This window comes from Lissotriton helveticus, chromosome 4_1 (genome assembly GCF_964261635.1).
Source record: "Lissotriton helveticus chromosome 4_1, aLisHel1.1, whole genome shotgun sequence".
In the NCBI taxonomy this organism is placed as follows: domain Eukaryota; kingdom Metazoa; phylum Chordata; class Amphibia; order Caudata; family Salamandridae; genus Lissotriton; species Lissotriton helveticus.
In genome coordinates, this window is record NC_136063.1 from 1,452,923,396 (window position 1) to 1,453,067,574 (window position 144,179).

The 144,179-nt window shown below is 45.6% G+C and overlaps 1 protein-coding gene across 1 annotated transcript; it reads right to left on the bottom strand.

The window, feature by feature from the left end:
* Window positions 1-28,085: 28,085 nt before the first annotated feature.
* Window positions 28,086-113,311, bottom strand: IRF4 (interferon regulatory factor 4). The gene is made up of 9 exons (XM_078688029.1): window positions 113,254-113,311; window positions 95,612-95,846; window positions 78,122-78,308; window positions 72,914-73,005; window positions 69,212-69,353; window positions 68,554-68,661; window positions 62,554-62,907; window positions 47,977-48,089; window positions 28,086-30,303 (listed from the first exon to the last, which is right to left on the bottom strand). The coding sequence occupies exons 2-9, from the start codon at window positions 95,822-95,824 to the stop codon at window positions 30,160-30,162; spliced, it is 1,353 nt and encodes a 450-aa protein (XP_078544155.1). The 5' UTR covers window positions 95,825-95,846; window positions 113,254-113,311; the 3' UTR covers window positions 28,086-30,159.
* Between the last annotated feature and the right edge of the window lie 30,868 nt (window positions 113,312-144,179).

The following is a 144,179-nucleotide window of genomic DNA, read 5'->3' on the forward strand; positions in this document are numbered from 1 at the left end:
ATACTGATTTGTTTATCAGTAAGGGTAAAGATATTGAACAGTGACGTTGTGTTGATTAAACGCCAAGGCACATAGCCTGAACGCAGATTTTGTAACGTCCAGCCAAGTTGTACAATAGAACGCAATTGAGACTGACCGTGTTGTAACAACAGTAAGTCTTGCGATATTATGTCGATTGCTGAAGACACAATGCTGTCCAAAGAGTATATTCTGGAGGACAGAGTCATTAACCCATTGTCCACTACAGAAAGTGATTTTTCCAAATTAATACGGTCAATTTCCCGTATTCTCTCTGATGTTTCAATTTGAGTTATTTTACAGGCTTCGTTATAAGCTGCATATACAGAGGCTGCTATGAAGCGTTTTTGACGCTGTTTGCGCGGTCCCATAATGAAATCACGCAAGTCAGCACCATCAGTAAGTAAAGTCAGGTGTTGCTTAATTTCTGCCAGTGTGGATGTTTGTAGCCATTGAAGGCAGAGCTTGCCCACACTGTACGTGGTAATTATCCCTGGGTGTTGTCTTTGGGAATATCTAGGGTCTGGCCTGGTCAATGTGAACCCTTGGATTTTGTTCAGGAATCTGTTTTGACAGTTATTTGTATCTGTGGGCCAGATCAACCACTTTTTCCAATCAGGATGTGTTCTGTTTTGGCTTAATATATGGTTTACGTCTATCTCAACATCTATAGAGCTATTACTGTTCATTGATGGCTTTGGAATAGACGGTTTGTTTAAGTCTTTGATTTTGGCTAGGCCAAGACAGGTAGTTTGTTGAACAGTGTCATTCAAAAATATAATTTGTTCTGGGATCATGCAGGCTCTAAACAATGATTCTATACCTTTTACTTGCCATTCCTTTGTACCCCAAACACTTTTTACTTCAACATTTTTATCCCAGTAATCAAAACCAAATGTACTCATTTGCTCAAAAAACGAGTCTGAATATATCAATTTAGTGTTTGTAAGCATGGTCTTTGTACCTGTCTTATTTGATAATTTGAAATAAAATGTTTCTGCATTGCTTGTGTTGAACCCTGAAAAATATGAATATTTGTCATAAAAAGTTCTTGGGCTACCTTTTGGAGGGGTTGCACAGTGTTCCCATTGATTATAATTTAAAACATTCCTAGGTTGTGCAGATTTATGCAGATAATGATTACTATAGTGATTATAGCAGAACATTTTATCATAATTAGACGAACCCTGCAAATAATCATGTTTTGTAAATTTAGCAGACATCACTAGGTCAGACATCATATTATTAATGCTTTCAACGTCCCAATCATCAGCAACTGAGCTTGGTTTTACAAAGTCACTCAATGAGATCTTGATTTGATGTGGATACTTCAGGATTTCAACCGGACCATAGATTTCATAATCAGTATTGTCCCATGCTACCCCACCAGGTATAGGATTGGCTGTGAAGTTGACTGAAGATAGTTCTCTTTTCTCGACGTGTGAAGACGTGTGTGGTTTGAGGACCAGGTTGATTTTCTGGCTTGCTGTGTCCATTTTAGCATATTTTCCCTCAATGAAGTGTCCCAAACATAGTACCATGATGAGCCAAAGTATGAGGATTATTGCACCTAAGGCCACCCAGAATTCAATCCATGGAGAAATCAGATAGGTTTCTTGCAGATGTTGAAAAAGTTCCTTAGCTTTGTCTTTAAAGGTTTTTGTTGATGTTTGTTCCTTTGATTCACTCAGGTTTTCAGATGAATCACTGAAGTTGATGAAGTAACCGGATGCCGTTCTGTCTATTGTTCCTATTGTTTCAGGATTGCTGTTTGCTTTATTAGTGTGTTTTGTTGCAGCAGCATAGTCATTTGTTACTTCATTGTAGATTGGTGTGTCTCTGCTAAATGTTTTTATTTGGGTTTTTAGAGGTTTAAGTTCCATAGCATTGTTGCATAGTCCTTGTTGTTGTTCTTTTGGCATTTCAAATGTGAGTAGCCTCTTAGATTGAACCTCTGTGTTTGTAGCAAACCTTGGTGTTCTACTACTTATCGGGAGTCCACTTGGCCTACTGTTTGTTATCGGCCACATGATTGTGGTTTTATCAGGTCGATTGATACAACCCTGTTCTCCTTTTTACCAGCAAGGGGCGGTAGTACTACTGATCTTGTCCCGTTGATAGACAAGACAGGAACTGCTTTTCTGTAAGAAGGCCCAAATTCCTTCTTTACCGCGATCTTTTCTCTGACTAGATCCCCGACTTTTGGAATCCAGACAGGTCTTGCTGGGACAGGTGGTTTTTCTTCAGTGGTCGTTGGCTGTTGTTTCAACTTTATGTTGCTCAGGTCTTTCCTTGTTTCGTTTAAGTCCTGTAAAATAGCCAAACGATCTTTGATATCAAAGCTTTTTTCTTTAACCACTGAAGTCTGACTGTCAAGATCTAAGATCATCATTCTAGTTCCAAACAATAATTCGTACGGACTGAATCCCCTCAGAGAATTTCTTGGCAGGTTATTTAGACTACGTTGGACACTTATTAGATGTTTGACCCACCCAGCTCCCGAACCTAATACCTTCGCTGTTATAGATTGCTTTATGCCTTTGGTTTTTTCTTTACACCATCCCGTTCCCTCAGGTAGGAAGTGAGAAGAGTCCCGCTATGCTATGCTCATTTGGCCATGTTTTTCATACGCTTTAGGGCAAGAAGAAAAAACATTCAGCCAAACGTAGCATGCTTCTAGCGTATATGCCATTATAGACTCGCACATCTTTTTATAACAGTCCAGACGTCAGCCGAGTGCTGGGGTCTACATCACAAGTGGAAACTAGTCTTTATATGTTAATTGGACGCATTAATTTTTATTGTTGATCAATTCTGGAGTGAAACGCCATGCTAATATACCGTTTCTCTCGCCACTGCGATCTCTATTGCAGTCTGGGCAGTTCTTTACAAAGATGTGATGATGCAGGCTCATACCTGGCCACCAGTACACTGATTGTAATTCTTCCAGAGAATCTTTTAGTTTAAGGTGTCTGAGACCTTCACCCATATGTGCGTCTGCTATTAACAAGCTTCTCCTGTCCGTGTTTGGAATCACTCTGTCCCCCACTCCAGGGATTCGAGCAAAAGGGACTGAGTTTGCATCGATTATGTATGTATAATTGAGTGGATAGTTGATCGGTAGTGCTGAGCAGTCGCCTTTTGATGACGTTTTCACCGCCAGCACTGTTTCACCGTCAAAGTGTTTTACTGTATGCTTTTTCTTGACTACGGAAGCCGATTCAGTTGCTGCCGTTGTGGCTTTCTCAGCCAATGAATTCCCTGCAACGTGAACGCCATCACGCTGATGACTCAGTGAGTGTATCACGTGAGTTTTTGGTAGTTCTTTCTGTAATAGAACTACTTGTTCCCAAAGCACTTTTTGCTTTATTGTTGCACCTGTGTCATCTTTGTAACCGTTTTGAATCCATTTCTGTAAATCGTTATTGTATGATTTGACGCAGTAATACGAATCGCACACAATAAGTGTCGGGAATTCGCGATCGGCATTATCTAGCGCCATTTTTAACGCTATTATTTCCGTTTGTTGTTCCGAATTATTTTCCACTGAGTGTGTTTTTGTAAGTAGAGGTCTTAATTTACCTCCGCGCCACACTTCTTTTACAATTTCGCATGTGGCCTTGTAAGCCAGCTCTCCCCAAACTGAGGGTTGAGCATGCCCGTCTGTATGTATTACACAGGCGTACTGTCGTAAAGGCAGAATGTCGATTGGCAGAGGGTATGTCATTTCATATTCTAGATATTTTAATTCCTTTAATTCTGGATCAAAGTAGTATTTTACTCTGTCCGTTGTAATTGAATTCACCCATTGTATCCATTCTGGATTCAACGTTGTTGTTGGTAAATTACATGGGGTTGTTAATGCCTCAAAGGCTGACTCCGCTGTTCTGACTGTGATACGTCTACCATCAGCGTTGTCTTTTTCTCTTGCTATAGCCGTTTGAACTGCATGAACAATGTTTTCTTTAATACTGAATTTCTTTTCAGCTTCTGTGTACAAGTGTGATTTGTATGCAATTGGTACCTTTTCTCCCTCATTAGAGGTCAGGTATGTGAATCCGCATCTTCCTGGGATGACTCGAATCACAAGATTGCGTGTGTTGTCACATGTTTCTAATTTTGTTTTAATTAACATGTCTGTTTGTAAAGATCTCAAAATTTCTGTGTGTTTTTGAGTCCAATTGATTCTTTTAAAATCTGGTTTTATTAGATCATAAAGGGGTTTCACCCTTTCTGCGTAATTTGCAATGTATGTTCTTCCGAAGTTTAGGAAGCCTAGAATTGATTGTAGGTTTTTTAGTGTTCTAGGTGCTTGGAGTACAGCACATTTCTCTAGGAAATTGTCAGCCAGGCTTTTGCCTTCACTTGATAATTCATATCCTAAAAACAGGACTGTTAGATGGGCAATTCTAGACTTTTTAAAGTTGAATTTGTAACCCTCTGCTGCGAACCCAAGTATTATGGTGTTCACTCTCTTCAAGTGAGTATCCAAGTCATCGTCTGTTAGGTAAATGTCGTCGACATATGATAATGCCTCGTCATCGTATGTTTGTAGTAATTCTGTTACTCTCTTTGAGAATAATCCTGGGCTGTTCTTGTGCCCCTGGGGTAAACGGCAGAAGCTTTTTTGCGAGCCATTTACCGAGAACGCAGTCAAATATCTGCTCTCTGGTGCTATATTCTGACAAAAGAATCCATTAGAGATGTCTAATGTTGTTTTGTATTTTTTGCGCACTATGTTATTCATTAGTGCAGCACTATGCGAGTTTTGTACTGCAAAAGTTTTGCAACATGAGTTAAGGTGTCTGTAATCCAATACAAGACGATATGAATTGTCTGGTTTGGAGACAGGAAACAAAGGATTGTTCATTTGTGAGGTGCAAGTTTCAATCACCCCCTGGTATTCAAGTTGATCTAGGATCTCTTTTACCTGTTTTTTTAGCTTCTTGCTTAATTGGGTACTGCCTCTGTGCAGTAGGTTGTGATTTTAACTGGATTTTGTGGGGAGGAGAGTCCTCATCCCATCCTACATGATTTTTATATAAGGCAGGAGCTTGAGCTACTGCCCACTTTCTAGCAAGTGTATATTTTTTATGAATTGGAATATGATTTGAGAAGGCAGGCATAATTATTTCTTCGCCATGAGGACACTCCCTGACAAACTCTGGTGGCCAGTCTTTCTCAGCTAGAAGGATGTCATAGCCCTGGGAGAGATTATCCCAAAATAGTCCCCTTATTTTTCTAGTCTTATCCCCCTCTATACGTAATGTTATTTCATATATTTTGTGAGGTTTGCTAACTCTGGTGTCTGCAGGTTCCACCTGAATGTATTCATTCGTGTCCACTGTCTCCAGATGATTCATAAGGACTTTGCGAGCTATGCTCACTTCTGCTGCGCTGTCTAGCATTGTCTGAGCCCATTCTCCGTTTTTCAGCTGTGTTCTCAGTATTCTCGGCATCTTTGATTACTTTAATACTGGCTACCTTCTTTTTTGGAAATTGTAACTTTTTATTTGGATGAGCAGGTTCCTTGTTTTTGGACTTGACGTGCTCTTCCCTGTGTTCTGATCGTCCTCTTCTTTCCGATTTCTGCGAGGAAGTCTGAAAAGATTGAGAGGGACGTGTATCAATATCTTGATATCTATCAGGTTTCTTTATATTATCCCTATTTCTAAGGTTGTATTTTTTCCCAGAGGGCTCACTTTGGGGAGACCTGCGTCCTTGGTTCGGAGATCTTTCTCTCCGCCGAGGAGACCTTCCTCTGGACTGGAATCTTTTTTCTTTAGGATTGGATTGTTTGTTTCCATCCCAGCTCTTTTTTTGAGTATTTAAATTATTTTTAATAAATATCTTTTCAGAACTTTCAATCAGTTGAGGTTTTACCGGTATTCCACCCAGACTATCTCTTCCTAGTTCTTCATAGGATTTCTCTATGATTCTGGCAATTTCAGTTCGTTGGTCTGCTATATCTGTCTCTTTTAACCTTTGGCGGATCGCCACGTTTGCTGCTTCTCCCTTTATGTTGGCTAATAATATAGCCGAGACCTGCTTGAAGTCCTTCAGTAGTTTCATACCGAGAGTTAAAGCGGGTTCTGGACCGTATTCATCTTGAATTTGTTTTAGCACATCTGGTATTACTGACATGGATGGTACACCATGTGTTTTTGTGTATATGGAAGCAAAGACTGTACCCCAAGTGTCACAGTCTTCCACGTGTGGTGCGATTCCCATTGGAAGACAGATAGTCAGAATCCTGTGTTTTTCTACCGGGGTGGTGTCTGGAAACACCGCCTCTATTTGAGTGATTTTTTGTGCTAGCCAGAAGGGTATTTGTTCCCGTTTTGCGGGTACTTTACCCAGACAGGACTGTGTGTTCTGTGGTGTAATTTTATTTGTGTTACCCTGATGAGAGTTCAGCTGTGGAATTTTAACTGCTGGTTGGACTGTTGAAGTCCGCATTACATATTGGACTAATTGTCTATGTATTTTGATTAGTTGTTTTAGCTGTATTAAAAGCTCTGCTGCAGGCATTTCTTCAATGTCTGGATGTGGTGTATATCCGGCTAGGACCGGCCACGTTGCTCCTGGTCTACCTAGTGGACCGAGCCTGGTGATGTGATCATTATGTTTTAGGGCGCCATGAAACAAGAGCAGGTGCTCTTGGAATTTGAGTGGTATTTCCACCTCCTCGAAAGGAGTGTAGATATCCGGTGGTTCCTCTATTTTATAATAGTGGAACTCTTTTGTTACAGCGTTTGCTGCTGGAAAGTTTATCCATGAATATAATACCTCTGTCTGCCGATATTCGTGTGCCTCAATTACGAATATGACTGTACCACCTCTTGGTGTCAGTCCATTTTCTATAAGTTTTAAGGTTATAGATTTCCTTATGTTGACCGGGATGAGTACTGCATTTGGGTCATTTTCCAGCAGAGTATTGTCTGCTGCTAGGAGTTCAGCTGCTATTCTAGCTGTCTCCCTTTCTTCTTCAGTTTCTGACATACTATTGTCAAGAAGATTATTTTATTTATTTGCAGATCAGGTTTCTATGGAAACAAAGATTAGATGCACAATATTTTGGAACAGTGTATCCTTCAACGTTGACTAAACCAAGAACCATACATAGGAGTCTCCTCCTGCGAGGTTTGGCGGATATGACCTTTCACCCACTCCAGACGTCTTTGGAGTATTATGGGAAAAAAGGGGTTCTGTGTGAAAAAGCACGACTGAGTTACTCTAATGTCTTGCGTTAGTTTTATCGCCTATCCAAACGTTTGGGCGCCATGTAGTGTAGTTCCTATTATCCCAATAGGCTCTGCGCATTGGAATAATATCTTCAATAGTATAGACCTAGGGCAGAGGTTAACTAGGTCTTCCACTGACGATATTAGACTTAAAGTTTTTGGTTTTGCCAGCTAGCTCAGAGTTCACTAGAAAATTTCTCGAATAAGCAAGGAGGAGTTTAACCTCCCTGGATAGACAAGAAGGGATTTAGTTTCTGACAACCATAGAACATGACAACTTTGCTCTCCCCTAATCAAGAGTGTATCTCTAGAGTCGTGTGAAAACAAAAGACAACTTATTTTACTCAGTCAGTACGTGCATTCTTAATTTCACCAGATTGTAGAGAAAAGGAAGAGACGGGCGTGTTCAATAAAAGATGGTATTTATTGATCAGTCTCTTTTCTCGTACAAGAGAAATGAATCGATATTATTGCGATACTTATGGTTAAGTAAAGTGCATACAATAAAAGCAGAAGTATAAAATAATACTGCAGAAGCATTGATATGGTTTCTAAGCCATATGATATTTAAAACTGATAAAATAGATACATACATATATACATTTGACTAATTGTACTCAACTGGTGCTTCTAACCACGCCTACCCCAGTGTACCTGACCTAAGCCTAATACGTGGGCGGGAGTAGATAAGTAGCAGTTTAAGTTAAGTTTGTTTTGCCAAGGGACTGACTCAAGAATTCTCTGCAAGGGGTTGTTCAGTTCTGTACCTGAGGTCTAGAATGATTGAGGGCTGGTATCTCTCGTCTCTGGTCTTGATATTCCAGCTGCCTGCGAGGGCTGCTTGGAAGCGCCGGAGCTGGATTTCTCGGCAGGAGAAAAGCAGCGTCTCGTTCTCAGCGCGTCAGGAAGGCGGGGCAGCGCATGTGGGCTTCGCTCTCTGCTGGGCTCCTCAGCACGTCTCGCTGCTCCGATCTCGTCACCACCGCGTGTGTTTGCTTAAGGCAATGTCGGTAATATTTATACCTGTAAGGTGCCGAGATTGACGTAAGGATGGACATGGATACGTCAATAAGGATGTCATACGAACGGGCTTGTTCGCACATTCTTTTGCTGAAGTTCTCGTGAAATCAAAACAATGGCAGCAGGGATTTTCCCAGGTTGTCATAGGTTTGATTTGTTTTGAGAACTCCGTATGCCTTATCAGGGGCTGGAGGAATAGTGCTTGCCTAATTAGATGGCAAGCGTTATGACCTAATCAGATAACGCGTTCCTGTGCCGTGGTGTGGCTTAATCAGATAACGTTTTTTTGTACCGTGGGATGGCTGCTAGTTAATTATTAACCAGAACAGGGTCAGGAATAGGGGGATCGATACAGAACCTATAGGAATACATCACAGAGCCTGGAAGCAAAGAGGTGCAGGAAAAGAACACCAAACCTCTGGCACAACTGAAGATAGAGCTCCCTTGTTAGATCCATATCCTGGGAGGGGGAAAAGAACCGACTCACAGAATCTGCCATCCCATTGTCCATTCCTCTGATGTGGACCACTAGCAGATACTGCAGACAACCCTCACCTCATCGAAAAAGCGGGATAGCCACAGCATCCAGGGCACTGAAGCCGATTCCGCCGTGATGATTCAGATAAGTCACCATCACCTGATTATTCGACCGTACCAGCACATTATGACCTACCAGGAGACCCTGCAGACTGCCATTAGTCCTCGACAATTGGAAGAGTTCTGGCCTTCCTGCAGAGACCACCGTGCCTGCAGACACTTGTTTCCTAGGGTCTCCGCCCACCCAAAAGCACTGGTATCCGTTGTGAGAACCTACCGAGGCCCTGGATGCAAAGGGACACCTATGGAAAGATTGTACTGCACAGTCCACCAACTCAGGTCCATGATGACCCCTGCAGTTACTGGCACCACACAGTCGAAGTCTCCTGAGGCACCCACAAAGGACGAAGATGAAGCGAGGCCCAAGAAACCATAAACACAGCGGCCGCCATGTGACCCAACAGTTGCAACCATTGACGGACCAGAAGAGAGGTGCGGCTCATTGCCCTCAAAGCAAGAGACCTCAGTAACGCAACTCTGGTAAAAGTATGACCCCTATAAATGTCAGATCCCTGGTTGGAACCAACTGGCATTGCCCTTGAATGAGCAGTAATCCATGAGCCTTGATCACAGATCACACCAAGGTCAGATCGTGCAGGAGCTATTTCTCTGATGGGGCATGGTGAAGCCAATCGCCCAGGTAAGAATGTAGGTGGATGCCCAGCAGATGAAATGATACCACCATGGGGGCCACCACCCTCGTGAAGACCCTCAGTGCTGACCTGAGGCTGAACGGCAGCACCCTGAACTGATAAAGGGTCTCCTGAACGCAAAACCTCAGCTACTGCTGGAACTGAGGGTGAATCGAAACATAGTAGTATGCATACTGAAGATCCAGAGTGCACATCAGATGTTCCTTGATCACAAGTGGAATCACTCTCTGCAGGCTTTCCATCTTGAAGGGCAGGGTCTGAACAATCTGGTTGAGCACCGTAGAATTCAGCAAAATTCGGAAACCTCCCATGGATGTTGCCACAAGAAAGATGATAGAATAGAAACCCCTACCCCTCTTCCTCCGAGGGACTACCAGAATCACTGTGTTCTGCAGAAGAACGCAGATACCTTGAGCCACATGCAACCTCTTCTCCATCCGGAAAGGCCACGGAGTCTGACAGACCCCTGAAGATTGGGGAATCACCACTAACTCTATCTTGTAACCGTCCCTCAGGATGTCTAACACTCAGGTGTCTGAGGTAGATGCCTCCCAGGCCTGGAGAAACCACTGGATCCGACCTCCAACCACACACTACTGAAGCTCTACCATATAGTCAGAAAAAAGGTTTTAGAAGAGACTTGGCTTTCTTGTCTCAACTTCTACCAGCCTGAAACCTTCCTTGAGAATGTGGATATTGCTTCTGAGAAGGCTGACAGAAGGGGGACTTATTGTTCATCGACTGCTTCTCAGATGAAGCAGGTTTCAAGGAGGATGAAGGCTTCTTCTCCTTAAACAACTTGTGAAGTTTATCACCTAATTCTGCTCCAAACAACTGATAACACTGGAAAGACAGCAGCCTGAAAGCAGATGTCTTCTGGGCCGAGTCAGTATACCAGTCTTTGAGGACCAGATTATAGCGTGCCCCCATACAGGCTCCTCCAGACAAGGCAAAAGAGACATCTGACAAGTATTCCACCTGATGTTCAATGTGCTCCAACAGACCTTAACAATCTGATGCATCATCCATAGATTGGTACAATGTCTTAATGTCAGAGATCAGAGTATGGGCCATATAAGTACCATATATCCCAGCCTGTAGAGCCAGATGTGAGCCTGAATATACTTTATGGAGGGAAGCATCAACTTTCTTATTCACAGAATCCTTAAGTACTGCATCCTCAGCCAAGGATTTTCTCCTTACCAAAAAGGTCACAAAAGAATCAATAGGGACAGTGTCTGGAAAATCTTCCTGCAAATCTTGTAAATGATACCATTTGGCAATGAATCTAGTAATAATAATCTTATACAGGTCCTTCCATGCTCTTTTAAGTACCTCATTAATGTACAGATTCACAGGTACATCAAGAGGAGCAGCACTTTAAAATTCGTGTAGCAGAAACCCTACTGAAGTCTCAGGAAATTCCTTATCTGGAAATCCCATGTTAGATATAACATGTCTAATCAAATCAGGCAACATGTCCTTAGAAATGTACTTGTCCTTATGGTCCCCTGAACCTGGCATCTCATCCTTTAACCATGAGGACTGAGATGACTCAAAAAGCAGAGCTTCTTTAATCTTAGGATTGTCAGACCCCATCTCCCAAAAAGTCTCCTTAATAAGCCTTTTAATCTGTGCAAGATCACTTTACCTGGGTTTCTTTGTCCAAGGAGGAGAGGAGGAAGACTCTGAGTATGAGGATATCCCCACTTGCCTCTGTTTCTTTGCATGCTTTCCCATTCTGCTAACAAACATGCAAGATTAAGGAAACAGGGGGGCGCTAGAGGGCGCACTGCGGGATGGTTGGCTAGTCAGTCAGCTCCACCGGACGGGTGCAAACAAAAGCGGATTTGCAGCTCTAAAAACACCGCCAGAGCGACAAAAAGGATACCATTGGCAATCGGAACATGCCGCTCATACTTTAGCAGTGGCGACACTCCTGCCTGATGGTTGTTGTCGGACGAACAGGCAAAAAACGGGACGGATGCGAGTTGTGACCTAAGATGGCCGCTCCCGGCGCTCGGCTCTGATGGGCATAAACTCGAAACCACAAGCGGGAATGAGGTATGCGCTGGCTAAATTGCGTCCTCCCATTAACGCGACCGAGTGGTGCCACAAACGGCAATGCTCGAAATTGACGGCGATGTCAGCAGAGTAAATTAGGGAGTTGCATTCCGAGGAGTTCAAAATGGCGGCGGCAATGGAACGCAGGGCGTACACGGCGTTGGTGAGCTACTACGGGGCCGCATGAAGGCAAGGCGACTCCCGGCGGACCGGCTAGTAGAGCGACTGAAGTGACCTGAAGGGGCAGGACATCACGGAAACGAACAGAACTCCCGCTCGCTCTGGGGACGCGCTGCCCTACTACACAGACAGGAAGGCTTTGAACGAAATATGGCGCCTAACACTCGGTGACGGAGCCGAATGAACGACCCAGCTGGCTACCTGACAAAAGGAACTGTGAGTAACCCTCTAAAGCCTGCACAACAGACACGTGGGAAAACGGGAATAATAGGCGGGCTGAACGACAAACCCTCACCGACTGCTAGCGCTGTAGGAGCTACAGGGGGATGCATGCACAAAACCAAACGGACTGTGGGAGAGCGGTGCGCATGGTGGTGCGGACGGGATATTAGCATGGTCAGATAGTCCTAACGCCCTCAGGCAGCAAATTTTCCTCACGGCGCTGCGGGCATAGCAAGAGACATCGTAGTGAAGCGCTGAGAAGCTAAGGAGGGGCTCCCATGCTGCCATCTCGATCCCTGAGCTAGTGTAACATGGATAATAGGCGACCATGCGGATGAGCGGAGTGGCAGATGCATAACGGACGGCGAAAACACCCCAACGACGCATTCTCTCTACTACAAGAGCCACGACGACGATAAGCCCGGGGAAGTCACGGCATAGCCCTCTAAAGAGCACCAGTAACATGGGGAAACTGGACAAGCAGCAAACTAAACTGCCTTTTGAGACGAGGAAGCAAAATAAAAACAACGTGACCGCTTCAGACGCGGAAGGGGAACAGGACACCACTGAAGGGACCGGCATGGAGGCAGTCCTAAGGGCGATTCAACATAGTCTACAGGAAATGAACAACAAACTGGATAATGTGGTGCAACGGGTAGACAATATGGCGGCGAAAATAGAAAAACACGATGAGCGGATTGTGGAGGCGGAACAAAGGATCTCCAGAGTAGAAGACGAATCCAGAACCACAACGAAGACGTGTGACGGCATGGAAAAAACGTTAGAGGTCCTCAGAGCTAAGGTGGAGGACCAAGAAGCGAGATCGAGACGGAATAATGTCCGCATATCAGGCCTGCCGGAATCCACAAACACGGGCAAAATGGAAAGCTACATCGAGACTTTGCTGACAGAATTATTTGGAGCTGAAAACCTGTCTTCTGTGTTCCTAGTCGAGCGTGCGCACCGCTCCCTGGCGCCTACTCCAAAACCAGGCGCTACTCCGTGCATGATAATTGCCCGCTTACTCAACTACAGGGACAGGGATACAGTCCTCAGGCTAGCCAGAGAAAAGGGTGCACTCACATATCAAGGCAATACTCTGGAAATCTACCCTGACCACACAATGGTGGTGCAGCTAGCACACAAGGAATTTGCACCGGTGAAAAAGAAGCTGCGAGAGCTAGGTGTTGAATATGCAATGTTATATCCTGCGAAGCTCAAAATCACAAATGCGGGCAAACCCGTGGTTCTCCCAACGGTGCAAGCAGCGCAGGAATATGTCAAGAAGTTGGGCAAACGGCGCAAGGCACAGGATCGAGATGACCAGACTAGCGATAATGACTGAGACGCTGAAAGGACGTATGTCACTGATATATAAAACACTCCAAGATGAAGGTGACGCCTCCGAACTATGACCACACCGAACTTTTGCAGGTCAACGATGAGGCACTTAGAGACTTACAGACGGCATCCACAGATTGGGGCAGCTGCAACTGTAGAACAGAGGGAGCTACGCGGACAGGCAATATCGGCATTCTGAGTACGAGCCAGGGTTTTGCACAGTGAGTAATCTGGCAGTCCATGCAGGCTATGAGACAAGAGAGGGAACAAGGTGCTGGGACATGTGAGCGCGGCGCCTTTGCGGCAATAAAATGTTGAGGCACCATACTTGCGAACTGGCGAACACTGGGCCCAGCCTGCGCAACCGAAAAGGTGAGGACTACTATGAAGTCAGAGGGGCGGGAACCGATAGAGGTAAACTCATGTAACATATCTGATTTCAGAAACACCACTGTAAAATGGGACCCTATACACTCATAGTTGTGATGTATTAGATTGCTAGCTGACTGTGGCGGGGAAAGAGAGGTGAAACAAATATAGCGTATTATGCAATTAGCGTACGCACCCGTCCACATCCACTATGTGGATGGAGACGTGTGCACCTGGCGACACCCCCAAGCGGGTGCGCCCCAATTCAAGTTTTGCTACTAGTTTTGTTACCACATGGGGATGGCTTTGGCAAAGTTGGGGTGCTAAAGTGGGAGGGGGGAGGAGGGGGGAATTGGGAGTTGCTCGAATTAACTCACTGTGTCTGAGAAGCATTGCGACCTCTTTATTTACTAAATGCACTGTACTTGACGTTATGCTCGTTGCTAGAACATGTATACTCACATGCGGGACGGAGAACACGGTAACCCTACTGTGTGGGGTGGAGGGCTCTCACAGGAACCAGCAAAATCCACAATTGCTGTTGTGACACAATCCACCACATTTAAATTTATCACGTGGAATGTCAGAGGCCTGGACAATCCGAAGAAAATTCGGCAGATGTTTGCATATTTTGACAGATTACGTGTAGACGTAGCTTTCCTACAGGAAACGCACATAGCGGCCACCAACGCATCCACATTGGGAGCTAGATGGGCAGAATCGGTCACCAACTCCAATTACTCCTCCTACTCTCGAGGGGTGCGCATTCTAATAAGAAAGTGGGTGCATTTTGAGATCTCGGACACACACAGAGACTCCGAAGGCAGAAGTGTAATCGTGGTGGGCACTGTGAGACAACACAAGGTGGCATTGGTGAACACGTATGGCCTGAACATAGACGACCCGGGTTTCTTTAAGAAAATGTGGAGCACATTAGCAGATATCCAAGTAGACAACATTTTATGGGGAGGTGACTTCAACATAGCACTGAAGGAGGGGCTTAACAGATCACCACACACACTGGAACCACACGTACAAGCGAGGGCGACACTCCAAGAAACTCTAGAAGACCTACAGATGGTGGACATATGGAGAGTCCAACACCCTGGAGAGCTAGCGGCAACGCACATAAATGCAGCACATAAAAGTTGGTCCAGGCTGGACTACTGGCTAGGTACACAGGAGGTGATGTCATGGACTGTCCACATAAAACATCTCCCACGAACACTTTCGGATCACAGCCCTGTACTTCTGGAGATTGAAATGCCGCGCTATATGCCCCCACCCTTTACATGGAGATTTAATGCAGTAGCCTTGCGAGACCCATTATACGTAGACACCATACATAAAGCAATACTAGACTACTTTGAATTAAACTGCCCCACGACAGAAGACCCTTGCCTACTGTGGGAAGCCTTCAAGGCTACAAAGCGGGGGTGTGCATTAGCACGACCACGGGCATATTAAGAGACATCAGGCAACAACTAAAAACATGTGAAAGCGCCATACACACACTAGAACAGAGATATACACAAACTAGAGATACGGCGGTATTGGGGGAAATACAGGTACTCCTATCAGAACATCGACAATTTGCTGAAGATGAGCTTAAATATATCTCCAAACGTAAAACAGCTAGGAGGTATGGTGAGGGGGGTAGACCAGGTAGAGCTCTAGCTGAGAAAATATGCACCGGGCGAACGCCGCAACACATCACAGCTATCAAAACCAAAGCGGGAACCATAACTCATGACATAAAAGGGATAATGGGTGAATTTATGGACTCCTATGGCATGCTTTATGAGGCACGCCCCTCGCTACCACAAGAGCGATTATTGTCTTACATGGCGGATGTAGAAATAGCGTGGTTATCTGAGGGTCATAGAGAATACCTGGCTCGCCCTATCACGGTAGAAGATGTAGTAGACACCATCAAAAGTCTCCCAAATGGCAAAGCACCAGGGCCCGACGGCTTCACGATAGAATTTTATAAGACATTCGCGGACCTACTTGTCCCACACTTGGTGAGACTATATGGAGAGGCACACGAGGCGCAAACGCTTCCGACATCCATGAGGGAGGCCTTGCTAATTGCTTTACTAAAACCAGGCAAAGACGAGGTACATTGCGACTCATACCGCCCACTATCTCTCATAAACGTGGACACAAAAATTATAGCTAGCTTATTAGCAGACAGACTCAAACCGCTCATGCCACTACTGATAAGACCCGACCAATCTGGTTTCATACCGGACAGGTCAACGACACATAACACACGCACCTTTTTTGCGCTGGCTCATTATCTGGCCCCAGAAGTAAAAGCTGTGGCGGTTCTGTTAGATGCGGCCAAAGCGTTTGACACGATAGATTGGCCATTTCTAAACGCAGTACTATTACGTATGGGGTTTCCTCCAATCTTCATAGGATGGATCACGATGCTTTACACAAATTTGACAGCACGCATTAGGGTGAACAAACATATCTCGGAACCAATTGCAATATGTCGTGGCACTAGGCAGGGGTGTCCACTCTCCCCAATGCTTTTTGCTTTGGTACTGGAGCCCTTAGCCTGCAAAATTCGACAACACCACCACTACTCGGCCATACAGCTACCGACACGCCCAATACACATCTCCCTGTACGCGGACGATATGGTGATCTACGTAAAAAACCCGGAACAGCACCTTAACCCACTACTGCGCGAATATATCAAATTCGGCCAGCACTCAGGTCTCCAGATCAACTGGGCTAAGTCCCTCGTCATAGCGTTAACAGACAGCACACACCCAACGGCCATGGATTATCCACTAGAATGGCAAGATGAGCCGACCAGATACTTGGGAGTGTGGTTTCACAGGGACCTAGAACTTGTTATCCGGACCAACTATGGGAGGGTAATCTCATCATTAGACGAGAAGATTAAACGATGGAATAAGCTGCCGTTGTCGCTGGCGGACAGGGTGGCAATTGTGAAAATGGTGCTCCTGCCCAAGTTCTTGTACTTGTTTAATAACATTCCAATTAAACCTCCTGTGGAGGTGTTCCGAAATATCAAAAAATTGGTGCTAAATCTGATTTGGGCGGGAAAACAAGCCAGATTGGAATTTCAAACCATGACACTACCGTATGCTAAGGGGGATTTCAAAGTACCAGATCTCTATCTGTATTATTTATGCGCACAAGCGCAATTCGCGCATTACTAGTACCACGATATTCCTTTCCTGACCCATGTGGCGGTGGAAGCTGGTGATGCAGACCCGGTTCCGTTGACCAGCATACTGCCGCATAAACATGTTAGATTGCATGAGGGTGACATAAATCCGGTAAACACCACCACGGAAGCGTGGAGACTGATGGGCAAGGTGACTAATCGCCTCCCGCTCTATGCACCTGCGCTCCCACTGGCACATCATCCGGCACTTTCAATTACACAACAACAGATTGGGATGGAATTACTGAGACACGCTGGTATTGATAAGATGGGAGATTTGTATAAAGATGGGATCTTTCAATCCCTAGACAAATTGGACTACATTAGCAATCCAACACTACTATTTCGCTTTAACTACTACAGGTTACAGAGAGCGGTAAAAGAGCACTTTCCCACATTCCCGGAGGAACCCCAGACCCTGACTCCCTTGCAACTAGTTCTCACCACGCCCACTGCCTCCCACCTAGTGTCGAGATTATACACGAACATGCAGAATGACATTGGCGGGAACACAGAGGGGATGAGAGGTAAATGGAGCGATGTCTTAGATGATACGTTGTCAGAGGAGGACTGGGCAACCACATGCCTACTCACTGGCATGTTGCCTGCAAATGGAAACCTGAGGATCATCCATTATAAATACATACACCAAATGTACTACACGCCTCAGAGGCTTCATAGATACGGGTTGAGGGACGATTCCAAATGTGTAAGATGCAGGCAGGAAGATGCAGACTTCATGCATTTAGCATGGCATTGTCGCTCTGTGGCGAGATACTGGGAGCATGTGACACAGGCCATAAGTGACATGCTAGGGATTTCAGTAGAATGTAAGGCCAAGGTCTGTTTGTTGGGCATTGTCCCGCAGCTACGAGCGATGCGACGTAGGTTCTGTGTGGTAGCGCTTTTAATGGCGAAAAGGAGGGTCTCCTTACATTGGAACAGTAAGATAGGGCCGAAGATGAAAAACTGTCTGGAAGATCTGACGTACTGCCGTGACACACTGGCCACTTATGAGGAGGAGCTGCCAATAGGATCACGCCCCAGGGACTATTGGATGTATTTGCGTGACTACTTATTGAAGCACACACCAGAACAAACCGTATAGAGTGACCAAACATGAACTGCGGCATAGTGCATAGTGGTGAGTCATACACAGTTCCTAATGGAGAGGAAGAATGCTGTGACACAGTGACCGAAGTTACAAAATCTCAAGTTGTTTTACTGTAGTTACAGGTTTATGAAATATAAAAACTATAAAATGTAAGAACATGGACATGATTTGAAGCGTATACAGCACTGTTTTATAGTACGAATGCTTTTACATGTAACGCCGCCGGTCCTAACGATGTCAGCTGATGGGCTGTGTACAAAAATCAAAGTCTTACATGAATTGCACCAATATGTGGCCGGCCTAATAAGGTTGTAGGCGCAAATGTGTATTTTACCTCTGTGAAATGTGCAATAAACATCTTACACCCAAAAAAAAAAAAAAAAAAAGATTAAGGAAACAGAATATCACCAAATTCAATAATCCACCATCAATTCACCAACACGCTTTGCTGTACTCAGCAACCAGCATTTAAAGCTTCTTTGGCCAGAAAACAAAATGCCCTCTAATAGCTGATGCCAGCTAGTGCATGTCCGCACTCCTCGTGCGGCAGGCATGTGTAGAAAACCATTAGGGAAAATCAGGAAGTCAGGTCCACGTTGGAGTATGGCAGGCTGCCGCTGTACATATTCAAGATTCCTGGCCTCCAAATTAATATCGCCCAAACTCCAGCGCCTCTCCCTGCGTGCCCAGCAAAAAGGGGGACACCCACATGGGCCGGCCGCCCCCGTCTCCCCTCCAAGCTAACGTGTCAGTTGGTGAAGTCCTTCCAATGAGTGCTTTTCGCACCGCAGGAGCCACCCAGGTCGTCATCCATCTTTCCTGTCGACAGACAGAAAAAAGAACAGAAGAAATGCTAGGTAAGTACTGCTTAAGTACCCTCAGTGGGAGGGGGTGGAGCAGGGTATTCCAGTATTTCTCTGTTGTTTTTAGGTCTCGCCTATGCAGCACGCATGCGCTGCTTAGGAGGAGACCTTTAGTAATCGATTCAGTTTTTCGGCCAAAAACGTGCACGCTTTGCATTGCATTCAATGGCAACGCATGCACGTTTGGCTTTTCTCTTGCAGGAGCGAGCTTTGAAACCATCTGTTTGTAATTACCATGCAAACAGTTGGTGCAAAAGCTCTCTCCCGCATGGGTAACAGGCGCAGGCCCCCTCCTCTCTCCCTTCCCCTTGCTGCCTCCTCCTCTCCTCGTCAAACTTGTTTTTTTTTAAAGTGGTTGCACTTCTGTCCTGCCCTGATATTCTTTGCATTTTTAATTTTATAACTAGTTGCCAATTTTGTCGGATGCCGACCAAATTCTAACACTACCAGGTGCTGCTTCTAGTGGGATATCTGTGGTTGTTCAGAGAGCCCTTCCAGTTACGCTCCGTCCAGGGTCCCTTACACGGATCCCGCTCAGTCTGTCATGGGCCTCCTATACATAGAGCGAGTAGAGTGACTTACATCCTGCAGACAATCACCGTGGGGACGGCTTGTGACATGTGCGAAATGCGAAATAACTGCCGGAGCCTACCACCTCCAACAACTGGCACAAATTAAGCACTTTGTCTAAGTGCAGATATTAATCCATCCTGACCACAAAATTATGGCGGTCCACAACTCCTGCCTGTGCTACTGATGTGTCTTCTCAAATATGTCAATGCAACAAAGAAACTTGTGCAGCAGGTACTTTTGTTCGATATTTCAGCTTTCACTTATGCCTTTCACTTATGCCCAGCAGCCACAACGTAAGGCAAGGGGTGTGCAGTAACAGCATGTATTTTTTGTTGTTCCTTTGCAAGAAAATTATTATGTTTAAAGTGCATGGCTGATTTGTTTATTTTTATTTACAGCTTTTGTTTCTTCAAGCTCTCAGTTCCTCAGAGGCATCACCTTACAAGGTCCCAAAGGCGAGACCTATTGGCTATGCCAATGCTTGTTTCTGTTTGTGAGAAAGATAATCTCACTTTGTAAAGAATCGGATAAAGACACACGGCACCATGATGTAATTAATGTGATGTGATAGTCAATGGGTGTGGGTAAAGGGCAGTGGTCTGCCTGTCCTGTCTCCCGACATGCTTGTGTGTGATTTGTATGATAAATATGGTAAAGCCTTATTTGGATTGGGTGGTGAGAAATTCATAGAAAACGCGTTCCTCTTGCTAGTTAGATTCATTTGCAAGAATGCCTCACCTCTGTATGAATAAATCATTCAATATTCACCTTCAGAGTTCAACCTGATTCAGAAAGATTATCAATGGGAGAAATTCGGAAGGGCTCATGAGCATCTCAGATTTATACCAGCCATTTTGACTAAGATTCGATTGAGAGCAGATCTGGAAATGTGTGGAGCACCCAGAAGCTGCATTAGAGACAACCTCCGTAATTTGTTTGCACGTGAGCATTTCCAAGATGCTCCAGTGAGAAGCTCCACGTGCGCCTCCATGCAGCACAAAGATGTCCAATGTCAAGATGGCCGCTGTCAAGCCGACAGGTTCACTCGTCCCCAAAGCAGCTGCTTAACAAGAAATATTTATTTGGGCTCCATCTGTACAATGGGCCCACAGAGCAGCTCCTAATTATAATTGAGCAATGAGGCTCAGCTAGATGAAAGAGGTGAACATTGTGAGGGCAAAATTTACCCAGTACAAATATGATTTGTGCCTGGTGCTTTGAGCATGGAGTTGTGTGTCTGATTTATTATGCATCAGTGCAAAAAAATGTAAACCAATGTGCCCAAATGGAATTTTCACCTGTTCTATGAACGCTACTTATGCATCCTTTGTTTCATGCTTGCATTTGCCATCATCTAAAAGTGCCAACGGAAAACAATTAGCTTTCAGCTCTGCATCTATGCAAGTACTGATGTGTACAAATCACATTTGTGCCCATTTTGACACTCTATATTAAGGCCCATATTTCTCATAGTGTTGCATCACCATTGTACCACGCAAGGGGGCGTGAGGGCGATGCAACACTAAAGTCAGATTTATCAAGCCATGCCTTGCCTGGCCCTGCATGGCTTGATAAATCTGGACTGATGCAAGGCAGCGCAAATCGCCGCTTTGCGCTACTGCGCCCCAGGGAGGTGTTCCATGGGTGGAGCGTGGGTTTTCCACGCATTCATCCATGGATTTTGGCACTTTCCCAGATTTACCATTAGTGGTAGACCTGGGAATGTGTCAAAATGCTACGAGGAGAAATATCTTCATTTCTCCTTGTTTTTTCCCCTTTCTATGTGTGCTGCATTCTACGTTCTACGCATAGAAAGAGGAAAATGACTCTCAGAATTGTTTTTGTGCAGGAAGGTGTCCCTTCCTGTCGAAAAAGAATCTTGCTTACAACACATGCACCCTTGCACTATGGTGCAAGGATGCCTACATTGGAGCTAGGCAGCCAAAACTCCACCAATATAAGGAAAGGACAGGAATGTGCTGAATGATGTTAAATACAGTGGGGCAGATTTACAATAAGTGGCGCATCCCTGCATATCAGCAGGGATGCGCCACTTATTGTGCGTCATGCCTACTCCACGATGGATGCGCCGCATTTACAATGCGGCGCACCATGGGGCAAAAACGGCACAGATGTGTGCCGCATCTGTGCTGTAAAAGCGGCGCATTGCTGGAGTTGCGTCGCAAGCGCGACGCAGCTCCAGCAAGGCTTGGGGGGGCCCTATTCTAACACAGCTGAGTCAATCCATATGCCTGCTTTAAGCAGGCGCAGGGTTTTGACGCAGCATGGGCCCAAAAGTGACTGAGTGAAATCTTGTAGATTTCACTCAGCCACTTTTAGGACAACGCCCCCCCCGCGCAGGAACGCCTCCTTCTGGCGCAGGGCTTTACAACGTGATGCATCTCCCAGATCGGTCACGTTGTAAGTACCCCGCACCATGGCGCATATTTTGCGCCGCTGCTGCATCACAAAAGTGACACAACGGCAGCGTAAAAGGGCCGCAAGGGGCTTGTAAATCTGCCCCAGAGTATTCCTGCCCTTTCCCTTTCATGCAGTGCAGAAAGGTGGCTTACTGTGTTGCGCTGCATGAAAGTATGATAAATATGGGCCTAAGGGTTTAAGAGAGTCCCTAATTCTTTAAGCAGATCCGTGGGGTCTCGTTTGGAATCTGGTGCAAAAACATCCTTGTGTATTTGTGTCAGGTGTTTTCTGGGTTTTGCACCCGTTTCACATCAGTGCAAAAATGGAGAACAACATGAACAAACAGTATTTGTGCCCATCTTGCATGCATGATTTCTGCATTTTTCTGATTTGTACTCACAATTGACACCAGGTAGAGAAGTGTGGTAAATATGAGCACAGACTACAAGCACAATTTTAACCCTGCTGTAAATGGGCAAGTAATGTATTTTACTGCAACATTTATATAGTGCTTACTACCCCATGTGGGTCACTAAATTGTTAGCACGCTACACCGTGTGGTTGGAAGGATTTTGTCTTTGTTTTGATCCTATGTCGGAAGTGTTTCCAAACTGTGCTTGAGGACCACTGAGATGCGGGTTATTGTGTTATGGGACGCACCGCTGAGAAGTGATGGATGAAGAACTGTGAGAGATAGGCACACAGTTTATAGTTTTTAGTAAGGTGGCAGCTATGAGCAGCTGTGCAGGTTCCTTTTTTGTATGTCCTATGTCTACAGTCCAAATAGCTGGTTATTGCTCTGGGTTGTACATTCTGAGATATTATATTTCAAGTTTATGGTCCTGTGCAGGCATAGGCTAGAGGGAGAAGTGGTGGAGAGATCTGCTGGGATGGACTTTGCGAATATCTTCCCAAATCTGATTGTCATTGTGCGATGCCAAGAAGGGGCTGTAGTATGTAGTTAGTTGGGACCTGCAGTGTTGGACTAAATTAGAGTCCTCTGTTGGCTAGCGGTGTGTGGCAGATCTCTTCAGTTATTCTACACATGTTCAGATGGTAATGGATGGTTTATTGCTGTGGACTAGTACACTACTGGGTGATGGATATGACCATTAACAATTTTGTCATATCAGTATAAGAAAATAAAGCAGTAAAGTGAATTATTAGGCAGCCTGTATGAACTACAAGTGTGCTAAAACTAAAACAAGCACCATTCGTGCCCTTTTTTAGAAGTATAACCAGTGTCTAAACATACCTCTAGCTGTATTAATTTTCGAGGTCTAACCTCAATATGAAAAGCTGAACCACAAAATCCTCTTTTGTATCCAGGAGCGATGTTTGTAGACCCCAAGTTTGTCAATGGAGTGGAGGAGAATCAAGAAGATACTATATTGAAAGGTGCCAACAGTCAGTGGGCTAGAATGAAATTAGTGTCATAATATGCTAGAGTCCTTGTTGCCTCTAAATATTCATCTGTGGGCAACTATGTTCTAGCACTAGATACTAAAAGGCAATTTAAAATGTTGACTTGGTTTTTGTAGTTTACTGTAAATAATTTAAAATAATGCAGGTGTGCAACTCTCATTCTTCAAGCGCTGACACAGGGTACTCTTTAATACGTGAATTTGGGCTGCCCCTGACTTCTAATGAGGACTCTACGCACAAACAACTATATAGATGGGGAGCAACACCCTACTACTACTGAATTCAGGGAAGGCCCTGCCTACTCAGAAACTGATGGCAGACGAGGGTCCTCTAGTCATGTCTGCTGTATTAGCATAGCTCTTAGTCAATTACCAGCTCTTCCATTTATCTTGTTAGCATTTTTTCCACGGCTGTGAAGGGTTGCTTTTAATTTTGTTTCACTTCACCTCTGATATGGTTCAGTACATTTTTCACCCAGTCAGGAAGATCACATTCGTTTCACCCCTTTCCCATCTCATAAGCCCCTCTTCCATTACCTCATGTCCACTGAAACATGATCAACTCTTTTTCTATATTTATACTCCTTTGCTATTTACCTACCTCTTATATGCGTCCTTTGCCTTCTAGGTTATATATACATTTACATATCTGCATTTAGGATTCAATGAACTGCCTGTGTCTAGCAAAAAATCTGGAAATTCTGCTGTCTATAAAAAGTCTACTCACTAGGTCTCAGCCCACTGCAAAGCTCTGGAATCTGATGGAAGTGTGAACAAGGCAAAGGGCTGTTTAAACTTGTTCTCTACTACTATTATTTTGGAATGAGTTGGGAATAACATTTTTGGAGTCAATGACAAAGGCAGGACTAAGCTTACTTTTAATCCTATCTACTGTACCTAAAAATATGAGAAAGGAGTGACTCCCCGAAGGGGAGAGCGATTTATAGATTCTGTATCATGCTCACATTCCCATGCCTTCTAAACAATTTATGTCAAGGTTCAAGGTATATCAAAGGATCCGAATGGTTTTGTTATTGGAGATTCTCTTAATGCTTTTAATAACTCTGGACATCAGAAGACACTAAATTATCAGGGAAAGGATGTTGTAGTCCTGCCCAACTCCATGAGCCTGAGAGTCAAGGTCCTAAATCTTCACAGTTGCACGAAAGCCATAGAGAACAATGGGTTCTAGCCAGGAAAACCAAGAATGATATCTTGTTATCCCTGATGACGGAGGTATCTGGTAATCATAGCATTAGTTCGCACATCAGACCCACCACAAAACAGATTTAATAATAAATTATTTCAATCTCCTTTGAGTCATTGCGATAATTGATTTTGGAATCGCATTTATTTGTCTACTTTTCGCTTTGCCTAAGAAAACTATTGTGTCTACTTTCAGCATTACTTCAAATATAAGGTTCCTAAACCTCAAAGAGGTTCTGTTTCACACTTTGCCCACATTAGCTTACGAAGTACCTTTAATGTCAAGAGGTTCAAAATAAAAGACAGGTTTTAGACACATTATTAAAAAAAAAAATAATCTTAAGTTTTAGAATGAATCAGTGATATAGCATTTCAAGTATAACAAGAAAATGTACATTGATGCTCAACGGTGATATCAATTTACCAGCACCCTAGAATAACATAAAGTGGTTAGGAAGTGACAGGTCAACTGGATGTGTGCATAGATATAAATGAATCAACCGTTGATAGTAATTCCAAGAATCAACTCTACGACCTGACACCATGCATCTGATTCATACAGCCAGGGAATGGTGGGAGAGTGTCTCCCTCCTCTTTTGACTAATCAAAAGTGTTCATGATTCTCAGAAACTTTACGCATAGAGATGTGCATCACTGAGAAATTACCTTTCTGCACTAGGGCAAAAAAAAAATTCTAGTCATAAGAAAATTATTTTATTTCATAAAACATTTTTGTAAACAAGAAACAATATTTCAGATTAAAAGCAAACTCATTTACAAAATCCATTGTGAAGTTATGTGAAGGCATCAGGAGCAAGCGGCAAAGGGATATTATATCCCACATTATTTTTGCATCCTTGAGATGCAGATACAATTTCACTGCTACTATAAATAGAGGCCTCATTCAGAAAGGCTGTTGTATGAGTAAGTGTAACTTACTGTGTTAGTCCTCCTGACTTCCTCATGAATCTCAGGAGAAAGCAATGAGTAAGTCCCATCAAAATCTTTGTGACTCAGGCCCATATTATTTACTTCAGAAAGTTATTTTAATAAGTTGACATTCAATGCAAAATAGATGGAGGGGATTCTGAAACATAAAAATGAATTTTAAAATAAAAAAATAATACAATCTTTTGGACCTACATACCAACTATTTGAAAACTTCAACATTATGGTATTTATATTTATTTAAAAATGTAATAAAAGTGTTACTGTTGTTTCATCTGCTCTCCTATTAATTGCCGATAAGCAGAGTTATAGTGCGTTTCCCATATATACAATTTTCACGCAACCCTACCATACTTTTTTCTAGCAATAATTCGGCTGGGGCCACATCAGTAACACGATTCACATTTAAACGATACTTTTAAATAGTGACTGGTGCAAAGAAAGCCTTATGAAACCACAGGTCAGGACCCCAGCAGGGTAATAATTCTATCATGGTCCCTCTCGTAGTCTCTAACAACATAGGATCAAAAAGGATGGTCTAAGATGAGGCCTCAGCTGAGATTAATTCATGCATCACCTTGTTGTAGTTGCCGTAGACACTTTTTCCCAGACATGGGTCCCAAATTCACTGTGCCATAGGACTCAAGCTGTACCTCACTGAAAAGACCTCAGTAGGTCAAACCCAGTTGCTTGTGTTCTCCGCTGGAAGGGACCAGCCTAGCAGTGTGGGCTCGCCTAGTCATAGTGGAGCAGGGCCAAGACTGATTTACATAAGGCGGGTCTCTGTCTAGAATGGCACACTGAACAAAAGAAATGGCCTGGAATGTTCCGCCGTGTGATTGCCAGTGCCTGGAATTAATTCAAGCAATCCTTACATCACCTTGTTATTAGTGCCCTAACAATTATAAATCCTATTCAATTGATAATGTACAAGTGAGTGTACTTGGGTCAATACAATGTTGTTCCTAGGAATCCAACATTGAAATGTTTGAAAAACCCTGGTGCAGAAGAAAGGTTATACTGAATGTCTCGTCTGGAATGTACCTGGCTTTTGAAATTAATGTAACTAAACTTAAAAAATCCTGATTGATGATATGATATGATAGCCCACAGAAACACGACTGTTTAGAAAAAGAACACTGGTTCCCTCAAAAGAAGCTTTCAGCCTAAACTTCTTTGGTGAAAGAATTTTGTAGGCGACCACATATAGATAGACATCTTTTAATTACTGCATAGCATCGTCGTATAGATAGAATCCTTACAGTAAGTGCTCCAAAGGACTGCACAGCGAAGATGATGCGTGACACGTGTGAATAGATGTGCACTGGTGTAATTTACCAAAACAATACATAAACAATCTCGACTGAGTAGAGTTAAATTAAGTAAAAATTACTCTGAATTAAAGTTTAAAAAATTCACTACAATAACAGACAACACGTTAGTACGTCAATGTGTGTACCCACATGATTATTTGTAAAAGGGCCTTCAATAGGACAACAGAGGAAGCAACCTCTTTTCCACTGATGATTTAGAGATAGTGGAAGACCTCTGGTGATTGCTAGCAAAGGGTCTGTGCAAATCTGCTTCACAGATCACAAATGATCTTATCCTATTTATGGTTCTTCTATTCGTGCTGGAATTTGCATAGGATGAATGATTAGGAAGCAGTTGAACCAAACTCAACATTTAGAGAAAGCAGAGTGTACAGACCTCATACATTGTAGAGGGTGTACACCATTCACATCATAGATTTCTAAGATTGGTCCACAAAGGCCATTCCATGCCATATTTCCAGCACACACTAAGAATATGTAAATGGTTCTTTTGAGAATCATAATACGTAAATGTTTCCCATGCGGCTATTCTAAAATTCTGGCATGGCACCAGACCTAATGGATCAATCTTGGATAGCCCTGATTTACATAATAAAGTAGTAAGCCTTATGGTTCTAAGTCAAACCTTTTCATATCACTGCCACTACATTTCTCTTAATAACTTTGAATATTTTCTCCATACATTCTCTATAAGTAGGCATATGGGCAGATACATTTGTAAAAGATTTCTCTGCTGCACATGGTTAGGAACCTCACATTTTCATGGCCTATTCCTGCAGGGAGAATTCAACTCTTTTCAACTTGTGTAGGAGTTTCATTTGTTTTTTGGTGTATATTCCTTTGCCCAGACGAAGGTTACAACTATTACTGGGTTGCTGAAAAGGACTTGACCAGATGGGCAAAGGGTGTCTGTCAAAGCTCAGATATGTGGGTCCTTTTGCTCCTCTCTGATCACATAGCCTATCGTCAAGATATCATGGACCTGGGACTTTGAGCATCTCCACAAGAGATTTGTCCAGTATTGGTAATTGAATAAAAGTCCTGGGACACTTTGAATGGCTATTATAGTCTTCACAGAAGAATCAAGCCAGATATCTCCACTGCAGTTTCAAAAGGTCCTTTTTACAGTTCAATGCAATAAAAAGATTTGGTACCCCAACTTCAAATAAGTGAAACAACATTTTTTAAGGTATGTTTAGGTTTAGCATATATTTTGTCTCTTCTTCAAGTGCCATGAGGAAATCATGCAAAAGTCCATTACTCTGAGTCTGTCCACACAGTTGTCAGAAATACAAAGTTTAATAGAAAATGTGCATTATATGGGCATTAAGCAATCTCACATTCTGTTTACACATGACACACAGTGCCTATATGATATTCAGCATTAACTTTGCATACTGAAAGTACCTAACACCTTCATTGGTACATCAGATTTGACTGCATTTGATACACATGGCTTTCTCTGTGCCTGACATTTCTGGTTCTTTGACCTTGACTCCATTATAGCACTGCATCTTTTTTAAATGGCATAAGTAATGAACACTTATACAATGGAGTTAAAAGTTTGTTTCCATAAGTGCAAACTGCTGGTCTGGGAGATCCATAGTCAAATAGCTACCAGGGAGTGGTGTCGACCATCAAACCTTGTCCGAAACACTATTGGTATCTTATGTGGTATCTGTATTTGAGCAATGACCTTTATTCAGAGCCAATTTGTCTGTCTCTTTATTTTATTTCACAGACCCCCTAAAGACTTAATATACCAGAGAGTGCTTTAGTCTTAGTAGAGATTTTTACATTTTGTTCAGTTTGCACAATAGAAAGTTCACATCGGAATACTGCTGAACAAGCCAAAAAAAGTTGAATTCCTATAAAGTGATGCTTTTCCAAAAACAGTCAACATCTATGGTCTCGCAACCATATTCAGCCTTAAGAAATAATAGTTCTTCATTTTAACCAAATCCCCAGAAAAAAATATATAAAGGTTTGCTTGCTGTTTTAGTGAAGCAATCAATATAGTGGCTTTGTGGATTCACCCCTCCCTACAGCTGAATAAAATCATATTGGTCACAAATTTGAGTAGGTTGGGAAAGGTTGAGGTATTTACCACTCTCAGAAAGTACCATTACCCCGGGTAGGTATTTACCGGGTTGAGTAGCTATCTCCTAATCCAAGTTTGGACTTGGAAATGAGGAAGAACATGCAGCATCTAACATATGACATTGCACACATGTTGCCTTTTCTTTAGGCCCTTTTCCCAGCTAAAATTGAGTAGGTATGACCAGCCAAACTTTTTCAGGGGAATCCTGATCCTTGTCCAAATTTTGGTTTGCACAGATATTGCAATTTAACCCCAGTTCTCAATCAGGGCCTGCGTTTACTTCTATTTTCAAATGAGAGCTTTAAAACAAGCCTGGTTAATGCAGACTCCATTCTGTTATGTAAACAAGCGGCATATCTGTTGTTCCTAAATTGCACCAGCTTGTTTCCATCACGGTCCTCAGTCCTTGCTTTCAAGTACTGTAGCCCTCTTTGTGAAACGAAGCTGGTGCAATTATTGGGCCAATAGAGGAGCAAGTTGGTGAATTTCACATTAAGCCCTAACAGTGGCGACGTAAGGGAAGGTTTCTATGGCCATTTAGTGACACTAATCTAGGGAAGAACTAATTGTGGACACAAGTCTGCAAAATATGTGTTAAAAAATAGTGGTACTTCAATGGCACCACCAATAGTTCCTAGAAGAGTAAACTAATTAAAAAGCAAGGCAATGTCTATAAATGCACAAAAAGCGCTCCTGAGTACTTTTATGCCTATAAAAATACAGTAAAACTCATATAAAAATAAATCTAATACACACTGTTGAACTTTTACTACAATTGGAAGAGGTTCAACTGGAACGTGTAAACCCTTCCCTGTGATCTTGTTGTCAGTATGGCAAGGCACAGACTCAGAGACCAATGTATGTCCATAGCGTCCCAGCAAACATGAAACTAGACCTGCCTTGAGAGTGCAAATAAATAGCTTTGGATAGGTCACCACACTGCACTTGAGTGCACACCCTGAGTAAGAGAACGTTCTGAAAAGATCATCATTTCTGCGGTTAATGTCAGTCAGCAGCATCCGCAATCCCTTTGTCCCGTGTGATGGTTAGTCTTGTGGATTCTCGCAAGGCACATGAGGTCCACAAAGTTCGGAGGCCCAGCAGTTTTGTAACAGGGCAAGCAGTACCAGTCCACTGTCAGTTTTCTCTTGAATACCTTCACTTGTCAGTGCAGATGGAATCTGAATAAAAAATCTCTGTCATCCCTCTGCACATCATTATTAAGGAGCACTGATATACCTCACTTCCGGTTCAGTTTATTCAGTGATGGAGGAGTGCCGTATTGCCCTGTGATAGTCTTCTGGACCACCGACATGCTCTGAGAAACCATAACCCCTTAGAAAATGTCCGCTGTTCTGCTGAGCAAAATAAATGAGCTGTCTTGCAAACATGGGCTCAATCTGAAAAATAAAGAAATGAACAATTCTAAATGCATCAAGCCAGTTTAAAACAAACAAATGTACGCATATTTTGAATAACAATCTACCTATAACAATCTACCTGTCTTCTTGAGACTGTTTTTTTACTTTGCACATTAGTATTCTGTGTACTGTAGCGGTTGGTGTCAGGGTAGAGTGGCGGGGTGGGTGGGGGAGGATGATGAGAATATACAAAAAAACGATCAAAAATAACTTACCTGCCGCCCGCTGCATCACCGTCCTTCTGCTCCTCTCTGGCTCCACTGCAGTACAGGCTCCCAGACTCCCCTGGGGCCAATCCAGACATTGCTCTCATGCTGCTGACAGCATAAGAGAAGCATCAGGATTGACCTGAGCACCCTGGAATTGCACTCCCAGAGAGACTGGGAGCCAGTGCCTGCTGTCTCCAACCCGGCAAAGCAGCTCAGGTTGGAGACATCTCAGTGCAAATGTCGGTTTGGCCGTGCTAAGATGGCCAGCCAAACCCACATGCGCACTGACAGCAGTGCCCACCACTCCCCCTCCGAGACTGCCTTCGTGATGCCTCTGCCCCAAGACTCAGCACTTAGAACGTGATAAATGTACCTGTTTTATTATTGTTTTATTTTTCAAGTTTTAAGGCTGCTGGCAAGGGTGGGGCAACACTCATCCGACATAGAAGAGTAGCCACCGCTGTCTGTGTGCAGCATTTGCAGTATGCAAATAGGTGAACTTCATACTCACTGAACAACAAGATTGCTAAAGTACAGGATTTGTCAACTGGCGAAAATGTTATTTCTGCAAGTAAATGTACTTGCTTATACTGCTAGTTTTTTCCCTTTTAACAATCAACCTAGACCTACTGGCATCTATTCCAGTTCCAGGCAGCTGTAAATGTTTATGGACGTCCTCTTCATCTTTGTAAGGATTCACTGGAGGCATAACAAATGGCTTATTCGAACATAGGAAGAGCCATTGAGCGCGTGGTCACCCTGTCAGTGGATGCCCTTGTTCTATCAATAATATATTTATTTATTTTTACTTTCTTATTGAGCACACTCAATGGAAGGACGACAAAGAACATTTATCGGTCAGCAGGGCGGCACTGATGTACCAAACGCAGCCCTGGCAAAAATGCTCAAACCAGACCCTCTCCCTTCATCTCCTAATGCAGTCTCTCTCTTTCCATCCACCCATTCTCTCTTTACTCTGTCTTTTGGCCTCCAAGGACTCTAGCGTACCAGGGAAATGCCCGGTGGAATAAAAGGCCTGACCGGCCCTGCTACTCAACAGCTTCAGGTAGAGAATGAGATGAAAAAGAAACGGTGACTGGAGAGGAAGTGAAGGCAGGTGACGAAAGTATAATAAAAACAGGGATGACGCAAGGCAGCAGCAGCTCCTCCTCTGTAGCGGAGGAGCGTCGCCCCCCCCCCCCCACCCCCCCAGGAGCTGCAAAACTTGAAAAATAAAGCATGCTTATTACTGTTGTATTTTTCTCCATGATATGGAGTCTAGGGGGCAGGGCCATGATGCTGCTTTCTTGCTGTGAGAGCAGCATCAGGATTGGCTGCAGGGCAGTCTGAGAGCCTGTGCCTTCAGTGGAGCCAGAAGATCAGTTATGCGGTGGGATTCAGGTAAAGAAACATTTTTGGATTGGTCCCACCTCTCACCCTGCCACTTTGCCCCAACACCAGCCACAATTGGCGTAAGGAAAAAGATAGTTTTAGAGAGTTGCTGGAGGGGAAAGTAGAGATTTGGGGAAAAAGAGCAAGAGATATGTTTAGCGGAGAGACGAACAGTCAAGGGAAGACAGGGGCCAGGGAGCAGTGAGTTGTATGTTCAATCAAGGTATGGCCTAAACAGATAGATCATGTATTTTTTTTAAACAACATAAGGATTTTCATGCCTCTCAAATAAACTGGGAGTGAGTGAGAGTGATGCTCCAGAGACTGCTTGGTATGTGGCTTTTTGGGTTCTAACTTTTGTTGTTTCCAGGGTTAAGTTGCGATGGCTTTTAAGATTTCTATTTGCACCATATGACTTAGAACAGACGCACAGGTAAGGAGTCTGTGTTGTTTTCTCAGAATGGAGAAATGTAGGCAAACTTTAAGTGGCAGATGCAAGTCTTGCTGACGAATGAAGACCAGTTATAACGAATTCCTTAATACAAATTATTTTGGATGATCTATTGCAATTTTTAATATCTCACGTTGGGTTCCCACTAGACTCAAACAAAGGTGCATTCACCTTAAAAGAAAACACTCCTTGCTAAACCAATGAGCCCATCCAACCCTCTAAGATTGTCAGACATGTGGAAGTTACTCTATATTTGAATTATATCTGGGTAGTCACATGCAGCTACTTCAATTAAAACATAATCATTATGATGTGTTTTATTATGTTTTCTGTCTTAGACTGAACTAGGCCTCATTTAGGGCTTGACTCCATCTTTATAAATATGGCTGCTCTATCATGATGTTCACTGTGTGTTTATATTTCTCTCTTGACAGTACACCCAGCAAGATGTGCACTGTTTATTTTGAATTAAATATTGTTCTCAAAGGTACCATGGGGGAAGCCTTTTTCCTACTTTTCATGGCTCTTCATGCAGGCACACTGTACTGTATTCAATCATGGGTATTTCTATTGTTTATTGTAACATTTTTGTTCTGCCACCTCCGATGACATTGGGTCAGAAGGGGCAAATCAATATCCATGTAGTGGGTTAGTATTAAGATAGCATGTTTAGATGACATTTTCAAATATATTAAATTGTGATTTGCTGATTTTGCTCGCACCATGCTGACTTTGCTGTGTCTATCATTTCCTGTGGTGAAATTAGGTAAATAAACCCTGAATTTTGGAGTGAGCAGAGAGACATTTTGAGACTTTTGGGTTTCTACCAGGAATGCAGATTTCCTATTCATTTGCTGCATATTTGAGACTAAGGGGCTGATTACGAGTACAGGTGGAATTTATTGCACATGATAAATAACGATACCTCAGGTATGTTGTTTATCGAGTGTGAAAAATATCACCTATTATTGTTGGGAATAACATGCAGATTTTGATGTTTAACGCACCAATTCTGCATGATATGGTAAATACCGTATGCTTTTCCCTTGTTAAATTTCAACAGGTTTAACCTGCCGAAATTTTGCAAACGTGAGTTATTTAATGCATCTGATAACTATCGGATACGTTAAATGAAACCAAACTCGTAATTCAGACCCGTGCATAAAAACGGGTTCACCCATGGGTCGAAATACACCGACCAACTTGTAATCAGGCCCCTAGTCTATTTTCTCCTGATCTTGCTTATTATTGCCTCATTTCTGTAACTTACAGCCGTCATGATAATTGATATCTATGTTCTTTGACTGATTCAATGCGATTGCTGATGCATTTTTCTATTTTCAGTAATACACTTAATATTTTAATAAACCTTCATTTTTTTCTAAATTTCTGATCTCAAACTCCTGTTTTTGAGTCAGTCTATTCTTGTTGACTGTATTTTGAAATGCTGTTTTGAATCTTGTCTCCAGGGGCACATCAACTCATAATCCTTCAGGCCAATACCCTTTCTGACCCTGCAAATTGGGCGCTATTGTCATGTAGATTATATAAGAGATAGCTCACCCACAGACGGATAAGGCAAACCCACTGGTTAAACATACCACTTAGGCTGGTGTGTGAGGGTTTGCCTTAAATTCCTATAGCATGAATCTGTGAAATCCACACAAGACATTAGGGGCCTCACTTTCTAAGACACATCCTCTGGCAGTACACGTACATCCTCTGGCAGTATGTGCATGTACGTCCTCTGTTTGCCTGTTTATGATTACTGGAAGTAGAATGGTGGACATCAGTCTTACATGTTATCTAATGACCAAACAAGCTTGTGTAGCATGGTGTCAAGGGATTCCTCGCCGAAATACTAATCAAAGTAACCTCAATCAACGAAGTGTTCCTCAGTTGAAGACTTACGAAGACATTGAAGTTGTCTCTGTAAAAATCATTGGAGATTGTGTGTAACAAGGGGAGCGTTTGCGTGAAGAGGCGTTCACGAGTCATCGCCTTGTGACAGCATTTCCCCAATAATGTGAACTGCAGAGACATATTTATGAAGAAGTTCTGCTGGACAGAACGAAACGCGTTGGCTGGTGTCTTGTTCACAAGTGGATCATTAAAAGAACACTTATCATTGCATTCTACGACTCAGCGTCTTTATACAAGGATATTTCGGAAATTTGTTCTCCCAAGATTGGTGGAGATTTATTTATGTAGCGGTGCTTCTTCCACTTTTGACAAAAAATTGACTTTTTCCCAAGGTTTGGGCAATGCTCCTGGGACAGGGGGCATGTGGAATGTGCACGCTGATTTATTGAGAACTAATTAAGTCGGGATCATTTGGATTGGTGCTTTGAGTGTGCATTTGGGTGGTCCACTGTCCATTTCTTGTTGTAATATAAAACATATTTATATAGGTTCTAGCTGCTAGCTTTCACATTTCCATGACTTAGTATCAGAAACAGATAAAAGATTTTTTGTGCCTTTTGGTACTCAATATTTATAATTCAAGTGCTCATCGGAGGCATGAACAGAAGTGAGATTTCTCCAGCATTTTAGAAGTAAGCAGAGGTCCTAAATGAGTAGAATGATACCAATGGAGTCACATATGCAAATATTACTAGTGTGTCCAGTAAGGCACCCCAAGATATCGGATTCTGAGGAATGGAGGCAGTTTAGTGGTGTCAGTATTCAAATTCTTTTCTTGCTAACTTTGGTTTCTCTGCCAACCTCTTTTGCATGTATTGTTCAAGTAGATGTGTTTGAACACACTGAATGGAGATGGCGAATTCTAGGTCAATTACTCCAAAACATCTAGTTAAAGTGTTTTTATATTGAAAGTTGAATGTAAAAATACAGTCTTGAAAATATATTTTTAATATATTATGTTATCTAATTTTAAAAAAAACTTGAAAGGTTAAACGAAAGCAACTCTAAATTTAGCCCTTAATTGTTTCTGGCATTACATGTCTTTGAAGAGGCTTCGTCCTATTCAACAGGAAGAGCCTTCACCCTCTTACACCCACCTCACCCCTTTCCTGCTCCCCTAATTTCATCTGCCAGCCTCAGGTACACCCAAAAAAGAAACCATTGCCATCACAGTGCTATTTTTCTTCAGTCTCCCCAATGTTCATACAATTGCCATTTATCAGACTACCATCCTCTGATGACTTTGCGAGAGTAAACCAGGTAAATCGATGCTTGTCTGGTGCAGCCACTTGCTTTGGCCTCAAGATCTGTGAAGGAAGCTGTGTAGCTGCTTTACCAGTGGCAGTCCTAGTCAGGCTTTTGACTTCCTCTGATCTCTTCCTGCCTCAGCCTCCAAAGCCAGCTTCAGTCATCACAGCATAGCCAGTGGATTTGGCGTCAGTGGAATTCGATGGGTTGTGCCTGTTAATGGGCGCACAGGTGCCTGTTTCTCAGTGCACGGAAGCCTCTTTGTGTGCACCCATGTATATGTTTCAATTTTTGTTTGTGCTCCTATGTATGGACGCTTTTGTGTGTTTCTGAATTTGAGGCTTGTAGATTATCTAAATTTAGAGTCAATTTGAAATTGTTTTTGAATTTTCAAAAGACCCTGAGAATTTGTGATGGTTGCATATTTTAAGGAGCCTAAGAATTTCCTCCAAAGTAAATTTCCAGTTGTGTCCTTACATATTAAATGCATTTGCAGGTCAAAATATTTTCGGTTTTCTTCTCCTGGAGAAGCCCCGTTCCTAACAGCCCAATCAACTTTGGGACTGTGTCCTTGCCATATCTACCAGTAATCAGATGTAATCCTTTAGCTGGATAAAAATGTGCCTCAGAAGTTTCTGAAGACCTTGACACTCCAACTTTTATTATGTTCCCCTTCCGTAAAAATACCACCAGTCCATGTAAGGAGATGTACCCACAAGTAATATGAAACCATACTGGAGTAACCTTATGCATGTGTAAATGAACTTGACTTGTGTGCGTAAATGTATAATTTTTGGAAATCAAGTCTGAATTTACGCCTGTAAATCAAACATTTTGTGCATCCAAGTACAACGTAGGGGCAGAAATGGCTTTAGGAATCAGGCCGTCCTATTACACTAGCAGGGATTTGGTCTATACTTGATGTTTGTTAATGGCATCTTTGGAAAATCAAAGACATTTTAATAGGACTCATTTACTTGATCTATATAGCACTGTTGAGACAGTGAAGGCTACAAGACCAAACATCCTTCACAACCACAAACACTATTTTTCATGGCACATGCCCGGAAACTGTCCATAGCAGGTTGACGCTAGCAGTTTAGCAACTACATCTACTATGAACTAGGGAATGCTTGAACTTTTCCCACTTTGAGAATTGCAACAAGGATAACGTTTGACTTTTCTTTATTGATTGACTGGCCGGCCACCGTCAAAAACCCAAGGAGTCATCTGCAGCAAGTGCCTTTTGCCTTTGACTAATTCTCATGACTAACCTTAACCCACTGTGTACGAATATATGTGCTACAAGCTCACCATACCTTTAATTAATGTTCTTTGGGAGTATGTAAGGCCCAATTGAAAGAACCAGACTCCCAAAAGCAATAATATAGCAATGAAAACATGTTGCCATTCCTGGTGGCATGCCATGTGATAAATAAATCAATTTCTGACCCAATGTAACTATTTTAACTCCACACAAGGAGTTTCACTTCTCAACTACAGATTTTACACAGTGCCTTCCAATTGATCTATCTTAGCGGAAAAGTGTTTGAGAGAAATCCCTGTCCTTGCTTGTGGGGTGAGTGGCGGTTAAGAGGGGTGAGCCCTGTTATCACTGAAATGAGCAATCTTTGAAGTTCTAACTGACAGACACTTTCATGATCTGGGCCTTAAACAGACCGCGAGAGAGCAAAATAAAAAATACCTACAAATGGTAAGAGATTCTTTTTCACTGTTACTTCTAGAATCCTGTGATATGTTCCATGGGAATTGTGACCAGTGCATTCAAATCTTCAGAATGTCCTGTTGCGACAAGTAGACAGTGCTAACCAGCCAAATGGAGGGTTTTAACTGGTTGGACTATTCACTAGCATATCCTCAACTCAGAATAACTCATCCTTTCATCTTGCTTTGCACTATTTCAAAAATGGGATTCAAGCAGTAGCGTCCGGCAACTTTAACATCTGGTGGGGCGCAATGCCCAAAAAACTCACCATAAGTATGTTGCTGGCCACAGGGCCCGGTCAGCGTCTCTCTCTTCTTCAGGCACTCTCGGACTTGGGTGGAAAGGAAGGGACTTCCTCCTTTGTGCCACATCAATCCAATAATCCTGGACCTGCAGTGCAGCTCCAGGATTGGTTGGAGCAAGCTAACCCAGTGCTCATTTTGAGTCTGGGGGCCAGCGGCTGCAATCCCTCCGCTGGTTTTTCAGCCCTGGGATTGGATGCATTGAAGCGCGCATGACAGATTGGCCGGCTGTAGAAAGCCCGCCAATCTGTCATATGCACTGGCAGGGGGCTGACGTAATAGTGTAATTGCACTAATCAGCCCCACCCCCTGCCCTCGCACTGTAGCAGCGGGAGCCTGCCACACATGATAAATTGGTATTTTTTTTAGCATTTTATGAATGTGTGTGCCTGCTGCACTGGCAGCAGGTGAGGCGAAGCTTCTCCACCATAACCGAGGAGCGGCCGCTGGATTCAAGGAGTAGCACACTAAAATGTTGTAGGTGCTACCATCTACCTGGCCCAACTGAAGTAAGGGCACCCGAATTGTAAATAGGTAATTTGTTTATCTGCAACTCTAGCAGCAATTTCTCGGCACACCACCTCATCAGCTGATGCAGTTTTGTAACATTTTCCTGGCATCACCTAGCAGTTATTATTTGCCTTCCTCCCAACACCTATCTTACCATTATTGCTTTATAGGTCTTGCTTTAGAGCAGAACTGTCTGTTAGATATATTGTTATAATGCATAAAGTTGGTGTTGGAAATGACCATCTTTTGCATAACTTTCCCCAAAATTTTGCTTTGACTGTTTTTGTTGGCATTAGAACTCTACACACTTTGTCTCTGCTAAACAATGGTATAGCGCATGTGCTCCCCCTTTAATCGTGATGAAATTGGTAAACACCTGAATGGCACATTTAACTTACCTATAAGTCACTAGTATATTGTAAAAAAATGTTAATTTAAATGTCACCAGTGGGCTGCAGCACACATTGTGCCATTTATTGCAGTGACACAACAAACCATACACCAGGCCTACCACTGTAGCCTGACAGAGCAGTTTTTAACTGCCAATTCAAGTTGTCAAAATAAACCCATTTGAGAGGCCTACAACCGCCCTTTTAAATATGAATTAGTCATCCCAAAGGTAGGCCTTAGTGACCATAAAGTCTGGGTGCATGGTATTTAAAAGAAGGACATGTAAAAGTTTAATGTTCCACAAGTCCTTACAGTGACTAATCTCTAAAAGCTTTTTTACTGTAGCAGGTTTGGACGTTTCATAGGAAAGCCCTGGGATGAAATATTAATTACCTATACTGTATCTCTGGAACTGGACTAGCTAGTAAAACAATTAAAGAACTATATTTAATAGTTATTAAAAAGCAATTAAATTATGAAGTTGGATTTTTTCTAGATGTTACTGAAAAGTAACTTTTAGAAAGTTACCCTTGCCCTGATTGAACTCCTTGGAAGCAAAATGAGTATTTTACAAAACAGCTTCTGCCAGCCAGTAATTAGCTTTTCAATAGGTGTGAATAAGATATGAACTTGCTCCTAGGACAGGGCAAAATCCTTGGGTTTGGGGAAGTGTTGTGCCCTTGACAGTATGACCTGTGGGTTGGGCCCAAGGACTCAATTAACTTCAAATAGGCTTACCCTGTCACAAGCAGATGTAGTTAACACCCCGGCCTGCACCCCTCTTTTTCCGCCCCAGCCAGTCCAGCTTCCATCACACTGGCTCTTGGTGACATCACATTGTCAGATCCTACTGGAGGGTCAAGTGTTGCCGAAGATTTCAGCAACCTTGAAAATGCCAAAGTCGTAGTATCAGCTCCAGGAACTGACATAATCCTATTGGTTAGGGTGTACCCAGGGGTCATTTCCCCCCACAAATTGTACCAGGCATAAATGTAGCATCCTATCAATAACAAAAGGGGGAGAGAGAGAAATAGATGGAAATGGATTCGTTCTCCCTAGACAAATGTAAATAAACAAAAGGAATCCACTCCTTGGATATAGGGCGTGTACTCCAAAGTTGGGGAACACCCTTGTTGTTTTTGGTCCCCTCACACACCAACAGGCCCCTTGGTTTCATGCTTCATCATTGGGGTCCTCGTACCCCTCTACGGGGTACGGCGTGCTGCGAACTACGGAGACGCGGGAGCACTTGAAGTGACTATGTGTGGTGTGGATGGGGTATTTAAATGTGAGTGTATGGTGGGGTTTAGATCTAAGTGAGTGAAGTTTAAAAAGTACCTGGCTCGTGGGGTGACAAAAAAATATTTAATGGGCCCCCGGGCTGGTGCTATTAAAATTAAGTGTGGGAGGTGAATAACGCAAACAATGTGCATTACCTCCTCTCTGTGTGTGTCGACATGTTTCGGTGTAAAAACACCTTCTTCAGGACGGGGTACACAAATCCCCACCTTACTCACGTTTCTCTAACTTGTAGCAGAGTCTCTAATAAAAGTGAGAACTACAGTGCAGGTAAAACAATGTACCTAACAAAACATCGCTTATTAGTCAACTGTTTTGCAGGGGTAGAAAATCCTCATGAGCCAACCAAACGTCAGGGTCCCATATGCTATTTAGCACGATTTCAGTGAGGAAATTCCTCCACGGGGTCGGTCGGGAGGAATTTCCTCGCTGAAATCGTGCTAAATAGCATATGGGACGCTGACGTTTGGTTGGCTCATGAGGCTTTTCTACCCCTGCAAAACAGTCGACTAATAAGCGGTGTTTTGTTAGGTACATTGTTTTACCTACACTGTAGTTCTCACTTTTATTAGAGACTCTGATACAAGTTAGAGAAACGTGAGTAAGGTGGGTATTTGTGTACCCCGTCCTGAAGAAGGTGTTTTTACACCGAAACATGTCGACGCACACAGAGAGGAGGTAATGCACATTGTTTGCGTTATTAACCTCCCACACTTAATTTTAATAGCACCAGCCCGGGGGCCCATTAAATATTTTTTTGTCACCCCACGAGCCAGGTACTTTTTAAACTTCACTCACTTAGATCTAAACCCCACCATACACTCACATTTAAATACCCCATCCACACCACACATAGTCACTTCAAGTGCTCCCGCCTCTCCGTAGGTCGCAGCACGCCGTACCCCGTAGAGGGGTACGAGGACCCCAATGATGAAGCATGACACCAAGGGGCCTGTTGGTGTGTGAGGGGACCAAAAACAACAAGGGTGTTCCCCAACTTTGGAGGACACGCCCTATACCCAAGGAGTGGATTCCTTTTGTTTATAAATGTAGCATCTCCAGGCACCCTCTTCAGAACTCTCCTAAACCAGTGGAAGGTCAGAAACAGACTGAAACTGCTGTCTGACACCTGAGATGAGCCCTAAAGGACTGGACCTCCTCGCCCTCTTCTACCCCGGACACAAGTGGACAACAAGGGTCATAAGGCTGAGCTCCTGTTAAAGTTACAGAGACACAACAAACTAAAATAGGCTCTTTCAAGGAACTGACCAGTGGCAACTGCCTGCCACCCTGTGAGTCTCTAAGTGCTTACCCTAAGGTCCTGGGGGGCTTTACAAGCATACTGCTGTGGTGGGGACATAAAGGACTATAGTCAGAAGGTAAAGTCTTTGATCAGGACAAACCCGGTTAGTGTATCCAACCCACCCTCCATCGCAGTCAGTGGCAAACTGCACCTAGGTCCTATTCTAATGAGATCATTAACTATCATTGGCACATTGTGATTCTTGGTGCTATTTCTACTTAAAACCCAAAAAATTCATATCTGTGGTTCTGCTTATTTGAGTTTTGTCATTTTTGTGTCGATTTTACTCTATTTTTCTAATTTGTCTGTCTGCTGTGTACTATAACTACGAAGGGGATACGCTCAGGTTTATTTAGTGATTTCAGTGGTTCCCCCTGACAAGTATTAGGATTATTACTTGAGGTGGGCACTTGCCTCTCTCAATACTAACCAATTTCTTACAGTGGGATTTAGCTCCACCCTGGTAGTATTTATCTCTCAATTCATTCAATTTGGTGTATCATTCCATTTTTAATGAAGTGCTTCCATTGGGATGCACAACAGACTACTTTATATTGGAAAAGTAGAACTGTAACGCTGTTTGTTACAATCAATTATTTACCTCCTATGTGCCTTGTAGATGGAGAGCAATACTTTTTGGCTACTGTTTCTCAGTATTGTCAAAGTGGTAGGGCAGACTTTAAATAATAAACAGACTTTATGCATGCAATGTATGTTAACTATATGTGTGAATGCCATTAATTACATGTGCTGGCACATTACAGCTAGACCTACTGGCTTTGCCAATGTTTATTTAATAATGTGAATCAGGCATGTCCTTGCTCTTCCTGGAGATAATGGTCATACTAATAAAACATTAACGAATATATGAATACGCGAATAGCATGCAATTAAATAAATAATTAAGGCAAGTTACATTCTGGCTGCATGGCTGCATTAGAGCAGCTCATTCCACGAATGAGTATACATTCAAGGAAATCAACAGTTACTATAGGTTCCTTGAGCCAGATGAGTCTCCTCTTGGGAAAAACCCCCACAACAGGGAGGACTGAACTTTGCTCGGTCACAGACATTAAAAGTAAGGCCTTCCATTTAGATGCACAGAGTTTTCAGCCTCTGCTGGATCAGCAACAGGTCGAGTTATGGTACCATTGTCATAGGATGGAGGTGCATGCCACTCTGAGCCTCGAACAGGGCCGGACTGGGAACCACAACCGTCCCTGGCAATGTGCTCGGCCGGCCCCCCTCCCCACTCGGGTGGGGGGGGTTGGAGGTGCCGCCGAGCTCTTTGCCGTGGCCAGTTTTCGGCCGATTTTGGCTCAGGGCCGATTTTGCAGCCATGCTGCAAAAACGGCCCTGTACCAAAATCGGCCCCCAGGGGCCCGAAACCAGCCCCCACCCGTGCGGCGCACTGGGGGATTGCCCGGTGCCTGCTATGGCCAGTACGGCCCTGGCCTCGAATATCAGCGCCTCAGCTCTACGAAAGCCGATTACTGGTCCCTACCATATCAAATACTAGCAAACAGAAACACAATAGCATACCAATAAGAATAAGGACAGTGTCAATCATTTCACATCTATTAGAGACTGCAATAAGCAGACTTGCCTGTATGTAATCACTAACTGCAACCTTTACTAAGAACAGCTGAAGACAAAGCTTTACCGACTGCAAAGTTATAGATTCGAATTACATGGCAACTATCCAGACGTCAAAGTCTCTTTTGATTATAACGTTATTACATACACACATGCCCTATACTTATGAGACTTATCAGCCCAGTCATGACTAAGAGACAGTAATCGCAGCGGGTATTTTAGACACTCTCTCGTAGGCGTTATTGATTAGTCTAAAATAGCCCTGAAGAAGTCAAGATCTTATGTTTCTAGACGAAACACGTGTTGGCTACAGTCAGCTGTGTATCTAGCAATGGAGCATGTATCAATAAAGAAGATTCGTTTGTGCATGACTTTGGATGGGACTGTGTGTGCAAATGCTCGTACTCATAGAAAATGGCTGTGTGATTCGTTCTTCAGTGGGGTACATTGGAGTAGCTATTCCTGCATTGTTGCTAAGCAATACGATTGAAGAAAATCAGACAAAGCAAACAGCAACTGGAGTTTGTGTGCACAGGCAAAGACTCTGCCACCCAATTTTGATATAATTGCACAATGAGCGACTTTCAATCACATCCGGTTAGGTCTTCGCCACAGAAGTCATTTGAATACAAAAAGTATCTAGCAAACTAGGGAAACTATTGGCCTGTACCAGGAGGGAAAATTGGTATCAAGACTTTAGAGTAAAATGAAAATGAGCGTAAAAGAAGTCACTTTCAATCACACATGGTTAGGCCTTCGCCAAGAAAGTAATTAGAATGCGAAAAGGATCTCGCAGACAAGGGAACCTTTGGCCTGTACTAGAAGGTATGGAAATTTGTTATCAGAGTATGGGCAAACATTTAAGCTATAGTAAAAGGAGTCACTTTCAATTGCACATTGTTAGGCCTTCACCACAGAAGCCATCAGAATGCACAAAGGATCTAACTAACAAACAGCAAGGAGTTAGCTCACTAGATGCTCAAAATACTATTGAAACCAAAACACTTTACAAATAGCTTCCTGTTCCGTTCTTAAAGGTGTCATTATTTAAATAGTACTGTGGATTTATCCAACACGTCTTGGAGAGTCTGGCAATCCCCACACGGTCTTCATTTTTTTGCCAAGATTCCATTAAAACAGCATGAGGAGTCAATCAGATTCTTATCACAAAAAAGACTAAGTTGAGCAAAAACCCATCAGAAACTTTCACAACACCTGACAAAAAACATTTTTGTACAATATTGCTTTTAATCCATTACTAGGGAATGAAAAGTTGTAAATAATAATAAGAGCAAAATTAATATCTCAAAATGACATGTAGACTTTAATGTCTAAATGTTGGCATGTCTTAATTTATTTTTTCAAAAGTAGAACATTTTAATTGGTGTTGAAGTTTAAAATATCAGTGGTGGGGCGCGTGGCCAAGCTGGCGACCTGAGAGGACGTCTTTTCAAAGGGCTCCCCGTCCTGGAACCCCTTGGCGCCCTTAATAAACAGCCCGAGCACCCTAATCGATCCCAGCTGTGCCCTGCTGTGGCGGAGCTTATGGCGGAGGCCCCGGTGTGATTGATGGTGTCCGGGGGCGGTTGGAGGCCTCGGCAGCCCCGCGCGGGGAGCATCTGGAAGACAGAGCCGCAACATGGCGGCTGAGCCCGCCGAGTGATCGCGACCGGCCCGGTCTGGGTCGGCCCCGCGAGCACCTGCAGTCTGCTGACCCGTGACACGGTACCGTCTTCCAGATCGGAAGACAGCATGAGAACCTGTGGCCCCGGCGCGGGTGGCGGGGGGCGGTGAGCTTGGCGTGGGCCTCCGGTGGAACGTGCCGGGGGTCACGAAAATCGAGGCCCAGGCTTGGGGCCTACCGCCGGGCACGGCGGAGAGTTGCATCGGCGTCCCACCCAGCGCCCCCGCAGGGACCCACGGGCGGACTGCCTGGTGAGCGGCAGCGGCCTGGATATCTGGCCCTGAACGGACCCGGAGGCACGGAGCGGTGAGCAAAACCGGGGGTGACTACAGAGGAGTGCAGAGGCCGGGAGGGCGTAACTCGAGCCCCCGGCTTGAGGCCTAGCGGAGCCACATCCACGAGCGACCCTGCACGGGGGTGGTGCGGAGGTGAGAGCACAGTGAGCGGAGGACGTGCCTCCCTGAGGCTCCTGAGCAGTATCACCTAAAGGCCCCTGCGGGGCCGAGGCCCGGGCCGGTGGGCCGAGAGCTGAGGGGACGGAACCAGCGGGACCTACCCAGCACACACTGTGGTCAGAGGTGGAGGACGGCTCGAGCAGAGACATTTGGGGGTCACGAGGCGACAGCTCAGGGCCCTGGTTCCGCGACAGAGCCATCAGTCTGGAGGAGGTAATATCCGGGATCCCGCGACTGAAACTTGGCAAGTCCCCTGGCCCCGACGGGTACTCGGCGGTCTTTTACAAGACGTTCTGCCATCAGGTGGCCCCCCTGTTGCGGGATCTCTATAACTCCTTTGCCCAACCGGGCGCAATCCCAGCAGAACTATTGGAAGCTGCAATAACAGTCATACCAAAACCGGCCAAGGACGCCACTCGCTGTAGCTCATACCGACCGATTTCGCTTTTAGATGTTGACTTTACATTATACACAAGTATGTTGACTTTAAATTATACACCAGTATTTTGGCGGGACGGTTAGCCCCCTGTATGTCGTAACTGGTGGACCCGGACCAGGCAGGCTTTATACCCGAGCGCCAAACCAGTGACACCACTAGGCGGGTCCTCCACCTAATCGAGGCCGGCTCGCGGACACGATGAGATTGTATGTTACTGGCAATTGACGCCGAAAAGGCCTTCGACAGGGTTCACTGGCCCTACCTTGAGCAGGTCTTACAGCACTTCGGCCTAGGGGAAGTCTTTTGTACCCGCATCCTGAACTGCTACAGACAACCCAATGCAGCGGTGCGCATCAATGGACATACGTCCTTGCGCTTCCCGATCGGTAGGGGAACCAGGTAAGGATGTCCCCTCTCCCCTATTCTCCTTGCTCTATATATGGAACCATTCGCACAGAGAATCCGGCAACATGCACTCATCAAGGGCATCAAATTTGGAGGGGACATACACAAAATTAGCTGATACGCGGACGATATACTACTCTCCCTTGTAGACCCGGTCCAATCGCTTAGAGCGTTATTTGTCGAAATGCACAGCTTTGCACTAGCCTCTGGATTTAAAATCAACACAGAACAATCAGTCGCGCGTAACCTCTCACTCTCGGCCGAGACAGTGGCTATAGTGCAAGACGAGCACCCTCTGCAGTGGTCCGGCTCCACAGTCCCATATCTGGGGGTACTCCTGGGTCCCACCATTCCGGTTACTATTGCAGCGAACTACGAGAGACTCCGCACGTAACTTTGCTGTGAGGTTCGGAGATGGAAACGTCACTCCCTCTCTTGGCTGGGCAGAATTGCGGCCACCAAAATGACCCTTCTGCCGCAGATACTGTACATCTTCCAAACCCTTCCCCTGCGCCCCCCGTCTGGTTGGATCCAACAGACGCAGTCGGAATTGGCATGTTTTATCTGGCAGGGACAGTGCCCACGTTTTAGGCAGGCCATTGCGGTTCTTCCACCTGAACAGGGGGGTGTAGGGATACCCGACTTGCAACTCTACTTCTACGCGGCCCAGCTCCGGAGCCTGGTAGAATGGCACCAGCTGGAATCAGGCAATAACTGGCCTTCCAGGACCAGGCAGTGGCCGGGATGCCCTTGCAGGGGATCCCCTTCTTACCCAAACACCATCGACCACCCAACCTTTATGCATCCTATGTTACGGGTACCATCATGGAAGTGTGGGATCGGATCTCCACCAAGCACAAACTGACCTCCTTTCCTTCTCCCCTTACGCCCCTATTTGCAAACCCTGACTTCACCCCAGGTCTTGACCCTACTGCATTCAGGACATGGCGGCAATCCCCTTGCAGGTCCTTGGGGCATCTTTTTAACTTAGATGGCATCCTCTCATTTCATCAAATGAAGGAAGATTACGGCATTCCAGAGGGGGACAGGCTGCCCTACCTGCAAGTCTGGCATTGGGCTCTTAAACCACAAGTTAGACCAGGGGCACAACGTCACCTTACTGCATATGAGAAGTGGTTAGTCACACGCACATCAGACAAGAAACTGATTTCAGACCTATACCAACACCTACTCGTCACCAACTTTCACACATACAACGCAGGCAGATGCTGGTGGGAGAGGGAAATAGGGAGGGCACTGACCCCCAAGGAATGTCGCGGCATTTACTACAGAGCGAGACACTCCGCGTATCACGCAGGACTCACTGAGACCCTGACTAAAGTGGTAACCTACTGGTACCACACACCTGAGCGCCTCCACCAATTTGATCCTCGCATTAGTGACCGCTGTTGGAGAGACTGTGGGGAAGTAGGGACACTGGAGCATTTGCTCTGGAGCTGCAACCGGATTCAGGACTGCTGGGGTTCAATACCGGACGAGATAGATGCACACTTAGACACCCAACTACCCCAGATCCCGTCTTATATCATACTATGGCTGCCCAACGCCTTGATGTATCCCCTGAAATCGCGGAGAGGTCGTCTCATTGCGATACCTCTGGGGGCAGCCACACGAAATATATTGGCACACTGGAGGACACCGCAGGCCCCCCCACACACAGGCTGGTTACATAGGTTATGGACGGTGCTTGGCATGGAGAAACTGTCTCTGGGGCTGGCGGGACGAGGGGAGGAATTCCCAGAACTCTGGAGACCCTTCCTGACCCTACTCACTGGGGAGTTTCGGGAACTGAGTTGCCTTAAATACCTACGCCTTTTGAGATTGGCAGATACCCCAATCCCGGAAGTACACAAAAAGCCCGGGGTGGGCGGAAAACCATTCCCTGCTGATCTGACACCCCTTTTCCCCTTCCCTTGGTGGGGTTTCCCCCTCCCCCTTTTTTTATTTTGATTTGTGGACAGAGGGGGTGGGTGGGGGTGGGTTCGGTTGCGTTGTTTTGGGGTTCTGTGAGACCAATATTGCTGATTACCTCCTGCGTAAACTCTGCACTGGACTGTTGCCCCTGCGCTGGAGTGTATACTGCATATTCTATGATGAGTTTGAAGTCCTATGTTCTTGTTTTTATGTAATTCACTAAAGAGATTTAAACCATAAAACATCAGTGGTACCAAAAGGTTGTATGCAAAGCAAAAGTGACAACCATCATTTACTTCCCCAATAATTGCCAACTCTGGCACGATTTTCTTAGTGACCTCTCACGTCAGGACCTGAGTGGAGTAATAAGTGAGCCAAAACTTACGTGGGCTGTTATTAGCTTTCTTTGCCTTTGTGGATCTGGAAACTCCTCCCCAAAGCACAACACCACCTGGAACCTCGGCACCGGGCGCCCATGTAGAGCATATGCTTGGAGTTCTGAACAAAGAAACCATTGGTAATCTTGGTTAGTAGGTTAGTGTTTTGTAGACAGATGTTATAGATAATGTTCATTCATATTAAAGTTGCATGGAAATGATTAGTCAGATCAACCAATAATAATTATTTGGGTAGATAATCATGCAAGTTAGAACATAACAATAGATTTTGGGCACCTAAGTTGAACTTTGGTGAAAAAAAATCATATTTTTCCAAATGTAAATTGCACACCCTGACTCGTAGAAATGCAGTTAGTTCATGGTTAGGGTAGGGGTTGAAGGGAAGATAGTTTTGGTTAGGACAACCTCCAATACTAAGAAAACACCCACAAATAATGTTGGTGGATAGTCACAAAAGCATGTTCACATAAGCAGGTGTTCTCTCATGGTATTACTCTGAAAATATGTCATGCTTAGAAGAACTACAGTCAGGACACCCTCTTGTTCCTCAATCAGCACAAAGACTTCACCACAACTGGTTGGATGAAGGTGCCTGCTTAGAGGGTGGAAAGAACAGTAAAGCCCAGGTGCGTAAAAAAGAGAGCTCCAATCAACAACAGAGACTAAAGCCACAGTGGAGATAATCCTGTCTCTTTTCCTGTACGTGCTTTTTGATATGACTACCGCGATCATAAACAAACAATACCATGTCCCTGAAGGCTAATTTGATTTAAAGAATTTTTAGTGAGTTAAAGCCATAGCTGAATATGATTTCAACTGAAGAAAACAGAGATCAAATCCAGACATATGGGAAAGTGAATACAGTACAATTAACAAAAATCTCCATGTAATGGGTGGAATAGGGATAACTTCATCACCATGAAATCTCTTCCATCTTTCCCTATATCGGGACCCCAGCAAAGCATTCTCACAGTGACCTCATACTTGATGCTCAAAACATAGCTTTAAAATGTCTTTTTAATATAAACAAACATCAACCCTGAATTGTGAAAATCTCATTCAATTTGGTCTACCATTATTAAGGTAAAATATGTCTTCCAGTGAAGAATAGATGGCATCCTTCAATAGGGTAACAGAAGAGGGCAAATGTAGCATCCTGTTATACAGGATTATTGCATGGAGCTCCTTTTCCAAAAACCAAGCCATATAAAGGCAAACATACTGGGGCTTAACTGCACGCTATTTAATTTTGTTTTACTATTTCATGGACTCAAGTCAGATTTAAATTCAAATTTGTTTTATTGCTTTCAGGAGCATCATTAGTCATTACATTGCAAGGGAGGTATAGTAGGCATAGAAGGCAATCAAGCAAATAAGATATGCAGTATTCAGAAAACGTATGATTGAACATTTGCGTTTGATAAACATTGACGTGGTACTGGAAGTGCAAACTCCCCTTGCTATGCAGCAGTAAAATCGTAAGAAGAAAAAACCCCAACTGTAACCCCCCCCGCTCCCCCGCCCTTCCTCCCGGTTCCCACCCCGCCCAGTGTGCCGATATTGTGGGGCAAGCAGAGCACTGATCATGTAGTAGCTGAAGCAATCACTCAGATGGATGTATGGAGTCATTTGTGTTCGCGGTGAGTCTCAGAATGCGCAGGTATTTGGGGCACGTGATCTCATTGAATTCCCTGGATAAAAGGGAGAGCAGTGGAAGCCACACTTTCTGATAAGCAGCCGTGGACTGTGTAAGCGTAGCGTGAATGCGCTCCATGCCCAGAGTAAACCATATTTTATGTAACCAACCCGTGTGAGTAGGTCTGGTGGTGGAGCCCCACAGGGACAAGACATGTTGTGTTGCGGCCTGCATGGCTACTCCCATTTGGCGACCTCTAAGGGATTTCAGGGGGAATGTGAGTGCGTTGGGCAAACCCAAAATGGCATACGCCGGGAATCTGGGAATTTCGGTATCAAATGTGGAATCGATGTCGTCTAGGACAGCCTTCCAATAGTCTTGAACCTCGCGGCAGTCCCAGAGGAGGTGAGTCAGAGTGCCCCTTTCCCCGCAGCCCCTCCAGCATAACGCGCTTCGTGCGGGGTTGCCCTTATTGAGCCGAGCCCGCGTGAGGTGCCAGTATATGGCCAGCTTTGTCGCCGTTTCCCAGGCAGCCGTGTTGCGAGTGGTGTGTGCAGCTCTATAGTAAACATAACTCCATTCCTTGTGTGACAAGGCCCTCCCCAATTCTGCCTCCCAACGCCTCTGGCCCGCTGTTTTGCCTGACGGGGGAGTAGGTGTAAGCATTTTGTAAAGGTCCGTAATAAGATGTTTGTCTGAGTCTCTCGTCACTAGCCATTTCTCGAAGACTGTCATGGGTCTGCCGACTAAGGGGACTACGTCCGGGTGGGTGAGCCAATGTCGGAGCTGGAAATATTGAAATAGATGAGGGGATACAACATCGTACAATCAACTATCAATTATTCTGGGGTTCAAGGGGTGTGTTTTAAGACCATAGCACAGTTATATCCCCCGTAACAGCATACAAGAAAAACGAAAAAATAACTGTGGGTCTGACAGAGAATTCAAAACATGCTATGTATAGCTGGCTATGTGTCTGTTATTCCTCTAGAGATGGAAGACAGATTGGACAGTGAACCACTGTGGAAAAATGTCCATCAGTTACGCGATAGTGGGCGCCCAGTACATCATGTGGTCTACTCCACAGTAGTATAACCACCACTCTATCACCATAGATCAATATTGGAGAAGAAGAGTGATGGATGGATGTCTGGTGGGTTGAGTTGTCGTAACTGTGAGCAGTGCAGAAAAAATTAAAGTGTGAAAATTGAAAAGTATAAGATTGGATGGTGCATACAATTATATTTTATTCTGGCGTTACGCACCTCCAAGGTTAAAAATAAAGTGCAAGTAAGTCAGGTGGTTCAAACAAATACCTTCTGACTGGGCTATCTGGTCGACATGTTTCTGCGGTTATTGGTCAAGTGTTACCATCCGCTTCCTCAGGACCCATTAACTTAGTTGCTACTGCTAAATAAATAATAAGTGAAAAAAGGACATTATACAAACATACAAAGTGTCACCTGTACACTTCCATTTTTCTCCTTAATTTGTAAGGGAAAACGCCTCACCTCACCTGGCAAACAGCTCAGGAAAATGAAGCACCGCTCTATCCGTCGGTACTTCTGACAGCCGGCCGGGCTGTTTGGGGAGGTCTGTCAGAAGTTACAAATTAAGGAGAAAAATGGAAGTGTACAGGTGACACTTTGTATGTTTGTATAATGTCCTTTTTTCACTTATTATTTATTTAGCAGTAGCAACTAAGTTAATGGGTCCTGAGGAAGCGGATGGTAACACTTGACCAATAACCGCAGAAACATGTCGACCAGATAGCCCAGTCAGAAGGTATTTGTTTGAACCACCTGACTTACTTGCACTTTATTTTCAACCTTGGAGGTGCGTAACGCCAGAATAAAATATAATTGTATGCACCATCCAATCTTATACTTTTCAATTTTCACACTTTAATTTTTTCTGCACTGCTCACAGTTACGACAACTCAACCCACCAGACATCCATCCATCACTCTTCTTCTCCAATATTGATCTATGGTGATAGAGTGGTGGTTATACTACTGTGGAGTAGACCACATGATGTACTGGGCGCCCACTATCGCGTAACTGATGGACATTTTTCCACAGTGGTTCACTGTCCAATCTGTCTTCCATCTCTAGAGGAATAACAGACACATAGCCAGCTATACATAGCATGTTTTGAATTCTCTGTCAGACCCACAGTTATTTTTTCGTTTTTCTTGATACAACATCGTAGCCTTGGATTATGTCTTTAAGGGGGAGGAAATCCCGCAGGTCAAAGAGATGACCAGCGGAGAAACTACCAATTCCTCGCCATTGCGGAAAGGCTCTAGGAGCATTGCCCGGTGGGAACTCCGAGTTATCCAGAACAGGCGTAAGGGGAGAGGGGAAGGTGGTGAGATCCCTCTTGACCGCGACCGCGTTCCAGACCTGCATGACAGTGCGAGTGATAGGAGACCGTAAAAGGTAGCGTGGTCGGTGTTGTCTGGGAAGGAACGGGATCTTCCGAAGGGAGGTGCCCGCCATTGCTCTGTCCTGGAATAACCAGCGCTTCTCGGACTCTGGCCTGAACCACTCCACCAAGTTTCGGAGTTGCGCCGCCTGAAAATATTGCAACAAGTTGGGGATACCAAGACCTCCCTCATCCGTAGTCCTATAGGCTAGGTGTTTATGTAGGCGCGCCCGTTTGTCCTCCCAGATGAAATGATGGATGACGGCTTGGAGGGCCTGAATGGTACCCTCGGGGGGGGGAACATCGGGAGAGTCTGGAAAAAGTATAGGATCTTAGGCAAGGCCGACATCTTGACCGCCGCAATGCAACCCAGTAGGGAGAGTGGCTGTTTGGCCCATCGAGCTAGGTCAGACCTGATCCGGGAGGAAAGGGCTGCGTAGTTAAGAGTCAGCGTGGAGTCCGTGGAAGCCGTGAGCGTGATGCCTAGGCACGGGAGGTGTGCTGCGGAGGGGACCCCTCCTCTGTAAGCAGGTGGAGGGGTGTGCGCGTGGACGTTCCTGCCCAAGGGTAAAATGAGGGACTTCCCTTTATTGATTTTGAAGCCGGAGATGGCTCCAAATGATTCAAGCTCCGTCAGGAATGCGGGGACGGAGCGATCCGGGGCATCCAGAGCAGCGATGATAGCATCGGCATAAAGGCCTATTACATGGGGCTCCCGGCCGAAGGTCATGCCTCGGATGGTAGGGTTGTCGCGGATCTTTTGCGCAAGAGGCTCTACATAAAGGGCGAAGAGAAGGGGCGAAAGGGGGCAACCCTGCCTCGTGCCCCGCTGAATCTCAAAGGGAGCAGAGCGCAGGCCTCCCATGCGGACACGAGCTTGGGGGCGGTGGTAGCAGCTCGTGATCCAGGCCTGAAACCTGTCCCCCACTCGAAAGCGCCGCAGGACTTGCTGGAGGTAGTGCCAGTCCACCCGATCAAACGCTTTCTCCGCGTCTATAGCCAACAACGCGGAGTCCGAGTTCTGGAAGTGGGCCTTATCAATCAGGTGTAAAATACGTTTAGTGTTGTCGCTGCATTGGCGATTGGGGACAAAGCCAGATTGATCAGGCTCCAGGATCCCGGGTAGACATGGGCCGAGGCATGCAGCCATGATCCCCGTAAAGATCTTCAGGTCCAGGTTAAGTAGGGATATGGGGTGGAATGCTGAACAGCTGGAGGGTTCTTTGCCTGGTTTGGGTAGCACAATAATCTCAGCCGCCAGCATGTCTGGAGGAATGGAGCTCGGGCCCTCGAAGGAGTTGAAAAGCCGGGTGAGGACCGGGGCCAGCAGTTGGCAAAAGGTTTTATAAAACCCGGCTGAAAAACCGTCAGGTCCTGGGGACTTCAGAGGGCGAAGACGAGAGATAGCTGCAATGACTTCGTCTAAGCAAATAGGGGCATCTAGGGAATCTACATTGTCCTGAGACAACTCCGTTACATTCGCCGATTCCAAGTATCGGTAAACCTCCTCCGGCGAGACGTCATCAGCTTTGTATAATGTAGCGTAAAACGTTCTGAATGCTTTTGCTATCTGGGTCTCACCCGAGATGTCCTGACCGGAGTCATCCGTCAGGCTAGTGATTTGGGAGCTTTGGGCCTTCGCTCTCAGGGCGCTAGCAAGTAAGCGGCCTGTTTTGTTCCCCCCGAATAATAAGAATGACGGAGGCGCAGGGCGGCAAACTCCGCCCGATCCATATCTAGGCTGGCCAGTTGAGCTCTGGTGGATTTTAATTGTCTCCAATCTCTCGGAGCGCCGGTGCGACTATGGACCCTCTTGAGTTCCGAGACGCGAGCCGTGAGGTCAACCCTCTTCGCTTTGCGTTCCTTGGCCTCCGCTGCTGCAATGGCAATGAGCTCGCCCCGGGCCACCGCTTTCAGGGCCCCCCCATAGGGCGGTCGCAGAGGTCTCGGGAGTGTCGTTGATTGCCAGGTAGTCGGTAAGGCATGTATGAAGTTGTTTGGTGACTTCCGGCCGCTGTAGGAGGGTCTCGCGCAATCGCCATGACCCAGGGGGGCGAGCGGACCTGGGAACCTGTAGTGTCAGTTCCACAGCGTCGTGGTCAGATAACGCCGCGGGAGTAATGTTTATGTCTTTGAGAATGGGGAGCAGTTCGGAAGAACCCAAGATGTGGTCTAGCCTGGCGTAGGTGTGATGAACGTGAGAGTAGAACGTGAAGTGTGATGTGGTGGGATGAGCGGATCTCCATAGGTCCACCAGGCCCCGGTCACTCAGCCAGTCCCTACCAGCAGCCGTTATGGCTCCCGTGTCCCCATACCGACGACCCGACCTGTCCATGTCCGAGTCCATTACTAAATTGAGGTCGCCCCCGACAAGCAGAAGCGAGGCAGGGGAATGAAGAGATTCGGAGGTAGCCTGTTTCAGAAAAGTTTCCTGACCTGAATTCGGGGCATATAGTGAGGCAATCGTGAAGCGCTGTCCCCCCAGGAGAAAGGTGTATGCCACCAATCTGCCCTTAATCTCCCCCACCCTGTCCCCTACGCAGCCACGGAAGCGCTTGGAGACTAAAATAGCCACTCCCGCCTTCTTAGTTGGAAGCGAGGAAAAGAACTGTTGGGGGAAAGCGCGCGAGTGCATCCTATGCCAATCTTTAGGTAAGAGGTGGGTTTCTTGGAGTAAGCATATGTCTGCTCCAGAGTTCTCCAGGTACGAGATCACCGCCCTCCGTTTAATCGGATTGTACAGACCCTTAACATTAAGAGTCAGTACCTTCAGACTGGACTCCATCTCAGGGGGTCACGGAAGCCATGAGCTGTGTGATTGCAATCTCCTGACGGGACTGAAGGCGCGAATGCAGCGCTTTCACTGCTGACACTTCCCTTTCGGCACACTGGGGCCCCCCTCCCAACCCACCCTGAACCCCCCCCTCAAACAACCCAACTGTCAAACTGCCTATTCAGAGTCCAAGCCCAGTGTTCCAGAACTGAACGTTCATCCCCCCCTCCCAACTCCCTCCCCCCAACCCTCCAACCAAGAAAAAGCATAGTCCCAGTCCTGTCAGTTCGCACAGGGCCGTGGTAAAGGTTCTTACAAGGGTCATATCCGATGGCGGCCGTCCCGGCCCCCCACCCTACACCCCCCTGCCGCACCAGCGAGGATCGTGCTATGAGTGATCTCCCTGTCCGGGGGTATAGGTCATTCGGAGGAAGAGGTCTCTTTGGCCACCTCAGCCACCGCCGTAGCCCGCTCTTGCATGATGATGGCTGCGTCAGGCTTCAAGCGATGTGAAGGGGACCGTCTTCGGCCCACTGTCTGCCAGCCCCCCCTGGAGGGCCCTTGCGATGCTCTTGCTGTTGGCGCATCAACCTCCTGGTCGAGTCCCAGAAGGGTGCAGGTGTCCGTAAGCGATCGCATTTGATGTAGGGTTCCATTCCATTTAAATATCAGCCTGAATGGGTGACCCCAGGAGTAAGGGATTTCTTGACTTCTCAGGAAGTCCGTCGCTGTTTTAAACTCCTTTCGTTTTTGCAGTGTAATGGCCGACAGGTCCTGGTAAAGGGCGACTGGGTTACCCTGAAACTGAAGGGGTTGTGCTCACCGAGCCTCTCGTAGAATCCGCTCTTTCAACGGGAAATCAGGGAGAAAGGCCAGGATGTCTGGTGGAAGGGCAGAGGCGCGCCGAGGCAGCCCGACCCCATGTGCTCTGTCAATACGTATGGCAAAGTCTGCTGGCTCCCCTAGAATGTTCCGGAATAGGGCTTGCAAGTATCCCACGACGTCAGTCCCCTCCGCTTTTTGAGGGACCCCCCGGACCCATATGTTGTTGCGCCGGGAACGGTTTTCAAGGTCCTCTGCGTGGGCCTGAAGGTCCAGCTGCTGGTCCGTGAGTCGCAGGACTTCTTGTTGGAGCTGCTCGATTTCGTCGCTTCTGGTTTGGTCGGCTTCTTCGATTGCCCCCACTCGTTCCCCAAGACCCTCCACGTCCCGCCGAAGCTCACGGACCTCTCCCGCCACTTCTTGCTTCAGGGACTTGAAGTCTTCCCTGAGGGAATTAAACAGTGTCTCTAAGAAGGATCTGGTGATGGGTATCTGGTCATCGGACGGTGACGGCGAAGTTTTCGTGGTCACTGGGGAGGGTGGGTCCTTGCTGGGTTTAGATTGGGACTTGGCCAGCATTTCGGGGAGCGTCTGGAGCCCTTTCTTCCCTCTGAGACCTGCCATGTTGCGGCCAGCCTCCGAGATGGCCCGGGGGGCTAGCTGCAGGTGTTCGGGGGCAGGTGCTGAAGGCTAGCAGTGGGGAGCCGAAGGCAGGTCGTGTGCCGCTGGCGGGTCGTGCGGTATCTTACTCGGTGCTATCTGGGCTCAGACCCGTGAGGCAGTCGTGGCTTAATGGGCAGCCGAGCAGCGTGCGGCTGTGGAGTGAACAGTACCAGGGTCAACCGGCCGCCAGGCAAATTCCCGGTGGTTCCTTGTGTGTCACAGACTCAGCGCCTATCGATTCCCCCTGTCCATGCAGCTACGCTCCCCCTCAGGTGTCTCCGCGATGGCCGCTCGCGCTATGCCACAGGGGCAAATGGGCCCTAAAGCATGACCGGGAAGCTTGTGGTCCCGTTCTCTGGACACCAATGAGGCTTGGCCCGCCAGGCAGTCCCCCCGCCGGGAGCTCGATCATGCCCCCCGAGCCCTCGCTGCAATGCCCGCCACCGCGCACCTTACCATTCCTCCGTGGCTGGCGCCGCCGTTCTGGCCCTTCAGGTTCGCTCACCCCTCTCTCCGGTCAGCCCCGGCCCAGGAGAGATCCTCAACCACCAGATCTCGGGATGCAGTCTCAGGCTCGGCCTGTTCCGGAGTAGAGTGGTGTGATCTACAGCCAGCGGAGATCACCCCCGTGCCGCGGGGGCCCGCCGACCAGGTCTCGTGGAGGGTCGCGGGCTCGCGGTCAGAAGGCCGAAGCCGGGGCCTCGATTTTCACCGCACCCGGCCGGACCGCTCCTCACCACGGGCCGGGTCGCGGGTTCGGCAGATCACGCCCGATAGGGGCTCCGCTTCCAAGGCCGGCTTCAGGGGGGCCGCTCCGGCAAATTCCACGGGCAACTGGCTGTCTCGCCACCACGAAGGACAGGGGCGGCGGGAGCACAGGCCGTTCAGCGCCTCGTTGCGGCCGCCATTACAGAGGCCGCGGCCGGGGTCTCTTCTCCGTCCGGTGCCACCCCGAGGTGTGCAGGCACTGCGATGGGATCACAGCTGTGTTCCGCTGCTGGCGCCGGTGATTCCCCGTGCTTTAGGGAGACCAGGCAGAGTATTTCGGTGCTTACAGGCGCGATCGGGCAGGGAGCCTCACAGACCTGCGTCCGATCACGCCGCCATCTTGGACACGCCCCCCACTCAGGTCACATTTAAGTGAATGGATTGCATTCTCCGTATGATTACTCAATTTTAGTGATCAGTTGACTTCACCTGTGCCCATGTCAGATCATAATCTTGGTTTTTAATTAAGAGCAGTACAACAATGTCCTGTTGGCTGATATCTTTTACAAAGTTTCATTAAAAGTGATATGTAATCAAACTGCTTCATGTCTTTGTATTTGCTCCCTGGTAATGGCAAAGCCCCCCTTTTTGTCCTACCAAGGTTTTGAGCATAAGTATGCTATACCTCATCATTATGACATCTATGCACTTCTAAAGTGGAAGTCATTAGGGATGTTACTGTAGCCATTCTAGAAGCATATTTTGGTAACATGTGTTATCCAACTCAATGGAATCACCCGCATGGGCTCTGGTTCTGCTAGTCCATGGGTATCCAAGTTTTGAAGTTTCTAAAACGATTAAAAAGGTGAGCAAAGGATATGGCTAATAGACGAATGGAGCAAATAGATGCATTTCAAGTAGAGTTTTAGGATACTGTTAAGTCCAAAATATTGTCAATTTTAACAATTTTGTAGAACACTTGTGTTGAATCCAATCTATTTAGAGGAAAGAATTGATTATAACGGTCACATTCAAACCAGATGATGCCCTGACACAGCGCTCAAGTTATTGCCTTAAACCCTTATCAACACAGATGTAAAGTGCTCACAACAATTGTGTACTTCTAGCCTGGATACCTGATCAGCAGAGAGCAATTGTGTTTTAATAAATGGTACAAACCACAGGAAAATACAAATCCTCAAACAGATTTAATCCAAATTATCATTTCAGCACTGAGTTCAATTATTAGCTTAGACCTGGGATTGGCTTCTGATAATGTGACCTGGGAACACTTTTTTACTGTCCTGAGAAAAATATGGGGGATCATCTTGGAACTGGGTTGAAATACTTCTATGGCAAGAGACTTAATAAACTGACCAATACCGAAAGGGTTTAACATAGAAAGAGGATCTAATTAAGGCGGCCCATTACATGAAACCAAAATAAACTCATTTTTTCACTACAAAAACTATACAGATTCCTGCAACGAATGAAGGGTTTGGGGAATCCAATATAAAGAGTTACTGGAAAAGACAGACTCTTCTGTATACCAGTTTTGTTCTTAATGATGACAAGCACAAAACACCCAGATGGGAAGAACTGGAAAGGGATGTCACAGTGGATTGAAATGCAGAGTTTCTAATTGACTCAATAAAGACACACATTTTAGGTAAAATCCAAAAACGTAATAATACCGAGAACATTTAGAGAGATTCATATAGACAGCAACATTGGCATAAGCAACACAAGTTATGCTCTCATTTAGAATAAAAGGCAAGTATCTGTCCTAGGAGATGAAAGACTAAGGGTAACTTGAATGAAATGCAGTATACTGGGGTTGCAGCGTGCCACCCAAGTGAACAAAGTAATTCAGTGCAAAGACCTAGTCAAGGAATTCTAACTGCACAAGTCAGAGTTCTGGAACTATTTCAAGTTCTGGAAGATAATTGTTATTTTGTTATCGAATAGGGTAGCAAAACAAGAGTCCAAAAATCCAATTATTAACAAAATCTTTAAAGATGTACGAGGTACATCTAGAATACTCAGTATTCTAGAAAGCGGTATAAGAGTGTTTTCCAAACACTTTGGATTGCAACTCACTGATGGGTCACGGGTCGATTTTTGATCCGTCGCGAAACTCCAAGCAATAAATAAAGATGCCTTTAAATTCTATATTTCTCTTTCCACATCTTGACAAATTAGAAAAGTAAAGTGGATTATGTGAACACCTTCCTGGGGCAACACAAAAAGAGGATGGAGGGAATGCTGAACATTGTCAAACATTCACCCGCAGTCACAGATCTGGGTTAAATCTATTATTTTTTTGGTCACACTGCCACCCCAGTTTGGACCCAGCCATATGCTAATCAGCCTTGACCATGCTCCCCAAGGGAAACGCCCAGCCAGAACTGCCATGCGGTCCTCCCTGAGCCAGAAACATGCATCCTGGGATCGGGTTTGGGGTATCACCACTCTTCCGCCAGACTAGCTTGAATCCAGTGGCACTGTGAGCACTGGACCTACGTCTGGGCATACCCTTCCCCCTTTGGGCAACATAGCAACACAAAAAGATGATGGACAGAATCCTAAACATTGTCAAACATTCACCGCCAGTAACTGATCTGGGTTGAACCCATCGTTTTTTTGCACACCATGCCACCCCAGTTAGGAACCACCATATAAAAATCAGTCTTGACCCTGCTCCCCATAGGAATAATTCCTCCCGAACTGCCAGGGCAAGTTGTACCTGGACCGGAAACAAGCATCCCGGGACCGATGTCGGGGTATCACCCCTCATCAGCCAGGCTAGCTTGGATCCAGTGGCACAGTGAGTATGGGACCTAAGTCTGGGCATACCCTTCCCACTTAGGGCAACTATAGCAACACAAAAAGATGATGGACGGAATTCTGAACATTTTTAAACATTCACTACCAGTCACAGATCTGGGTAAAATCCAATCATCCTGGGTACAAGAGATTGTGAAAGGAAGGCCTGTGAATGTCATTTTTGTAACACACAACAAAATGTAAATACCAGTAAATCAACTGTACATGTTCAGCAGTTAGGAAAGCCAAAAAATATGAAGCAGATTTGTTTTGTAATTAAGCAAAGATGTTAATAGGATCAAAACAAATCAAAATTATCTACTTAGTGATGCACAAATGACACATATTCACTTAAACTGGAAAAATCGTTCGCCTCATGTTTAATAAAGCTAGGTGAAACCAGAAAGTTTGTTAAAGCTTGGGAAGCACTGAAAAGAGGATTTTGAAGCATATTATTTCAGACAATTACGTTCCATTATGATCAAACATAAAAGTTGCAGTCCAAAACTTAGAGGCAAGTTCACATAATATTTGAAGTAAAACGCTGTATAATTTCACTACTTTTGAAAATCACTTATCAAAAAGAAAACACACTTTGTTTTAGTAAAATGACTAAGAAATGTTTCGGTCACACGTGAGGCTTTCTCTAGAAGCAGAATCCCGCAATTGGATAGGATGCCCTTTTGCAACCATTTTTTAATCTCTATGTTGGATTTTATATTTACCTTAAAACAGCATAAATCAACATAGAGCACATTTATCACATGAATAAAGGTTCTCACATCAACACTGCCATACATCTTATATGTCTAAGTTCATTTACCCAAGGTGCGGATCAGTTTCAGACATATCCAAGTTGGCCACTACCTAGTCTTTGTTGTTCCGGGAAGGGAAAAAGCTGATGTAAATCATCTACCTCTTCTGCTCAGTACCACTCAACACTGTCCCTGATCTTACAATGTTTTTAGAGACAACCCCTAGCCTCATATTTCAAGAGCTCGAGTATAAGACAGAAGTCCATACCATGTTTCCACCTGGTAGTACTTGGGGATGTAGACTTCCTCCAGTTCTGAGTAATGTATTTTCCCCAGTGCTAGACCCAGCCTAAGCAGGGACTTCTCAGCTCTTGGAAAGCCCTCATCTTCAAGTATATTTAGTAGGGTAATTTTTGGATTCGGGTCACTTCAATACTGCTTGTAATGTGTGGAATATCCCCTCGTAAAAGAACATAAGGACTGAACAGGACCAGGTTGTATAAATAACGTCCCCCACCTCTAGTCGACATTAAGACTTTACGGGATGGGGACTTGTTCAAAGCACCACAATCCCTCAGAGGGAAGATATATTCGATGTAGATATTTGAACTGTATTAATCAAAATCCATTCAAGATTGCAGCCTTACGCAGGGCCATAGGTGCAAAAGTCCATTCCTGGTCTTCAACCTTTTGCAATTATAAAATACTGTGCATCCTCAGCATACCAGGACAAAACACCTTCGGGAAGCTTTTTGTCAACCTCCACCTGCTCCACGGTCACATCAGCAATTAATGATAGTGCCTTTGCTTTTAACCTGAAATTAAATACAACTTTTTTTGTTACCTTTAAGGTTCTCCAAGTTCTACAGCAATGAACTTGGGATCTACGTAAGTGACAATAGCTTATTAACTATGCAGGACACCGTTCTCATAGAACTAATACATTATGCAGCAAAAATTCACATTCCACCCTTAATTACTATGTAACAGGAGATTTTGCTTTGTGATTCTGAAGCACACTTATAAATTCAGTTCTCCATAAAATAAATCCCTTCAACCCTTCAAGAAAGGCCCGATATGAGCTCTCCCACCTCAAGAAGATCACATCATCCCTCTTGCTTCCAACTCCCAAACAACGGTTTGCGTATCAACGGGTAAAAGGGTCTAGTTACTGGGTGCCCTGGCACCAACCTGAATCCCCTAACAGAAATCTCAAGGTTCTGCCTGCCTCATTAACAGCCAAAACCATGTCATATTAATAGCCAAGTGCCTCATATCCAAAGTTACTTTAAAAAAAGCCTGAATATCTAGCCTTCAAATTTGCCATCTCGGACGGCAGCCAAGTCTACTGAAGACAAAACCTTCACAACCTCAAATTAAAGAATTTACTATAAAGAAGACTCCACAAGCAAGCCTTCTCTGTGTTTACACTCAATCTTTGGAACAAGAATCTTCTCACTCTCAGACAAGTGGCTCCCCTCTAACGCACATCTGAGGTTTGACCTATCTCACACAACTGCTGCCATGCAAACTGTTCCACAGTCATTTACTTTAGCAACCTGTTTATAGTTATGCCTGCTGTATTTAACTTCTACCCTTTTATATGTCTCTTAGTGCTACCATTATAAGTTTCTTTGCAACACCCAGCTCTGTAGCCCATCCAGGCTAGATGTATGCTCTTTAAAGACCCGACATAAAATATACTCAAATTATAGGAATGCACCTAAAGTGTTTTGTAAATCTGCTCTAGAATTAAAGGAAAACATTTTGGAATTGTGGGATTCTGCCACAAGCCAGATTATTTCAAGGTCACAGAAATTACTAAATCTCCCTCTCAGGCCTAACTATAATGCAGTGAATATGAAAAGTACATTATTAATCTATCTGCTTAATAGACAAGCACATTTTGCTTTACAAAATGAGTATTAAAATGAAAGGACTGTAGTGTATTTACCTGCCAAGAACTGTTCGGTATCAAAAAGTTTGCAAGCCTGATCCCTTTCCAGTTTATTCGGCTGGTCACTGTAGGCAGATAAAGGTCCCTCCCAATAAATCCGGCTCTGGCAAAGTCTTTTGGCATACAGCCCATCAGGTGCCATCCAGAGAAGCACCCCTCGTTCCAAGTGGCTAAGTAATTTTTCAATGTTTTTTCGCAGGCTGTTATCCTCTGGGTATGGAAAGTTCACTTGGTCCATGCGTCCAATCTCGTAACTTTGGCCATGTTCAATCCTGCAGCCATTGGGACTTGAGGTTGTCACCTCTTCAACGAGCGTTGCCTGGTAATACAAGCAAACGTGTAGTCGACAATCTGTTGAAAAATAAGATTATTAGGCATTTCACTATGCAGACATTTTGATATGTGCAGCAGGTTGCCAAACAGCAAACTGGAGCGGTGGATAGTGTAATAGCAGTGTTTCTAAACTTGAACAATTTTATCAACAGTTAAGCCTGGCGTGAGACACAACTCTTCATCGTAATAGTGGAAATGTATGAGTGGTTGATTCCAAAGAAAAAAGTGTGATAAAACTACTCGCTCTCTTATAAACAGAAAGAGAGCCAAATGGTGTTTCTAAGCTTCCATTTTCACATTTGTGTTTCATTTTGTAATGGTATCCATCGGCCCTTGATGAGGACATCGTGAACCAACAGGACATTCTAAGGCACCATCCCCCATTCCTAGTTTGCTCTTCCAACCAGCCAAAGGAGGATGGCTGGTTGGGCTCCTGGAAGCTGGGCTAAGGTACCTGCTATCATCCTACTCCCACCTCTTTGGGCCTCACTACACGAACACTGCAGAGTGATTGGCTCGCTGGTCAAGAAAAGAAGAAGATCAAATAAAAAAAGGAACAGGACAGCTGGATGGCATAAATTCTGCCACCCCACCACTACATCTGGGATCCTATGACATGTTTCCATGACCACTTTCACCCTCTACCTACTCACCAGAGGATGTTTCCCTACCGAACCCCACCTAGACTTGGGGAACAACAGAGCACTCCTCCTCTGACCATGAAATGTCATCAGGAGCATCCTGCTTCCCCAACTCTGCAGCCCCCCTTGCCCCCCACCACCACCAAAAAGAAATCACCTCCTCTCAGCCTTCAGAAAGTTCTGAATAAAGGATATCAAATTGGTTGTTCTTGATCCTCCTCTATCTCCACACCTGTTTGGCTCTAATAAATTCCACACAGAGACTAGCCATTTGACCACTAAAGATAGCCTGGAGAATAACAAAAACAGCAGTGTGCTTGAAGAAGTTAGAACTTGGTTCTCTCTCCACACTCTAGTAATATGCCCCATTACTTCCTTAACCCAGTTAACCACCCAAAATCAAGGAAAACGAATACAAACTTGATTGGCACTAATCACTGTGTGCAATACATCAAACAACAAGTCAGTTAGGGAGAGAACAATAGACCAGAACAACTGGGGCAAGGAAGGTCGAGTGGAACCAATTAGGCTAGAAGCATGTAAGTAACATACTAAACATATTGTTGTGTGGTCTTTGAATGATTTGTCGCCATAACCAGACCAGTCGCCCCCTGGTTTGCCCACTACCATCAACGAGTTAGTTAACACAGAAGCGCTTGATCACATTTCCCCATCATAATTTAACTTCATGAAAGTCCAACCTCTGTCCACTTTCATATGAACCATGCTACACTACAATACACTCCACCAAAAAAAGCAATTAGGTTGGAAAACAGTCAACAAAATGCTTCACACCGTCTCTGCCAAGCTCCCTGATTTCAACACCTCTTCTTTTCAACACACTTTCACAGTGTGTATATAGGGCCATTATCTCACTGTTACTGTCATCTGTCACTAACCTGATCCACTTGGATATATTTTCCATTTAACTATACAAATCCTAAAGATAATGTCAATCACCAATGGAGAGAAAAACGTAAAAGGCTTTTTAAGCTTTATCATTCTGGTGTGGGGTCTGACTTCACAGTCTAAAAACAGTAATGGCTTTATCATGGATTTTGTATTTCTTCTCATAGTATCCTTTAGTTCGAGAAATTACAACATGAATGCTGTCATGTAAGGAAGGACACCGAACCCTGATTCTGTTAATGTTTACTTTGGTAGGGCAGTGGTATTATTATTTTTTTAAGTCACATTTAAAACACCAACAATTAAATGTTAAACAGTTTTTAATATCAAAAACAAAACGTCTAAATGATTAAGTTTAAGTACTAACATCAAACGTATTTTGAGCAGAAGTGTATTGACATAGCGTTGAGCAAACAGAATAAAAAACACAAGGAAATCAGTAGCTCACTGAACAAAATATTACAGCATTGCCTTATTTCATATGCTAACCATGTGCCTTTCATGGCCTGCCCTTTGGGTAGACATCTGGTTGCCTTTTGCTTCAAGATAGATGTGCATGAGCTAGGAGTGGTGACAAATGAATTTGGGAGACATGGCAGCGTGTACCTGGATCCCATTGTGTCCCCGGCCAAGCGGGCATGGGAAATGTGGAAATCCCAGGGAGAGCGGGCTGGAGTAGAAAGAATGAGAAGTTGAAGGAGAAGGAACACCAGGGCATGTTGAATTACTTTTTTTTTGTGTGACAAGACATTTCAGTTTTTTTGGCACCTAAAGGGAAGTATAATAATAGATATGAGAATCCATCAAATGTCAATGCTTCGATTATTTTTTTTTTATTAAATACACTTCAGTATATAAGCATGATTTACTGACAGAGATTTCAGGGGGTTCAGCTTCAGCACTACCTGGCACTTAAGTTAACTGCTTCCACTTTGCACTTTCATTGTGCCACACTTTTCAGAGTTTGTATGTTGTCAATTTTACACGCATCACGGCCCAGCCATGTGCACATGGAGGTTTCTCAATATTAGCCAAGTCGTGCCTTCCACACTATAAGCAGCTACCAGCGTGCAAGCCTGGAAAAGGAATAGCCCCTCCAAGGAACCTGCAGTTTAGCATTTGTTTTCTATGCTGGTGCAGTGGTCTGACCAAGAGCAATGTAGGCCTCTTGTAGAATCCACTGTGTGCTGGTTAGGCTCTTATGTATGTTTTACAGGGTCAGACAGGCCTATAGGGCAATCAGGCAGTACCTGACAGGCTGGTATGATAGAAATGTCAGTGTCTAGGTCGGTTTTTGGGAGGTTTGTGGGCCTGTTTTATGGCTTGATGGGCCAGTTTACCTGATGTTACAACAAATATAGCCTGTAGGAAGGACACACGCACCCAGTTACCCATATCTTGCAAAACACCTACACAACATGCCTTTACAAGTACAAACAAGCATTAGAAATGCAATAGGTCTCGCAGCATTAGAGTTAGTGCGTTTAGAATTGTTTATGGGTTTTTTGTTGTAAATCTTTTGCATTTTTATTTTTTGTAGCCAATGCTAAAGAATTACAAATCAAAAAAGCAATAAACAATTGTAAAAGCTTTAACTAAAAATCCTCTGAGACCTATTGCACTGTGTGAGGGTGAGGTGTTGAGGGTGAGTGAGGGTGAGGGTGAGTGAGGAGTTGAGGGTGAGTGAGGTGTTGAGGGTGAGTGAGGTGTTGAGGGTGAGTGAGGGGTTGAGGGTGAGTGAGGGTGAGGGTGAGGGGTTGAGGGGGAGGGGTCGAGGGGGAGGGGTTGAGGGTGAGTGAGGGTGAGTGAGTGAGAGTGAGGGGTTGAGGGTGAGTGAGTGAGGGTGAGGGGTTGAGGGTGGGTGAGTGAGGGGGAGGGGTTGAGGGTGAGTGAGTGAGGGTGAGGGGTTGAGGGTGAGGGGTTGGCGATTGTAAGGTGGCCCCTTACTGCAAAACTGGTTGCGGAAATCCTGGTGCATGAGCTGGACTGCTGCTGGGGCGCATTGGTGCTGTTACAAGGGTGTAAGTGCAGCAAAATCACCCGATTGAGCACTGGGCGCTGCGCATCTAAAATGACGGCAGCGCACTGCGGGGGAGACTTCCACCGGCTGCGGCAACGGGAGATGTGCACTCTGTTTGTGAGCGGCTGGGAGGCGATTCGGCGTGCAGACTCACAGCGGAAAACTGCGGAGGCGGCAGTCCTGGGGGAGAAGTCTGGAGGGCGAGATCGCCTTAACCTTCCTGTGGTGCACTACGCTCCCAAGATGGCAGTTATGGGATGCGGGCGGAGGCCTGATGCCGGCGAAGGTGAGAGGCAGACCGAGGCGGTGAGGCGAGGAGGTGCTGAATGCTGGAGTGGCCGCTGGGACACGCACCTTGCGCCCTGACCTACAGCATTGAGAGGTGAGGTGGCAGCGCTGTACCGATCCTGCTACGCAGCAACAATGGTGTGGAGGCCCTGAGGAGGAAGGCTGACTGGTGGCTGATACCAAAACGTGTGTTTGAAATGTATCAAGGGGGTTTACCAGAGTATTGAGAGGGAGAAGGATGGGTTACGGTAACGGTAGAATGTTCTGGGAGAAGTTGAGATACTTGCTCTACAAAATTGATAGTACTCAGGTTTGTAATATTAACTTCAGAACCACGTGAAAAGTGTGTGCTTCAGGGATACATCAAACACCGAAAGGGCACTACACCAATGCAAGCAAAAGGAAATTGCTATTATTTAGGCACACGTGCTATAACACCAAAATGTATCGAAATAAAAACTCACTACGTAATGTGCCAGCACAAACCACTGGTTTATTTACGGATACCTTTGTAACAAATTCTGGGTTGGCCTTAATGAAAACAATGTTGGGGTTGAACAGTAAACATTCACCACCTTACAATTTAGCAGAGGGAAAGGGCAAAATAGATTAATCTCAGTAAGCAGTAAAAAGAAGAATTACGCTGATGTACATCCGAATCGAGTTGGCCATTTCGCCAGAGCACTAAATGCAGTTAGTGGCATTGTAGAATGGAAGGACGGTCAATAAATAAGATGCCGACGCGAAAGATAGGGGCACTAACGGTGATTGGTACACAAAGTTAACACTGAACAAAATAACCTGTGGAGGCGTCAATACTTACGCGACAAGTACTTTGTAAAAACAAAAACAAACAAGTTTGTGGCCAGCGTCAGCGCCCTTTTGGCAGTCTTCCAAGGCAGCAGTAGCTGTGTGTGTTTTTCTCACGTTCAGTACAATTCCCACTTTCGGAGACACACAAAGGCACCGGAAACAGGATCGATAATTGAACCTCCGAGAGCAGGTCTGTGCAGGGGAAGCTGCCTCGGGCTGGGGGTGCTAGGGGGAGGGGGCGCGGGGCAGATGGCTTTCATCTGTAGTCTGCACACGTGTTCCTTCAGAACCGAAAGCAGCGTCAGGCGGAAGAGCCCGCGTGGTTTCACTTTCAGGCTCCGCCGACCGGAGGGTGCAACGCCCGGGAGATGCCCCGGGTTCGGTGAGGCGCAACCAGGAAGCCGGGAAAAGGGAGCCAGGAAGTAGGAAACCGAGGATCCGGCGAGGGCAGAGACAAGAGGAAATCAGGGGACGATCGGGGGTGCAAGGGAAATCGGAACCCCGGCAGGAGAAGATCAGGAGCTAGGAAAAGATCGGGAGGCGGAGAGTTGAGGCAGGCAGGCAGGCATGGGAGGAGAGGAGGAGGGGGGAGGAGAGTAGGGGAGGCACGGCCTAGCGGCCGTGCAATCAAGTAGTGAGGGGGCGGAGTTGTGGGAATGCTGAGAGAGAGAGTAGGCGGCTGGGGGCATGTGCACGCGCATTTAAGCTCAATGCGCATGCGCATTGAGCTTAAATTTATCGTGCACTGCAAGGAATCGCCACGATTCCTTGCAGTGTGGATAAAGAGCGGATAAGTGCCAATACTCTCGCCTTGCTCGATGCGCATGCGCATCGACAGGCGAGACCTAAAACTGCCCTTTTTCAAATGTGGGGCAGTTATTTTGCTATGTGATTCACTAATGGGGACCGCTTTTATTTTGGTGTCCGGGCCTATTTTCTGTCCTAGTCCGACCCTGATGTTTTACCATTAAACGCAGAATGAAATGTACTTACCAGACAGTGCTATGGCCTCACCAGGCCTTATGCTTGGTTCAACTGGGAGTCCAGGACTCTGTGCCTCAGAGGGTGCACAAGCATAAAAGGATCCTGTCACCTGGTAACCTGAATTCACAAACAAAAGGCAAACACAGTCTGTGTGCGTACTAGTGGTACATACAGGTATTTTCCATCAAGAGCAATCTTTCTACGCTCCAGTATTTGAAACAAGCTGGTAAACTACATTGTATACTCTGCATCCACAGAAGCAAGGTCCCATATTCAATTTTTTCAGTGGAGTTTTCTTGTGCATACTTTAGGAGCCATTAACACACAGGACAGCATGATTACCAAAAGTTATGATCAAGGTATTGGGTAAGTTTCGATTTCCAGTAAATACAACTGTTTGTACTCAAACTGTGGTCCATTTTGTGCAAATGTTCTCACAATTCAAATATTCAGACAGAAGTTAGCCAACTAATGTTTTCAAAAGGCCCAGAGATTCTATTCTTTAGGAGAAGCCTTTCTCTATTCAGAAGACATGTAACCCAGTACATTTACTACAAAGGTGGAGTGTTATTGGGCATACATTTTCACAGAGTTTGAAGTGCAGGATTTTGCAAGATATCGCAGAGACATTTAAGCAACGTGATCAAAATTGTCAACATTTTCCTACCTGGATCACAAGCGGATCCCTGCCAGTGATGTGCACGTGCAGGATATGGGACACCTGCACACTGGTAAGGTAGGTCAGGGTGGGGCTGCTCCGGAGCATAGTCTCGCCATGGACGCTCATGTGACAGCATATAGTTGGACACCTGTTCAAAATGTAAGCAGAAGAGTTATATAGATATGTTCTGATGTGGTACAAAATGTTTATTTAAGCAATGTAGGGGCTTATTTTTCTCTTATCTGTTATGTTTTATCTGTTATCTTTCATCTTCACACATTCTCCTCCCCACTTACACTTCATACTGTCTCGTTTGAGGTTGAGCCTAGGCAGCGTGCATGCAGTGTCTGCAAGACCTGTTGTATTCAACCAAACTACTTTATTCCCGCCCGCTACTTACCATTGGTTCACTGCTGAGTCACTCTTTTTTGCTGGCCCCTAAGTCGTTCACTCTGCCGATACGTTACTTCCGGTCATGACTGAGAAGCAATGGCCGAGCAGAGTCTCCTTACTCTAACATTACTTATCTGTGTTTTATCTAACTTTCTTTAAAGTAGTTGTTTTACGCCCGTTGCTGCTTCCACCCTCCCACTACCCTTTGACACAAACACGGCTTTTAAAGAGTGCGGGGTGATTCCTGTTGTATCGCATAGCCACTTAATACTGTCGTTTACATGGGGGTGGACATGCTCAGTTCAATATGTTTTTTCCAAGCTTGAATGTTACGCACATTGACATCACATGTGTCAGCTGGCTCCCCGGCTCCTCATATTGTCAGTTTCCTGCCCGGTACGTGTGCGCTTTACATGAGCTGTGGCAGAGGCACTGGGTTTTGTTTAGTGTTTGGGGAGAGGAGAGCCTGTCTTGCTGTGCTTCTGTCCCCGCCCTATGTTCCTTTAACCCTTCCTGGCTTGGCCCTTTCTGCGCACACACACAGAATCAACTCCTGCCTGTCACTGCTTCACACAGGCCATATCCTGTAATTGTGATAAAAAAAGTATATAACAAGCGTTCATGCCCAGGGTCTCATGCATTGCCCCAAAAATAAAAATAGGTTGGTAGATTTAAAGCATACAGCTGTCTATAATGGGAACATCAAAGATGGCACGCCTGTGTGCACAATATTGGGAGGCTCGCGTAAGTCCTTTAGACATTGTGCACCACTCAATGGTCTTCACCATCACTTTAGGCTTCAGTGCTTGTGATCACATGGCAACTAGCTCCCCGGCTCTTCATTTGTCAGTTTGTTGCCTGGTAAGTGTGCTCTTTACATGAGCTGTGGCAGAGGCACTAGGCTTTGCTTAGTGTTTGGGGAGGGGAGAGTCTGAATTGCTGTGCTTCTGTCCCCACCCTCGTGAAGCTTCATCCCTCCCTGGCTTGGCCCTCCTTCTGCACACATACAGCATCATCTCCTGCCCGTCCCTGCTTCACACAGGCAACATCTTGTAATTCAAAAAAATGGCTACAACACACTTTCACTTTCACTTTCACAACACACGTTCATGCGTAGGGTCTCTTGTTTTGCCCTAAAAATATACATAAGTTGGTAGATTTAATGCATAGGGCTTTTCTATAGGGGGGAACATCAGAGATGGCACGCCTGTATGCACTATAGCAGGAGGATTGCTAAAGTCCTTTAGACACTGAGCACCGCGCATTGGTCTCGGTCATCCGTATAGGCTTCACTGTTCTTTGCAGCGTTCCTCTTCCCTGTGCTTTCCAGATTCACTAGATGAGCGTATGTGCTTTTAGATCCCCAAACATATTTTACCTTTTCACCCTTAACCTTTTTGCTATGCTCAGTTCATGCTTAACTTTGTAATTACTACTTGGAAGCACTATAGCAACAATCTTGTTTTATTTCTACTGCCCTGAGGACCTGCTTTCAATTCACCATTGGTACAACAGGTCATAAGTCCAGAATAAAAGTCAAATTTAGTCAAACACTTTTGTAAAATTGGATTATGAACCCATCAGGGCCCAGGGACTTGGCACTTCATATTTTAGTTGGAGCTTCGGAGCTGCATTTCCCTGTGTATTTCCATTGTCAGCGGCACGTCACTGCAGTCTGCAAGCCCCGCTGTAACCATATTGTTCTTGCTTAAATTTCACATGCTTTACTTGATCCTACATTCCCTATAGGTGTTTGAGTGTTTGCTTTTTCCAGAATGTTGTTACTTTTTTTTTTCAGCAAAGCCTATTACGGGAAACAACCTTTACAACGCAACTTTTACAACACACTACTATTACAACGAAACTTTTACAACGCAAGATCCATTACATCGCATGCCATTACAACACAGTCATTACAATGCATACCATTACAACGCATACCATCACAACGCATGTCATTACAACGCAGTCATTACAACGCATACCATCACAACGCATAGTACCCTTACACTATCCAAAACTGACCCTAATGTTGCACCCCCTGGAGTTAGAATAGTAATTTTTACCCCTACACTATCCAACACTTACCCTACTGTTGCATCCCCTGGAGTTAGAATAGTAATGTTTATCCCTATACTATCCAATACTTACCATACATGCAATGTAATGGTATGCGTTGTAATGGTATGCGTTGTAAAGGTAGTATGCGTTGTAATGGAATGCGTTGTAAAGGATTTTGCGTTGTAAAAATGCGTTGTAATGGCATGCGTTGTAAAAGTATGCGTTGTAACATCATACATCCCCTATTACTCTTATCTTCCCTCCCTCATAACCTATTTCCCATTGACTCGTTCTCTAGCGCCGACAGGTCATACCAATGGCAATAGCGCTATGCAAATATAATCACACCACTGCATGTAAACAAGCAAAAGTAAAAAAACATTGTCATTTTGAATGCTAACAGCTCTAACTTTAACAAATGCGAGACCTATTGCATTACAAATGCTCGTTTTCTCGTGCATTCTATTCCAACGTTCCCTCTTTCTTTTGTGGCACCTCTGAAGAAGTAATAAGGCTCACAGAAGCTATCGAATAAGAAGCAAGCAAGCAAGAGTGACAATATAGCCAACTAATACTAAGCCATAAGCGGGCAGGCTCTAAGCCCACTGCAAGCTAACAAAATGTCGTGTAACAAACAGCATGCACTGATGTAGGCTTGAACAGAGCCCATGTGCTTTTACACAAACTCAGCGCAGCTCACATTTATATAAACGTTTTTGGGGAAATGAAACAAAATCATAGACTCTTGATAAAGACAATCATATTTATTTACTGAAATAGTTCACCACAAATATGTGTTTGGTAATAAAAATGTCTGGATGCCAGCAATGTGTGTGTGGCACTCAAGTTGCTCGCTTAATGAGAAAGGTCTTGACACCTCTGAAAACCTGTAACATTCACTGAAGCTTTGTAGAGGGCGATCCTCAGTGAGACTGTATGCCTATCACGGGGTTAAAACCCTGATTAAGAATGGCAGGGGGCGGTGTAACAGCTTTGCTTAATGCCACTGCATTTACGCTACAAGAACCGGTCGTGTTTTCACGCTAGAACCTTCTAGAATGATTACAAGAGGGCTGCGTTTGACTGGAGAAGTGGGGGAGATTACACTGCTGTATTTTTCACTTGAAAGAGACTAAACACCATCCTCTTTAAGGTGCATCACCTCGTAGCAGCTCTAGCCACAGAACAGGAAGCAGCCATGCACGCGCAGGGTCATTCAAGCAAAGCGGTGTGCAGAAAAGCGCGGGAACTCACCGGAGGCTGCAGAGAAGTGAAAGGAGACGACGGCACCGTGTACGGGTGGTTCATCATTAGATGAGGCTCGTCCGTGCTGGGTTGTTTTCCTCCTGTAAATAAAAAAGCAGTACGAAATAAGGAGATAACAGCAAAATAACTTATTTTAAATAACGCAATTAATTCAGAAGTGCCGCAAAATCAACTGTTGCGCTACTTAACTAAAAGGTAGGGTAGCTAAGTTGAACAAGTGGTACTGCGGAGACCTGGGTATACTATAGGTCATTTGGGTTAAATCCTAGCAAGGCTGCCTCGGCATTTCATCTTTCTGTTGTGGATAAAATGAGGATAACTAAGAAATGACCTAATACTTCATATGCCAACACCATAAGCATATTCCTGTCTTGTGGAAGGTGCTGTGTAAGTGATCAGTGGTATTAATGCTACCTACTGTATCAACCTCAGAAGGATGAAAAGCTCTGAAGGTTCTAACGTCGGATTTAAAATGTGACGAGAGGTTACAGATATATGTGTTTCTGAAAGGGGCACATTAAACCAGTAAGGAGGTTTGCCTGATACAATTTTGTAAACAATTTGAGACATGTTTCCTGTCACAGACAGGCAAGTAGGGCGCTTTCAGGAGTTCATGTTGTTAGTTTTACTGTTGTTTCTTGAACATGAGTAACACTGACTACAGTGACTGCCAGAGAACACCATTTTTCGCTAGATTTCTCTTTTTTGATAACCACAAAGTCTGAAGAAAGTAGTTCTGCACAAACAACGCCCTGCCACATACCAGAAGACCACAATGACAGCAGGATGTATAACACACTTCAATTAAATAGTAAAAGTAACTCAAAAGATGAATTGAGTGCTAAGAGGCCAGATGGCAGGAAACTACGAGCTGAGAGACGGTGGCACCGCAGTTAACTGGAGGCAAAGTTGAGGGAAAGTTAGATAAAGCACCAGCAGAAACAGGAAAGACAGTCCTATGAGACCGACACAAGTAGGCCATCAAAACCTATTAAGGACTGCTAGAAACAAGCGGTCTCAAGACTTTCACAGTAGTGAGTGCCAACATCAGTACAATGTTTTTGGCATCTCAGGTTACTGAGAATGTCTCCCAGAATAAGATGGGCTGCTGAACGCCTGCCCCAAACGAAGATGTCTCCTTGCATGCCCTACATCCAGTTGAGACTGCACTCACTCATGTTGTTAATAAAATAAATAAAAAATAGAAAGAGGGGGGTCCTTCACAAACTACCGCAAGTAGTAAATCAAAGTGGACTGCAGAATATCTCCTTTTTACCTGGCAGACATGGACTCACTATATCCCTACCAAGAACCTACACTACCAGCCTGAACGCGTTGGTCTCACCTAAACCACCTTGTCCAGCGTCCATATTCTAAGCTTTTTACCTTGTAAACCTACATTTGAGCCAGGACACCCAAGATCCTGGCTCAAATATACGGCAAGCTGTGCTCGTGCATAAATTGAACAGAGATGGTGCCTACGACCAGCCGTTCAACTGACGACCAACAGGTTCAGAGATCACCCCCGAAGCACAGGTGACTGAAGAAAATAGCAACCTTTGTTTCAGATAACTCCTAAAGACTTGGCTGTTCGACCAGTAGCTGCCTCCACTCCTCCCCCTTAGCGCCTTGAGACCCTCATGGGTGAGTAGTGAGCTCTACAAATGCTTGAGTGATTGATAACCGAAATGCAAACACTAATGTTTTGGAATTTTTTTATGCTGGTAAAATTGCTCAATATTTCCGAGAAAGTGAAGGTGTTCTCAATTGGACTTATCAATAAACTAAAATGCTGCATATCACAAATGTAATAATGTATCAGTAATTGGATGTAAACTTTGAATTAAGAAACCAGAGTTTACTGTTGTGATTTACACAACATTAGTCATCTGAAAGAAAAACGCAGATGAATGAAAAAAACCTAAAGGTTGCCCCCCCCCCCCGACCGATTTCCAATAATTGTCATCCTGATGTCAGATAATCAGCACAGTTTTCACCAATAAGATAAATTCAGTCAAAGGGGAATGGGGAAAGGGTTAAGTAGGGTGACAGGCAGATTTGTACATTTAGCAAAACAGGACACACATTGGCCAAAATGTTGTAATCTCGCTGGAAGCCTCTGCAACCCATTACATGGAAAAGAAGAAATTGAGAATCAGTAGACTGTGATAAATAGTTGAGACAGTAACAAAATAGTGAAAAGAAGTGGCTAGACAGGCAACATTATGGTGATATGAAAGAAAGAATTTCTTTCATAAGGACTCTTGGAAGCTTGAAGCTTCACCATATCGATGTGTGGGCAAGGGATGTCGGAAATGGGCAGGACAATGAAGAAAGGTTCCTAGGATTGAAATTAAGGTGGTCCAAGTGAGGCCTGGAAAGACCCCTATTACTCTCATCCAGACAATATTATTTATTTGGTCTCTTATTTTGTTTGGGATATATACAAGCAGCAGAGCAATGCATTGAGAAAGGGCTAACAGAAAACGCGCATTATAATTAATACAGGAGGGGTAAGATGAGGCTTAATGTTTATAAGAAGGGGGATAGCATCTCCTTCCAAGGGTGGACCTAGGAGCTTGAAAACTCTTCAGTTCAGCAGGGTATCAGCGTGTTTTGTCTCAGTAGTGTAGCCAGATATTTTCGATGTGTACGCTGGAACCACATACTCTGTCCTTGCATCCTCCACTTCTTTGGCACTCTACCTTCCCTTTTGTCACCCCGCCCCCTACCCATTGGATACCCCGCAGTCTTGTTTGACACCTCCTTCTGTCTGACACTCCATCCCCAGCGCTTGCAAAAACTTGTTATTAGGCCATTCTCAGTCATGGGTTGTACATGGCACATCTTGGAGTCACAGGTCTACAACCCTGTGGTGCTCATTCCAGAGGCTCACACTGCGGACCTTCTTCACTGTTACGACAAAGTCTTTGCGGCCAAAGGTTTAGAAAAGTACCTTTTATTTTTAAAAAAAACCTGAACTACACTATTGCCTGGCAATGGCCTAGATTGTACCAAAAAAGATGCTTCTTAAGTTCCTTATAGTGTTGCAGAAGGGATACATGCAAGTCTTTCAGGAGTTCGGTACCATTCCAGAGTCTTAGGACACTAACAGAAAAGACGTATGTTTTTATGTATGACATTACTGGGTTTCGCACCGGGTACAATCTAGTCTCCAAGCGTGGGGCTCCAAGCGTGGGGATAGTGAGCTTCTAGGTATAATACGGTAGTAGTTTGCCATCAATGCAATGTGGATGGTGCAGGAGCATTAGAAGAGGATGCAAGCTGGAAAGGAAACCCAGTCAAGAGAGAATTATGGGGTAATAAAGTTGCTATCTTTACAAGATGTTTGGATTCCTGTGACTTTTCTTTGAGGAACATCATGGAGACTTGTAAAAGGTGGCATGCCGAGAGCTTGAAAGGTGGCCTGGTAGTTATTTACCATGTTTACAGCCTTAATTTGCAGAGAAGGGAAAATCAGAAGCAAGCAGTCTCCTTTGTGGTTAAACTGGCATTGAACTTGAGGTGACTGTTTATGAAGAACCTTTGCCATTTGGTGCAGGAGCTAGCATGATGGAAAAGGCTTAGGTTTGCGGCAGACAGCCCTAAGCCTAAATGTGGGAGTGATTAATCACTTTCTACAACTGCTTCTGGTCATGTTCATTGGAAGCAACATCAGCAAGGGCATGACAGGAGAAGTCTTCTTTGCCTGTCCACCCTCTATATTCCACATTACTCACTGCAGTGCTCAAGGACATCACCCTCCTTGGGCTTTTCTGTGTGCTAAGTGCCAAAGCATTAAGTACCTCACCCCAGATTTCAATTTCAAATCACTCTGCAGGGCTGAAGCTCCTTCTGCTCCTCCGCTATCAGAGGGTCTACCTCAATCTTCTGCTGCATTTTCAAACTCACAATGTTAGAAAATATTAATTAGCTATGGCAGCTTTCCCAGTTCAATACGTTATCTTGGGCTGATTAGCAAGGCATTCAAACAAAATCCATTGAGCTACATGTGCCCGCCATCTGTGGGCATTTTTGATGGACGCACATCAAGTTTGGGGAAAGAGTGTGAGCAAATGGCTAGGGCTGTCGACCTCGGAGCTGGAGAACCGGGTTCGAGTCTCAGCAGGGACACGCAACATTCTGTGATTCTGGGTAAATCACGTAATCTCCCCGTGCCTAATAAAAATGTATGTGTCCGTCTGTAGCGTAATTTGTAATCATGTAAAGAACTCTGATACCTTCGCGTCTAGTTCGTGCTATATAAAAGTCCACAAAAAAAAAGTTGCCCATTCCAGGGTTTGTCTTTCCACTGAAACAGGATGTCGATCTAAATCCCCTGGGCCTCATTTATGAGAAGTGACGCATCGCTGCGTGAAAGCAGCGATGCGCCACTTCTCAGTGCGCACTCCTTGCGTCATGATTGATGCATCATATTTATAATATGACGCAGCATGTCGCAAGGAGTTACAGCTACGTCAGTATTTCTGACGTATTTGTAGGCGCAAAAGTGACGCATTGCTGGAGTGTGTCACTAAAGTGACGCAACTCCAGCAATGTGTACTTTCACATGGGCAAGTCCCATGTTGTTAGTGCCTGCGTCAGTCTTACACCTGCCATGAAGCAGGCGTAAGATTTTGATGCATTAGCGGCCAAGAAATATCGCAGTGAAATCTTATAGATTTCACTGCGTCACTTCCATGACCCATTCTTGCGTCAAAACGCCCCCCTTGCATACATTATACCTGACGCAGGTATAATGTGGCGCAAGGGTTTAGAAAGTGACGCATCTACCCAGATGCGTCACTTTGTAAATATGGCGCAACAATGTGCAATTTCTACGCCACTGGTGCGTCACAAAAAGTGACGCACCGGCGGCGTAAAAGTGACGCACAGCCTCATAAATGAGGCCCCCTGTCTTTCTGTAACACTTGGCTTACATGTGTGTTTCAAGTTGTTGATGAGTTCACTCTGTATGTTGGTACAGTGTCTGGGGGCAACTCTCCAGCATCTAAAGTGTGAGATGCTGTACCAGAATATCACCGAGCACCAGATTCTTTTCTGAAATGGAGCTTTGTGGAATATGAATCTATTTTATTTTTTTAGATTTGAACATTTGCAAACTAACATTTTGGCACTGACATCAAACAGTAAAAAAAGGAGATCCGCTGTGGGGATTATCACTCAGTTACCTACCTTTTTTTGAGCCCTCTGGTATTATTCTGTACACCTTGTAGGGATCAGAGATATCGAGCTGGCTCCTCTCGACCAGCTCTTCAAAGTCGTTGCTCTTGTTCAAAGCACAGCGCAGCCTGGTTTTCCACGTTGGGGGGTCTGGTTTATCAATGCCTTCTCTGAATTTTCCTTTGAAGAGAGCCCAAGCCTGAAAGGAATTGATAAATAAAACTCAGCATTATTTTGCATTAGTGCAAACTAACATATTTTGATTTTGCATACAATAATCTCTGCTGATTGGATTTTCAATCAAAACCTTCAGAACAATATCAATGCTTCCACTCAAGATGATTTCCCTTTCACTGCTGTTAAGATGAACCCTGTTCTCACCCTAACTGCGCCTGGTATGCCCAGATGTGGGTCCAGGGCTCTCAGTGCCACTGGATTCAAGCTAGCCTGGCTGATGAAGGGGGATACCCTGAAACCGTTCCTAGGTTGCTTGTTTACAGTCCAGCGAGGACCTGGCTTGGCAGTTCGGGCTGAACTGTTCCCATTAGGTACAGTGGCAAGACTGATTTGCATATGGCTGGGTCTAAACTGGATTGGCACGGTGAGTAAAAGAACGATGGGTTTAACCCAGATCTCCTGACTGGGGGTAAATGTTTTGATTTGTTCTGCATTCCATCCATCAGCTGTGTGTCTTTTGCTTTCTCACCCTAAGTGTGCCAGGTAGGCCCGGACGTGGGCCATAGGCTCACTGCACCACTGGATTCAAGCTAGCCTGACTGATGAGGGGTGATGCCCTGAAACTGGTCCCAGGATGCTTGTTTCTGGTCCAGGGAGGACCTGGCTTGGCAGTTCGGTTTGGACTGTTCCCATGAGTCACAGGGTCAAGTCTGATTTGCATATGGCTGGATATAAAGTGGGGTGGCATGATGAGCAAAATAAAGATGAATTTAACCCTCATCTCTTGACTGGGGGTGGGGGAATGTTTTGATTTGTTCTGCATTCCGTCCATCATTTGTGTATCTTTTGCTTTCTCGCCCTAAGTGCGCAAGGTATACCCAGATGTGGGATCCGGACTCACTGTCCCACTGTATTCAAGCTAGCCTGGCTGATGAGGGGTGAAATCCTGAAAACAGTCCTAGGTTGCTTGATTCAGGTCAAGGGAGGACTGGGCTTGGCAGTTCGGTTTGGACTGTTTCCATGAGGCACAGGGTCAAGATTGATTTGCATATGGCTGGGTCTAAACTGGGGTGGCATGGTGAGTAAAAGAACTATGGATTTAACATAGATCTCTTGACTAGGGAGTGAATGTTTTGATTTGTTCTGCATTCCGTCCTTCATTCATGTTTCTTTTGCGTTCCCCTAAACACAGCCTTCATTATCAATAGGGTCTCCAACCAGTAGCTAGTGAGCCACTGTAGCTCTCCAGCTAATTCTGAGTATCTCACATGTGTGCACCCCAGCCAACTAAATTAGAAAGCTTTTGCTTGGTTGACTTAATATACATATTAAATGAATGGGGATTATACAACACTAATAATATTAGTAGTTCTCAATACGTGTCATTGAACATAAGTAGCTCTCAGTACACTGATTCTTCCACTCAGATCATCACCTCAGTGTCACCTGCATATGACTGAAAAATTTAGTGGTGTTTCCTAATAAGATCCATCCAGAGTCTTGGCTGGAAATTAAAGACGGCAGAGAGCTTGGCAATCTCTGTGGATGGAAGAAGAACTAGTCCTTTGTCCATGCTGATGCCTGTTCAAAGGAAAAGGACAAAAGCACTGTGGACCCTGAAGCTCCTGCTAGAATCTTTAACTGTGTGGCTTAGTAAAGTGTGGTCCACAGTATCAAATGTCGCATAGGGTTCCCTCTGAATTACTGATCGTACACTCCATGTGTCAGGTTGTCAAGTGCATTCAGGTAAGGGACGACGGTGGCAGTTTCTCCCGACCCCGCTTAGAGCCAGTAAGCACCTTCAGAGCGGAAGCTCTGCACGAAAATTGTTTTACTTGTTTTCTAATTGATAACTCACTTCTTATGTCACATTTTAAAAATTGATTAAGAGTTTTAATATCTCATACTTTGTGTTATCTGCGGAAAGTTAAAATTGAATACGAATTTTAAACTCCACTCACTCTGTGTACCCACGCTCATTCCCGGTGCTGCTAGGGGCTCAATTATACTCCAGTAGTCTGTGCTCGGTATTCCAGCCTGCCCGCCCCGGTCTGACTCGGTAGCCAATACCGTAGAGCGGAGGGCGGGACAGGAAGAGCCAGACACTCCCAGCAAGTCGAGCGGTTAGCGCTCTAGATCTTCTGATCAAAGGGCTATTTAGCCCCCTCGTCGGGTCAAGCGCGCAGCGGAGCGCCCAAGAACGCGCCTAAGACGAGCCAAAGACCAGCCCATCTGCACCCGTCCGCGACCGGACTAGGGGCAATGGCACCTAGATCTGCTAACCCAGAGGTACGGTCCATTACTCGGGCTATCTACACCCCTCAGGTTCTTCTGGGCTTACGTAACAAACCTCTAGGGGAATGCTAAAAAGGGGCAGATACCAGCCTGGAGGGCCCTTTCTCTTGCCGTCATTGCAAGACCCAGTTTCAAACTCAATCGGAGGACAGTGACCCTGCGGGTGATCCGCTCCATACACATATCAAGGGCAGTGATCTTGCTGATTGCCACCCTACTCCGACTAAAAGGGTGGGTGCTAATGTATCACTTGGGAGTAAGAACCTTCTTTGCAACATTAGATCGCTATCGAAACACTCAACTGAGGTATGGGAACTAATTTCATCTGAAGAGCCCGATCTATGTTTTCTGACGGAAACATGGCTGAAACCCCACTCGGTTCCGGCCATAACTTTAGGAATTCCAATGAGATATAAAAAGACTAGACCGCCCCATTAAGGCAGGGGGAGGGAACTAATGCTGCACCCAAAGGTAGCCAAAAAGGGGCTTTGGTCTATCGCCCTCCCGGGCCTTGTGCCAATTTCTCCATTACACTAGTGGAAGCATTGGCCCCCCATGTAAGCAAAGATAGCGATTTCTTACTTGTGGGAGACTTCAACGTTCATAGCGAAATAAAAGAGTGCATTGAGGCACAATCCCTACTGTCCTTACTGGGCCTAAAACAAGCTAATAGTGGTCCAACACACCAGGCAGGACACACTCTGGATTTAATCCTGTCCAACTCCCCATAAATCAACTGCCTACCTCCAACACAAATAAAATGGACCGATCATTTCATTGTAGAATTTTACACTCCTCGCATTAGTACTCTTCCCTCAGGCTCGATTGCCTTGCCGAGTAAACGGAGGCAATGGCACAAAATGACCCAAGATTCTTTTAAAGAGAGGGTTGTAGAACCCTCCCTCACGCTCACTGAAGACATTGAGGTGGCCTTGACTAAATTTGAAGGGGCGCTTGTGACAGCAGTGAATGATATTGCCCCCTTGAAACTGTTTAAATCACGCCCGGCACATAAACAAGAAGTCTGGTTCTCAGAGCAATTAAGGTCCCTAAAAAAAGCCGCCAGGAACTTGAAAAAAATGGAGATTGTCCCGTTTGGCTGATGACAAGAGCCGCTACTGGGAATCCCTCTCCACATACCATAAAGCCATTCGCATGGCGCGCAAAAACCACATTGTGTCCCAACTCGCAGCTGCTGGAAATACTCCAAGGGTATTATACCAAATCCTGCAGTCATTCGTTAAACCGGTGGCCTGTGAGAGCTCAGAGTTAGCGTCTCAGCAACTGTGTGATGACATCTCACAGTTCTTCACCAAAAAAATTGATGGGATACTGTCAGAGTCCAATCTGGTTCAAGTCTAACTAATCCTGTTACACTAAAATGTCCTTTGATTCCAGGTTTGGCTCCAATTCTATCCTTGTGGAGTTGGCGTCAGCGGGTGGCTCAACAGTGGGCTACTTAGGTTCTGGGTGGTTCCTGGTTGTGCCGTTCTACCCTTTAGGTCAGCGTTCTAGCGGCCAGCTGACTGTCGGCCATTTTGTGCGCTCGCGTACCTAGCACTGCGCACTTCAACTGTCATTTTCTGGCGGACGGATGCGCTTTTCTATAGCGCGTCTTTCCTCCGCATTTTCTTAAGTGTTCAGCACTTCCTGTCAGTGCGAGGTGATTGGTAATCAAGAAACCTCATTCTCCGTTTATTGAGACGTCTCGTCTCATTCAGTTACCAATAGCGGATTTCGAGTTCTGAGGGTTTTTTCCGCATTGGAGTTCGTCTCTTCGTCTCACACAAGTTTGGAGCTGAGTTCGAGTCTGTTCCTCTTCGAACCCCTTCAGAGTGTCTTCGTGCTTCTAGTAAGAAGTGGGAGTCCAGTGGTTCGTTATTCCTGAGAGTATCCAGATATTCGCCAAGACCACAAGTAGGAGGTTTCCTTTTGAATTCCCTTTGTGATAAAAGACATTTGATTCAGCTTTTGAGACTTCCGTGTGAAAGACTAAAGCCATTGAGAAGCAACAGCCATTGTTTGTCTATTCTATCGAGTAGGTTCCAGAAAGAGAGAGTCAGAGCAGTTCTGTCCTTTGTACTACAGATATAGCAAGGAGTCAAGTAACGTCAGGAACTGTAGTTGCCAAGGTTTTCTCATTTTCATCAGCCAGCACTTGTGACAGACTACAATGAAACTAAGTAGATAGGGATATTCAATTGTATGCATATAGTTAATACTGCTGTTTACCGCCAAATCTTCTTCATAAAGACAACCAGTCACCGTACTGAGAGTGCTACTAAATTCTCAAACAACAGATATCTATTTTGGACATTCTAAGAGAGAGCTAACTCCACACAATCCTAAGGTATGAGTTTGGTCTTGAGGAAGAGTAGCGTGCAAGAAGGTCAGTAGTTATGGGAACTGTATTAATGATGTTCTTAATGTTTTAGGTGTGACTAGCAGTAGAGAAGAGTCAGAAGACACCTGTGTGGCCGTCTCTCTTGTTTGTCTATCCACTTCCCCTTTCCCCTTTTTTCCTGGCCTTGGAGAAATCCGGGTCCAGGGAGGTGGGGGAATTTGGAAATATCAGCTGGGAGCCTCCGTTCAAGTCATCTGCTTCCACGGAGAACCTCTGGATTTCAGGTACACTTCTGACAGATTGAAGTGCCCTAAAATTCCTCCGTCTGAGCAAGATGGCTGAAGGATTCGATGTTAAGGCGCTAGCGTCTATCTTGGAAGGGTTGCAGAAACAACTTAGCGAAACTAGAGAAGAGGTTAGGAAGTCTAATCAAGAGGCCAGTTATCTTCGACAAAGGTTAGATCACTTATCTGAAAGCCCCAGTCCTAACTTTGGGGGTCTAAGGGCTCCAGTCTTTGATCCGTCTCCTACGACTTCATCTTCCCTTACCACTCAAGTAGTGCATGCAATGTCCCCCACTATCCCTTTGGCAGCTCCGGAAAGGTTTCAGGGGGATCCAAATAAGGCTCAAATTTTTATGACGCAGTGTTCACTGCATTTCTTATGTAAGCCCATTCTGTTTAAGGAGGATCAGTCCAAGGTGGCTTTCGTGCTCTCTTACCTGAGTGGGGATGCCGCAGCTTGGTCCATGCCATTGGTTACCTCTAATGATCCAGCTTTATATAAGTTCGAAGATTTCAAGGCAGAATTTTTACAAATTTTTGATCGAAGAACAATCTCGCAAGCAACGGATAACGAGTTATTGGATCTGAAGCAGGGCAATAGAGAACTGGTGGCTTATCTAGCTCAGTTCAATAAATTGATTGTGGAAACGAGCTGGCCATCTGAGAAGAGAGCAGCAATCTTTTATAGGGGTCTGAAGGATGAATTAAAAGATGGGTTATCACAAATACCTAAGAGACCAACAGATGTGTCTGAACTCATTGATCTAGTTCTCCAAATTGATCAGCGTCAATCTGAACGAAGAAGCGAAAAACGAAAAGACTTTAAATCCTTTCCGCCTCGATTGGATCGGGTGAGATCTGAACCAGCAAGGAGTATCGAAGGGAGCTTTGGTGAAGAACCTATGCAAATTGGCACAGTTCGAGGGCCTCTTTCCAAAGAAGAGAGAGAGAAACGTCAAGTGGGAAGACTCTGCATGTATTGTGGCCAGCCAGGCCATTTCGTAAAAGACTGTACCAAAAAACCAAAATCAAGGCAATGGGTAAAAGACAGGCTCCACCAGTAGACAGAGTTGCTCTGGTGGGAGCTCCTTCTGAGTCAACTCCCAAACCTCAACATTTAGCGAACACTCTTCAGGTGGCAGCACCGCACTTGATAATTTCTTGTAAGATCTTTTTTGGGAAAAAATTAGAGGAGGAGGTCGCGATCATGTTGGACTCTGGTGCCACTGGAAATTTCTGTGATATCCGGTTCGCAAAATCTTGGGGAATTCAATTCGAGAAGAAACCCAGACCGGAGTCAGTTCGAGCAGTGGATGGCACCAATTTATCTTCTGGTCCAATCATTTTTGACACGGAGGCAATTTTGGTACTTGGTCCTGGAGAACATCGAAGTTATATTAGTTTCAATTTAATTGATGCCCCTCAATTTCAGATGATTCTTGGATTACCCTGGTTAACGGAACACAATCCACAAATTGATTGGACAAAACGCACAGTGGAAATGAACTCAACCTTCTGTAGAGAGCATTGCTTTCATGAGCAAGCTGAAGGGGTACAGGCCACCTTGTCATCAAGTTTGGCAGAGCAAGTTCAGATGATTTGTGCTGTAGAAGTTCCAGAGATACCGCAAGAATATCGAGACCTCGCTGAGGTGTTTAATGAACAAGAAGCCAAAAAGCTACCGCCTCATAGAGATTATGACTGTCGAATTGAACTGGAGCCTGGAGCTACCTTACCCTGCAGCCGTATATATGCCTTATCGGAACCCGAAAATCAGCATCTGAAAGATTACATCGAGCAAAATGTAGCTAGTGGTTTCATTCGGCCCTCCCAGTCACCAGTGTCTTCCCCCCTCTTCTTCATTCCGAAGAAGGATGGGTCCTTGAGAACTTGTATTGATTATAGGGCATTGAATCTGGTGACCAAGAAGAATCGCTATCCGTTACCTCTAATTTCTGAACTTTTAGATCAAGTGAAAGATGCTTGCATTTATACCAAACTAGATCTTAGAGGTGCGTATCACCTTGTGCGAATGGCAGAGGGAGAGGAATGGAAGACGGCATTTCGAACGCGGTTGGGGTTATTTTAATATCAAGTCATGCCATTTGGATTATGCAACGCCCCAGCTGCCTTTCAGCATTTTGTCAACGATGTTCTTCGAGAATTTTTGGACCGTTTCGCAGTGGTCTACATCGATGATATTCTCATTTTTTCCAACAGTTTGGAGGAGCATGTTGGTCATGTTCGAGTTATTTTGGAACGCTTGCTGGAGCATCATCTGTTCGTGAAATTGGAAAAATGTGTTTTCCATTCTTCAAAAGTAGAATTCCTGGGATTTATTTTGTCTCCAAATGGAGTTTATATGGATGATTCCAAGCTGCAAGCAATTAGATCATGGCCAGCTCCGAGATCTGTGAAAGAAATACAAAGCTTTTTGGGATTTGCCAATTTCTATCGAAGGTTCATCCAGAATTTTTCTGGGAAAGTGAGTCCAATTACTCGGCTTTTGAAGAAGAATGAGCGATTTGTTTGGAGACAAGAATCTGAAGAAGCCTTTCAAACTTTAAAGGAAGCTTTTGTATCCGCACCAGTTCTTCAACATCCGGATCTGAAAGAACCCTTCTTCATCGAAGCTGATGCATCCAATCTAGCCGTAGGAGGGATCCTTTCTCAACGCCATAAGCAGACTGGCCAGTTACATCCAGTGGCATACCATTCTCGGAAATTGTCCCCGGCAGAAGTCAATTATTCAATTGCCGACAAGGAATTGTTGGCGGTAAAAGACGCCTTTCAGGTCTGGAGACACTATTTACTGGGCGCAAGACATGTGGTTACTGTATTTACAGACCATCGAAATCTGCAATTTTTAAAATCTGCTCGAACCCTCACCCCTCGCCAATTGCGGTGGTCTCTTTTCTTCGCAGATTTCGATTTTGTCTTGACCTACAAACCTGGTTCTGCAAATGGAAAGGCTGACGCCTTGTCTCGTCTCAGTGTTGAAGGTGAGGTAGAGGAGGTTCCTAAAGGATATATCATTCCTCGTGAAAAAGTCGCTGCAACTGTGGTTGAGGATGAATTGGGAAATCGAATCAGAGAAGATTTTCGAGGGGAAAAATTCCGTAACTGGCTAGAAGAAGGTCCGGATCGAGAAGTCAGAGATCAGACGCCTTACATTCAAGGAAAAATGTTCGTGCCTAGTGAGGAATTGCAGAAAGAAGTCATTCGCCTTCTTCATGATCATCCATTGGTAGGACACAAGGGTGGTGTTAAGACCTTGGAATTGGTGAAGAGAACCTTTTTTTGGCCTGGCATGGAAACTCAGGTGAGACAGCATGTAGCCACTTGTGAGCAGTGTGTAAAGGGAAAAAGTTCTAGGCAAACTCCACAGGGTCTACTCATGCCTCTGCCCTCGGCACCGTCCCCTTGGCACACCATTTCAATGGATTTTATTGTGGATTTGCCTTCCAGTCAAGGGTACTCAGTGATTTGGGTGGTGGTTGATCAATTTTCAAAAATGAGTCACTTTATCCCTTTAAAGTCATTACCTACAGCTCCACAATTGGCCTCCTTGTTTGTTCAGCATATCGTCAGGTTACATGGGATTCCTAAAATAGTTATTTCAGACCGGGGTTCCCAGTTCATTTCTAGATTTTGGAGGTCCTTTCTAAAAGGGTTGGGAGTGGATTCGCGTCTGTCCACCAGTTTCCATCCGGAGACAGATGGACAGACGGAAAGAGTAAACCAAGATTTGGAGCAGTATCTTCGTCTGTATTTGATGGATCAAGAAGGAGAGTGGCCTTCTTTACTAAGCACAGCGGAGTTCGCTTACAATAACTCAGTACATTCAGTAACTGGTTTCTCCCCATTCTTTCTAAACTCTGGTAGACATCCCAACATGTTTGTTGGCAAGGAAGAGTTAGAGGTCCCAGCTGCTGAGGAGGTGATTCAGAATTTGCAGAAAACATATCAGTCTGCTTCTCTCAATCTCTCTAAAGCAAAATCTGGATATAAGAAACAAGCAGATAAGAAACGGAGGGAGAGTCCGATTTTTAAGGCTGGGGATTTGGTTTAGATTTCTACCCGTCACATGAAATTAGTAGGTAATCGAAAGTTTCAACCACGATATGTAGGTCCATTCCCCGTAGATCGCATGATTAACCCAGTTAGTGTAAAAATAGCCCTTCCAAGTCAATGAAAATCCATCCAACCTTTCATGTCTCCTTGATCAAGCAAAACCCATCTAATCTGAGATGTGATTCGTCTCCTTCAGCAGTACAAGTAGAGTCAGCAGAAGAGTTAGAGGTGAAAAGAATTCTGGACTCCAAATTGAGAAAGAACAGACTGTACTATTTGATTGATTGGAAAGGCTTTGGCCCTGAGGACCGTTCTTGGGAGCCAAGTTCCAATGTTCATGCTCCTAGATTGGTGGCAGAATTCCACAAGACTTATCCGCAGAAGCCTAGAGAGGGGGCTTTAGTGGGGGGTACTGTCAGAGTCCAATCTGGTTCAAGTCTAACTAATCCTGTTACACTAAAATGTCCTTTGATTCCAGGTTTGGCTCCAATTCTATCCTTGTGCAGTTGGCGTCAGCGGGTGGCTCAACAGTGGGCTACTTAGGTTCTGGGTGGTTCCTGGTTGTGCCGTTCTACCCTTTAGGTCAGCGTTCTAGCGGCCAGCTGACTGTCGGCCATTTTGTGCGCTCGCGTACCTAGCACTGCGCACTTCAACTGTCATTTTCTGGCGGACGGATGCGCTTTTCTATAGCGCGTCTTTCCTCCGCATTTTCTTAAGTGTTCAGCACTTCCTGTCAGTGCGAGGTGATTGGTAATCAAGAAACCTCATTCTCCGTTTATTGAGACGTCTCGTCTCATTCAGTTACCAATAGCGGATTTCGAGTTCTGAGGGTTTTTTCCGCATTGGAGTTCGTCTCTTCGTCTCACACAAGTTTGGAGCTGAGTTCGAGTCTGTTCCTCTTCGAACCCCTTCAGAGTGTCTTCGTGCTTCTAGTAAGAAGTGGGAGTCCAGTGGTTCGTTATTCCTGAGAGTATCCAGATATTCGCCAAGACCACAAGTAGGAGGTTTCCTTTTGAATTCCCTTTGTGATAAAAGACATTTGATTCAGCTTTTGAGACTTCCGTGTGAAAGACTAAAGCCATTGAGAAGCAACAGCCATTGTTTGTCTATTCTATCGAGTAGGTTCCAGAAAGAGAGAGTCAGAGCAGTTCTGTCCTTTGTACTACAGATATAGCAAGGAGTCAAGTAATGTCAGGAACTGTAGTTGCCAAGGTTTTCTCATTTTCATCAGCCAGCACTTGTGACAGACTACAATGAAACTAAGTAGATAGGGGTATTCAATTGTATGCATATAGTTAATACTGCTGTTTACCGCCAAATCTTCTTCATAAAGACAACCAGTCACCGTACTGAGAGTGCTACTAAATTCTCAAACAACAGATATCTATTTTGGACATTCTAAGAGAGAGCTAACTCCACACAATCCTAAGGTATGAGTTTGGTCTTGAGGGAGAGTAGCGTGCAAGAAGGTCAGTAGTTATGGGAACTGTATTAATGATGTTCTTAATGTTTTAGGTGTGACTAGCAGTAGAGAAGAGTCAGAAGACACCTGTGTGGCCATCTCTCTTGTTTGTCTATCCACTTCCCCTTTCCCCTTTTTTCCTGGCCTTGGAGAAATCCGGGTCCAGGGAGGTGGGGGAATTTGGAAATATCAGCTGGGAGCCTCCCTTCAAGTCATCTGCTTCCACGGAGAACCTCTGGATTTCAGGTACACTTCTGACAGATCCATGAGAAAATCATTAGCTCCAACCTGTCCTTTTGTGGAGATAATTCCCAACCACAAATTAAGGAAGAACCTAACGCTACCACGCACACCCTAGGCATATTTCCTCCTATCTCATTAGAAGAGGTTGTATCTTTAACCACGCAAATCAAGAGCGGGTGTCCAGATGACACTATCCCAGCAAGAATTATGCCTATGCTTGTTAAAGAACTAGGTCCTGGGATTTAGAGATTGGTAAATCTTTCCCTGAGCACAGGTGAGGTCCCCAGGGGGTGGAAAAAGGCTCTGGTAAGACCCATTAGGAAAAACTCCACAATTCCATGGACAGACCTGTCCAATCTTAGACCGATATCCCTGCAACCATTCCTAGGAAAACTCACTGAAAAACATGTGAATCGCCACCTATCCATCTATATTGAACAGGCAGGAGGGCTGGATTACTCACAATCCGGTTTTAGGCCCAAACACAGCACAGAGTCAACCCTGATGTCAGTCACAGACGACCAACATATGTATTAGGATAGAGGCCACTCAGTCATCCTGGTACTACTAGACCTGCCGGCGGCGTTCCACACTGTGTCACACAACATCTTGACAAATCGACTGGCAAGCATCGGTCTAGAGAACAAGGCTCTTACCTGGCTAAGGAGCTTCTTATCCATCCGCACCCAATGCGTCACCATGGGTGCCTATCGCTCGGTGGAGGTAGAGATTTTTAAAGGGGTGCCACAGGGCTCTTGTTTGAGCCCGACTCTCTTTAATATCTACGTGGCACCCCTGGCTGGAATTATGCGAGCATATGGTTTCATCCCTGTGTCTTACGCGGATGACACACAGCTCCTTTTTCCCTTTAAATCTCTCACCACCGAGGGTAAAAACTCCTTTTCTCAGGGCATGAAAGCTGTGGCTCAGTGGATGTCATCTAACTGCCTGCAGTGTAATGTAAGCTAGACCGAACTCATGTTGTTCGGGGAGGCAAAAATCCTCTGGACCCCAGATTTGTGGCCACATGATCTGGGACCAGTCCCTGAACCCAAACAGATCGTAAAGAACTTAGGAGTCCGCCTAGATCAGGAGCTTTCACTGAAACAACATAGCAATTATATTGTGGGCTCATGCTTCCACGTGATAAGCCTACTACGCAAAGTCTTCCCTATACTTCCAGACTCGATCAGGAAAACATTGGTTCAGGCCCTTGTCCTTAGCCGTATTGATTACTGTAATGGCTTGCTACTATCTGTAAACGAGGGAGTATTAGCCAAACTCCAAGTGATCCAGAACACTGCGGCCCGCCTGGTCTTGAACGCCCCCCCCCCCGAACTGCGTCCAAACCTCTCCTGGACAAACTGCATTGGCTGTCGGTCCGGCAGAGGACGAAGTTTAAGACATGTTGTCTAATTCACAAGAGCTTAAACGGACTAGGTCCTGCATATCTGAAAAATAAATGTATACCCTACGCCTCTGCACGCTCCCTTAGGTCAAGCAACCAATTCATATTATGTGTGCCCCGTGCGAAGAAGGCCAGGCACGGAGGCAGACCTCTTTCTGTGGTTGGGCCATCGCTATGGAACAAGCTCCCTATAGCTCTCAGACAGTGCTCAGAACATCTGCTGTTTAGAAAGCAACTCAAAACCTTTCTGTTTCAAAACTAGTCCATTTTCGTCTGGTTCCCCTCTGACTGTGTCTTGCTGTGTTCCTAGGGCGCAGAGATACTCCTTCGGGAGTCGATTCGAGCGCGATACAAACCCGCAAATAAAATAAATAAATAAATAAATTTAGCATTACACCTCCCGTACTAGGTCTTACTCTAGATTTGCAGGTTTGTGATTAAGGATATTTTGAATCGCAAAATGTTTTCACAGCTGATCGTCCATTTCATTCTCCAAGAGTTTGCAGACATCTGGAAGGTCAGCAACGGGCTTCTAGTTACTTGGATGTGCAGGGTAGACAGTGGGATCGTTCAAAAGGGTTTTAACTGGGGGTTTTCAGCGTTGTTGCTACAATCCCTTTTGATAATGAGTCATCGAAAAAAGGGAGTAAACAAAGAGCAGGCAAGATGAGGAACCTATGCAACAACCATCTGATGCCAGGCAATATTCATGTTCTGTGGCTTTTAGTTTTCTCATCAGAGGGTCTATTGGCTCATCTGACGCCAGCCAGAAAGTATAAGAAAGTTAGTTGGACGAGGCATGGATCTAACTCGGGATAGTCATTCCCTGAAGTTATGTGACTAAGCACAGTGCTGAAATCACCCCTTTTGTGGAGAAATTTAAGAGATGAGTATTTGAGGCAGAAAGAGGAATATAATTCACAAAGAAAAACCAAAGGTGATGATGGACGGAGCGTTGACAATACAAACACTCACCCCCAGTCAACTGATCTGGGTTTAATCCATCACCGTTCTTTAGCTCACTCAGCCACCCAAGTTCAGACATGGCCATATGCAAATCAGTCTGACCCTGTGCCTCATGGGAATAGTCCAGCCCGAACTGCCAAGCCATGTCTTCCTTGGATCGGAATCAAGCTTCCCAGGACCGGTTTCTGGCATTACAGCCGTCTTCAGCCGGGCTTGCTTGACTCCAGTGGCAAAGTGAGCAAGGGACCCACGTCTGAGCATACCCTGCCAACTTAGGGCGAACAAAGAAAAACCAAAGGTGATCAGTGCCGTCCCTTATAGTCTCGTACTGAATATTCACGGGCGGGGGGGGGAGCCATTTTATCTCCTATGACATCTTTTCAGCTTTTTAAAATATATACAGTGTTGGTTCTCTTCATACAAGATTCATTAGGAGCATTGTTGCATTTGGATGCAAGGCGTCAGACAGGCTCTATGTCTCCTGTGCAACAACTATTTATTCCAGTACACTCAATGCTTCTTTTGGAACACAGTTTTCTGATGTGCATATTCGAATATTTGCTGCTGCAGAAAAAAAATGCATATCCTAGGCACTGACACAGACATTATAGTAACAGAGCATTAAATCGGGATTGAACAGAACAAGAGTTGTTGCATTTTCTTAAACTATGCATATAGTGGATATTCAAAGAGTGCAGAGTGTGTTTCATCCCCGCAAATTGATTCCCTAAAACACAAGTGCGTACAAAGTAGCTCTACAAATCACACAATGCTAGCATGAGTCAATCACAGTGCTAGCCAGCCGCAAACGGGTCCCCAAGAACATAGGTGTGCCACTTTGTTTACCATCACCCATGATGGAAAAGCAAGGAAAGTGGTTTCATGGTTTTGCATCATTGTATTAGTAGTTTAATGATCCTGTCATTAGCAAACAATTATAAGTCCTTGGCTTTAAAGAAAACACTCAACTCCAAGGCATAGGTGACTGAGAGATCTTCAGAAGGAGGTATATGGCTTGAGTCACCCTCTGGCCACGCGTCCCTGTCGCATGGACAAGAAGGACCTGGCACATGCCGGGTGCTGATGTGGTAACCACTGCTACACAGGAACCATAAATAAGCTAGCTGATCGGATGTCTTTTGGGATTGTTTCCATTCCTAACTCTTGTCTGGGGTCTGCTAAAGGAATCCTGATGTAATATGGAGTCTGTAGTGCAGCTGTTCCCTCTGTAGCACTGAATTCTTTCACACTCTGGCAATGCCCTTCTAATGCATTGTGGTATTGCTATAACTACCAAACATGCCTACACTGGTTCAGTAAAGCCTGCAATGCCCAGGCTTCGGGTGCCGCTCTTCTGCTACGCCTGGCAGTGCCAAAGGTAAAGAAGTGTGAGGGCAACTTGAGAATATAAAAACATCAAATATATATATTATATGTATATGGACCACCAAAGTCAGGAACTAGGCAATCATAGTTTCAGAAAAGAAACAGTTCCAAACAGAAATTGAAACAGACACAATTACATTATATTTTACTAAATGCATACAAATATTGTTACAATAAAACCTAAAAAAGCACAATCCCTCGAAAGTCGATGGTTCCATCATCCCATCTGCACCAGTACTGCACCAGTACCTTGGGCAAAAACGGAATAATCACCTTTCCCCACTGTTCAGCCAGGCATTGCAGCCCATCAACTCTCAAACGAAACAGCTTTCTGAGCCAATTCCCAGTATTCATTCCATACTATCATAGAGCATTTTTCAGAGCGGATGCCCTTGGATTGTTAATCGAGGCATCCGGATGAAGTCTCTACAAATTAATATTAAGTTTGAACATAGGCTTGTGTATTTAGACCAAGGACATATTATGCATCTTTAGATGTACTGTGATAATAACTGGTAATGTGTTGTCTCTTGGTCATTTGCACTTTTTCTATACACACAGCTATGACATTTTGTACTTTTGTGGGGTCACTACGAGCACGCAGCACTTTATTTCTGTATTGTTACTTCCTCTTACAAAAATATGTTTGATTGATTGATTGATTGGCTGAGCTGTTTGTATCTGTTCTCACATTAACTTTAAATACATTTAGTCTAGCAATGTTTAAACCTAGCTAACTGAATCTTTAGAGAACTATTGTTTAATCTTAGAGCCCAGTCCCTATCTGGCATGTATGCAGCTTCACTCAACCAGATTCTGCAAGTGCAGGGAGTTTCTTTCAGGGAAATTGTATTCTAACACAGAAATCAGACATGTATGCTTTGCTCACAATGGTTTCACAAAGTATTGTACACTGCAATCCATAAACACATGGCATCATCATATTCTTTTGGAAGTACGCTCTTAAACCATTCCCAAAAATTGACATTTTCGTCATGGGATAACTTAAGTGATCATTTCAGGTAAGGAGTATAATGCAGTGGTGAACACAGTGGGGAGATGTCATGTGTGTTTAAGTCGGGTTACTCTGTAGATAAACCCTATTTGGCCATGGGTACATTTGTTTACCCACTGGAACTCCTTGTAGTAACTGTTAATGGAAAGCTCCCCCTCATCAATATAGAAAGGACAGACTCCCATACTCTTCCTCGTCCTATATTGTAACACACAGAGGTTCTTACAAGTACCTTCCAAGCTCGTCTGTCCTTGTTTGGGCTCAGTTCTGGCCCAGGCACCGATGGGTGAACAGTATTTACAGGAACGTTCCCCTTTTTCTCTTCACAATCACTTATGATTTAAAATCCATGCTTGCATTTCATCCTTCAAACTCAACTATACCCAGAGAAGAAATAGACCTTCATTAAAATCATAAACAACTTGATATGTCTCATGGTCCATCACCTAAAGCAGATTTCCATTCTCCATCACCCAACCCCGCTCCAATTAAAAGGCATGCTATCTAGTGCATGCGCAGTACCTACACATCCATTTGGACTTTCTGGACACATGCACACTAGGAGATCGTTCTGGTCGTGACATAATTGAAGCAAGACCACAGGCTACAAACCAAACCTCTTCGCCTGGAAAGGGCTCTCAATGTGTGGCATGGGAAATTGTACTAGTGATCATATAAAAACTACATCTGTCCTACTGAAACTCTAACTTTATTTCCTATCAGTACATTCTGGTAAAATGTCTTACCTCCCGCAAGGTTATGCTTACAGTAATAATTGTATATCCAGCCCCCTCCCCAATCCACCATGATGGATAGTTTATCAGACAATTCACTGATGTGGTCTTTGGCCATCCAGTCAAATTGGTCTCATCACTGACGTTAGCCCGTATGGGCCAAAAATTTCAAGTGTACCTGAAATCACTGGAATTTACCCAGAATGAATAAGGAATTATAAACATGGCTGGTTACAAGGCAAATGTATCCCTCCCCGCCCCCTCCGCCAAACTGGCCTTGTGTTATCTCCTGAAATGTACCTCCTAACCAAGTTGGAACAGTCAAGGATTGCTTTTTACATTCATACTAATAGATCCTCCCATAATAAAAGAATGACCTATGAACCTCTAGGCCTAAACTAACTTTCCTATTGTGAACAATCTCGCTCCTGCCATCCAGGTGACCTTCTAATGCTTCTGATAAGGCATTCCCAGTTGAACTCAAGGTAAAGCATTATCATCAAGGCCGGCACCTTGATTTCCCTCTCAGCTGGTTATTCACCTAAGACATTATGGCAATGCCCCCATCATAGACTACGCTAATCCCTCCCGTTTAGCAACAGATTTTCCAGGAAGTGACTGTGTACTGCATCTAAAGTGTCCCTATATACATAAGATTATGCAGGCGCTCTTCTGAGAGACTCTGAGTTGTCTCTCTGTATCTTTAGAATATAAGGACTGAAGCATTGCACATAAGGTTGTTCTCTTACGTGGAGTGCAAAGTGGTCCAAGTGGGTAGAAATGATTAAGTGTGCAGAAAAGAGATTTCCTGTGGCGCTGTCCACCTAGATAGATTGGCATGTGCTTCTGTTACATATACACACACATATATGCACACTCACACACACACACACACACACCTAGGTACTAGTCATCATGAAGAGGAAGAGTGCTCCTGGCCCACTGTCCCTGCCATTGGGAAGAAAATTCCTGTGGAGCTCTGCAGTCAAGCCAACTCGTTAGTTTAACCCCACCATACAACACCAAGTTGAGGACTTTCAAGAATGAGTAATAAAATTGCATGGAGCATGAGAGATTTGTGTCTTCAGCTCCATCTCCACACTTTCTCTGGTACCTTGAAGAGTGCCGCATCTTCGTCTCTGTTGTAGTCCTGCTTGCCTGCGTGCTTCCAGGGGATCCGGAAGATGCTCTTCTCATCGTTCTCCCACACCAAGCCCGGGTACTTCCCGCAGTCGATCTGATCAATGAGCCACTGGCGCAGCTTACCATTGCCACCGCAGCTGCTCACCGGTGAAGGCATCCCACATCCTGAAACCTCCTGGTGCATCTCAGTGTGACACAGCTGAAGCCTGGAGAGGGGCAAGAAGCACAAGTCATCAATTGCCACTCACTAGAGTGCAAGCCTGGAAATGCCTTCCTGGCTTTCCGGGTACGCAAACATGTATTCTCTACACAAAGAGAGTGCTCAAATTTTAAAAGCTACTTTGAAGAACTTAGGCCCACATGCATTAAGGGTTTTTGCATTCGCAAACGGTGCGAATCGCAAAATTCGGCCGTTTGCGAATGCAAATCCCATTTTTGGGATGCATGAAGCTTTTTGCTATTTTCGCAATTTAAGAAATCGCAATTTTTTTGCGATTTCTCAAATTGCGATTGCATTTAAGAAATCGCATTTTTGCGATTTCTTAAATGCAATGCATGATTTTAAAAAAAATGCGAATTCGCAAATTAGAAGTGGTAAATTACCATGAAGTTAACCTTCATGGTAATTTTAGAAAACTTTCAAAAATGCACTAAAGTGCATTTTTGAAAGTTTCATTTTAAACACACACATGCCCTTTGGGCATGTGTGTGTGAAAAAAGCACTTTCAGGTACATTTCAGAGGTGCAGGGGGGGTCCTTTGGACCCCCCCTGCACCCTTGATATTGCATTCTCATTTTGCGATTCCTTAATTGCGAATCGCAAAATGAGAATGCCTTCCAATTGATTCCTATGGGCCTCTAGGCCCATAGGAATCAATGTTAAGGGATTCCTTATTTGCGATTCGCAAAATTGGGAATCGCAAATAAGGAAAAATAAGGAATCGCAAATAAAAATACGAATTTTTAATGCATAGGTATTTGCGATTTCTAAATTGCGAATCGTTAATTTTCGCAATTTAGGAATCGCAAATACCAACAATGATGCATGTGGCCGTTAGATTCAGACTGTTCATTCTATTATTTATTTTCTGTTAAAAAGGAGTTGACTTGATATATTTGGTTTGCAACAGCTGGCTAAAGGGAAGATTTCCCTATAGCTACAACAGGTATCTTTTCTACCACTGCCTTGGGGGCTCCCATGTTTGTGCCATATATAAAAGCTCCTGCCGCCCCATCTTGCCTTATTTATTCTGGGGACGGCTACTAATTTAGCTGAACCTGATCTGAGTGTACGCCCTGGTGTATGGCAGGGAAACAACTTTTGAAAGTACTCTGGACCTGTCCGATAAAGAGCTTTATGCACCAGAGATCTTTGGATTTTATCCATCAGCAGCATTGCACTTTGTACAAAGCTTATCATGCAGTCAACTAAGCACAACTTTACCGCTTAAGTGCAAGCACTTTCACCATGTGCTGCTCCACAGATTCTGAGATTGAAAACCAAGGTTGTGTTTCATCTGTATCGTTAACATTATTTACATCTTTACAAAAACATGTGTTTAAATTAGAGGAGTTGTATGGACGTGCGACGCATCACTTTGGACTTCAGTCAGAGCAAAGCACTGAATAAGGAAGAAGGATGTAAATGTAAATGTATTTATATAGCGCAAATCACCGACCCGGTATCTAAGCGCTTGCTTAGGGAACCCGTCCTGGTATTCCCCTGTGAGATACCCCGGCAGGGTATCCACAAGGTGAAAGCCAGGCATCCCGCCGCGAGGGGCCGTAGTGGAGATTAAGCAAGCTATTGCCCAGAGTCGCAGAGTGTGACCCAGTGAGTCGAGTAGGCACCGGAGCGAGAATTGTCGAGTCCGTGGAATTTTTGAGCCCGAGACCCGCCGAGGCGGGGAATCGAACCCTGGTCCACGGCCGATCTCAGCTTCCGGGTCTGCCGCCTCTAACGACATATTGCGCTGCACATGGAGACCAGAGAAGCGCAGTGAGTGTGACGACTAGCAGCTTTCTCAGAATTTCACATGGGGAAACCTTGATGGTGCCTAATATTTTACCAGGTACACACAGAGGCAGATTTATCAATGAGTTGCGTCGCCCTTGTGCCGCGCAAGAGTGACGCAACTACTAAGTCAGATTTATCAAGCCGCTCAAAGCCACCTTGCGTGGCCCTGCATGGTTTGATAAATTTAGAGTAAAGCTAAGCAGTGCAAATTGCTGCCTTGCGAGACTCTGCCCCACGGAGGCGTCCCATGGGTGGAGCATGGGTGTTTCCACGCATCCATCCATGGATTTTGGTGCATTTCCAGATTTACCATTACCGGTAGACCTGGGAATGCGTAAAAATACTACGCCTCCCCAGGTTAAGCGTGAAAAAGAGAAATATCCTTATTTCTCCTCGTTTTTCCCTCTTTCTAGAAAGAGGAAAATGACTCGGAGGAATATGCAGGAAGGTGTCCCTACCTGCACAAAAACAATCCTGTCTGCAACGCAGGCACTCTTGCACCACAGTGCACGGGGGCACACGTTGGCTCTAGGCAGCACAGGAAAGGACAGGAATGTGCCATCTGATGTTAAATATGGAGCATTCCTGTCCTTTTCTTTTCATGCAGTGCTGCAAGGTGGATTGCAGCACTGCCCTGCGCGAAATGTTGATAAATGAGCCCCACAGTCTGAGACCAAAGCATTTCAGATGCATCGTAACAACTACAGTGAACTCTTACTTCAAGCCAGTAGCACATAACCTACTGAAACTTTTTCAGTAACCGTGATCCAAAGACAGAGAGCCTTGTGGGTAGTTTAGAAAAGGGGACGCCATTTGGGGAGACCACAGACATTTGGGTTTTACCAGGTCTGAGAATATGATTGAAGCAAACTTGAATAGAGCTTGTGGGAAATTTTTGCTTGACGTTCAACTCCAGAGAATTGTCTTGCGCAGACTTGACTGCGTTTTTAGTTGCTGTGACTAGGGGATCCTTCTTCTGCAATGTTATCCGAATTCACCCTTATCAATCTGTTTTTTACTCATATTTTATGAGAAAGCCTGGATTTGGAGGTAAGGACAAACCTTGAAAGTGTTTCACCATCAGCCTGCACCAAGTCTAACTCTCTCCTAGAAGATTTGGGGAGGCTTTCAGCCCACAAGAGTTTTCTAAATATTGGGGCAGATTTACAAGAAAGATGCGTAACTTTCCCTGCGCCACCATTACAAATCCTTGTGCCACTATGGATGCGCGGTATCTACAATATGGGGCACCATGGCACAAGGAATGACAGATGCGTCAGAAATTCTGTGGCATCTGTTGATGCAAAAATCACACATTGCTGGACTTGTGTCGCAAGCACGACGCACCTCCAGCGATGCAGGGGGAGACCTATCCTCATTGTACTGCGTCATTCCTCACGCCTGCTTCAAGCAGGCGTAAGAATTTGACACAGTGGCGTCCCAGAAATGGCGCCGTGAAATCTGTTAGATTTCACTGCTTCACTTCTACGAGGCTTTTTTGCATTGGAACACGCATCCTGCATAAATTATACCTAACGCAGGTATAATGTGACGCAGGGCTTTACAACGTGACGCATCTCCCAAGGTGCATCACGTTGTAAATGGGCCGCATTTTTATGCTGCTGCTGCATCACAAAAAGTGACGCAACAGCGGCACAAAAATGACGCAAGGGGCTTGTAAATCTGCCCCATTGTATTTAACGATACAATGTTCTAAACATAATGCTTTTGAGGCACTTCTGAAGAGAAACTACTGAAATAGCCCAACAATTCTGAGCCTGCCCAGTGCCCAAGAGCAATATGTCTCTGCAGCAGCAAATCAGATATCTGGCCATATAAAAACTGTGTGCAACCTCTAGAACTCCTTTAAGAGCTGAATGGGATGAGGATCTCTTGAGCAACCAGCTCTTCCTTCTAGACATTGTGGTCCGAATGGCCAAATCAGTCATACTGCTGAGTTCTGGCAAAAGGCCTCCAATATGGCCACCCAGATCAATACTCTTCTTGCATGTTATGACTGGTATGGAAAAAGAGAGTCCGAATGGCCAATAATTTAGTAAGGTTCACTGGTCAGGGTACATACAATCTGCCTGCTGCTGAAAGGGGGCAGAGTCAGATTGCAGATTAGGGAAGGCACAGATGCTTAAGAAAGTTTCTGTTACTCTGACTTGAGGCAAGGGTTGAAGCGATCCGAGAAATTAAAAAAGGGAGAGTAAGACTGAGTAAGACTGATAGAAACACACCACAGTCCCTTTCCCGTTAACGCGGCCAGTTCCGAAGAAATGTGCCCTATTGAAGCAAGCATGAGTAGATCGGCCCCAAGAAGTGAGTGAGTCGTTTATGATTCATGAGTGGAAGTGCTGGTGTCCCGGATAGAGGCTGTGTGATCTTCGGTGGGTTTCTGGTGGCAGAAGTACGCCTACACTAGGGTCGTCTCAATGGTCTACTTACTCATCGCATGCCGTCAGTTGAGGCAAATCTCAAAAATGTCAGCAGATCAGTCACGTGGCCCCCAAATTCCCCAGCTAACTTTTCAGTAAAAAAAATGGTTCTGTTCCTCTAAAGCAGTTGTGTACAATGGTGAACCAAGAAGGCCTGGTTCATCTTAACTTTCCAAAGTAATCACCACCATTTATTGCCATCTTATGCCAACTTACCTCACTGTTTGCTGCTACAGATATATGAGGCTCCTGGAAACTGGAGGCCTTTAAAATCTGGCCCTCATGGACAAAGGCTGGGCAATTATAGGCTGACCTGCCATGCAGTTCAATGTCCCTCAAGCAAAGTGCTACCTGGACTAGTGCTGTCACTAAACTTTGAGAAATACCCATCAAAACAGTCATGTGTGCTTCAGAAAAAACATTTCAGCATCTGCCCTGATGTAGAGAACTGGAGGAATACAATGAGCAAGTGAGGTAAACAGAGAAGAAGGTGACAGGGTAAAGGGAGGAAGAGACTCGTGGTGAAAGATCAAGGAATGCGCACGGCGTAGCCAGGGATCGATCATTAACCCAGTTGCAAATGGACCAAACTGCAGCCCACACAACCGTACCCCAGTCTAATAAAAAGATGCAAATCAAAGTGTTAATAATACTTATAAACATTGCATTTTTATAGTTAGAGAACAGATTAACCATGATGTGTTCTTAAATTCATGCAGGGGGAGTGCTCAATTTATTATGAACCTTTGAATGGTGGAATGCATAAGAGGCTTTCCACAGCTATGCAAAATTAGACTCTTCCCAAAATTCTTATTGGGCAGGGAAATGTCATGTAATAATCATGATCTTAGACGTCTTATTAGATTTCCAACTGTAAATGTCAATGTGGGTGATCAGCAGAAACATTTGAACAGAATGAATGTGAGGGGCCTCTGCATATGTCACCAAGGGAACAATGAAATCCTCTTTTGCTGGGGCGAAATAAACTGAATATTGTCTAGGTAGATATGCCAATCCTTTAACGCATGGGCATGCCATTTGAATGTCTTAGTTATATTGTATTTTATGGAATTCTGTGCCACAGCCAATGTGACTATCTTTGTTATATCGTCTTTTTTGGATCTGAAGCATTCCTCGCTGGGCTTGCTGATGTAAAATGAACTTTCTCTGCGGTTTCGCCTCATACCTTTATTTATCTGGTCAACCTGTTATATATAACAAAACCCTTGAGAGCAACTGCATTTTTTCATGCTATTACTTATCATTTACATAAAATCTAAAGCACATTTGATGACACAATGCTTGTTTTCATGTTGCAAGCAACTATATCAAAATAAAAACTGTATGAAATTTGTTATTTATATAATCAGTCAAAAGAGTCACGGAGACATGTCATTGGCAATTTGTACATTAATGGGACTACATATTATCTTTGTTGTATTCAACACAACTGTTTTCTTGAACAACCATATCTTATTGTCATCACAGATCCTATAAATGTTTATGTTCTTGAGGTGAGGTGAAGTGTGGTGGAAAAAGGAGGGATGCATTGGTATTCGATTGATAAGGCGTACGCTTTATCAAGAGTAACTCATAAAAACAACAAACTACTCATCAGCTGAAAAAGGGTGGCTTGACACCTGTAGACCTAGGACACTTTAACGTTCCATATTAACACTGTGCAGGGGTGCAACTAGAGCCAAATTTCAGCAGGGGTAATACGTCCAGCAATGCAGAGCCAACTTTCGGGGGGGGGGGCTAATACTTCCAGCAATGTGTCTCCTTGTATAATGTAACTGGTGCTCATGCAAAGTGCCTCAATACCTTCGGGTGGAGTTTGAGCTGTAAAAAACTGCTAAAAAACAAAGCCTAAGGTTACTTTTCAGGACATGAATTCACACACTGTGGCAGCAAAAGTAATTTACAACTTTAAGGAATAGGCAGAGTGGAGATGCAGGGGCTCTAGGATCAAAAACAACAAAGCCTCGTTATCAAGTAAATGGTATTTTAAAGACCTGTATAATACTCAGGTGCGGCTGTGATTAGACGCCAGACCAGCCAGCCCACAGCAGCTCAAGAACTGTCTGTGTGTGTCTGGGAAGCTGTCTCAGCCTGGGCTGACACGCACAACGGGAGGCTGAAGACCTTTGAGCCCTATGGCGTTGCGCGCCTGATACTGTCTATATGGCGGCGAGTGTGGGTCATATTAGATTGCTTTCAACCATGACAGCAATGACATAGTGCTTTTGCATAATCGTAATAGGTGGTACAGATAGGTTTTTCTCCAAGCACTCAGTGTGGATTGAAGCAGCATATTTTGGCGCTTAAATGTTACGTCCCCGGCCTTGCCTCAAGAAAATCTCACTACAGGCTGATGCCTCCTACTGCACTGTTAAACCCTTCCATGCTTGTGACAGAACCACGCCGTCATGAGCCACGGGTGGCGTGTGCTCATGACGGCGTGGTTCGGTCATGCCGCGGCCGCTCCACCCATGCGGCACTGATTCCCCGCCTGCGCGGGCGAAATAATTAGTGGGCGGAGTTGTGACAGAACCACGCCGTCAAAAGCACAGCCCGCCCGTGGCTCATGATGGCGTGGTTCCGTCACCAGCATGGTGGCGCCGCGCGACCCCCCCTCCCCCCCAGCGCCACGGCGGAATTACCGCCGCGGCCAAGGGGTTAAATAACTGCAGTGAGATAATCTGTAATCACATTAACTGGCATGTTAAAATAGGACTAACACAGCCATCAAAGACTGAGTGAGGATAACCAGTGCACCCTGAAGATGTGTGTGAAGGAGACTCAGCGCTAGCCTGGCACAGGAAGAGAAGGTATGTGCTTGTGGTGTTCTCGCAGAGTAAGGGACAGGCTGGCACAGAGGCGTAGTTATGTCAATGTTTCAAACTATAAAAGCAGTTGGCCTCAGGATGGAGGGGTGCAATGACCAAGGTTCGGGATGGACTGCTTCCATGAGAAATAAAGTCAATGCTAAATTGCTTTAGGTCGGCCTATGTCTAGAGTGGCACAGTGGGCAAAAACAATGGTTTGGAATGCTACTCAGAATGATTGCCAGTGGTTAGACTATCATGCATGCCAACAAAACAGATTCAGGTGGGAGAATTTTTTAAGCAAAAAATTGATTTATTTTAGCTGTCTCCCGCCTAAAATTGCCTCTGCTTTAATAGAAGTTAAATGCAGAAATGCATTCCCCCCTTTTTTTCAAAATCTCCCCCTTTTCTGTTCTAAAATGTTGGCATGTACAAGCATTTTTCCATTCAGCTTTTGGATGTTTATTGACAGTAGTATGCCTGGAAACCTTGGATTGGCGCAGCTGTCCAAACCTACTACTGCCAATGTTTGTAAATTCTAAAAAGTAGTACATTTACACTGATTCAAGGAGTATCTCCAGGGGTACATATTTATTCATTTTTTGGAACACTGGTCACTATTTATATTTTGGTTCCCAATCCAAACAAGCACTGGCAAAACCAGTAGGTTTGGCACTGGCCACCAGCTTTCTGGCAATTCTTGGTTTGTCATGGTTTTTGTAAAACTTTATTGTTTGGGAATATACCAGCACTCATCAATCTAAACAATACGAATAACACTAATAATTTTCTACAGTCAAAAACATACATTACCATAGTACTACCTAGCACTGAAGAAAGGAAAGAAGGAAGGGCGGGAGGGAGGAAGGGAGATAGAAAGGAAGGGAGGGGTGGATTGAATGCATGAATGAATGAATGGAATGCTGTGAATTAGCAGCAGTCTGAAAAGCAAAATACTCCAAAAGGAATTTACAACAGCATTGGCAGGAAATCTGATAGAGATGCAATTTGCATCAGAAGCTTCCTGCTATCATAGGGTCTACAAACAAAGGTCCCACTAAAGTAATTATAATTAAAAAAAATACTGGCACTGAAAGGAACTAGCTTGTATCTAGATGTGATCCTTGTGAAAGAGCAAAATGCACTCACTCAAAGTAAAGTTAACCAATGGCTTAATTATGCTGACCCATTGCCCATGCCTGTGGTTCCCAAACTGTGCGCCGCGGCGCCCCGGTGCGCCGTAATGAGGTGCCAGGGGCGCCGCGCACACTAGGGTGACCAACCGTCCGTAAATTCCACGGGCCTTTTATCTGTAATTTTGGCCATCACAGGGAGCAGTGCTGCTCCCCTGTGAGAGGCCTCACCCCTGCTGCTGGAGCCGCCTCGCACTCCTCCAGGAACACAAGAGCAGCCCCTCCCGCCCATTGTCATTCATTATGCCGCTGATTGCCACTTACTGAATGACAATGGGGCAGTCTGGGGGTGTGACACCATGTGGCGGCCTCCTCCTGCCTCAGGGTACAGAAGGGCATTCTGTACGATTAAAAAGTAAAATGCCCACGCTGCAACGTTAGAAAACACTTCATTCAAAGAAGCCTGTAAAACAAGTTAAAAATAACTGGTTATCGTTCTCTCACTGTCCTGTCATTTTAGAACTGAAGTATTTCCAATATTGTATTAAACAAAGCCATGGTTGCTCCTTTTTTTTTTAAGGAACTAGCAACCATTGACAAAGCCAATAGTCCTGGCTTGTTGATGTGTAATGATACTTGCTGTATTATATATCCTGATGCAATGACAGAGACAACATAATACCAGTGAGGCGGAACACTATGCTAAGCGCAGATTTTTAGCCTAGGTGTTTTAAGCTGCGCTCTTAATTACGTCAAACACCCCCTTTGAAGAGACCCCCCAGTTTTTTTACACCGCTTAAAGCCCTGGAAACAACACCATGTTACAGTAACCTCACATCCTGGCACTGTGCATCATGCATGACTTCTACGTTTTCAGTCTGCCTATGTGCAGGGGCATAGTGAACTCTCCACCAGCCCACCCCTTGCTGTAGTTCATTCTTGATGGGACTCTTCTGCCTGCAACTCTGCAAACAAAGGCTCAGCTCATAATGTTAAAAGGTGGGTGAGTAAATAAGTGACGGAATGGCTGGATGGATTACTGAAAGGATGAATGCATGAATGAAAGGGGGAATGGATAGATAATGAAAGAAAGGATGGATGGATGAGTGAATGAATGGAAGTATGGATGAGAGAAAAGGTAAATAGATGGATGTATGGGTGGGAGGGTAGATGTATGGGTGGAAGGGTAGATGGATGGGTAAAAGTGTGGATGGGTGTGTGAAAGGATGGATGGATGAGTGAAAGGGCAGCTGATGGGCGAGTGAATTGGTGGATGGGTGTGTGAAAGGATGGATGGGTGGATGAATTGTGGGACACCCCCGCGCCGCACGGCCACCAGCTGCTGCGTGTGCCCCCTCGCTGTGCCTAGCTGCCTCGCTGCCGGCCGACCCGGCTGTAGTTTGTTTTGTTTTTGTTTTGTCGATCAATTGTGCCTGTTTTCTTGACTGTCTTTCCCCGTGTTAAGCATTTTTGTCAATCCTTTGTGCTTGTTTCAGAGTCTTTCCCCGTGTTAAGCATTTTTGTCAATCCTTTGTGCTTGTTTCAGAGTCTTTCCCCGTGTTAAGCATTTTTGTCAATCCTTTGTGCTTGTTTCAGAGTCTTTTCCCCGTGTTCAGTGTTTTCCCGCTGTTCTCCAATCTTTTGTGCCTGTTTAGCAAGTGCGCTTTGTTTTTTCATCTGTGCCTGCCCCTTCGTCATCTCTGCCCGCTCTGTCTCCCGCCCTCCTCGCCGCCCCCCGCTTCCCGCCACTACCGCCGACCCCGCCCCTTTTCTCCTTCTGTTCCCTCCCCGCTCCCGCCTCCCAGCTGCTCCGCCCACCCGCGCACTTGGCCTCATAAGGCGACCGTGCGACACAGGTGAGTGTGACCCACTTGTGGGACACCCCCGCGCCGCACGGCCACCAGCTGCTGCGTGTGCCCCCTCGCTGTGCCTAGCTGCCTCGCTGCCGGCCGACCCGGCTGTAGTTTGTTTTGTTTTTGTTTTGTCGATCAATTGTGCCTGTTTTCTTGACTGTCTTTCCCCGTGTTAAGCATTTTTGTCAATCCTTTGTGCTTGTTTCAGAGTCTTTCCCCGTGTTAAGCATTTTTGTCAATCCTTTGTGCTTGTTTCAGAGTCTTTCCCCGTGTTAAGCATTTTTGTCAATCCTTTGTGCTTGTTTCAGAGTCTTTTCCCCGTGTTCAGTGTTTTCCCGCTGTTCTCCAATCTTTTGTGCCTGTTTAGCAAGTGCGCTTTGTTTTTTCATCTGTGCCTGCCCCTTCGTCATCTCTGCCCGCTCTGTCTCCCGCCCTCCTCGCCGCCCCCCGCTTCCCGCCACTACCGCCGACCCCGCCCCTTTTCTCCTTCTGTTCCCTCCCCGCTCCCGCCTCCCAGCTGCTCCGCCCACCCGCGCACTTGGCCTCATAAGGCGACCGTGCGACACAGGTGAGTGTGACCCACTTGTGGGACACCCCCGCGCCGCACGGCCACCAGCTGCTGCGTGTGCCCCCTCGCTGTGCCTAGCTGCCTCGCTGCCGGCCGACCCGGCTGTAGTTTGTTTTGTTTTTGTTTTGTCGATCAATTGTGCCTGTTTTCTTGACTGTCTTTCCCCGTGTTAAGCATTTTTGTCAATCCTTTGTGCTTGTTTCAGAGTCTTTCCCCGTGTTAAGCATTTTTGTCAATCCTTTGTGCTTGTTTCAGAGTCTTTCCCCGTGTTAAGCATTTTTGTCAATCCTTTGTGCTTGTTTCAGAGTCTTTTCCCCGTGTTCAGTGTTTTCCCGCTGTTCTCCAATCTTTTGTGCCTGTTTAGCAAGTGCGCTTTGTTTTTTCATCTGTGCCTGCCCCTTCGTCATCTCTGCCCGCTCTGTCTCCCGCCCTCCTCGCCGCCCCCCGCTTCCCGCCACTACCGCCGACCCCGCCCCTTTTCTCCTTCTGTTCCCTCCCCGCTCCCGCCTCCCAGCTGCTCCGCCCACCCGCGCACTTCGCCTCATATGGCGACCGTGCGAACGCGCAGCGTTGACGCGCAGCGGGCGCGCCGATTGTGCGCCGAAGGCGCGCCAAAGGTAAGCCCGTCTGCGCCCGTCCGCGACCGGATCGCGACCAGCGCCAGGACCCCTGGCCCCCACCGACGGAAGCCGACCCGACGAACCTACAGCGCCGCCGACCTCACCGCACTCAACACCGGCCACATCCCAGGATGTCACCGAGCCGCCCCGAAGCACACCCACGGACCCTTCAGCTGCCTCGCCTGCAAGTTCACCTGCATCCGGACCGTCCCTGCACCCGCCAAGCCGAACTCCAGCAGCACCCACCTCAAGTGCATCCTGCTCAACACCCGCTCCGTCCACAGACACGCCGTAGAACTCTGGAACCTGCTCGACACCACCGCCCCCGACGTTGCCTTCATCACCGAGACCTGGATGAACGCCTCCTCAGCCCCAGACATCGCCATCGCCATCCCAGAGGGCTACAAGATCACCCGGAGGGACCGCGACAACCAGACCGGAGGAGGCATCGCCATCATCCACAGAGACACCATCCGCATCACGACCAACACCGACGACACCCTCACCACCGCTGAACACCTGCACTTCCAGATCCACACCAACCCGAAGACCACCCTCAGAGGCACCCTGATCTACCGACCCCCGGGACCACGCACACGATTCAGCGAGGACATCGCCGACTTCGTCAGCCCGCACGCTCTCCCCTCCGCCGACTACATCCTCCTGGGGGACCTCAACTTCCACCTGGAGAACAACAACGACCGCAACACCATCACCCTGCTCGACAACCTCGACAACCTCGGACTCAAGCAACTGGTGACCACCCCCACCCACCTCGCCGGACACACACTCGACGCCATCTTCTCATCCAGCAAAGACGTCACCTTCAGCCACGCAACAGGACTCCACTGGACGGACCACAGCTGCGTCCACTTCACCTTCAGAAGAACGACGATCCACCACCTCCAGCAACAGGTTGCTCGAAGAAGCTGGAACAAGATCACAGCCGACCAGCTCACCGCCTCCCTGAGCCAGCACCCTCCCGCCAACTCAGCGAACCCCAGCCAGGCCGCCGACAACCTCACGAAGTGGATCAGCAACTGCGCGGACGAACTCGCCCCTCTAAGGACCCCGCCCAGCAGATCCTGCAGCAGAAAAACACCATGGTTCACCGACGAACTCAAGTGCTCCAAGAAGAACTGTCGAGCCCTCGAGAAAGCCTGGAGAAGGGAACCAACGACGGACAACATGACCACCCTCAAGCTCGCCACCCGGAAACACCACCAACTGATCCGCGCCACCAAGAAAAATGCATACAAGGACCGGCTGGACAACAACGCACACAACTGCAAGGAACTCTTCAACATCGTGAAAGAGCTCTCCAACCCCAACGCCGGAAACAACGACATCACACCGTCGCAAGACCTCTGCAACTCCCTCGCGTCCTACTTCCACAACAAGATCACGGACATACACAACAGCTTCAACAACCAACCAACGCAAGCCACAACCGCAACGACGCCACCATCCACCACCCTCCGCACCTGGACCCCGATCAGCACCGAAGACACCATCCGCACCATGAACTCCATCCATTCCGGATCTCCGACTGACCCCTGCCCTCACCACGTCTTCAACAAGGCCGACGCTGTCCTCGCACCCCACCTGCGGGACATCATCAACACCTCCTTCGACTCCGCCACCTTCCCTGAGAGCTGGAAGCACGCCGAACTCAGCGCTCTCCTCAAGAAACCCACAGCAGACCCCACCGACCTCAAGAACTACCGTCCCATCTCGCTCCTCCCGTTCCCGGCCAAAGTCATCGAGAAGACCGTCAACAAACAGCTGGCCGCCTTCCTCGAGACGAATGGATCCCTCGACCCCTCACAGTCCGGCTTCCGAGCGAACCACAGCACCGAGACCGCCCTCATCGCCGCCACCGACGACCTTCGAACTCTGATGGACAACGGAGAAACAGCGGCCCTCATCCTCCTGGACCTCTCCGCGGCTTTCGACACTGTCTGCCACCGCACCCTAGTACAGCGCCTCAGCAACATCGGAATCCAGGAGAAGGCACTGGAATGGATCACCTCCTTCCTCGACGGAAGAACACAAAGAGTCCGCCTACCACCGTACAAGTCAGAAGCCACCAAAGTCATCTGCGGCGTACCCCAAGGATCCTCGCTGAGCCCAACCCTCTTCAACGTCTACATGAGCCCCCTCGCGGCCATCGCACGCCAACACAACCTGAACATCATCTCCTACGCCGACGACACCCAGCTGATCCTCTCCCTGACCAACGACCCCGCCACCGCCAGAGCCAACCTGCACGAAGGGATGAGAGACGTAGCCGAATGGATGACGACCAGCCGCCTGAAACTGAACTCAGACAAGACGGAGGTCCTCATCCTGGGCTCCACGCCCTCCGCCTGGGACGACTCCTGGTGGCCCCCCGCCCTGGGCACCGCACCCAAACCGACGGACCACGCACGCAACCTGGGCTTCATCCTGGACTCCTCCCTCTCCATGACCAGACAAGTCAACGCCGTCTCCTCGTCATGCTTCAACATCCTGCGCATGCTACGTAAGATCTTCCGGTGGATCCCCACCGAGACGAGGAAGACGGTCACCCAAGCCCTCGTCACCAGCCGACTGGACTACGGCAACGCCCTCTACGCCGGTACCACTGCCAAACTCCAGAAGAGACTCCAGCGGATCCAGAACGCCTCGGCGAGACTCATCCTCGACATCCCCCGACGCAGCCACATCTCCGGACACCTGAGAGATCTGCACTGGCTCCCGGTCAACAAGAGAATCACCTTCCGGCTCCTCACCCACGCGCACAAAGCCCTACACGACCAAGGCCCGAGCTACCTCAACAACCGGATCAACTTCTACACTCCCAAGCGCCTCCTCAGATCAACCAACCACGCCCTCGCCGCCGTCCCCCGCATCCGAAGAGCGACAACAGGAGGAAGATCCTTCTCCTACCTGGCCGCCAAGACCTGGAACTCACTTCCGACCAATCTGCGCCTGACCCAAGACCACCTCTCCTTCAGGAAGAAGCTCAAGACCTGGCTGTTCGAGCAGTAGCGGCACCCCCCCCCCTCCCAGCGCCTTGAGACCCTACGGGTGAGTAGTGCGCTCTACAAATGACCTGATTGATTGATTGATTGATTGAATGAAAGGGTAGATGATGGGCAAGTGAATGGGGGGATGGATGAATTGATAAGTGAAATGGTGAATGGATGGATGAGTGAAAGGGTGGATGTAAGGATTGATGAGTTAGTGAAAGGGGGTAGATGGACAAAAGGATGGACAGATGAGTGAAGTGAAAGGGTGGATGGATGAGAGAACGGATGGCTGGATGAGTGAACGGATGGTTGGATGAGTGAACGGATGGTTGGATGAGTGAAAGAATGGATGAGTAATAGGATCAATGGACGGATTCATGAATGGATGAGCAAATGGGTGGGTAGATGGATGGATAAGTGAAAAGGGGATGGAGAGAGAAAGGGAGGATGAATGACTGAAAGGGTGAATGGATGGAAGGATAAATGACTGGGTGAATGGATGAGTAAGTGAATGGGTGGATGGATGAGTAAGTGAATGGATGGCTGGGTGGAAGAGTGGATGCATGGATGATTGTACAGATGGATGGGGTGAAAAGGTGGGTAGATGAATAATGGATGGATGAGTGAAAGGGTGGATGGAGGGATGGATGAGTGAAATGATGGACGGAAGGATATATGGTGGATAGGTGTGCAAATGGTTGAATATGTTTGGATATAGATGGGCACACAGATGGAAGGACAGACCTTTTTAGTGTAAAAATAAGGCTGGGGATACTGATTACGACAGACCAAACTCAATGTTCCATTTTCTCAGAGCGGGTCTCAGTACCAAAAGGTACTGAAAGCAGCAGCTGGCATAAATAAGGGTTTGGGACCAGGCACTCTGTTGGGGGAAAAAACGATGGATTGGGATGCAGCCAAAGTGATTGCCAGTGGATGAGATTAATAATTCAAGCATTCGAACCAATATAATACCTTCATTGCGTCCCAAATACTTTAAGGAAGATAACAGGAGGTACACACCACCCACCCACCCACCGGTAAAAAAATGGTGGGGAGCCACGGCCAACTGCAGTTTAGGTCAGGGGAGCCACAGGTCCAAAAAGTTTGGGAACCACTGGCCCATGCAGTCTGCTGCAGTGGGCAGAAGTAAAATGTGAATGACATAACAGGCCAATGGATGAAGAGAGGTGGCTCAAAGCTCCCATTTGTATGTACATTATACATATTTTAGTCAAATCAACAGGTGTTGGCTAACGCCAGACTGAAAATAAACAAGTTAAAACATCATAGTGAATGGAGAATAATGACAAACATTGACACAGACATAGCAGACCCAACTACTGAGTCAAGAATACATTCATTTGAAGTTTGAGGGTCACCTTTCCTAATTTGATCCTTCCCGTCCCTACGCTTGTATTCTTCCTCTTAATCATGTAAAGCGCTCTGATACCCTCACGGGTCTGGTTCGCGCTCTATAAAACTATAAAATAAAGCAATAAATATCCCGGCCCCATCCTTTAACGCTACACTCCTTGGCTTGCAGCGCGAGGTGGGCACTGTGCATAACAGGCTGGCCACAGGGAAGAGCTGGTGGGTAAGAGAGCAGCTGACAACCTATTGCAAAAAAGAACCGCCTTGCATACTTTTTGCAACAATCTGGTGTGGCGGAACATCGGTGTGCATGTACAATGTGTGACCGCCTGGCACAGGGTGTGAGATAGGTATAAGGGGAGTTTGTGATAGTCTGGCAGACGGGAGAGGTAGGGTGCAAGCAGAATCTGTGACAACAGGAACGGGTAAGAGATGGGGCGTACGCAGGGCCGGACTGGGAACAGAAACGGGCCCTGGCAAACTGCTCAGCCGGTCCCCCCTTGGGTGAGGGGGGAGTGCAGCCGAGCAGTTTGCGAGGGCCGGTTTTGGACGATTTTGTTACAGGGGGCGATATTGCTGACCCCGGTAACAAAAACGGCCCCCCCAGGGGCCCAAAACCGGCCCCCACCCTAGAGGCCTACCAGGGAAATGCCCGGTGCCCGTTATGGCCAGTCCGGCCCTGGGCGTATGCACAGCGTGTAACGATCTAGCATTGGGGAAAACGCATACATGTCAACCCTCCCGATTCAGGCGGGAGACTACAGATTTCAAGGCTAGTCTTCCGCCTCTCGATTCCTACATGCATAAACCCAATTAGGATTGCAGAATCATGACGTGCTGGAATGAAGGAAGCTTGAACTCGGAAAAATATATCCTGAGCCAGATCGCTTTGCCCTTAATTCTTGGATGGGGGGAGATTAGAGAATTTGATGGGCCTCAACATTTAATTTGTGGGAGTTTTACATAGAATCTGATTGTGTTTGCACTGTTATTAAACTGCCAAAAATGAAAGACTGATTGTCTGTCACTATACATGCCAATAGACCAGATTCAGGCAGATTGCCTCCACTTCAGTCTAAAACAATGGGGAAAACACATTCTCCCGACTATGTTTTAAACATCTCCCACTTGCCTGCTCTAAAATGTTGGCATGTATGTAAACGGCCAAAAGAGAGAAAAAGCGTGCGGGCTGGCACCAGGACTGCAGGGGTGCATGTATTATGCAGCAGACTGGCACAGGAGAGACCACTTCCGAGTCAAATGCTTCTCTGACGCTGCCAAGTTAAAATGGCATATAGAATATCAGTTAGCATCAGGTAGGTTCCTAGCAACAAAAAACTGGATGGTGGCATGCGTCAACTGTCGGGGCATCCGTAAGCCCCGAACCGTGCATCCGCCGGTGATTCTGTGAGATCTGTCTACAAGGGTGTCCGGTGCCCAGAGGTAGCGCTGAGACTGTTCTCAAGTGAGGACAAACTGAGCGACACACGGGGGTGTGGAGGGGACTTTCACCAGCTCATGCCCAATGTGGGTAACATACATGGGGGGTGGGGTGAGTCCCCCACATAGGCAGATTTGTGATTTTGGCATCTTCTTCAACATGATACCCAGCGCTGCTTTAGCCCTTCGTAGCACACTAACACATACTCTCCCTAGGATGACGTGTGCCACCTGCTGCGTGATTAGCCTTTCTCTAGCAGTGACCAAGTCTAGACACACGACAGCCACAGAAGAACCACACCAGACGCACATACATCCCTCTTACCTTTCTGCGCCCCGCTGTCCTCAAACTTACAGGAGGTGAACCAAAGCGTGCGCTGAGCAGCGGGCGAGCGTGCACTTTGTGTTTATAAGGGCGGCGGGGGCTGGGCATGAGCAGGGGGAGGGGGGCTGTGGCCCAGGGCGGGGCCAGGCCAGGCCCTAGGAGCTCTCTGCCGCCCCCGCTCATTCTCACGCCGCTGCACCAAGGGGAACCCCGACTCCAGCAGCGACAAGATCCCCACTCACTTTACCGTAACAAGCGGCACTTCGGTAAAACGCACAGCGCATCACGGAGCAGGGTCTCCAAATGTCCGGCGCCTACGTATATATAGATTTTATTTTATTGTTTTTATTTTTATTATTTTTTTTATATTCCAAATTTGATATTCTACTTTCTCTCTTTAAACTATCACTCATTCGACCCCAGTAGAAACTTTATTATGCGAAGTCTCCCTTTTCAGGGTTTCAAAATGAGTCGTGTGATAGTGCGCCTTTGACCTGGTTTGGTTTTGTCATTTGTAATGTCCCTGGAATTGATATATATATATATATATATATATATATATATATATATATATATATATATATATATATATATATATATATATATATATATATATATATATATATATATATATATATATATATATATATATATATATATATATATATATATATATATATAATGGTAACTTCGCATGATTAAAATATATAAGTCATGGGCATGGTATAATCACCAGCGGTTTATAATATATTACTAAGCCAGCCATAAGGATGCTTCGGATATCCCGAGTTCCACTTAAATTGGAAAGCCCATTAATATAAGGCAGTCTCATCATGCTGTTCTCACTTTAAAACACCGCCCGCCATTTAGGGGTTCTACGCACTACCTTTTATATTCGGCCTGCTTCCCTTCTTTCGGCTAGAAGCATGACTTCTTGAAAGTGATCCCACGCCGGTCCCCGGCCAACGCCACACTGGAACCCCCAAAGATAAAGTCAATTTAACAACAAGCTTCATTGTAAAGGTTTAAAACCTTTTTATTTTTATTTTGGAGGCCTATAAATCTTCTTCTTGAATACATTCCTTTTTTTATTTATTTTGGAGCCATCATGAAATAACTGACGGATTCTGCTCAAACTGGGAAAACAAGTACAAGTAAAAGAAAGTTCGATTTACTTTCCATCATCTCTAGTCAGCGGTGCCACGCGCATATACCTCCTTGGTAACAGAGAAAGTGCAGGTGCTGTACACAGTACGAATGAAATACGTACTTCCGTCAGGTGGGGGCGCTAGAGTTTAAAGAAACAAGTCTGGCCGACTTTTGAAAACTGGCTTTGAAGAACGCACGATGGTTCTTTACATTTTGTGCGCGCAGTGGAGTAAAGGTAAAGGAAGTCGGGACACAACGCATAATTTTTCTCTAAAATCGGAGTCGCAGATAGGTTTTAAGAGAAAAATGTCGCTATTTGAAAATCTGAAGCTTTTGGTTTATTTGTAAGATAGCGCTACACAACTCACGGCTGCACTTAAGGGTGGTGCACACCTGGCTCTCTGCAAACTTTTCAGTCAGCACTAGGCCGATGGACAGTCATCAAACTTACTAAAACGACAAATGCACACCAATAACACGTACTTTGCGAGTATATAAATTATAGTGATGAAACGAATTTAGAATTAGTACACATGTGTTTAATTAACATGAATGGGGCGCAAATAGTGCAAATGCATTGTATTGAACATAATTATGTTGCGAAAGTTGGCATAAGTAGGCTGTAAAACTTAGGGGCATATTATCAAGAACGGCGTTAAAAATTATCGCCGGTTTAGCGGCAGAAAACTGCCGTTAAAGCGGCGATAATGGGCTTGACAATATGCCCTTGAGAATTCCAATAGAAGTCCATTTTATCAAGCCCATTATCGCCGCTTTAGCTGCAGTTTTCTGCCCCATAACTGGCGATAATTTTAACACTGTCCTTGATAATATGCCCCTAAATTGCAGGGCCTAGCCTGGTTGCATTGAAAACGTGGCCTTTTAAAAGTTGTACTGTGCACCACATTTACGCCCTCAATGATTTCCCTTTATATAATTAAATAGTTGAAATGTGCCCTTTTTAGTGGCGATGTTTATTTTTCTTCTAACACCTTACAAGCTCACTGCCTGCTGCTGGAAGAATACACACGGAGGCTGATTTGCAAGCGCCTTGCGCCACTTTTGCATCACTTTTCCCATGATAAAAATGACACAAAAGTAGGTGAAGGGCCTTGTAAATCTGCCCCAGGATGTTTCAACATTAAAGGTTGAAGTCTTCACTAACTGTGTCCTACTCATATTGTCCAGCATCTATCAATTGGCGCTGCCATGTCATTTCCACTTGCATGTAGGTTAGAGCTTTTTTAATTATTTTATATTTTTGGAAGTTATATATATGTAGCGCGAACTCCACCCGAAGGTATCAGAGGGCTTTTACATGAGCACCAGTTGCATTACAGAGGGCACAATCATTTCGATAGGCACATTGAGATTACATGATTTGCCCAGAATCACAGGACGATGAGCGTCCCTGCCGAGGCTCGAACCCCGGTTCCCCAACTTCGAGGTCCACCACTCTAGACATTAGGCTACATCCTAAATGTAGGAGGGCTTTTAGAGTAAGACTGAGATAGGTAAAGAAATGTAATAGTATGTGCTCACCCTAACGTTTGAGTGAAAATAGGTTATGCCTTGAAAAAGTCTAAAATCCCTGTTTGTGAAAGAGGTAAGGTTCCACCCCAAGGTTGGCCTGCCCGCGAAATGTTACTTCATTTAGGACTCCATACTTGTTTATGACGCAGAGATTGGAATAAGATTACTGCTGATGACAAAAGCATGCCGTTTCCTATGAATAATACCATTAATGTAAGAAAGATCAAGTATTTGAGGCATGCTATATATGAAGTGAGGCCCCAGGTTAGATTTTCACAGTTCGAGGTCTTGAAAGATTGAAAAACTAAATGTAGGGGAGGACGACAATCGTTTCGTACTTTTCGCAAACATCCATGGAGCAAGAGCTGTAATCACTTGTGATCAGATGGCCATGAACCAAAGTCAATTTGCTCACAAGATGTCTGGAATTTTCAAATTTCTTTATTTCAAACCATTTTTTCAATTTGGATAGACCCAGCCAACACAAATGCAAAATAGAGAACCAACGGCGGACTCCAGTTGCCGCACTTCCTCTGTGTGATCCCCAAGTGATGAGTTAGTAATAGTATGAGAGTTGGTGTGCACACTCTGGCCCACATGCATCAATATCGGCTTTTGCGAGTTCTAAATTGCGAAAAATAACGATTCGCAATTTAGAATTCGCAAAAGCCTATGCATGAATATTTTTATTTTTTTTTGCAATTCGGTAAAAATCGCTATTTTTACCGATTTGCAAAAAAAATGCAAATTTTCAATTGCGAATTCACAATTCCCATTCATTCCTATGGGCCAAAATGCCCATAGGAATGAATGGGAATTGCGAATTCACAATGTGCAATTGCAATTCATCAATGCATTTCAAGGGTGGAGAGGGGGGTCAAAATGACCCCCCCTGCACCCATGAAATGTACTTTTCAGCATAAGTTACATACACACATGTCCTAAGGACATGTGTGTCTGTAGCGTAACAGTTTAAAAAATGCATTTTTGTGCATTTTTAAACAATTTCGCAATTTACCACGAAGTTGAACTTCGTGGTAATTTGCACTTCCAATTTTAAAAATCGCACATTTTTCTGTAATGATGCATAGCATTTAAGCAATCGCACAATTGCGATTTCTTATATGCTAACGCAATTTTAGAAATCGTAAAAAAGATGCGACTTCTAAAATGGCATGATGCATCCCAAACAGCACTTTTGCATTCGCAAACGGCCGATTTTAAGGAATCGCACCGTTTGCGACTACAAAAATGCTTGATGCATGTGGGCCTCTGCTCCTGCACCCGCCGTTGTAGGGTGCCAACTGCCGAGCAGATATACAGAATTATTAGAAGACTGGAGCAGTGCACTCCCAAATGAATATAACGAGTGTGATAGATGGTGATAGCAGGCTGCTCCGTGAGCTGAGATGCCATTCGGTTCGACTGCAGACAAACTACTGAGGACCACACAGCGGCAAGCAGTCTTGAGATCTACAGCTTCTGACATTTATCTAGACCGAGGTCCGGACCAGACCAGGCCCGGGGACCCATCCATTAGAAGCACTATATTTGCTGTATTCACCATCTATCACACTCGTCCTGATGAAGTTCAACCTTTTGAACGAAACGCATTGGCTGATGCATTGCACAAACCCTATGGATTGTTGAAAATAAAGATTTTTATATTTTTGCAACGAAGAAACTGATTGAGCTTCATTATTGACGTTATATTCATTTGGAGTGCACCTCTGCTCCAGTGTTCTCATAAGACCCAGTCAACACGTTTAGTCCCAGTGAAGGGACTTCATCAGGGTCTAATAAAAAATATATATACCAAAATCAACATATAATACAGACTTTAAAAAAAATTGTTTCTTAATTTGTATAAACTTTTTTTAGTTTTGTATAAAAGTATATACATTCGATATTAGACATGTTATGAATCCAAATTTGCCCAACACATCAATTCAAACACACATTATTTCCATGACTACAATAAGGTAACCATACTGACCCAAATAACTTAAATAAAGTGATTACATCTAAAAAAATATATGCAGTCGATTCTATTATTAAATATTATTATCCCCCCCATGGTGAGTACATTAATGTGGTATATTTTTTTTTTAAAAGTGTGGTAAATAAATAAATTATTACCTGATCTATTTTTGACTATAATCAATAAACGGGTTAGCTCAATAAATAAGAGTCAAGATACGAGGTAGCTAGAGTTGACAGGCTTTAATTAAGCATAAAGGACTGGAACAGGACAGCCTGTACAGGAATGGGAAAGATGCGCATCTGGGAAGGGAGCGGAATAAGGACAACTTTAATAACAGTACATTAGTATATATAGTTAAACAAAATACATGGCATTCAATACAGTAGGCGTAGCAGTAGGCGGAGTTTGTAGCAGTCGCGAAAGATAAGGCATAACTGATGCAACAAAAAGGCGTGTACAGGGCGTATACATAGACATGTGATGTAAACGTAACAGAATATGTCATAAACGGGGCGGAAACATGGAGGGGGCTACCTGAGCAGCTGGGACCTCTAACCTAGTGGTGCGCGCAAACTGACAATGACGTGTTACTAGGGAGAACTGGGGGCTATGACTTCTGCGCTAGAAGAGGAGACTAAAGTCTGGAGTGTCAGAGCGACACGTACCTAAAGCCTATCTAGTATCTGGTGTTTAGAGAACATGTTGATAGAATCCAAAAGTTATCAGAGTAAAGGCTAACAGACATTAAGGCTGGTGCATACTTAATCCTACATGTAATGCGTGTGCGGGGAATATTCTATGAATATTAATACAGTATTTCTCTTACATGGAGACATAAAGGCTAGACCATGACGGAAACTATTGATGCGATTCAGTAGCTTAGGAATGCAGAGAAGGAGGGCTGGACTGATAACTAGAAACATAACATACTCTTGGCAGACTAAGAGGCAGAGCCAGGCCGAGCCGGGCACTGCGAGGCATGAGAGTAAGCTAAGGGTCAGGGATACAGGTGGGGGCTGTATCGCTCCTCGGAGAGGGTTCAGGAAACAGGAGCTGAATCTGAGTCCGGGCCCTTTTGAGGCCTAGAAACGGGGATAATTCAATGAATTAACGTGCACACTGTAAAACGTGGCAACGTAGCTTTACATAGGCCCTAATATTCGTTGTATTTCACGAAGACTGGAAACTGGCATACTAGAGATGGACACAACTGTAATTGCGTCTTTAATCAATCAGAGGGGATACATGCATATCGATCATGCACATATGACATAACATGGGGAACACGTAGGCACATATAACATGGCAAAATTTACTTTTCCACATTCCCTCCTTGTGCCCTACGTTTCCATCAGGAAACATCTATATTCATGATACCATCTATCATTTCATACAGCATCATTTGCTCGTCTCGAATTGTCTTGGAACGGGACTTAGGACTAGGAATACAAGAGGTAGCACAAATGCCGCAAATCGCAGGGCCACATTGTATACAGAGGCAGCAACTGAATATGATCATTACTGCAATACCTAGGAATGACAATACTTTCCATCCCCAGGCAGATATAATACTCCAGAGCCAACCGGACCATGTCCAGGTGCCTGGATTCTGGTGTAACTGATGGGCAATTTTATGAAGTCTGGTTATAGCTGAATAAACAGACGGCGCGTTATTAGGAATGAAAATGCAGCAACTAGATCCGATGACTCTACATGCTCCTCCTCTATCGGCCAGTATGACGTCAAGAACGAGACGATTTTGGAGCACGACAAATCTCATAGCAGATTGCTCTTCAGTTAAGTTACCTAGAGCAGAAGTAGTCTCATTCACTACTGCTTCAAGGGTTCTTGTTAATCTACGTATTAACTTACTATTCTGGACAGGTCCTATAAAGAAGAAGAAACCTTTATTGAAATCTGTATACTGTTCTAGAGCAGTTTCAGTTTGATCGACAATTGGGGACTCAATCTCCCTTCTATGTCTGACGTGTACTAGATGTGTGTTTCTATGATAATCAGATGGGGCTAGAAAAACTGGTGGCAGTAGGAAGGCAATGTAACATGTTCCATCCCAATCGAGGGGCAGACGAACATATGCGGTCTGACCACAAACAAAATAAGAATGACGTGAAGCTTTAAAAATAGATTTCCCACTGTCACTATACTCGACAGTAGTAGTACAATCACTATGTCCTATATGTACGGAACCATTCTTTCTGACACATAATTCGCCTTTGACTGGTAGTACTGAAATAGCAGGTAAGTCTGGAGTAGTATCAGACTGAACATTCAGGACCATAACATTCGAAGAATAATTACCTAAATTATAAACTTCATTTTCTAGATCTAACCCTGTTCTATGGGAGAGACCTTGCTTGTCTGGAAAACATGTTCTATTCAGAAGGGACATATCATTGGAAGATGACGTTAACGTGGACCATGCTCCACACGAACCATTATGTGAAAACGGATAAGGAAAGAGTGGCAGAACTCCCTTCGGTGTCTGGAAAGGGGGGAGTCGACCACACACCCAACAATTAGTAGCATTGCTGGTCTGGTGTGAATAGTGTAACATTCGGATGAATGTATTATTACGCATAGCAAGACGATAGGATAACTCGTGAGGAGGCAGATCACTAAATGTGTGCTCTACTGTAGCATTAGAAAACTTATTTACATGAGAAATAGGGAAACATAAATGCAATGCATAACTTGTGCAGGTAACCATCAAACTTAGAACCAATAGAAAACTTAGAAAAACGATACATCTGATAGAGTTTTGACTAACTCTCTCACTATGGGGGTCTATCTCATACATGTCAGATACCTGTCTAACCGTTTCACCCGAGGGGGACTTAGACAATTAAACTGGCTGACTTATTTTACTAGACCGGAGTTTCAACTTATACTCCTGTTGCGGAGTTTTCTCTAACAGAGGAACTTTCAAATCTGGATTTAGATTAATGTCTTGTTTTACGCAGTCTTTAGAAATGGAACAGTCTTTGGAATTGTCATTAAAAGTGTTTTTCCGGACTCCATGAAATTTCTTGATATGCGACAGGTGGACCCAACCCTTGCGGCCTTCCAACTTCACGGCCGTACGGGTGGTCAGGAGGACTAGTCTCGGTTCCTTCCAACGAGGCTCCAGCGGACTTGAACGATCAAAGTTCCTGACGAATACTAGATCTCCTGGAATGACCTCGTGCGGTTTTACTTCAGTATTGTCTGGAAATGCAGCGGCAACCTGTGAACGACAAGAGTGTAGGGCAGACATCAAGGAAGCTAGGTAATCTGTCAACATATTACTGGAAACCTCTGTAATACTGCGGGGTCTAGGTGTACCCCACATATTTGGGGGGCGGCCGAATACGACCTCATAAGGGGACAGACCTGATCTGGAGTGTGCGACCATGCGCATAAAGAATAAAGCAACTGGCAGGGCTACTAGCCAGTCTACACCTTTCTCTTTACATGTCTTAGCAATACGGATTTTCAGAGTCTGATTATGTCTCTCTACGAGACCGGCTGCTTCAGGATGGCGCACACAATGGAACTTCCATTGGTACCCTAACAAAAGGGAAACATGCTTCATTAACTCAGATGAGAATGGCTGGCCGTTATCAGAATACACGACCCTAGGGAGTCCATAACGGGGGAAGAATTCACGAACCAACTGCTTGGCAGTGGTCGCTGCTGTGTAATCTGGAACTGGATACGCTTCTGTCCACCTGGACAAAGCGCATACAACTACAAGGACATACTTGAAACCTCGACATCGCTCCATCTGAATATAATCCATCTGGAGGACTTCAAAAGGGTGGTCAGGAGGTTGGAATCCACCTTGTTCCACCGGGACACTTTTACCTGGATTGAATTGACAACATATCATACAAGTACGAACTTTCTGCTTGGCTGCAGCTCGTAAGTGCTTGTTGAACCAAAGGTTCTGGATACTGTCTAACATGGCTTTTTCTCCTAGGTGTGCTGGACTATGTGCGGTATTGATAATGACTTGAACCATAGAGTCGGGGAGAAACCATGTGGCTTTTCCCTTCGTCACCCATCCTTGATCTGTCTGGACCCCTCCTTGTTCGGACCATTTCCTGATTTCTTCGGGAGTAGCATGTAACTGTATGTCTATGACATCTTGTGTAGGGTCCTTAACTGTCATACAAGTAGTCTGTTCTGGAGTGGATGTCTGTGTCTTGTTAACTGGAATGTCTGGTGTCTGAGCTGTAAGCTTGGCTGTTCGATCGGCTAGATCATTACCTTGGGAAATAATGTCAGTAACTTTCGTATGTGCCTTGCACTTCATGATAGCGATAGCTGTCGGTAAATGTATTGCATCTAACAGAGCTTGAATGAGGAGACCATGCTGAATCTTGGTTCCATGAGAAGTCATGAAACCTCTCTCCTGCCAGAGCACTCCGAAGTCGTGTACAACTCCGAATGCGTAACGTGAATCTGTATATATGTTTACTTTCAGGTCCTTGGCACGTATGCATGCTTGGGTCAGAGCAACTAGCTCTGCTGCTTGAGCAGACAGGGTGTCAATACGGTGTGTTTCAATAACTTTAGTGTCAGTAGTCACTGCATACGCGGCTACTAGTTCTCCTGTACTTGTTCTCATACATGAACCATCCACATAAAGTGTCAGGTCGGGATTAGGTAAAGCAATGTCTGTCAGGTCTTGTCTTGGCTTAGTCATAGTGTTAATGACTTCCACACAGTCATGTGTGGCAGGATTTGAAGTAACTGACGGTAACAGAGTAGCAGGATTTAGAACGTTGCAGCGTCTGATTTCTATGTGTGGCTGGAACAATGTCAGTTCATAACCTGTTAAACGTGCAATTGTCAAGTGCTGAGTCTGTGTTCGGTTTAAAAGAACTTCCACGGAGTGTGGAACTTGTACTGTCAGGGAGTGTCCTAATACTATGGAATCACTTTGTCTGATTGCTAGAGCTGTGGCTGCAACTGACTTGAGGCACGCAGGCAAAGCCTGGGCTACTGGATCTAATGTGCTCGAAAAATAAGCACACGGCTTGTACTGTCCGGCTTGATCTTGTGTGAGAACAGATAATGCAGTACCATCACGTTCTGTGACAAAAAGAGTAAAAGGCTTACTGTAGTTCGGTGTAGCTAGAACAGGTGCTTGGCATAGAGCTTTCTTTAACTCATTAAAACTAAGTGTATGTTCAGATGTCCAAGGGAGGACAGTCGATACGGCTGCCTCCTGTGTCGTTAACTGTATCAGTGGCTTGGCTAGAAATGCATACTGAGGAATCCATTGTCTGCAATAAGAAGTAAGGCCAATAAAAGCACGTACCTCCTTCTGTGTCTTGGGCTGTGGAAGACTCGCTATTAACTGGATACGGTCTGGTGTCAACTGCCTACCCCACTTGGACAGTAAGTGGCCTAAGTAGATCACTTGCTGGACACAGAACTGAAGCTTTGAAGGGGACACCTTGTGCCCCATCTCGGCTAGGAAATACAGAACCGTGAGTGACGCTCGCTCGCAGTCACGTTCAGAACGGGCTGTGATCAGTAGATCATCGACATACTGGAGCAGGGCAGTGTCAGTTGGCATGTGAATATTGTCTAGTTGTCTTTTAAGCGCTTGACTATAAATACTAGGACTTTCTGTGAAACCTTGAGGAGCTCGTGTGAATTTATAGCTCCTTCCATTTAAACAAAAACCGAAAAGGTACTGGCTGTCTGGATGAATTGGAACACTGAAAAATGCATTCTTGAGGTCTATTACAGTAAAAAATGTAGCTTCAGAATCAATAGCTGTCAATAGGGATGAAATATCTGGGACTACTGGATACTGGGGTATGATACATTTATTAAGTTCTCGAAGGTCAATCACTAATCGATATACTGGGGGTGCATTTGGATCAGTACGTTTCATGACTGGAATGATAGGAGAATTGCATACATTGGAGTCAGTTTCTACAACTACTCCTTGAGCAATGAGTTCGTCAATAATTTTGGATAAGGCTGCTACAGCCTCAGGTGGCAATCTGTACTGCCTGATTCGTGGCAGGACTATACCTTTCTTGAGAGTCACACGATGGGGTGTGATTTGCATAAAACCTACATCAGTTGGACCTTGCGCCCATAAATGCTGCGGTACATTGGACAATCTTGGATCAAAATCTCGTAATACATAGTGACCTTTAAAATCCCTTAAAAACATATGTATTCCTTCTGGGGAACAGCAAATTACTGCACCTAATTCTTTCAATGTTTTAATACCTAACAAATTTTCTGGACATGATTTCGTGAGTAACAAATCAGTAGTTCGGGACAATGGACCAACTTCTAGAGTAACTGGCTTCGATATCTCGTTAACTATAGGCTTTCCTGAAAATCCAAGGGAAACATTTCTAGAGCCTGAGAGCGGAGCCCCTGGAACCTCGTCATGACTGATAGTAGTCCTACTTGCCCCTGTATCAATCAAAAACTTTCGGTCTTTCCCTAATACTTGACTGTGTACATAGGGACCCTCTTGATCTACAGGTATCTCGATGAGAGGCAAGCCTACCTCCCTCTCTAGGCTGTTTCATGAATACGGTTGATAATCTGGATACTCTGACTGGGCATACTGGTACATCTGCTGTGTAACATGCTGTGTTGCAGCGATAGGCTGCGGTGCTGGAACTATCTGTTGTGCATTCTGGGGTGACTGAGAAGTCTGTGGTACTTGTTCTGGTCTAGGCGGACGTGGTCTTTCTTTAGTCTTACCAGTAGCTATGTTGTGTTTCAGAACTGCACACTCGTTTATAAAATGACCTGGCTGTTTACAATAATTGCATGTCCCTTTAACGGGAGCTGCAGGATGACTGGCTTGATTCGGACCCCTCTTCTGACTGTCTTGTGGAACAGATTGTGCAACTAGTACTTTCATTTTCGTGTCTTTCATACGTCTTCTTTCGTGTTCTTGCTCTTCCCTGATTCTATTCTGGTGATACTGGAGCATCTGTAACATTTGTGACGGGGTACTAGCTTGCCAGGTACTTTCGACTTTCAAAACTCGATTTTTAACTTGTGGACTTGAATTCTCGACTAGTTTAGTAACAAAAAGGTGAGGGTATGACTCGCTACCTGTCTTCAAACCACTGTTGATAATGAAACATTTCTCGAATCTAGAATAAAAATCACTAGTATCTTCATCCTGTTTCTGTTTGCATGCTGAAATTGCATCCCAATCTTCCTTTTTCGTGGCTAATAATCTTGGCAAAACTTGAATCAATAACTCTGGCAATGCTTTACATTTGTCTCCAAGACCGGTACCTGGTACTCGTATTTTATCTTCAGCTTCTAGAGCTGTCCAATCAATCTTTTTCTCTCCCACCTCCCATTCTTTTTCCTTGAGTTTTTCGTATACCCCTGCGGGCAACAGGACCTTTAACATTTTAATTATATCTGGATACGTGTATTCTCCCATACGGAGCATGTCTTTTAATTCTCGATGGAACCCTGCTGGATCTTTGTCGTGACAGGGAATTAATTTCTTCATCTCTAAGAGTTCCATCTTTGTGATAGGGGTGTAAACAAATACTCGTTGCATTTCACCACCCTCTGTCCTAACTGGGTGTACTTCTCGTAACGGATGCTGTCTATCTATATAAAATGGTTTACTTTCTGGAGGTGAGACGTGAACAAAATGCGGGTTCAAAAACGTTCTATATTTGTGGCGCTGTTCTAGAATGACACTAATTAAATCGGTACCTAAACCTTTCCATTTATACTGGAGTAACTCGTTCAGGACATCATGTAACGGACCTGGATCAGAATGTTGTCCCTCATACAGTGTAATGAGGTACTGGATCATATACATACCCACCAGTCGCTGCTCGGCTGGGGGCAGTTTCAGAAACATGTGTGCCACTATTTCGTCTGGAAAAGTGGTAGAATCAGTAATCCATCGAACTGCTGATCGGGCTAGTTCTTGTTCATGCATGGTACTAAGTTCACTATAACCGATTCGTGATTTCAGAATATGATCGGTAGCTTGAAATACTTGTTCTAGAGAATCTTGTTCTGGTGCTGGAAGATGAAGGACTTTCTTGTGTTCTAGGCGTGAATGTCGGTCTGGAAATCTAGATTTACCTACATACGCTATTCTGGCGGTATTCTCGTCGTCTACCTCTTCAGTAGAAGAGTCGTTTTCCTTCTCGCTTACTTGTGCTGCTTTGCGTTTCTCGTGTAACCTTACTATTTCTTTACGGATTTTCTTGTACATACTCTCTATACTACTGAGTGTCTTGTGTCTACCCTCGGCTATATTATCACTCCACCTTGTCAGGACTTTCATTTCGGTCGGATTTTTAGTCGGATAATCTTGTTCCCTTACTAAACAATTGATTAGGAACTTTAATAGCATGAGCTGGGTCTCAGCTTTCCTTAGAGACATGATTTCGCCAATACTTTCTGGATCTTCTCCTGTACGGATGAAACGATACATTCTGTCTAGATCTTCTTTCATATTCGGTAGGGTGTCCAAATACTCGGTCACCCGTCTTACACGCAATGAATATATAACCATATTATCATCGCCTGGGACTGGATCATAACGGCATTCGGTAAGAGCTCGTCTGATTTCTGCAACGGACTGATATTTGGGCGTACGCTGTAACGCACGTTCATGTAACTCGACTAACGTTATACGTTTGTGTGGCGGCGGGGTTCCAGGAGGACCTCCTCCCGCGGCCCCTAAACTGGAATCATCGACTGACACTCTTCGTGCTGGCAGAGTGACTGATGTAGCGGGTACATGTACTGTAGGCTGGACCGGGGGTACCGTAACAGGTACTGTAACAGGTGCCCCGGTGGCTGGAGGAACAGGAATTACATTATTTACAGGAACTGGCGGAGCAGGATTCGCATATTCTGGGACTGTGTCGTCCAAATAGGACGAGAGGAAAATATCAGCTGCGGTCGGTTTGTGACGTAGCTTAATCGGAACTAATGGCGGCGGAAAATTACATGGTGCTTCCGGGGTTGCTTGTGGCAAGCCCTCGGCAAGAAGAGGATACATACCCTTAATGAGGGCATTCCTCTGTCTGTCTGACTGTTCGGCTTTAACTCGTTCACCTATTTCGATTAATTCCCTTTCTTGGGCTCTTTCTGAGGATTCTCTACTTAATTCTAACTTTCTGATTTCTTTTTCGGTTCTTTTATGAGATTCTTTGCGCCATAACTCGATGGCATCTTTCTGGGACTGTCTGGCTTTCTTTTTCCATAATGCTTCTTCTACTCGCATGATGCACTCGGCATCCCACGTACCTGATACGGGCCATCTATACTTTTCCTCTAATTGTTTGGTGTACTCCACCCATAAATCTAGATATAATATGGCACTTATGCCATGCTTTTGATACATAAAATGACCTGGACTGTCCCTAGGCGGGACAGGAACTGCTTCTTCGAGCAGACCTTTTCTAGTTTTTAACTGACGTAACTTTGAGAACAGAGGCATAACTTAGACTGGAGTCTGGACACAATACAATACACGATAAACACAATAATAACTGGAAAACAAATCATTCATACCACGACATTAAAAACACATGGAATAACATTTAAAAATAACGATTCGGACAGAATACTACCTGAAATACTGAAAACAGAATACATGAACTTCTCGAGAACAGAACTTACTAGAATAGGAACTAGAATGACTGGATGCACTGCTAAAACAGTACGAAACTTACCGGTCCCATAAAGAGACACGTCAGGACCCGCATCCACCTAGGTGGACACTTCGTGTTGGATCTGTGTACCCAAACCCACGGACCAGAGACAAATTAATTGACCCTGTCTAGATACTACCCCAGCAACGGTACTCACCGGGCAGCAAGAACGGAAGGCCTCGGACTGGACTGGACTGCTACGACGACGGACGGACGAACTTCGGACTTCAGTTACAGGTGGGCCTCCGGATACCTCGGACCTTGGACTCTCGGCTTGGGCTCTGGTCGGGACTCGCGCGTTCCTCCACCGCCTCGTCTGGACGCTGGACCGCAACCTCCGTCTCCTCCGTGGGCCTGAGGGATACTTGAAGCAGAAATATCTGCACGTGCACGGTATGGTTCCGTCACGGCTGCAGAGGATCAGGGGGCCTGCGTGGCTTCTCCGGCGCGTGGGGAAAGGGCAAGTCCCTATTCGGGCGCCATTATGTGGTAAATAAATAAATTATTACCTGATCTATTTTTGACTATAATCAATAAACGGGTTAGCTCAATAAATAAGAGTCAAGATACGAGGTAGCTAGAGTTGACAGGCTTTAATTAAGCATAAAGGACTGGAACAGGACAGCCTGTACAGGAATGGGAAAGATGCGCATCTGGGAAGGGAGCGGAATAAGGACAACTTTAATAACAGTACATTAGTATATATAGTTAAACAAAATACATGGCATTCAATACAGTAGGCGTAGCAGTAGGCGGAGTTTGTAACAGTCGCGAAAGATAAGGCATAACTGATGCAACAAAAAGGCGTGTACAGGGCGTATACATAGACATGTGATGTAAACGTAACAGAATATGTCATAAACGGGGCGGAAACATGGAGGGGGCTACCTGAGCAGCTGGGACCTCTAACCTAGTGGTGCGCGCAAACTGACAATGACGTGTTACTAGGGAGAACTGGGGGCTATGACTTCTGCGCTAGAAGAGGAGACTAAAGTCTGGAGTGTCAGAGCGACACGTACCTAAAGCCTATCTAGTATCTGGTGTTTAGAGAACATGTTGATAGAATCCAAAAGTTATCAGAGTAAAGGCTAACAGACATTAAGGCTGGTGCATACTTAATCCTACATGTAATGCGTGTGCGGGGAATATTCTATGAATATTAATACAGTATTTCTCTTACATGGAGACATAAAGGCTAGACCATGACGGAAACTATTGATGCGATTCAGTAGCTTAGGAATGCAGAGAAGGAGGGCTGGACTGATAACTAGAAACATAACATACTCTTGGCAGACTAAGAGGCAGAGCCAGGCCGAGCCGGGCACTGCGAGGCATGAAAGTAAGCTAAGGGTCAGGGATACAGGTGGGGGCTGTATCGCTCCTCGGAGAGGGTTCAGGAAACAGGAGCTGAATCTGAGTCCGGGCCCTTTTGAGGCCTAGAAACGGGGATAATTCAATGAATTAACGTGCACACTGTAAAACGTGGCAACGTAGCTTTACATAGGCCCTACTATTCGTTGTATTTCACGAAGACTGGAAACTGGCATACTAGAGATGGACACAACTGTAATTGCGTCTTTAATCGATCAGAGGGGATACATGCATATCGATCATGCACATATGACATAACATGGGGAACACGTAGGCACATATAACATGGCAAAATTTACTTTTCCACAAAAGGGAAAAGAAGTTTTTTACTCATAAAAAGTAATTTCTTTTATAATTCCAGTCAAGTATGTATTCATTTCCATCTCAATATATTTATATTTTATGTTGAAAAAGAGAGAAGCATTCCTTCCTTTATATATTCAGACCAAATGTGCACATGTGTCTATGGGATATCATTTACAAACTGAGTGAGCTGACCCCCCCAAAAAGTATTGTGGAATACTGTCACCACAATAGCATGGTATTTACAGGAGTACAGAACCTACAGATGATAGAAGCCAATAACTTGCTTTCCCCAAGTGATTACAGGTCTTGGTCCATGGATGTCTGTGAAAAGTATGAAACCATTGTTGCCCTCTCCTATTATTAGTTCTTTAAAAGTCGATTACGTTTTGTTGGCAGTCAAAGTGTGGTGCTACGCCACGCCACTTTTCCATCGTCGGCGGGGTGGTCCCCCTCCAAAGGTGAGCTATATCGCACTTGGCAATCGTGAGTGCTAGGAAAAGTAAATGTTGCTTATACCTCTTCCCTCCTATGGACTATAGGAGGGAAGAGGTATAAGCAACATTTACTTTTCCTAGCACTCGCGATTGCCAAGCGCGATATAGCTCAGCTTTGGAGGGGGGCCCCCCCGCCGACCAGTGCTTTAAATGGGCCGGTACTCACCGGTACTGAGTACCGGCACTTCTTACATTTATCACTCTGAGTACCGGCACTTCTTTTCTTCCGAGGAGAGTACCGGTACCCTTGAAAAGGTCGGCTCATTGGCTGTGGTGGTGAGCAGGAGTGGGACGTGTCACTGGCAGCCAAGGCGTCGCTTCTGCGCCCCCCCCCCCATCTGAGCCCCAGCAGGACTCTTTTGAATAATGTCTGATGCTCGCCGTCATGCTGTGCTTGACAGAGCTGGGTCGAGATTCATTGTACCTGCTAGTGTGCATGTGTGATTTTCAAAGCACAGCACTTCAGATAGTGAAAAGTCAGTGCAGGGTAACACTTTCAACATAGAAATGTTATCAGAGGAAAGGGCAGCGGAATCTCACAAGTCCTTTTCTCTTGATCTGAGGGTTAATGCCCAGGCAAAGCGATCGACGAGGCCCCTGGAGCGATAATATAACTGCTTTCTGCACTGAGGCGCCCACCTTCCTAACGCCAGGTCTGTTTCTTATATGCCAATGCTGTGCAGTTTTTCTGATTTATTAGTAGTGCAAACCGTTTAACCTCCCTGCTTGACAGTGACACTAGGAACCAGCACCCTTTAGTTTCTCAGCACAGTTAGACTTGCTAAATCAGAGATAACTCATGGGATTATTGTTGCCGCTGGAGAGAGGTCAGAGTTTTCTCTACTGGCAGTTCGCACTCTGACCATTAAGTAGTGTAGATGGTTAATGTGTCTTCAAAAAGGCATATTGTATTGTACTGTATTGTATGTGGATAGCTCAGTGAGTTGCTGTTTTTGTCACAGAGATCCCTTTGTTACATGTGGTTTGGCCGCACCTGAAGCTAAGGTTGGGGTGGAGGGTGCTGATTTTTATTGAAATTAAATAACAGCTTCAAAAGCACCTGCTGCCGAGTTTGACTTCCTTGTTGCTCAAATGATTGCGATTTCTGATATTTGTCTATTTCCATTGACTTCATTCCATGATTTTGGTGCCAAGAAAGTGCCACTCTAAGTGTTACACATCTAGTTGTTGCCTGACTCTCGTAAATCCACTGAATCTATGAAAATGTCACACATAAGCAATCTGAAACATTAGCAGCTATACTCAAATGCCTGCCATTTTTTTATATTTATATGATTCTCTCATTTTGCTAGTGAGAAAGTGTCACTCATATCGTTGAAATATCACTCATAATTACAATGAAAATATGAAAATGTCACACATAGCAATCTGAAACCTTGGCAGCTATGGGGTCCATTCAGGCAATGTGCTGTCAACCACATTCACACCATCCTCTGCATTTGCGCAAACACAGGAATCCTGTCAATCCCCTGGCAGTGGCAATTAAAATTGCCATGGTGAAGAGTATAACATGGCTTTTAACATACCAAAGTCTTTTGTGTGTCTGCTTACGTGTGTGAGTTTGCCTGCATTTGTATGCCTGTTTTTTGTAAGAAAAAAGTGAGAGAGAGAGTGAATCAAGACACTCTCAGGAGGTATTTTAAAGAAACTGGGTGGCCTTTTGTGTGTACATGTCTGCTCGGCGACAAAGGTTCATAAATAACGTAGTAGGGAGGGTTGGTGAGTGAGTGAGTGGATGGATGAGTGAGCAAGGGTGGATGTGCAGATGGATGGATGAATGGATGGATGAGTGAATGGATGGATGGATGGGTGAAAGAGGGTGAATGATTGGATAAAAGGGCGGATAAGTGAAATATTGGATGGATTTATGAAAGGGAGGGAGGATGGATAAAAGGGTGGATGATGGATGAGTGAAAAGAGGGATTGAGTGAAAGGGTGGATGGAATGAAAGGGTGAATGGTCTTAAGGAGTGAAAGGGTTGATGGGTATATGAGCGAAAGGATTGATGGATGAGTGAAAAGGTGGATAAAGAGATGGATGAGTGAAAAGATGAATGGATAGGTTTAAGGATGGATGGATAGGTTTGGATACGAAGGGTGGACAGACGGAATGGTAAAAATAAACTGAATGATGGATGAAAAACTGAATAGACAACAGAATGTAAAGGGTAAATGGTGGACATCAGTAGGTAAATGGTTGGATGAAAGGATAGATCGATGGAAGAGACAAGAGATATCTTCTGGGGAGGGTCATGATGATTTGCTTCATTTGCTTGGTGCCATAAGAGCTTTGGTTCGAATTGGGGGTATTTTCAGTTTCTTCCAACTCACTTGCTCAAAAATATATAGTATTGTGCCAAACAACAGCAATTAACAGTATGGCATTAAGAAGGTGCAACTATTGCAAAAAAAAGAAATGTTAACATATTATTGCATTTCTCTTTCATTTTGTGTAATGAGTTAACCTGCTTTGTTTATATAAACACATTTATCATGTGTTTTGGTGTGTGCTGCTACTATTATATAAGCTGTTAAGTATCATCATGTCCTGCCCTTAGCCCCACCCCTAGCCCCGCCCACTCACTACACCTCTAGCTAATTTTAATGAGTACCTGCACTTATTTTTTCCCATTTAAAGCACTGCCGCCCACGATGGGAAAGTGGCATGGCGTGCTTGATGCATGCATGGGGCGGAAATGGCAGTCTTTCAGGCACGGGGTTGCCCATAAAAACACAGAAAAATGTGGTCTATGTGGGCTACATACCGGGGTATAGATCTTCCCCCGCTCCCTTCGCAATCCCCTTAAGAGCCTGTATTACCTGGGGTTAATGGCCATATCCTTAGCAAGTTTGTCCGGCTTTCTTATTTATTGTGTACAGGGTATCAAAGATGTATGCCTATGTGGGGGATGGGGACAGTCTGCGTGATGTTACGGTTGTTACGAATGTTTTGTCTACCAAATGTACCTGGTAGATGTCACAAATTATGTAATGTGCAATTGTTCTGTGCACAACTGATATATGTTAGATACATACAGTCGAGGTACTTTAAAACAGCAATAAAACTTGTTTTAAATAAAAAAAGTTTGGGAGGTTGCACAAAGGAGTAAAACTTTGGAATATTGACCATTGCTGCCTTTGAGATTCAACACTGCCATTGGTTTGTGTACAGCATTGAAAGAATGAGATTATGTGGCAAACAAAACTGAGCGCAAAAAAATTATGAAAGTTCAGGTTAGAAACTTAGTGAGTCATTTGTTAGAATCAATATGGCGTATGCAAAATAAGGCATGGAGAGAAGACATGGTAGAGGGTATACGTGTATTTCCTGTGATTGTCAAAAAACAGACCAAAAAATACAGTATTGACAAAGATGAAATGAAAAAAAGAAAGTTGAATGCGAAGAAGATAGATCACATTCTACAATTCTGATGAGGAAGATGGGTTTTAAGATGATTTGTTGAATTCAAGACTACCTCCGTTCAAAGGTGAAACTAGGCTGCAAGAGAGGGAAGCCAGAGCTAGTGTGCCATCTAAAGTGCTTGCTAGTACACCCTGAGTGAGACAGTAACAAAATAAATTGATAATCGTAGACTAAAAGTTGCATTTGGAGAAATTATCAATGGTATTATTGGCGTAGAAAGAATATTATCAACTATTGAAGAAAAATTGAGAAAGGATACAGCAAGATGTGCATGCGATGCATAAGAGAAGCTTGAGTAGTTGGAGGATGAATGTAAGGTTGGAGGGAAAGACACAAAAACAAATGAAATCGGAAAAGGAAAAATAAATAAGTGTAAGTGATTCTGAGTTCGAAGTGGTTGCGGAATATCCTTTAAGAGAAGCGCATGTTCCATGGGCGAGATCTGATCTCCTGACATTTATGAAAAACTTTCCAAAAGTTAGAAAATTACTGGAAAAGTGATATACAGCGATATAAAGGATTGTAACAATTTTGAAGGTTCTTTGGATTGATTTGAATACATTATTTGAGATTATTATCCCAAAATATTTGTGGATAGAGTGCAAGGGAAATGTCCATCGGCCTGATGCAGACCCCCTAGAGTAGCTGCAGAGAATAGCCCATCCCCTAATGTAATGGGCAGATATAAATTACTGATTGAATGTTTGAAGACAAAGGTTCTACTGAAAGAGATGATTTGGGCTAGATTTATCAGAGCAGCACAGGAGCCTAAAGACTAGTTACATGCATACTATGAGAAATTGATACAGATTTATAGACAGTAAAGCAGAGTTGAAGAACCCACGAAAGAGGGCGTTAGTTGATTTGTTCCACAAGTGTGTTAGATCTGCATTCGGAAATCAGTTCTCATAGTCAGCAAAGTGTGATGTGTTGGCAGACGAAATCTCTTGATGAGATTCTTAAGTATGCAAAATATTATGGTGATTGTTTTGATACAAAACAGAGAAAAATAAAGCAAAAGTTGATGAAAAGGCAGACATAGTATTTGCAGAAAGGTGGTAAGAACGGCAGGAACTTTAACTTTTTTCAAATTTCAGATCTTCATTTTGATTCTGTTTTTATTACAGATGCAAATTCAGGAATAAAAGAAGTTGGTGTGCAGAGTAATGAACTTCAATTTGTGCAAACTGGAAATGTTGTTTCACAGAGTGGAGGTAGAGATTTTGTCAATACTTCGAACATGGGCAATGCTAATATTAACAAGCAAAAAAGAGCTGTACCTTTGCCACATTTGTCGGAAGCTTGGACACTAGAAGTGAGAGTGTAGACATAATTCAGAAGGAACACAAAGCAAGTCACAAATTGTTCCACAAATGCAACAGAACATGAATCAAATAGTGCAGAATGGGATGTCACAGTCAGTAGCCTCAGCCCAACTGGCCCCTGTGCAGAACATGCAGAATCAAAGGCCCCTGTGCAGAACAAGCAGAATCAAAGACAGTTCAATAGAAACCTGCCTTCAGCACCCATAATTTACCATAATTGCCACAATAAAATACAGAATTTGTGACAGAATCCTGGTTTTAAACAACATTCTTCAGTGCTTAGCATTATTTTTCTACAAATCACTACTGCACTCGGGGTTCCTACTGGACCATGTACGAACTAATGACTGTGCCTGAGGGTGAAGGAGGATTGAATGTTTGGTGCAGTCCTACAGGTAAACCACAGGGGCCCATATGTAGACGATGAGGTAAATGACCACCCAGTACCCTTTTTGATTGATACAGGTGCTACTCCCTCCATGGTTATACATCTAGAGGGTCCCATCCTACTCCCGCAGGAAAAGAAGTCCAAGTTGTAGGTATAGCTAACAAACAGATTACTTATGAGGTGTCAGCACATGTTCCTGTAAAAACTGGTACAAATAAGAATGACCATCAATTTCTAATATGAGACATATTTTTGGGAAGGATTGGCTTTTTTCATCAGTGGATTCCAAACCTTTCCTGGTTGAAAAGTTTTTACAGAGGCCTACTCGCAGCGATGTGAGTGATCTGGTACCATCAGACGATGAATGTATGAATGCCTTCCTAGAGCCCAGACATAATCTCTGTACTTCACCTGCTCTTGAAATACCTAAATACGAAAAACCTTGAAAAACCACAGAAATTCCATAAAAAGAAAACTTACAATCGAACCTTCTCGGGTAGTGCCCTGAGAATATGGAAATCCCTGCCCCCTGAAGTCAGACTGAATCCCTCTATTGCCTTTTCAAAAAGGAAGTTAAAGCGATATTGATGAAGAAACTTCTGCCTTAGAACTCTAGCTCCCAAGGCTCTTGAGAACATGCTCGTTTCTATGAGACTGTGAAGATTGTATGTTGATATGTTGGTTTTCTGTTACTTCCTCTTATACCTTTCGTGATTGCTAAATTGTAAAGCGCTCGCATACCCCCTGTGGTCATGTTTGCGCTATATAAAATCTTTTTTAATAAAATAAAAATTAAGTAAATTGTGTTTCTTTTTTTAATGAGAGAGAAGGGTGCTCACTTTCAGTACTCACTCAGCAACACAGAAGAGCAAAGGGTTCCATAGCCGACTGTTCAGCTACTTTAGATTTAGTGATCACCATACTTCTGGGCCACATGAGGAATACTGCTGCTACTTGTCTTGCCTTTCAGCAAAGTGAATGGGCTTGTAATGGGTTTAACATTATTGTGCGGCTACGAGCGTCAAGATGGCGGTCTCCGGACCCCTCCGTCCCCCTCCGGACCCCATCCATCATCCGCTCGATCATCCGCTGCCATCGGGAACATCTAACACCCTGTGCCCCATACCTGGATGCCTGAGGGCCTCTGCAGCTCCTTTCGAGTCGTGGGGAGCTGAATTTGGAGCGATTTGGGCTCATCCTGTCTCCCAGACCCGCTCCACAAGATGGCGGCCGCAGCCGCGCGGTATCCAGATCCGCGGCTGGTCCGATGTCCCGACCGGCCCAGCCTGCCTGCGGGGGGGAACTCCTTGTGTGGTGGCCCCCCCCTCTGTCCAGGGCGCACCGTTACCTCCCCTGCGGGACTCGCCCGCGCAGAGTCAGTGGCGGGTCGCCTTTGGTGCTCCTGAGGACCGTGCCAGATCCTTTCTGTTGCCCGGCCTGTAGAGTGCGAAGCAGGGGGACATCCTCCAGGGAGTGGTGAGCTGGTACCGGTGAGCCTCTGTTGGTCCTGGGGCTCTCGGCGGCCCTGTTGGCCTTGGATTTAGCCTAACTGCTCTGACGCGGCGGCCCGGCGGGGGTGATCCCCTGTTGCTCCTGTGGCCTTGCCCTGGGCCTGCTGCATGCACTGTTGGTGGCGGCACCCTCCCACCGCCCCCTGCTGTTTGGACCGGTGTCACCGGAGTGGCGAGACTACACCTGCGGGGTTGCTGACCAGGGAGGTGGCCGACTGACAACAAGAAGGCCCGGACTGGTCGCCGCCAGTGCCGGTCGTCACCGGTGCTGGGGGCCGCTGCAGGGGGGGGTGGCCTTCTCTGTGAAGTATTCTTCGGTCACCCCCCGGCTCTGGGTGGACGTCACTGACTCTGGGGGCCCTGCCTGAGTCCACGTGAGGAGGCCTGTATGAGCCCCGCTGGGCCCCACGGCCTGGGCCGCTGCTGCTGGTGCTGCCGGTCGTTGGCTGCTGGAGGGCACAATCCTGTGAACAGGCCTGCAGGTAAGGAGTGGGGGCACGGTGGTGTCTGGTCTGGGGGTGTGGGTCGGCTGTCAATCGGGCAGCAGGTGAGGCACGTGGGGGCCCCTTGGCTTGTTTGGCTCCTTCCCGGCCTCACGTACTCCACTGCCCCCGTTCCTTGCGGGCTGCTCAGGACTTGATGGTAGGGGGAGCTGGGTCCTTCCGAGTGGCGATGGTGGTGATGTAGCCCGCTGGGCTTATCCTCCTGGACCCGGGGCTTGGGTGTGAGCGCTTCGGCCGCCACTTCGGGTGGCGGTGTCCCGCGGTGGTTGTAGACTGTGGTCCGGTGGCTCGCGTGGGGCTGCGAATATAGTCACGTGAAGCAGGACTTGTGGGATCCCCAATCACCCCTTGGGCCGCCAACACATCCCTGGGGGCAACTGCCTGCATCAACCCCCCCGTTAGGGAGCTGGTGTCCTTCCTGAATCTCCTCATCTGCTGTGTGTTTTTGCCCTGGCGGACCGTTCTGTGGCTCTGGTGGTAGGGGTCTAGCCTGTGGCCCTTGATCGCGACCCCTCCTTCCGGCTCCTCTACGCTGGCTGCACCTCTTGGGAGGCGGATTGGACTGTCACGCCGGCTGCTTGCACTTTACAGCACTTTGGTTCGACTCTGTTGTTTCATCGGCCTTCCAGTGTAGGGTCCGGCCGGGGGGTCCTTGGGAGCCCGTCCCTCCCCGGGGGTGGAACATGGGTAGAACGGACAGATCGACGAAGGTCCCCACCACCCAGACAAAAATGGACCGCTTCACCACACCGGGGGGCGGGGCTGCTGGGGGGGGGGTGGCTGGGCAGGAGGCTCCTCCGTCCGCTGAACTGGCCGCCATCCTTCAGGCCATCCACACGTCCCAGACCTCGGTGGAGGGCAAAATCTCCGAAGTGAGAGTGGACATGACTCTCATCAGGCAGGACCTTCGCAACGCAAACGCCCAGATTAAAGAAACTGAGTCCAGGATCTCCTCTGTGGAAGATGATGTGCAGCAACTTAAGGGGCAGGTGGCCCGTCTTCAGTCTCACACTCAGGAGTTGCACCGCCGGGCTGAGGACGCTGAAAACAGGTCCAGACGCAACAACCTCTGCCTGGTGGGCTTTCCGGAGGGAGTGGAACCGGGTCGTACAGTGGACTTCCTGGAGAAGTGGCTGAGGTCGTGGGTCCCCGGGGGATCCCTATCCCCTTGGTTTGCAATCTAACGGGCTCAATGGTCCCTGGCCCCCAAACCAGTGCCGGGTGCTCCTCCCCGCCCGATCATAATGCGGGTTCTTAACTTCATGGATCAAGACATCATCTTGTCTAAAGCCCGCAAGCAACAACGGCTCCTCTACGAAAACTGTGCCATTATGATAGTCCCAGACTACATCCGTGAGGTCCAGGGCCAGCGTCGCTCCTTCGGAGTGGTCAAGCACAAGCTGAGGGCACTTAACATTCAATATCGGCTCCTCTTCCCGGCTCGCCTGCGGGTGGTATTTGCAAACAAGACACTGTTTTTCGACAGCCAGGCAGAGGCTTGGATTTGGGTGACGGAAGAGCGCCCTCTGCGGGCTGAAGCTTGTGCCCTGGGCGGGGGGGATGCGGGGCGAGCTCAGCCGCTGTGCTCTCTCTGCTCCCCAGCCTCCACGCAATCGATCCCGCAGGTGCCGTGACCGGAGGCGGGCCCGCTAGGACTCCCCGCCGGGTCACTCACAACAGCCACCCCAGGTAGAAGAGGGAGTGCTGACTGGGAGGCGCTCTGGTTCATCTGGCCGACTGGACGACGGAGGTGCTGCATCCCGGCCCTCCGCGATTTATCTCCAGGACACGGACCTCTCCTGTAGCTCGATGCATTTGAAGGACCCTACTTGAGCCGGTCTCTGCCCGCCGGGCTCTGCTCTGCAGCCGGAGACGGCGCTCTGGTTCAGATCTGTTCCTAATTTCCCGATGGTCTTTGTAAACATGCATCCGATCACACTTCCCAATTCCCAGGCATTTTAGTTTGGTTGTTCGCCCCGTGTATTTGGGTGTTGTTTATTGGGGGTCGACAGATGCTTCGGTTCCTGAAGTGTAGGGTGGGGGTGGGGGTAAGGAGGGGTTTGGGAAAGTTTTTCCCTGTGCGCTGTTATGCTCTTTCTTGGTTTTTGTTTCAGCTACCACGGAATGACACATGTTACTAGTGGGAGGGATGGGTGTGCCCCCATAGCAAGCGAACGCACACATCACCGCAGGCTCCCAAGTGCGTTTGTATACTTAAAGTCACACACTCAGCCTAGACCAGGAAACGCCTACCATGACAGATGACACTTCCCCTATGGCGTCTCTCCACGTGTTGTTGTGGAATGTCAATGGCCTGTTGGACCGGCACAAACGCACAGCGGTCCTAAGGTAAGTGCAGCGTCTCCATATAGATATCCTCATGCTTCAAGAAACGCACCTCTTAGGTAACTGCTGCCCATTCTTAGCTCGATATAGTTATGATAGGGTATGGCACTCCGGCTTCTCTATGGGCTCACAAGGGGTGGCCATCATCCTGAGGCGTACACTGCCCTTTGTCCTCTCCCAAGTGGTACATGATCCTCAAGGCTCATCCGTGACAGTTTGCGGATCACTGGCTGGTTCCCCCCTCACTCTCATGTCGGTATATGCCCCACTTCCAGGCTCGCGCCAACACTTGCACATACTGCTGCTCTACTACACAAAGTACCCGCTGACAACATGGTCATTGTGGGTGACTTTAATGCAGTCTTAGCCCCGCCCTCGACACAACGGGACCTCCATCTGCCGCCCGGGCGGTGAGCGCGAAACATCTGAAAAACTGGTCTGAGTCCTTGGGGCTCTGCGATGCATGGCGCACATGGCACCCACGCAGTGCCCGATATACACATACCTCCGCGGCTCACCACACCCAAGCGTGCATAGATGTGATCTTTGTCCCCACGCCCGACTGCTCGACGAATCTTGGTGTCCGCATCCAGCCCAGAGTCATTTCCAACCATTCCCCGATACTCCTTAGCACTGGGGCACCCCCTCCCTCGGCCAGCCAAACGTGGAGGATGAACGCTTGGTTTCTCCAGGACAAAGATTTCAGCAGGTGGTGGGGAAAGAGCTTTAACAATATTTTGATACCAACGAGGGCTCGGTAGCCTCCCCGGGTACCCTATTGGAGGCAGGGAAGGCGACCATATGAGGTATAGCAAAACGGCAACTTAAGATCCAGAGGCAGTCACAGTTGCAGGAGATCTCTTCCAAGGAAGCGCAGGCGCTTGGCTTGGAACAGCAATTATCCACGTCAGAGAACGCCGCCCAGACCCAACAATTAGCCCTCATCCGGGATGACATTAAACAACTATCCCTGGATGCGGCCAAGCTTCTCTGGAGTTCTTCGGTAGCAAGAGTTTACGGCTGGGGGGGCAAGAACGGCACGATCTTGCACAGATTGGCCACATATCCCAGGGCGAATCGTATCATCCCAGAGATGGTTGATACAGCTGGAGCGTTGCAATATGCACCCGTGGCAATGGAAATACCTTTGTTGCATATTACCGGAGGCTGTTCACAGCACACCCCCCGAGCTGTCCGTTGCAGCTCTCCTTGACCGGGGTAGGGCGTGCCTTCATAGGCTGGAACCAGCCGCTCAGAAGGACCTAGAGTGCCCCATCTCCTTGAAAGAAATTGGAGAAGCGATCACCGTGGTCTCTCCGGGTAAGCCCCGGGTCCAAGTGGCCTTTCACAGGAGTATTATGCGGCATACAGAGGCACCCTAGCGCCCCACCTGGCCAGCTTATTTAAAGAAGCCATGGAGAGAGATTCCTTCCTGCCAGAAACGGATATTGCCACCATTGTGGTTCTCCCGAAATCCCAGCCTCCCTCCCTCAGGTGTGCAGAGTATCGCCCCATATCCTCCCTCAACACTGAAATTAAGCTATATGCCACCATCCTGGCCCAACAACTGAAACCCTACATGACCTTACTAGTGCACCCGGACCAATGCGGGTTTATGCCTCAGCGTGGGACCCGCCACTGCCGCCGAAGGCTGCAGCTAGCTCTGGCACACCGGCACCTGCTTACCCCATATTTGGCACTCCTGTTCATAGACTTCGAAAAAGCATTCGATTCGGTGGACTGGACATACCCACAGGGCGTGCTGACGGAGATGGGGTTCGGGCCCCACTTCCGTTCTCTGGTCCGGGTCCTGTACGCTTACCCGAGAGTGTGAGTACTGGTCAACGGGGTACTGTCGGAGGCCTTCCCCATTGCCAGGGGCACTAAGCAGGGATGTCCCCTCTCTCCTTTGCTATTCGCCCTGGTGATGGAACCCTTGGCGTCCCTGGTGCGGGCTGAAGACCGCCTCCGCGGATGGGAGTGACCCAGTACTGACACGGGCAAGATCGCACTATATGCGGACAATGTCCTTGTCTTCCTGTCCGACCCAGCCTCCTCCGGGCCACATTGCCTCTAGATCTTGCACTCTTTCGAGCAGGCCTCTGGGCTGCGGCTAAATACCGGGAAATCAGTGCTGGTCCCCCTGCATCTCTCTCAAGAGTGCTTTGATTGGCAGTCTACCATACCACTTGGGAGGCAGTCCTTTAAATATCTGGGGATTTAGATTACCCTTCTTCCCGAGCTGGGCTGGTCCCTCAATGTGGCCCGTTGGTTAAGAAGGCAAAGGATGACCTCCATAAATGGAAAGCACTGCCTCTGAACCCCCTGGGGAGGGTGGCCCTGTTTAAAATGATGATCCTCCCCAGATTCCTTTACGTCCTGCAGAATACCCCCTTCTGTTTTCCCAGGACTTCGTTCCGGGAACTGGACAGTCTAATCACTAAGTTTCTCTGGAGCGGAGGACGGGCCCGCGTGGCTCTGTCTGCTTGCCAGATTCCCTCCTATGATGGCGGTATGGGGATGACGCACTTGTATCTGTATTTCTTGGTGGTACGTCTCCTGGTAGTTCACGATTGGTTCAATGGGGGCTGGTCGTACCCAGCCTACAGGCTTGAACTGAGTGAGCTGGGGCTCGCGGACATCCAAGCCATGATGTATGGGGGACTCATTCCAACCTGACTGCCTGATGTGATGCGCTCTGTGTTGTTGGCTTGGCGAGCCTCGCTCCGTCACACTGGATGGACGGGGAAGTTGACCCAATGTACTCCCCTCTGGCATGGGGCTTGGCTCTGGGAGGTTAGTGGACTACAGGGGTTCAAAACTTGAGACCTTATTGGCATTTCCCAGCTAGGGGACGTATGTGCCAGGGGCCACATGCTGTCATTCCAGGAGCTCTAAACTCAATTCTCCCTACACTCGACCCAGTTTTATAAATATGTGCATTTCAGACACACCCTCTGTTGTATAGCTCCTATATATCCTTATATCGTGTTAAGTTAGCATAGGTACATTTGAGATTTAAACGCCATTTTTCCTTTCTTGCAACTTCTGCACACGACCCTTAATTGTTGACTTAGCTTTCAACCTAGTGGTTTGCCGTGGTGTATGTGAGAATAATATGTTATTGCTCTGATATCAGTTTTGTTTAATAAACCATGTCTGCACGGAGAGTGCTGAAGTTTCAGGAGCAACACGATATGGAATTGTTATGAGGTCTGATCTCCACGCCTTCATAGTCATAACACAAGTGCAGCCTTTGCCAACTTGGGCTTGAGGCGGGATTGATATTGCTTTGCACGAGAATTGTTAACACACTTGATGCGGTGCACATGCAGAGAGAGCTGGTGTATGCTGATGTGATTCCTTCATGCTAGGACACTAAGGTATGGGCCCGCCCTAAAACAACCCAAAGAGACCTTCTTAGCTAATAATATAATATATGTGTCAGGGAGGGTGAGATATAAGTGTTGTTAACTCTTATTCATTACAGCATGTTAACATGCTGTCACCATTCGCTTTTTATGTCTTAGTAACTATGCTGATAATTTTGCTACTGATAATAAGTATACTTGTATTATCAAAGATACTGCGCCTGAGAAGACGGCATTAGTAAATAAACATTTCAAATGCACAAGTGTCTTCTTTACTCCATGTTCTGGTTTGTAATGATAATATAACGAAAGAGTGTTCATGAGTCCCACGTACCCTGAGGTACTGTAAGTTCATGTTCTGGTTTGTCTAAACATTGGGTGTTTGATATGTCCGATGAGACACTGTAGCTAGCTCGGTAAGGGGTGAGTTGGTTGCTAAGGTAAGTTTTGGGACATCCTAATTTGCCGAGGTTCCACTCCTCTGTGCACAGTTCTGTGTGAGTACAGAAACCCTGCAACATGGCGCCCAACGGTTTCGGTGGTCTTATATCATGACACTCGAGTAGTTTATCGTTCATGCCTTAACCCCTTCACTTCCGTTTCCGGAAAACGGGGTGTTGGTGAAACCTACCTATTTTTTGAAATAGGTCTTTATTCAAGCTTGATTCTTACCTAAACGGTTTCTTTGGATTACTACCCAGTTGTGCTACAAAGTATTCTTTGTTTTTTCTTGTTTCCAATTCTGTAATGGCGGCAGCGGTGGCTATTGCGCAGCATAGTCGCGTACGCAACCATCTTCAGGCGTACCAGGTCCCAGTAGATGGGATGGCTGTGATTTTCGTGGTATGTGCAGATCCGGCGTTTCCTTACGAGTTGTTTTACTCTTGGGTTACGTTTCCGGCTGTGGACGCTAATTCTGGTTTGTTCCACTCCTACACCGCCTCAGATGTCCCAGCTGAATATACGCCGTACAGGGCATTGGAAATACCTATTGATCATTGGCAGCATCGAGTTTGGTTTGATGGCGCCCTCCCCCACTCTATGTCCCCTGCGAGGTTAGGTCCACTCTCAATTCCAGGTACTAATTGGCCTGCGTTGGGTGGCTTTACCCCGCACCCGAATCACGGGGCTTGCACCCTGGCTGAAATTCGCAGGCTGCATGTAGTTTCCGTTTCCGTGATTCGTGTTTAAGTGCAATACATCGGTCGAGTCCAAAAGCAATTCCGGCGTCTTCCAATGGGCTACAAGAATAGTCCTGGTGTATTTACCGCTCGAATTGTCTCTATTCTGGAGGCACTCGACCCTGATGCTTTTTCGTATGTGGATGACATATATCTCACAGACGACGATATTTGGGAGCATCTGTGTCGTGTAAATTCTCTTGTTTGCAACTTCGCAGACATGGGTTACAAATTCAACTTTGCAAAATCGCACATTGCTGAACACACAGTGTTGTTTTTGGGCTATGAGCTCAACAATGAAGGTAGAGGTTTGGCTCCTCAC

Coding starts and splice junctions, on each gene's coding strand:
- IRF4 (XM_078688029.1), bottom strand. CDS start 95,824: ATGCACCAGGAGGTTTCAGGATGTGGGATGCCTTCACCGGTGAGCAGC. Junction 73,006..78,121: donor ACCAGAGGGCTCAAAAAAAG/GTAGGTAACTGA, acceptor TTTTATTTACAG/GAGGAAAACAACCCAGCACG. Junction 68,662..69,211: donor GGGATCCGCTTGTGATCCAG/GTAGGAAAATGT, acceptor TTGTGAATTCAG/GTTACCAGGTGACAGGATCC.